This window comes from Leucoraja erinacea, chromosome 8 (assembly GCF_028641065.1).
Source record: "Leucoraja erinacea ecotype New England chromosome 8, Leri_hhj_1, whole genome shotgun sequence".
Lineage (NCBI taxonomy): Eukaryota > Metazoa > Chordata > Chondrichthyes > Rajiformes > Rajidae > Leucoraja > Leucoraja erinaceus.
Window position 1 is genome coordinate 3311667 of NC_073384.1, and position 118883 is coordinate 3430549.

Here is a 118883-nt window from a genome sequence, read left to right on the forward strand (position 1 = left end):
GGAGGAGGTGCAGGTGAACCTCTGTCACACCTGGAACGACTGCTTGGGTCCTTGAATGGAGTCGAGGGGGGAGGTAAAGCGACAAGTGTAGCATCCCTTGCGATTGCAAGGGAAAGTGCCTGGGGAAGGGGTGGAGCGGGAGGGAAGGGAAGAATTGACAAGGGAGTTACGGAGGGAGCGGTCTTTGCGGAAGGCAGACATGGGGGGGGATGGGAAGATGTGGCGAGTGGTGGGGTCACGTTGGAGGTGGCGAAACTGACGGAGGACTATTTGTATGTGCCAGCTGGTGGGGTGAAAGGTGAGGACCAGGGGGATTCTGCCCTTGTTGCAAGTGGGGGGGATGGGGAGAGAGAGCAGTGTTGCGGGGAGGGGAACCCCCATTCCCTGAAGAATGAGGACATTTGTGATGCCCTGGTGTGGAACACCTCATCCTGGAAGCAGATGCGGCGTAGATGGAAGAATTGGGAATGGGGGATGGAGTCCTTACAGGAAGCAGGGTGGGAGGACGTGTAGTCAGGATAGCCGTGGGAGTCATTAGGTTTGTAGTTGATGTCGGTCAGAAGTCTTACCTGCGATGGAGATAGTGAGGTCAAGGAATGGTAGGGAAGTGTCGGAAATGGTCCAGGTTAAAACCACATTGAATATAAAAAAAACAACCAATGGAGTCCTTACAGGAAGCAGGGTGGGAGGACGAGTAGTTTAATTTTGGTGTATGATTTATGCACTTTGCAAGCTAATGCTTAAATATTTCACATAATAAGCAGATGTTAGCAAAATTTCATGTTGCCTGTACAGGACTTTCCCAGCTTATGGGTTTCCATTCCTAAGAACCGTTAGACATGAAATGTTGGCATAACTCAGTGGATCAGGCAGCATCTCTGGACAGAAGGAATAGGTGATGTATCAGGTCGAGTCCCTTCATCAGACTGGGAACTGTTGGTAAATTAGAAATACGGCTGTGATTAAGTTCCCAAAGGGCAGGCAGGTGGGAGCAGTGTAGCTGGAACATATTGGCCAGCGTGGGCAAGTTCGGCCGAAGGGCCTGTTTCCACACTATCACTCTATAACTCTTAAGAAGTATTTAAGAAAGAACTGCAGATGCTGGAAAAATCAAAAGTAGACAAAAATGCTGGAGAAACTCAGTGGGTGAGGCAGCATCTATGGAGCGAAGGAATAGGTGACATTTCGGGTCTCGTCATCTATTCCTTCGTTCCATAGATGCTGCCTCACCCGCTGAGTTTCTCCAGCATTTTTTTTTCTAACTCTTTAAGAAGTAAATCATTTGGTAGGAACCAAACTACTGCTCATTGCCTTTGCTGATTTTAGAGTTTGGAAGTCAAAAATTATGTTTACTGTTTGCAGGGGAGTGCAAAGCAGTGCCCCCCCTGCTTATCTCCTGTCAAATTTCTGCTTTTTGTCTGTTTTCAAAGAAATAGTAATTGAGCCAGGTTCTTGGGAATGATAACAGGATGACACATCTAATGAAACTGCTGCATCACAACTCGGTTGACTTGAGTTTAAGCCTGACTGTGGTGCTATCTGTGTGGAGTTTGCATGTTCTCCAAGTAACTACATAGATTTTCTCTGGATACAGTTTCTTCCCTCATCCCAAAGTTGATTGGTTAATTGGACACAAAATTACCCTGAATATGTGAGGCCAGTTCAATGGCTATATTTAAGAGGGAGTTAGATGTGGCCCTTGTGGCTAAAGGGATCAGGGGGTATGGAGAGATGGCAGGTACAGGATACTGGGTTGGATGATCAGCCATGATCATATTGAATGGCGGTGCAGGCTCAGAGGGCCGAATGGCCTACTCCTGCACCCATTTTCTATGTTTCTATGTTGACAGGAATGTGGGGAGAATAAAATGGGATGAATAATTTGATATTAATTGCTGGTGGGCCAGAAATGTTGGTTTCGTGCTGTATGACTATGGAGGTTGTGTGGTAATTGCCGTGTATTGCTGATTCAATTTAATTGTCAGTGAGAAGCACAACAACGTTTACAGCTGGATAATTTGGAGGGTACCAGTATTCTCAGGCAGTCACTGGGGGAATACACTACATTTCTGCAGATTCTGGGGTAACTGCAAAGGCCAATTTTGTCAACCATGCTGCATGATTAGTGGGTCGGCAGTATTAGATATTTTGCTGTTTTCATTAAGTTTCAGCATATTCCTAATTCTGCCATTGCCATCCCATATTTCACATTTCGAGCAGTATGGCCCAGTGAATTCCAAGTGTCGGTGGGGTTGTTGAAATTTTCAGAGGAGGTTTTGATAACATCTTGGATCATTTCTATCATGATAAATGTGAAGCTGTTTAAAGTGTTTGTTTATTATTGTGTGTACCAAGGTACCGTGAAAAGCTTTTTGTGGCGTGTTATCCAGTCAAAGAAAGACTATAGCCGATCTTGGGAATTAATTAAAATAGACACCAAAAGCTGGAGTAACTCCAGCGGGACAGGCAGCATCTCTGGAGAGAAGGAATGGGTGACGTTTCTATTACTTGTTCGGTAAGGAAACAAACTGACAAGCTGTATAATTAGAGTATTAATGCAGAGGATGTTGGCCTGTGAGATTGTTTATTCTGGTTCACCTAATCTGCCAGTGGATTTTAAGTTTTTGTTGGTGTCGGTGACAAATGTTTTGAATTGTGTGCTGTAAGTCCATTTCTCAGATACACAAGCTAATGGGGATCTCTGCGATTCAGCACTCGTTGAACAGCCTTCAGCCGCCGAGTACTGAGCGGTGTCTGCGACACCATGGCGCACTCTTCCTCCAGCCGGGGACACCAACAAATGAGAACAAAACAGCAGGTTTCAGCCAAAAAAAAACTGACATGGAAAACACTGAGTTAGAAGAGTGCAGGAAATTCAGCAACTTGTCCATGACCACAATATATGAATTGTTTGAAACCACTGGATGATTTGTGATGAAAGGTCTCGTCCTCTTTAAGGGCTACCAATGAGAACATGGAAGGAGGAGCTAAGTTACTCCAGCTTTTTGTGTCTATCTTCGGTTTAAACCAGCACCTGCAGTTCCTTCCTACAGAACGATTCGATGCTACTGTGTGACTGCGTTCCATACCAAACAGTTGGAAAAGTAATGTCAGCTGGAAAACAAATTGAGCTAAAGGCAGGTGGTTTTCCTGCTGAAATACCAGAGAAATTCATACACATTCATAAAATATGAAATAAATAAATTATGTTTGCAAAGAGGATGTGCCAGGTGTCTCCAAGAAAAGTGCCAAATTAGGGAGCAGTAACTACATCAAGATCTCTGTCTACCACAAAGAAAATAATTGCCAGGATCCTCATGTGAAATGCTTTTTCTTGAATCTTGGAATTCCACCTACTGGTGGCATCCTGGACATGATTTTCACAGCATAAAAATATGAAAAAATGTCTCAACAGTAGCCAATACCATGGCATCTTTCCCATCACAAACAATCTACATGGTAGCCCGATTGCCCTCAGGAAGGAATCTTGTTTTTGTTTCTACTTTTAGAGTTGGTTTTATCAAGTTTCAAATTAAAATAAAATCAATAAGGAGAACAACTGTCTCGAATGAAACACAAATTGTTGAAGGAACTCAGAGGGTCAGGTAACATATGTGGAGGAATGGTGTATAGAGGTGGTAGGGAAAGGTTTTAGAGGGATATGAGCCAATTGTGGGCAGGTGGGACCAGTAGATGGGGCATCTTGGTTGGCGGGGCAAGTTGGGCTGAAAGGCCTGTTTCATGCTATATGTAGAACGAGCATAAATTTTAAACCACCAAGTGATGAATTAATGCTGCAGTGAGTGCTGGAGGCTGCCGAGGGCTTGTTTGAACTCTGGTGACCTGACGGGGGCGGCGCAATAAAAGCAGTGACTTCTGCTCGGCACGGAGCAAGAGGCTGGGGTTGGAGTAATGTGGGAGGCGTGGATCTGGCTCTCTTCCCTCTGACACGGACATAGCGTTGTCCGAATGGCGGGTCGCATCTTGCAGCTGCGGCTCCCGCTCTGCAGCCCCGGGCTCCGGGCGCGCGCCCTCTGGCCCGGCAGCCGTGACCATGGCAACCGCGGCCTAGCCCGGCCTCGCCGCTGCTTCAGCGCCGGCTCCCCGCCGTCTGTAGCCGGGGACGGGCCTCCGCTCGCACACAGCGCCGGCTCCCCGCCGTCTGTAGCCGGGGACCGGCTTCCGCTCGCACACAACGCCGATCCCGGGCCGGTACAGCAGCAGCAACAGCACGGGGAGACTGAGCGCAACCGGGCCGGCGCTGGGGCCGCAGATGTCAGGAGGCTGCTGGCTCTGGCCTACCCCCAGCGGTGGCCGCTCGCAGGTAAGGCCCGGGGGCGGGAGGCCGGGACCGGTTTCCCCGGCTGGAGGAAGAGTGCGCCGGGGTGTCGCTCGTAGGGACACCGCTCGGCAGCTGAAGACTGCGGGACGACAGTGCTGAATGGCGGGGTGATCGGGGCGGGTCAGGGGCTGATCAGGACTCGGCGTATCTTCAATTTCCCCCAAATCTCTGACCCTTGCACCCAGGAGATCCTCATTCCTTTCATTCATCACCGTCGTCAACATGCCACTCCTCTTCCAAAAATTCTCTTCACGTCTTCCAATACACACCTGCTTTCCTTGTCCCCAATTCCACTTCACCATCCCTGCGGATAGCAAACATCACTTTACATTCTCTCTCACAATAGATGTTTGCAGCTAACTCCTTTTCCTTATCTGCTGGTGATTATTTTCACCCGAGAATCTCTAGCAGTGGCTTCCCTTCCCAGTCTGATATGGCTTCTAGATTTCTCCCACTGTTGAGGGACACCTTAATTCAATTAAGGTTGAGGAGGAGGTTCATGACTTCTTACTAACCCTCAACTGGATTAGTTATAAACTTCCATTCCCAGATCCACTTTGAATCGCTCTTTCTCTCTCTAACTTTCTCCATTTTCAAGAGCTGTATCTTCAACTGCCGTCTCTGGTTAAATTCACCAATTCCCTCATCAGTGAGAGTTATGATAACAGCTTCTAAGTACTGTAATTTCTTCCATAAACCCTTGTGCCTCATTTATCAATTTAGTCTGCTCTATTTAGCTTTATTTGGAATTCCTCGAATCTTCTTTGGCTGATTTATTCTGATTGTGCCTCCCGGAGATAGTTGAGTGCCGACAGACTTGTTCTTTATCTATCTCTAAGTTTTGAAGAAAATATGTTTTAAAACCTGGATGCCAGTGAGGATGGTCAAGAGGCCAGTTTAGCCTCTGTTGGCTTAACTTGCAGTGACCTTTTTAAGGCCGTGAGGATATGTGACTTTTATCGGGAATTAGTCAAACGTGGATATGTTTTAAACATGAATGTGTTAATCATGAATTTGAAGTAACTTTAAAAAAGACAGAATGAATAAAGGCGATTTTTCTTGTTTTCATGAAAGGTTAATTATTTTATTGAAACGGATCTCAACCATTTCACTGGTTTCCACAACCAATGACGGTTTTATCAAATATTTGGCACCTTTTTGATTTGACACGTCAAAAACTATGCTTTTTTTCTAATATATGAAATGTAAACTGTCACACTACTTTCAGCAAAGACTGCTCATACCAGTATTGAAATAAAATATAATTAAAATAAAATACCAGTATTTTGTAAACCAGCATCTACAGTTCCTTGTATCTCCTGCTAAAACCAGTGATGTGAAGGAGCTGCAGCATGTTAGAAGTGTCATGTGGCAGTGTGATAAGGGAGCTTCAACCCCCATCGTATCTCTCCCAAATATGTTAATTATCTCCCACTGCAACATGTGAGAATTAGTTATAATGTGTAACGTGAGTGACAGGAGCAGCATTTTCTGAGCCCAGTGAATCTTCCCTGTTTTCAAACAATAACCAGTTCCTAACATTGTAGATGGAAATTTCCATTTAGGCTTCCAATTTTGTTACTATTTTACATGGTCTTGAATTCATGATTGAGGGATGAATTTGCAGTATCTAGAAAGACCATTCATAACCAGTTGGCTCTAATCTATAGAAACAAGGAACTGCTGATGCTGAAAGACACAAAGAGCTGGAGTAACTTAGCAGGCAGCATCTGTGGAAAACATGTTCCCTTATCTTCGCTGTACAGTCAAACATTTTGTGCTTTTAATCTTAGCTTTGCTGACAACCTTTGCGCACAGGAGTCAGAAGAACAAGAGCAGTCCATTCAGCTGTACAATATTGTCTTTAATGACTTATCCGCAGCTGTTTTAGTTTTATGACTTCCTTAATACGTTCACCTTAAAAATTAATAAATTCATCTTCCTTCCCCAACAGTCCTCTCTGCTTGGCACCTACATTCTTGACAGCTTTTTGGAAGAGAGAGTTCAAACATAAATTAACTTTTGTATAAAGAGTTGTTTTTGTCTGCTAGTTCTCCAGAAAAAGTTGTTTCTTTCCCTATCATATTTTTAACTTATCCTCTATATTTTTGAAAAAGAATCTCTGGAAGCATTCATTCTGCTTATTGTGTGGAAGAACATGTAAGAATTCAGAGGGTTTTGAAGCATGTTCTATGTAAATGGTGTCGGTTAGTTCCGTTATCTTAGCAGTACAATTAAACTGTATTGTGTTACTGGCGTATCTGCAGCTTTGCATTATGTTTTTTCTCCAGCTGCCGTGGGCTTTCTAGGCGTATCCAGCATGGTGACCATGTCTGCGCCGTTCTTTCTCGGAAAGGTTATCGATACAATTTACACAAATCCTGCCGGAGGGGACGTGACTGCGAACTTGACGTCGCTGTGTGCTGTATTAAGTGGCATCTTCCTTTGTGGAGCTGCTGCCAATGGTGCCCGTGTCTACCTCATGCAGAGCTCAGGTGAACAAAGATGTAACTACATAATCCGTGGAAGATATGTAAGCAGATGTAGAGAATAGTAGTGAGTTGGAAAAATGTTTGACATGCAGGGAAGGACGAGGTGCAATTTGCTGAAACGTGCCGGACAAAGATAGAAAGGCATTCATTCTAACTATTTGACACAGGTCATTTGATTGCCCTTGTGTGTATTTATTACAGGACAGCAGATTGTCAGGCGCTTGAGGGGAAGACTCTTTTCTTCGATTCTTTGTCAGGAGGTTGGGTTTTTCGATAAGACCAGCACAGGAGAGCTGATAAACCGACTTTCATCTGATGCCGTTATTCTTGGAAACTCGGTCACAGAGAACCTGTCTGATGGACTAAGAGCTGTGGGCCAGGCATCAGCTGGCATTGGCATGATGGTGCGTGAAGGTGGGGATAGACCCAAAGAACACATTCTGTTTGATTTTTTTAAATATATATATATATATTGCTTAATTCTATCTCTCAGTTCTTGGAATATACTCAATAATTTTAATTGGTCAATTTTTAATCTGAAGAAATTTGCATTCTATGTTAATTATGATGTGGAACATGGTTTTGTAGTGTCTGATCAACAACAGCTGTCTGAGACATGAAATGTTCAAGGATTGTACATAATAGCAGGCAGTGTTGCTAGTACATCTATCTACGCCATCTCCCCCTGCCCTTATCATCTGAAGCCAAGAGCTCTGACTATGGACCCATTCCAAGGAATGCGACTGCTAGTTGACTATTCAGCTGCGTAAAGCATAACAGAAAGCCTTACCCCACCAGTTCAGAAATTCACTGCAAATGCAGGAAATGTAAAGTAAAACTTAGACATACTGCAGCAAAGCACTCTGAAAGACTGGTGAAGCATCCAGTAAAGTAAATTGTTTCTCTAGCCTTTGCTGCTGTTGGAATGTTTTTTTCTCTTACTTTGTTTTATTTCTGAAATGCCTTTCTAATATTATCTGACTGAATTAAAACGTATTGAATGTGGTAATAACAAATGAATCTACAGATCATAATTACAATCATAATCATACTTTATTAGCAAACTATGTTTTGCCACATACGAGGAATTTGATTTGTCATACCAATAAAAAGTAGGCATACATACAAAATACATTTTAACATAAACATCCACCACAATGAGCTCCACATTCCTCACTGTGATGGAAGGTGAAAAAAAAGTTCAATCTCTTCCCTTCTTTGTTCTCCTGAGGTCAGGGGCCTTGAGCCTTCCTTTAATGGGGAAATCTTGGCTCCCATAGCCGGCTGTCGGGCCCTCTGCATCAGGGCAATCAAGGTCCTGCATCGGGGGGATGTCAGCTCCCTGCGCCAGTGATCGGACCCCATGTCGGGGCTAGTCGAACCTTCTGCGTCGTTGGAGCTTCCCGACTCGGTCTCTGCCCGAGACTGCGAACTCCACGATGTTGAAATCCGCAGGCAGCAGTTAAAGTGTCGATCCCAGATAAGGGATCGGTTCTGATGGTAAGTCCACGTTCCCGCGGTGGGACTCAAAGTCAGTCCCGAGCAAGGCCGCCAGCTCCATGATGTTAGGCCGCAGAGCGACCGGAGATACGATCCAGAAAACAATCCCATCTCCGGCAAGTTAAGAGATTGAAAGATAGTATCCCTGACACCCTCCCCCACCCCCCACATAAAACAAACCAGAGAACATTAACACAAACTTTTAAAACTCACTAAAAATAACAAAAAAAAAAGACATGAGGTTGTTTAAATCATCTGTACAGTGTGACCTGTATTGAAGACAGCTTAAATGTTCAAAGACCCAATGAGGAATATAGGAAACTGTTCAACTTCTGGAAATGACAGGACCCTGACCTGACCCTTCACTGAACGTGATATCTCATCCGTCGTTATTTATTGTTTTGAACTTGGCTGATAATATTATATAACTTAAAATCTTGGTGTGCTTTCGAGTGAACATTGGTGCTGCTGCTAATTTTAATTATCTACTTGTTTCTTATGAATAGTTTTACGTGTCACCTCAGTTGGCCATGTTTGTCCTGGGTATTGTTCCCCCGGTCGCCATATTAGCAGTGTTTTATGGACGATACCTTCGCAAGATTTCTGGAGTGACTCAGGATTCACTAGCTGATGCGACGCAGGTAAAGTGTCATGTATTCTTTTGTCTCTAACTGTTGGGATGAAACAAGACCCTGCTCTCTCCCTTTGTTCATCTTCCTAGAAATCTAATAACTAGTCCATCATGGGAAGCAACACGTCTCATAAATGTAGTGAGACCTTTTGCCTTTGGATCCTGAGAGCTGGGATGGTTAGCTGAGAAAGGTTAATGGTGTAGACACAAAATGCTGGAGTAACTCAGCGGGTCAGGCAGCATCTCTGGAGAGACGGAATGGGTGACGTTTCGGGTCGAGACCCTTCTGACTGATGTCAGGGGAGGGGTCGGGACAAAGATAGAATATGGTTGGACAGTAAGACTGGTGGGAGAACTGGGAAGGGGGAGGGGATGGAGAGAGAGGGAAAACAAGGGCCATTTGAAGTTAGAGAAGTCAATGTTCCTACTGATGGGGTGTAAGCTGCCCATGCGAAATATGAGGTGCTGTCCTCCAATTTGCGCTGGGCCTCACTCTGACAATGGAGGAGGCCCAGGACAGAAAGGCCAGATTGGGAATGGGAGGAGGAGTTGAAACGCTGAGCCACCGGGAGATCAAGTTGGTTAAGACTGACTGAGTGGAGGTGTTCAGCGAAACGATGGCTGAGCCTGAGCTTGGTGAAGGGGGACTTTTTAAAGAGTTGTAGTGTTTTGAAGGATTAATGGAGAATGCAGTGGGCAATGGAAAGCAATGATTTATGGTGATCTCTAAAGAAATTGAAGCAATGAGAATTTCATTTATTTCTTGATATGATTTGGCATGTAGTGCCTGAAAGAAGTGAAATAGGATTGTGGGAAAGACGAGAACTAGATTCACTCACAGATTCCCTTTGTCATCAGGATGATCGTACTATCTGGAAGTCTATATGACAGTCAAACAACCCAGGAGTTTGCATCTAACTCTAGTCCTTCTGACCATCCTGAATTGGCAGCAAATATGGCCTTGCCTTGTCACCCACATTTGGAGGACAATTTACACAAGTAGGTCCAAGACATTTGGTCATAAGGTCATAAGGAATGGGAATAGAATTAGGCAATTCGGCCCATGAAGTCTACTCCACAATTTAATCATGGCTGATCTATCTCTCTCTCATTACCTTATTCTCCTGCTTACTCCCCATAACCCCTGAAGCCTGTGAGTGTGGAATTATCTGCCACAGAAGGCAGTGGAGGCCAATTCACTAGATGTTTTCAAGAGTTAGATTTGGCTCTTGGGGCTAACGAAATCAAGGGATATGGAGAAAAGGCAGGATCGGGATTTTGGTTGATCAGCCATGGTCTTATTGAATTGCGGTGCTGGCTTGAAAGGCCGAATGGCCTACTCCTGCACCTATTTTCTATGTTTAATCAAGAATCTATCTCTGCCTTAAAAAATATTTACTGACTTGGCCTCCACAGCCCTCTGGCAAATAATTCCACAATTGGACAGGTACATGGATAGCAAAGGTTTAGGGGAATCTGGGTTAAATATGAGCAAATTGGACTAGATTAGATGTTGGTTGGCTTGGATGAGTTTGTCTCCAATTTAAAATCATACCAGACTGTGTTACTCCTGCCTTTCCCACCTGAAGGATGGGAACATTTGCTCAACATTGGCCATCTGATATACTTAAATGGGAAGATGGCCAGAGAGCTTTTAATTGTCCTGTAACTCATTAATGTTTTAACATTATTGCTTCACAACTGATAAAAGCTCAGTGGTTGAAAACCTAGGGTTGGACAAGGGTAAGAGTAAGTAACAGGCTTATCTGTAATCTGCCAGTTCCCAACTCTCTCTTGCCAAGACTGAACCCACCAAGGCTTGGATTTAACTCTGTGAAAAAGAACATTTAAAGCGGTTTAGTAAATGATGGTCTTTAAGTTGCTTTACTGTGTGTGGCCTAAATGGTTCAAGCCTGATTATGATAGCTTTTTACATTCACTTTATGTTCACAATTGAGAAACCAATCAAATTGCTGTTAATTTGGAACTGAAGCAATTGTCAGCAACCATTTGTTAGTAATTTGCAGATAACATGAAACGTGAAGTTGTGGATAGTGAAGAACGTTCTCGAAGGATACATTGGGACATAGATCAGTTAGAAAATTGTGCGGGAGGTTAAATTTAATTCATTTCTTGAATCAGGAAATCAAGGGAAGTTGGGGAACAACAAAGAATTTGATCAGTGGATCTACCTGTGTCAGTTGTGTAAATCAACACCAAATTGTCATCCAAATGTGGGTGACAAGGCAAGGCCATATTTGCTGCCCAACCCACGCTGGTCAGAAGGACTGGAGTTGGATGTAACCTTGCAAAGTGAAACTGGGAGGAAATATAGAGGAAATGACGGTGAGCTTGGGAGCTTTGATGCACAGAGATATTGGAGTACAAGTCTATAGTTTGCTGAAAGTGCAAATCGGATGTACAAGGTAGTGAAGAAGGCATTTGGTATGCTTGCCTTCATGGGCTGAATGTAAAGGTCGGTATGTTATGTTGCAGCTGTACCAAACATTAGTTAGCCTGCATTTGGAGTATTGCATACAATCTGGTCACAATACGACAAGAAAGATGTGTTAGCAAGGAAGAGCATGCAGAAGAGATTCACCAGAATGTTCCCTGGAATGGTGCTGTAGTTAGGAGAGACTGGATAGACTGTATTTATTCCCATTGGGATGTAGGAGGGCGAGGGGGTGACCTTATAAAGATTTATATAACACTATGAGGGGTGTAGATAGGAAAAATATTCAGTCCAAGGGCAGGAGGGTTTAGCAGTAGAGGGCACAAATTTTAAGGTGAGAGAGGAGAAATTTAAATGAGATCTAGCTTTCACACAGAAGGTGGCGGTTACTTGGAACAAGCTGCCGAAGGGGGTGAGAGAAGAACATGCAAGAGAAATGTTTAAGATACTTGAACATGTACTTGCCCAGCTTAATGGCATAGGATCCAGGGTGAGATAGCTAACTGGATGCAGAATTGTTTTCATGATAGGAAGCAGAGGGTGGTGGTGGACTATGAGGCCTGTGCCTCGTGGTGCAGTTTACAGCAATCAATAAATCATTCAACCAGATCATCTCAGGACTTGGGAGGAAAGCAGAGCACCCAGGGGAAGCCCATGCATCTGCAGGAGGAACATGCAAATTCCACATGGGCAGCATAGGAGGATAAGATTGGTCATGAGCTGTGAAGCAGTAGCTCTACTAGTTACCCCACTGCCTCAAGCACTTTGTCCCTTTCCGACCTTTAACCAAGAAAAAATGGTTCTGAAAAGGTCACCTGTCTGATGTGACATTAAAGATAGCCACAAAATGCTGGAGTAACTCGGTGGATCAGACAGCATCTCGGGAGAAAAAGAATAGGTGACATTTTGGGTCAAAATCCTTGTAAGTAATGGGTGTGACATTAAGTCGCATTTTATAGTGTGAGGTCAAGGATGCTCCTTTTGCTGCTCTCAGAGATGTGGTCTTTCAGATGGGACCTTAAACAAGACCTTGTCTGCTCTCTCAGATGGACCACCACTGTCATTAACAGAGCCTGGGGAGGGGGGGGGGGGGGGGGGGGGGGGGGGGGGGGGGAGATGGCACAGGGGTTTCAATAGGAATAGAATCGGCTCTTTTCCCAGGTTCTTCTGTGCTGAACTCAAAGTAGCCAAAGCAGCACATTTCCATATCAAAATTGGAAGATGCTGTCTATCAAAAATATTCACAGAAGATTCAATCTTCCAAAGTAAACATTAACACGTGACATCTCACAATTCAGGTTAAGTGCAAATTCTATATCTGATGTTTATTGTTGATATTGTTTTGTATTCTTGTATCTAACTAGCAATTCAACATTTTTTCCAAAGATACTAAAAGGAAAAAACTGTCTGATGAGGTTCCCAGTGTATTTACTGCAGCCTGGTATTACAAAGGAATGATAATGGCACCTTGCCAGCTTCTATTGTTTCCCATTGTCTTTCAGTTAGTGTTTGGTTCCAATAAAGTAGTGCATGAATATGTCTGGACCCTCAGTCTTAGTGTTGTGCCACCAACCATGTACGTGTCATTGAGGTTACTGAATAGATGATCACAAGATCTTGGGCTTCCCCATCACAGGCTGAATGGAGAGCTCTCCCATCACGTCAGCTGAAGGGAATAACTTCACAGCAATTCCTGGATCTGTGTAGAATGCTTTGTGCACTGTTAACAGGACTGACTAATTATCAAATATTTCAAATGTTTACAGCGACCTTGACTTTTCATTCACAGCTTGCTGAAGAGCGCATTGGAAATATAAGGACTGTTCGTGCTTTTGCCAAAGAGAACTCTGAGCTGCAGATATACATGAACAAGATCAGCCACGTACTGCAACTTGCCAAGAAAGAAGCAGTGGCTCGGGCAGGGTTTTATGGGGCAGTAAGTACAATCTTATTAGGATATTGGGTTTATTTTCTTTTACCTCTTTTGTACAGTTAAAGACCATTCTCCTAACCTCAAATTATGCCACATTGCATTTCTTATCCCCAACAGCAATAGAGTAACATTTCTCTCAAAAGTGAGAAAACTGGAAAAAGACGCAGCAAATGTGAGCAGACTATACATCGCAGCAATGATAGCTCCATGCTTCATGGAAAATGGTTTCCAACCAGACTACATTTATGTTGTTTAACCACTAAGGAATTTTACACATAATTCTAGAACACATCGACATCAGTGACTTGAGTTGACACTATAAAATGTTTGTGAGCTTTAAATGCTTCAGCTGCTGTTCATCAGCTGATATGCAACAAAAATAGTCTGTGAATCTGATTACTGCAAATGTCTTCATCTCACCACTGTTGCCATACATTGTTCAGGGTCATATGCTGCACACTTTATCTGAGCAAAGCAGAAACATCCACAGTCCTCGGAAAGCATCTTAAGCTTCTATTCTTTAGAGCCCCACTCTCACATTCCCTCCCTTTTGGTTCCAATACTTGATCATAATGAATGTTTCATTGTGTTCATAGTTACTTGATAAACATTCCTCTGTGTTTATGTCTAGAGCACTTGTCACAGTGATCTGGACATACCTCAAAGTTTTTTCAGCTGATGCAATAGAGCACTGAATACAAATCAAGATCTGAGATTGACAACAAGCAGTCACCTTTCCGTATGATTTGCTGACTGCCATGCACAGCCATCTGTAATCTATTTCTCCTGTGCTTTCCTGATCTCGCCTTTCATTTCGTCCTGAATGCTGGACAGTAGATTTCACCCACGTATCAATTACCTACTACAACTTTTCACGTGATCCTCTTATTCCTGATACCAGGGGTGATGTGTTGCAGCCAGGTGCCACACATTTCTGAATGTGAGTGAGGTGAAAAAACTGATACTGATCTCAAAAAAAGGACACAAAGTGCTGAAGTAACAACAGGTCAGGTAGCATCCCTGGAGAACATGGACAGGTGAAGTTTTAGGGATCGAAGTTTCAGATTGATTGTAGGAGGTGGGGGAGGGAAGGAAGCTTGATGAAAGGAAGGGCGACAAATCGTGGCGAGTAATAGGTGGACACAGGTGACTAGTGGTGGGATCCCATTGGAGGTGCCGAAAATGGAAGAGGATTATTGGTTGTATGCGGCAGCTGATGGGGTGAAAGGTAAGGACTAGGGCGACTGTGCCCTTGTTGGGACTAGGGGGAGCAAGAGCGGGGCTGCAGGGTACCGAGGAGACTTAGGAAGGGGAGTAAAACTGGTTAGCAACCATGAGAGCTGATAGGCAGGCCGAGTGCAAGTGTTTGCTGAAACCGTCGCCAAATCTATGCTTGGTTTTGCCGATGTACAGGAGCCCACATCAGGAAAACTGGATGAAGTAGATGAGTTAAGAGGAGGTGCACGTGAACCTTTGCCTCACCTGTGGGGAATGCTGAGGTCCCTGGATGGAGCCGTGGATGGAGGCATAGGACGGGTGTTACATCTCCTACGGTTGCAGGGGTATGAAAAAGGACATAGCACTGGAGTAACTCAGCGGGTCAGGCAGCATTGCTGGAGAACATAGATAGAAAATTGCCCTGCCCCTCCTTCTAGCTTTCTTTCCCCCTCACCCCACAATGTCTAAAGAAGGTTCCCAACCCGAAACTTCATCTGTCCACGTTCTCCAGGGATGCTGCCTGACCTGGTGAGTTACTCCAGTAACTTGTAAACCAGCATCTGCAGTTCCTTGATTCTACTGATACTGATCTCAGGTTGTTTGATCTTTTCAGACTGGGCTGACCGGAAACCTGATTGTTCTGACAGTGCTATACAAGGGAGGCCTGATGATGGGCGAAGCCCACATGACAGTGGGAGAACTCACTTCTTTCATGATGTATGCCTTCTGGGTGGGAATAAGCATTGGAGGTAAATCCATTTTTTATAAACTGAACTTTGCTTAAGTTTTAAGTGTTTTCAAATTGCCTTTTGTTTCCCGAGTATGGGTAAGATTATTGTTTATTGATGGGGTCACTGGTACCAGGAGGAGGTAAGTGTGGGAAATAAAACACTGGGAAAAGGAAAGTATCTATCAGCAGTGGTAATTGTCACTGGGCTGACTTTCTTTTGCTCAGAATGATCAATGAAATTGTCAGTGGAAAGGTAATCTATGTATTTGTTTTGAATGTGTGTTTGACTTGGCACTTAGTTTCAGTCTGATGCTTTTTCCAGGCCTTGGCTCCTTCTACTCGGTATTAATGAAGGGACTTGGAGCAGGGAGCCGACTGTGGGAGCTACTTGAAAGAAAACCAGCAATGCCACTTAACGGTAAGTTGTGTCGATTTTTTCCACGAGTGTTGTACTGGGCTCTACTCTGGCACTGGCTGCCCATTACAGTGTCAGGGCTCAAATCCATCTTTCCCATTGATAGTTAGCAGATACTAGTAGTAAAATATGAAAATTGATGCATACAGTAAAATGGCAAATGACATGTCAAGAGTCGAGAGGGATAAGTGGTTAATTGGCATATGACAATGGAACTCTAAAATGCAGCAGCATAACCGGCCTGTAAGCGTGTGTAGGAGGGAACTGCAGATGCTGGTTTAACCCGAAGATCATCACAAATGCTGGAGTAAGTCGGCGGGACAGACAGCATTTCAATTCAATTCAGAGACGGAATGGCTTATCTATTCCTTTTGTCCAGAGATGCTGCCTGTCCTGTTGAGTTACTCCAGTAGTTTGTTCTTTCTTCGGCCTGTAAATATGTTGCTTTGATGGTCCAAAATGTTGAAATATGTCAAGTGTACAACTTGGAGAATTTAATGAGCTGAGAGGGTCCCAGGAAATGGAAGAGGTGCACCAGTGTTGCCAACTTGCCGATATGTGGAGCAGTGTCAAGACTGAATGAAGTATGGCTCTGCTTGACAATAGAAGCCTACTAGAAATGATAGCAAGTTTCAAAATATTGTCAATTATTAAAGCTTCAATCCCAACATACTGTACTTCCACAACAACTTAATGTTTTCACAAAGGAAAGGGAAGTGAGTCTTTCAGCCTCCAGCTTTTGGTTATTTCAGCATATTTTACACATGTTGTAGGCGGGCTGTAGTTTGAATTCACTTAGCTTGGGGGTTGGGAGAGGTGGAGCTGGTGGATGGTTGTGAGGGAGCAGAACTTTGTTCCTTAGTTCTCTCCCTTTGGGATGTTAACCTTGTGCAAAGGGTTTCAGTGTTTATTTCTAACAATAGAAATACAGGATTTTAGAATCTGTCCTGTTTGTACATTGGGTTCTTAGTTATTAAAAAATCTGTTTCTGTTTTTGATTTAGAGGGCATTGTTTTGCTACCAGAGGAGTTTAAAGGAGCCATTGAGTTCCGTGGTGTCCAGTTTGCCTATCCTACCCGCCAGGAATTTTCAGTATTTAGCGGGCTAGACCTGTCTATCCCAGCGGGCTCAGTAATGGCTATAGTGGGGAGCAGTGGCTCAGGAAAATCAACACTGGTGTCCCTGTTGCTGAGGCTCTACGATCCAGTTTTGGGTGAGTTTGGAAAATAATGCACTGTGGGTAAAGATATGAGCAATGGGAGTCCATGGCATCAAACAGTGATAAAGTAATTGAACTGTTTCCATTTCAGGCACCATCACTATTGATGGCCACAATATACGGAGTCTCAATCCACGCTGGCTACGTGAGAACATCGGAGTGGTAAATCAGGTAAACCAGGGTTTGTGACTTCAGATGGGGTATGAATAAACCAGGAACATGGCAGAGTAGCGAAACAGTGAGTCAGGTAGAGAAGGGGGTGGGGTGGGATGTGTTGGGCAATGGAGCAGATCAGGTCGGTGTGGGGCACATCGAGCAGGTTCACCAAGAGGTTTTTGATCTTAAGTGTATTTTTGGTTCTCAGGAGCCCATTCTGTTCTCCTGCTCGATTGCAGAGAATATTGCTTATGGTGCCACCAAGGACGGAGATCTAATGATGTGTGACATTGAAAAGGCTGCCAAGGTTGCCAATGCCTTAGAGTTCATCCACACCTTCCCCAAAGGCTTTCAAACAATGGTTGGGGAGAAAGGAGTCCTACTCTCAGGTGAGCTAATTAGATTGTGTGATCTTTATTGCTTGCTGTGACGTGATGTTGAAAGACAATAGACAATAGGCAATAGACAATAGGTGCAGGTAGGCCATTCGGCCCTTCGAGCCAGCACCGCCATTCAATGTGATCATGGCTGATCATCCCCAATCAGTACCCCGTTCCTGCCTTCTCCCCATATCCCCTGACTCCGCTATTTTTAAGAGCCCCATCTAGCTCTCTCTTGAAAGCATTCAGAGAACCTTGCTCCACCGCCCTCTGAGGCAGAGAATTCCACAGACTCACCACTCTCTGTGAGAAAAAGTGTTTCCTCGTCTCCGTTCGAAATGGCTTACTGCTTATTCTTAAACTGTGGCCCCTGGTTTTGGACTCTCCCAACATCGGGAATATGTTTCCTGCCTCTAGCGTGTCCAAACCCTTAACAATCTTGTATGTTTCAATGAGATCCCCTCTCATTCTTCTAAACTCCAGAGTGTACAAGCTCAGCTGCTCCATTCTCTCAGCATATGGCAGTCCTGCCATCCCAGGAATTAACCTTGTAAACCTATGCTGCACTCCCTCAATAGCAAGAATGTCCTTCCACAAATTAGGGGACCAAAAGTGCACACAATACTACAGGTGCGGTCTCGCAAGGACTCTGTACAACTGCAGAAGGACCTCTTTGCTCCTATATTCGATTCCTCTTGTTATAAAGGCCAACATGGCATTCGCTTTCTTCACTGCCTGCTGTACCTGTATGCTTACTTTCATAGACTGATGAACAAGGACCCCCAGATCCAGTTGTACTTCCCCTTTTCCCAACTTGACACCATTTAGATAGTAATCTGCCTTTCGGTTTTTGCTACCAAAATGGATAACCTCACATTTATCCGCATTAAACTTCATATGCCATGCATCTGCCCACTCCCCCAACCTGTCCAAATCACCCTGCATTCTCATAGCATCCTCCTCACAGTTCGCACTGCCACCCAGCTTTGTGTCATCTGCAAATTTGCTAATGTTACTTTGAATCCCTTCATCCATTGATGTATATTGTTAATTGCTGCGGTCCCAGCACAGAGCCTTGCGGTACGCCACTAGTCGCTGGCTGCCATTCTGAAAGGGACCTGCTAATCCCTACTCTTTGTTTCCTGTCTGCCAACCACTTCTCTATCCATGTCAGCACTCTACCCCCAATACCATGTGCCCTAAATGTGCCCACTAATCTCCTATGTGGGACCTTATCAAATGCTTTCTGAAAGTCCAGGTACACTACATCCACTGGCTCTCCCTTGTCCATTTTCCTAGTTACATCTTCAAAAAATTCCAGAAGATTAGTCAAGCATGATTTCCCCTTTGTAAATCCATGCTGACTCGAACCGATCCTGTTACTGCTATCTAAATGTTCGGTTATCTCATCTTTTATAATTGACTCCAGCTTCTTCCCCACCACTGATGTCAGGCTAACTGGTCTATAATTCCCTGATTTCTCTCCCGCCTTTCTTAAAAAGTGGGATAACATTAGCTACCCTCCAATCCACAGGAACTGATCCTGAGTCTATAGAACATTGGAAAATTATCACCTATGCATCTACGATTTCTAGAGCCTATCTAACACCATTTCCTGCCTAATGTGGATTTCCTTCAGTTCTTCCGTTAACTCAGATCCTCTGGTCACTACTATATCTGGAAGATTGTTTGTGTCCTCCTTAGTGAAGACAGATCCAAAGTACCTGTTCAACTCATCTGCCATTTCCTTGTTCCCCATAATAAATTCACCTTTTTCGGTCTTCAAGGGTCCAACTTTGATCTTAACTAATTTTTTCCTCTTCACATACCTGACTTTTACTATCCTGCTTTATATTCTTGGCTAACTTACCTTCGTACCTCATCTTTTCTCCCCGTATTGTCTTTTTGGTTATCTTCTGTTGTTCTTTAAACATTACCCAAACCTCTTGCTTCCCGCTCATCTTTGCTACGTTGTACTTCTTTGCTTTAATTTTTATACTGTCCCTGACGTCTCTTGTCAGCCATGGTCGCCCCTTTCTCCCCTTGGAACCTTTCTTCCTCCTAGGAATGAACTGAGTCATGCACCTTCTGTATTATAGAATATTTAAAACTGTGTATTCTCCTAGGTGGCCAGAAGCAAAGGGTTGCAATTGCTCGGGCTCTGCTGAAGGTAAGGCTCATCCTCTTTTAAACAACAATAGGTCCAAATCAGAGTCATATAGTGTACAACATGAAATGGGCCCTTTTGACCCCATTTGGCACATAGCAAACGTGCCAAATGTGGGCAAATCGATCCTATCCATATATTGTCTAAATATCTTTTAAGGGTTATAATTCTATACGTTTCTAGCTTCCTCTGACAACTCATTCCAGATACGGAGTACCTTTGGGTTGCCCAAGGTCACTTTTAAATCTCTCCTCTCTTATCTTAAGCCTCTAGTTTTAGAAACCTGTACTCTTTGGAAAAAGGTTGTGCGTTAACTTTATCCATTCCGCTCATGATCTTGTACACCTCATAAGGTCACTCCTCAAGACTCCTACACTCCAAAAAACAAAATCCCAACTTATCCAATCTTTCCCTATACCTGAAGCCCGCAAGTCCAGGGAACATCCTGGTGAATCTCTTGTGCACCATCTCAAACTTATTAACATACTTCGTATCGTTGGGTGAGGGGAACTGCACATGTAGAGTTCCACCCTGTTCAGATCTTTTAAAATTCTTAACTTATCTTAACTTGTGAATAACTTGAATCTCATCTTTTCACTATCTTTTAACATACTCTTCACTAATTCTCAAGTGTGACTGTTGGTGACAAATCCATTTGCTTGCAGGCATCTCAATTTCTTGTGCATGCTGAGAGAGTTAACTGATGGCAATTGTTTATTTCTGTTTTACCAGAACCCCAGAATTTTGTTGTTGGATGAAGCTACAAGGTGAGTGCTGGCTTTACTGTGAAACTCTTGCTGGCAAGATCTTGTTTTAAAAAAAAAAAAAATCTTTCAAATTATTCGCAATCTTATATACATGCGCAACAGTTAACAAACCAAATGAGAAAGGAAATTAATTAAAATAATAATTTGCGTGTATAAAGAAGGGGTTGATGACATCGTTTCATCAACAGGCTTGATGAAGCGGTTTGAGAACATGTTTTGAATTGCTTCGAGGTTTAAAATGGATTAAAACATGGATATACTGATTTGGATGTTTCAAGAAGATAGTATCGTAAGATAAAATGGAGAAATTTGAAGTGATTATGCAAAAATATGGAGTTATTGGACATCCGAGCAGATCACAATGTGAATAGTGGTTTCTGATCACTGGCAAGTTGTTTGATGCTCAAAATTGGAGGCCCAGCACATCCCACCCCACCCGCTTCTCTACCTGACCCACTGTTTCTCTACTTTGCCATGTTCCTGGTTTATTCAGGCCAAGGAACCATAGTGAGGTCAACAAAGATGGCATCTTACCTAAAATTGAAGAATTCAATGTTCATACTGTTTGGGTTGTAAGCAACCCAACCGGAATATGAGGTGCTGTTTCTTCAGTTTGTGGGTGGCCTCACTCTGGCAATGGAGGAGGAAAAGGTTGCCTAGTCTAAGCTTGGTCTCTCCGATGTAAAGGAGGCCACGTCAGGAGCACCAGGTGCAGTAGATGAGGTTAGAGGAGGTGCAGATGTACTTGTCTCACCTGGAAGGGCTGCTGGGGTCTCTGCATGTATATGAGGAGGTGTAGGGACAGGTGTGACATCTGTGGTTGCAAGGGAAAGAACCTGGAGAGGAGGTGATTTTTGGGTGGAAAGGGATGAGTGAATCAAGGAATTGGGGAGTAGAAACTTCTTCCACAACTCAATTTTTTATGCATCCGTTCCCACCCACTCTTCCCTTTCCTTGTCCCTAGGTATAGCTTTAAGGTCAGAGTGGGAAAGTTTTCAGGAGTGTACAGGGCCAGTTATTTATTTTTTTTACTGTGCTGCCAGGTTGATGATGGAAGCGTACACGATAGTGGCATTTAACAGGGGCTTGTTGGAGTTGCTATACTTCACGCATCCTTTCAGTGTGGAACTGTATTTTCCATCAACTGTCTGGAAAATTTATTTGCCTCATTTTGGGAATGTAAAGCTAAAAAGGCATGAAAAGCAATCGCAATTAATGTTAAATTAAATGTGATCAACTGCCTTTGGAGAAGAGGATGTTTCGGATGTTCGCTGCGTGCTTGGTTTAAGTGAGAGCGCTGGTCGTAGCATTTGGGACATTGCTGAGAATTATTGTGTGAGGTAAACAGTTATGACTTTTCCCCTAACCTGTACCATACATTCTTTGGGTAAATGTGCACTGCTTTGAGGTGCACACTGCTTTTCAAGATTGTAACACCCCCCCCCCCACGTGTAAAAATGAGAGGTGTCTGAAATCTGATTATATTTTTTTGAAATTAAATATAGCCTAAATTAGGGACAAGCAGAAACCTGAAGCCAATCACTATTTCCAATGGGTTAGTCTGGGTTCAGTCTGAAGAAGGGTTTCGGCCCGAAACGTTACCTATTTCCTTCGCTCCATAGATGCTGCTGCACCCGCTGAGTTTCTCCAGCATTTTTGCGTACCCACTATTTCCAATGTTCTGGATATTTAAAGGCAAACATTATGGTGTGTGTTAAACTGTGCCTGGTCAAGTAATATTCTTGAATGATGTTCAGAATAGAATTTTTCAGCTCCCTGTCTTGGGCATATTTTGGTTTAATTTCTGATCTGTTCATTTAGTCTGGTCGATGGAAGAAACCAAGCAGTTATGTGGCAGGGTTTAGGTTTATTATTATTGTCACGTGTACTGAGGTACAGTGAAAAGTTTTGTTTTGCATACTACCTAATCAGATCAGATATACCATACATCTTATCAATCAGTTCCAACGCGAGTACAATAGATAGAGGAAAGGCGGAGATACAGAGTGCAGAATATAGTTCTCAGCATTGTAGTGCATCAGTTCCACAGACAAAGTCCAATGTCCTCAATGGGCATAGAGGTGAATCAGGCAGTATCCTAGTTTATGGAAGACTGATAACACGGGAAGAAATTGTTCCTGAGTCTGGTGAGTTAAGACATCTGAAAAAACATTTGCTTTTTCTGTATATCTACAGTAAAAGTGGAAAATGGTGGAATTATTGATAAGTCAGCATTGTTTCAAGAAAGTAATAGGCCAATTCTAATAGCCAGCCTAAAAGCTCCAGACACTGCTTGGTGTTGCTTGGGTTAATCACCTACTGTAAATGATCGTTAATGTGGAGGTGAGTGGTGTAATCTGTGGGGAATGTAGGGAGAATGAAATGGAATCCATGTAGGATTACTGTAAATGGTGCACAGCAGAATGATAGTTCCTGTACCATGCTGTATAACCAAGAAATGCCTCTCTAGATGCTGCCTGTCCTCTTGAGAATATTTTCTGGATTTGGTTCACCTTGTAATTTTTTTTCCACCCCAGCGCACTGGATTCAGAGAATGAATATTTGGTAAAAGAAGCTTTGGATCGATTGATGAAAGGAAGAACAGTACTGATCATTGCCCATCGCCTGTCAACCATTCAGAACGCCGATGCTGTTGCAGTCCTGGACCAGGGCAAAATTGTCGAGTGTGGCTCACATCAGCAACTGCTCACAAACTCCAAGGGATTATTTCGAAAACTTGTGGAAAAGCAGACTATTTTTCAGAACAGTCAAAAATTTGTTTTGAATGCCTAATCATGTCTAAATGTTGATAACATTGTCCCAGCCTACTTTCCAAAAAATAAACTTACAATTCAAGGGACACAGAAATGCTTTAGTTTTGATTGACTACTGCATAAGTGGTAAGTAGATTTTGCACATTGGGAATATATGATCCCTTCTGTGGACTCAGGTTGACAGAGAAACAAATCAGTTGTTTCACTTGGAGCCAGGAGAAGTTCATTCCAGAGTTACACTCGTCTCATAGGACTGGATAGGCCTTGGTGTCATTGTGCTTGGGCCATGTCTTAACACTGAGTACTTGAAAAGAAGGAAGCAAACTTTTCAATAGCTCAAGTTGCCCTTCTTCAGCGTTTAACTATTTTCTACCTTTTTGGACTAAAGTTGCCTTTTTTTCATTGGTGTTAAGTAACTTTCACCGGGTGATCGATGGGATATTAAATTCTGTGCAACAATAAATGGTGACATTTGCCACTGAGAAAATATGTATAGATCTGTGTATTTTGTGAAATTTACAGGTATGGCCTAATGTTTATAATTTGTTAGACCTAATTGTTTTTTTTCAATCATGGTGGTTTATAATTGAATATGGATTTTAAATTCAGATGTTTGTTCCTCAGAATTGCGGCATTTTTACTGTAAATTAAAAATGACCAACTTACAATTTATAAATGTTTATGTCTTTTTATGTTACTTTTACCTACTTTTCACACATGTTTTCCCTTCCTTGCACCAGCCCTTCTCTTTCCATTTAAAAAACATTGACCGGGTTAACATCAACACTTGTATCTGAGACTCGGGTGTAAACCTGCAGCCCTCAGCCCCCTGAGTTACCCCAGCACTGTGTGTGAATCTGTTCCAGCAGCTCCCTGTCCTCAGTTACCGCAGCACTGTGTGTGAATCTGTTCCAGCAGCTCCCTGTCCCGAGTTACTTCAGCACTGTGTGAAGCTATCCCTGTAGCTCCCTATCTACTTCCCCTACAGATGCTGCCTGACTTCCTAAATTACTCCAGCACTGTTAAGGTGTCCCTGTAGCTACCTGCCTGCGTTCTCCAGAGATGATGCCTGACTTTGTGTGTTCTATAGAGATGGGACCTGGGTTTCTGTGTTCTCCGCAGATGGTACCTGGGTTACTGCATTCTCTAGAGGTGATACCTGTATTGACCACTGTTCTCCATTGGGTACCTGTGTTACTACATTTTCTCCAGAGATGGTACCTGAGTTACTCCAATCTCTCGAGATTGTACCTGTATTGCCCCCTGTTCATGTTCTCTGCTGGGTACCTCTGTCACCATGTTCTCTGGAGATTGTACCTGTGTTACTGTGTTCTTGACAGCTTCTAATTATGTTACTGTGTCCTCTAGAGCTTGTGCCTGTGTTACTATGGTCTCTAGAGCTTCTACCTGTGTTACTGTGGTCTCTAGAGCTTATACTTGTGTTCACCAGGGACAGTTCGCCGGCAGTCTGTATGTTTTTTCTTTCTTTTTGTTATTTTTTAGTGCGATCAAAGTTTGTTTTATTGTTCTTCGGTTTGTTTTATATGGGGAGAGGGGGGAGGGGATCGGGGGAAACTTTTTGTCAAGTTCTTACCTTCCCGGAGATGTGATCAATTTTCGGATCACATTCTCCGGGCTCTGCAGCCTACCATCGATGGAGCTGGGAGCCGTCTCGGACTGTCGTGAGCCCCACCGCGGGGCGCGGACTTAACATCGGAGCTGATCCCTTGCCTGGGGTCAATCCCACCGCGGACTTACCATCAAGCTCGCAGTCGGGTGAGGCCGAGTCGGGAGCTCCAACATCGCGGAAGGTTCACCCAGCCCCGACGTGAGGTTCGATCGCCGGGCGCGGGGGAGCTGACATCCTCCCGATGCGGGAGAGGATCACCTCGACACGGAGGACCCGAATGCCGCCGGCTACAGGAGTCAAAATCATCCCGTCAATGGAGGTTCGAGGCCCACGACCGAGGAAGAACAAAGGGAAGAGACTTGAACTTTATTTCACCTTCCATCACAGTGAGGAATGTGTAGGAGTCACTGTGGTGGATGTTCATGTTAAAATGTGTTTTTGAGTGATCTGTTGCTTGACTGATTGTTTGACTGACCTGGCCAATGAAATTCCTCATATGTTGCAAAACATACTTGGCAAATAAAATGTGATTCTGATTCTGATTCCCAAGAGCTTGGACCTCTGTTACTGTGGTCTCTAGAGCTTGTACCTGTGTAACTGTGTTCTCTGGAGCTGTATAAGAAGGAACTGCAGATGCTGGTTTAAACTGAGGATAGACACAAAAAGCTGGAGTAACTTAGCAGGCCAGACAGGTGCAACTTGCACCTTCTCCAATCTCATCTACTAGATCCATTGTTCAACATGTGGACTCTTATACATCAGCGAGACCAAACGCAGGCTGGGCGATTGCTTCGCGGAACATCTTTGCTCGGCACGCGTGAAACGACCTGATCTCCCGGTTGCTGGACACTTTAATTCTCCTTCTCATTCCCACAGACCTCTCTGTCCTCGGTCTCCACCATTGTCAGAGTGAGGCTAAACACAAATTGGAGGAACAGCATCTCATATTTCGCTTGGGCAGCGTTTAGCCCAGTGGTATAAATATTGATTTCTCTCACTTTAGGTAGCCCCGATATTCTCTATCCCTCCCCCACCCAAGTCGCACCAGCTTCTCATTTTCACCTAACAAACAGTTTACTATGGGCTGTTTCCTTTATCATCGTTACTTTTATGCATATCTTTCATTAATTGTTCTTTATCTCTCCACATCGCAGTCTATATCTCTCGTTTCCCTTATCCCTATCCAGTCTGAGGAATGGTCTCGACCCGAAACGTCACCCATTCCTTCTCACCAGAGATGCTGCCTGTCCCGCTGAGTTACTCCAGCTTTTTGTCATCTTGTGCCTGTGTCCTCTAGAACTTGTGCCCGTGCTAGTCTCTAGCGCTATTGTTACTGTGTTCTCTAGAGCTTGTTTCAAAGGTCTTTTAATGTTACATGTACAGTAATATTCGTATTGCTATACAGCCAAACTTAAAAAAAAAAGCAACAAGACACACAACTACATAAAAGTTAACATAAACATCCACCACAGCAGCCTATTGTGTTGTGTTTTTCGTTTTGTCTAGCTAAGTTTTTGTTTTTTTAGGTTGTGTTTATGTGGGGGGTTGAAACGGGGCTTGCTGTCTCTCCCTTCGGGGGAATGCAACTTTTTTGTCGTATCCCCCTTCTCTGCCTCCGTCAGCGCTGAGGCCTAATGGTGGAGTTGGCGACCTTGAGGCTCCGGAGGCAGCCTGTCGGAACTCGCCCTGGGCTCGCTCCCGTGAGGGCGGCCCAGCTCGGGGCTGGAACGGCGCTCCCCTGAGGGGCTGTGACACTCCCGTGACGGCAGTCTGGCAAGGGGCTGAGATGCTCCCGTGTGGTCGGCCCAGCCCGAGGGTAACGGCGCTCCCGTGTGGGCGGCCCAGCCCGAGGGTAACGGCGCTCCTGTCGGGGCGGCCCAGCCCGAGGGAAACGGCGCTCCCGTGAGGGCGGCCCAGCTTGAGGGTAACGGCGCTCCCGTCGGGGTGGCCCAGCTCGAGGGTAACGGCGCTCCCGTGAGGGCGGCCTGGCGCGGGGCTGAGACGCTCCCGTGAGGGCGACCCGGCTCGGGGCTGGAATGGTGCTCCGGTGGCTGAGACAGCGTTCTGGTGGCGGCGGCCTGAGTCCGGGGTTCGGCCGCGGGCCAGTGGATGACGTCGTCAACAGCTGTGTCCGCTGGACTGGAGGGCGGCAGCTTCGACCACCCCGGGCCGCGGTGTTTGAACCGGCCCGTTCGCGGAGCTCGGTGAGCCGCGGGACTGATTTACCATCGCCCAGTGGGGTATTGCCTCAGCGCAGAGGGAGAAGAGGAGGGAAGAGACTGCAGCCCTAAGATTTTTGCCTCCATCACAGTGAGGAGGTGCTTGGTGGACTCACTGTGGAGGATGATAATTTGTGTTTACTGTCTGTTCTGTTGTGTATTATTGTATATGACTGCAGGCACAACATTTCGTTCAGACTGAAAGGTCTGAATGGCAATAAAGGACATTCAATTCCCCATGCTCCTCACTGTGATGGAAGGCAATAAATTTTAATCTTCCTCTTTATTCTTCCGCAGTTGGGGAAGTCGAACCATCTGTCGGGACAATCGAAGTTCACACAGCCAGCGATCGAAGATCCTGCGTCGTGTCGATCGAAGCTCCCGTATTGGGGTGGTCGAAGCTCCTGCAGTTTGGAACTCCTGACGTCAATCTCCATGATGTTATTCCGCAGGCTCCCGATGTTGGTCTCCAGCTGACTTCAGTCCCCAGTGCGGACGGAGATACGATATGGGAAAAAATCGCATCTCCGTCGATGTCAGAGATTTAAAAAAAAGTTTTTCCCCCCCCCCACATAAAACAAGCTAAAGAACACTAAAACATACATTTAACACATACTATAAAATAACAGAGAAGGGACGGACAGACTGTTGAAGAGGCAGTCATTGCTGCCACCGGTGTTCTCTAGAGCTTGTGCCTGGGTTAGTGTAGAGTTTGTGTCCGGGTTATTGTGGAGTTTGTGTTTGGGTTAGTGTGGAGTTTGTGTCTGGGTTAGTGATACCAAGATAGGGGGTATTGTGGATAATGAAGAAGATTCCCAAAGTCTACAGAGTGATTTAGGCCATTTGGAAGAATGGGCTGAAAGATGGCAGATGGAGTTTAATGCTGATAAATGTGAGGTGCTAAATCTTGGCAGGACAAATCAAAATAGGACGTACATGGTAAATGGTAGGGAATTGAAGAATACAGTTGAACAGAGGGATCTGGGAATAACCGTGCATAGTTCCTTGAAGGTGGAATCTCATATAGATAGGGTGGTAAAGAAAGCTTTTGGTATGCTAGCCTTTATAAATCAGAGCATTGAGTATAGAAGCTGGGATGAAATGTTAAAATTGTACAAGGCATTGGTGAGGCCAAATCTGGAGTATGGTGTACAATTTTGGTCGCCCAATTATAGGAAGGATGTCAACAAAATAGAGAGAGTACAGAGGAGATTTACTAGAATGTTGCCTGGGTTTCAACAACTGAGTTACAGAGAAAGGTTGAATAAGTTAGGTCTTTATTCTCTGGAGCGCAGAAGGTTAAGGGGGGACTTGATAGAGGTCTTTAAAATTATGAGAGGGATAGACAGAGTTGATGTGGATCAGCTTTTCCCTTTGAGAATAGGGAAGATTCAAACAAGAGGACATGACTTCAGAATTAAGGGACAGAAGTTTAGGGGTAACATGAGGGGGAACTTCTTTACTCAGAGAGTGGTAGCAGTGTGGAATGTGCTTACGGTGAAAGTGGTGGAGGCAGGTTCGCTAGTATCATTTAAAAATAAATTGGATAGGCATATGGATGAGAAGGGAATGGAGGGTTATAGAAACATGCAGACATAGAAACATAGAATTTAGTTGTGCAGGAGTAGGCCATTCGGGGCCGAGCCTGCACCGCCATTCAATATGATCATGGCTGATCATCCAACTCAGTATCCCGTACCTGCCTTCTCTCCATACCCCCTGATCCCCTTAGTGCCACAAGGGCCACATCTAACTCCCTCTTAAATATAGCCAATGAACTGGCCTCAAAACTACCCTCTGTGGCAGAGAGTTCCAGAGATTCACCACTCTCTGCGTGGTGTTTGTGTCTCTTCTCATCTCGGTTTTAAAGGATTTCCCCTTTATCCTAGGCTGTGACCCCTTGTTATGGTATGAGTGCAGGCAGGTGGGACTAAGGGAAAAAAGTTGTTTGGCACGGACTTGTAGGGCCGAGATGGCCTGTTTCCGTGCTGTAATTGTTATATGGTTAGTGTAGAGTTTGTGTCTGGGTCAGTGTGGAATTTGTGTCTGGGTCAGTGTGTGGAGTTTGTGTCTGGGTCAGTGTGGAGTTTGTGTCTGGGTCAGTGTGTGGTGTTTGTGTCTGGGTCAGTGTGGAGTTTGTGTCTGGGTCAGTGTGTGGAGTTTGTGTCTGGGTCAGTGTGTGGAGTTTGTGTCTGGGTCAGTGTGTGGAGTTTGTGTCTGGGTCAGTGTGTGGTGTTTGTGTCTGGGTCAGTGTGGAGTTTGTGTCTGGGTTAGTGTGTGGTGTTTGTGTCTGGGTCAGTGTGCAGTTTGTGTCTGGGTTAGTGTGTGGTGTTTGTGTCTGGGTCAGTGTGCAGTTTGTGTCTGGGTCAGTGTGTGGTGTTTGTGTCTGGGTCAGTGTGCAGTTTGTGTCTGGGTCAGTGTGTGGAGTGTGTGTCTGGGTCAGTGTGCAGTTTGTGTCTGGGTCAGTGTGTGGTGTTTGTGTCTGGGTGTGTGTGCAGTTTGTGTCTGGGTCAGTGTGTGGTGTTTGTGTCTGGGTCAGTGTGCAGTTTGTGTCTGGGTCAGTGTGTGGTGTTTGTGTCTGGGTCAGTGTGTGGAGTTTGTTTGTGGGTTAGTGTGGGGGTTTGTGTTTGGGTCTGTGTGTGGTTTGTGTGTGGGTTTGTGTGTGCAGTTTGTGTCTGGGTCAGTGTGTGGAGTTTGTGTCTGGGTCAGTGTGTGGAGTTTGTGTCTGGGTCAGTGTGTGGAGTTTGTGTCTGGGTCAGTGTGTGGAGTTTGTGTCTGGGTCAGTGTGTGGAGTTTGTGTCTGGGTCAGTGTGTGGAGTTTGTGTCTGGGTCAGTGTGTGGAGTTTGTGTCTGGGTCAGTGTGTGGAGTTTGTGTCTGGGTCAGTGTGTGGTGTTTGTCAGTGTGGAGTTTGTGTCTGGGTTAGTGTGGAGTTTGTGTCTGGGTTAGTGTGTGAGTTTGTGTCTGGGTTAGTGTGGTGTTTGTGTCTGGGTCAGTGTGCAGTTTGTGTCTGGGTTAGTGTGTGCAGTTTGTGTCTGGGTCAGTGTGTGGAGTTTGTGTCTGGGTTAGTGTGGAGTTTGTGTCTGGGTCAGTGTGGAGTTTGTGTCTGGGTTAGTGTGGAAAGTTGGTGCCAATCAGGGGGACGTTTATTAACGTACGACGTGGAGCAGCGTCCAATGAGCGGCCGTTAGAGAGGCGGGAACACGGAGCGCGCGGTCGGCGCGGACAGTCCGTGTGGGGGAGACAGAGACAGAGACAGAGACAGAGTGGGGGAGCCGGGCTGGGAGCGCGGGGTAGACAGTGTGCGGTGGACACAGAGAGAGAGAGAGACGCGGGGAGACTGTCGGAGCGAGGCAAGGCGGGCCGGGCCGGAGCCACCATGTTTTCACCGCGGGCCCCCGCAGGCACCAGGCGGCCCCCGGGCAGTTGCTACGGATCACCTCGCGGCCCAGGCGGTCCAGGCGGCGGCGGCGGCGGCTTCACGGTGCAGGGCCGGCGGAGCCTGTCTGCGGGCGCGACCGGCGTCTTGTCCCCGGCCTGGCGCGCCACGCTTTGCAGCCGGTGAGTTGGGGCGAGAGGCCGTGTCTTTCTGCAACTTGTCCAGCTTTAGATGAGCCGAGGCTTCAGTCCGAAGACAGACCCGACCCCCAGACCCCCAGTCCCCGCCCCGGGCCCCGGCTCCGCCAGTCGTTCACAACTGTCCATTAGGAATTAGGAGCAACACTAGCACGTTTGCGGATGACACAGAGCTGGGTTGCAGTGTGAACTGTGAAGAGGGTTGGGTTGCAGGGTGACCTGGACAGGTTGAGTGAGTGGGCAGATGCAGTATAATATAGATAAATGTGAGGTTATTCACTTTGGCGGCAAAAACAAGGGGTCAGATTATTATATGAATGGGGTTAGGTTAGGTAAGGGGGAGGTACAGCAAGACCTGGGTGTCCTTGTACACCAGTCACTGAAAGTTGGCTTGCAGGTACAGCAGGCAGTGAAGACAGCTAATGGAATGTTGGCCTTCATAACAAGAGGATTTCAGTATAGGAGTAAATAGGTTCTTCTGCAGTTGTATAGGGCTCTGGTAAGGCCACATCTGGAGTATTGTGTACAGTTTTGGTCTCCTAATTTGAGGAAGGACATCCTTGTGATTGAGGCAGTGCAGCGTAGGTTCACGAGATTGATCCCTGGGATGGCGGGGCTGTCATATGAGGAAAGATTGAAAAGACTAGGCTTGTATTCACTGGAGTTTAGAAGGATGAGGGGGGATCTATAGAAACATATAATATTATAAAAGGACTGGACAAGCTAGATGCAGGAAAAGTGTTCCCAATGTTGGGCGAGTCCAGAACCAGGGGCCACAGTCTTAGAATAAAGGGGAGGCCATTTGAGACGGGTGAGGAAAAAGGTCTTAGGTCTTCACGCACGGAGCCGCAAAATCCAACTGGGTACAAACGTCACTTTCAGTACATGTTATTGATGCTAGAAACGCGCACGTTCAAACCTGTTAAAAACCGCGAAAATGGTTAGTTTTTGCGCTGTAAATAACTGTACCAGTCGGGATGACCGTAAGACACAGCTATCCTGCTTTAGAGTTCTAAAGATTAAGGAAAACTAAGGTAAAGAGAAGAGAGAGCTGAAGGGGCAACAACAGCGGAAGTTGTTGGCCGTGCAGATATAAAGATAGAAACTATCGGGAATTATCGCGTTTGCTCACTGCATTTCATCAAAACTAAGGCATTATTGATGTTTTGATGAAATGCAGTGAGCAAACGCGATAATTCCCGATATTTTCTATCTTTATATCTGCATGGCCAACAACTTCCGCTGTTATTTTCCCTTCAGCGCTCTCTTGTCTTTACCTTCGTTTTTCTTTATCTTCTGGATTCTAAAGTAAGATAGCTGTGCCTCGCGGTCCCCCCCGACTGGCACAGTTATTTACAGCTCAAAAACTAACCGTTTTCGCGGTTTTTAACAGGTTTGAAAGTACGCGTTTCTAGCATCAATAACATGTACTGGAAGTGACGTTTGTACCCCAGTTAAATTTTGCGGTCACGTGGGTGAGGATCTATGATCCAGTGACCTTTCGTGAAATCACCCTATAGGGGGGTTGCACGTAAGTTCACAGGATCATAGGGCTTGACGCACGGAGCCGCTCAATCCATCTGGAGGACATCCGTAACTTCCGGTATATGTTATTAATGTATGAAACGCGTACTTTCCTACCTGTTAAAAACCGCCAAAATGTTGAATTTTTGCGCTGTAAAAAATTGTGGCAGTCGGGGTAAGCGTGAGAGACATGTACCCAACTTCAGAATTCCAAAAGTGAAGCGAAATGAAGATAAAGAGCAGTGAGAACTGAAGGGACAGCAGCAGCTAAAGTGCTTGGTGAACATTGACCGTGCAGATATCGGAAATTGAAAATATTGGGAATTATTGTGTTTGCTCACTGCATTTCATCAACAGTAAGGCATTATTTGTGGTTTTTCTTGATTCCTTTGGTATCTAAAAAGTCTCAAGTGATAAATCTGGCTGTAAACTTTGCTTCAGAGGCGTTTTCTTTTTGTATGTAAAACCTCACTTGAGAACCATGGACGATTAAAACATTTTACAGCCAGATTTATCACTTCTGAAACTTTTTAGATGCCAAAGGAATCAAGAAAAAACACAAATAATGCCTTAGTTGATGAAATGCAGTGAGCAAATGGCCAATGTTCGCCAAGCACTCTGGCTGTTGTCCCTTTAGCTCTCGCTTCTATCTACCGTCATTTCTCCTCACTTTTGGAAATCTGAAGTAGGCTAAATGTCTCTCACGCTTATCCCGATTTCCATAATTATTTACAGCGCAAAAATGGACAATTTCGGCGGTTTTAACGGGCCCGCTACGCTGGAAACAATGGGAAGTGCTTACCTGCAGTTCATCGCGTGTACTCCACTTGGCGTAGTGTAGCAACAGTATGGGTCATGGGTGAAACCTCCCTATTGATAGGGGACGATCAGCCATAATCGCAATGAATGGGGGTGCTGACTCGAAGGGCCGAATGGCCTCCTGCTGCACCTATTGTCTATGTCCAGCCAGAGACATTCAGTCTCAACCTCGCGTGAGAATCCACCTCCTACACTCATCTCTTTGCTCTCTTCTCTTCTGATGCCTTGCACATTTATATTTCAACATGCATTATGCAGTTCTAATTATCTAAGGTTGAATAAATTCAGCTGTTTTGCCCTATTGAAGCTGAAAGCAAAGTTTCTGTCACTGATGCGGAATTGTGGGTTTTTCCAGCCTGATTTGCAGAGCAACAGAAACAGTTTCAGACCACAAGAATCTTCCGGCCTATTCCACCACTGGATAAGACATTAATTCCTTCCTCAAAACCATTTTCCTGCCCAATTTTCACATTCCGTTTCCAAGTGTACCTTGACTTTCATTAATTGCAGTGCACACATAACTCTCTTAAGTGGTCAGAAGGTAACAAGGAATTAGGCCATTCGCCCCCATCAAATCTACTCCACCATGCAATCATGGCTGATCTATCTTACTCTCCTAACCCCATTCTCCTGCCTTCTCCCCATCACCTCTGACACCCGTACTAATCAAGATTTAATCTATCTCAGCCTTAAAAATATCCACTGAAGGCCTCCACGGCCTTCTGTACGAAATAATTCCACAGATTCACCACCCTCTGACTAAAGGATTCTAAAGATTTACAACCTCTTTGGAGATAATTTTTTCCTCAGTTCAGTCTTAAATGGGTGACAACCCCAATCCCTTTGATCTAAACTTCAGCTAATGTTGTGCCATCCACCTTGTCAGTTGCTCTCAATTTTGTGAGCCTGATGAACACAAGCCAATCTGGGTGGTAGGCAAGCAGAGCAGTATGCTCAGATCAAGGACCAAGGTTCAATCCTGACTTCCGTGCAGTAATTCCACCGAGCTTTGAATTCCTTCTGCATCCCAAAGACATTTGTTCTCTAGCGTAAGGTAGGTGGCAGGAGAATCAGTGTTAGTTTTTTCCTTCATCTTGCCCTTTATAGCTGTATTGCTATATTCTGTTTCATTTGTTTTTGCATTTGTGTGGTTTGATTTGCCTGGTTAGCATGCAAACCAAAGCTTTTCACAATCTCTGTACACGTGACAATAAGAAAACAGTACCATGGTTGGTGAGCATGTGAGAAAGAATATATTACAGTAAAATCCATGTGGGATGGGATGATTAGCAATGTTTTGAAAGATGGTATAGATGTGAGGGTATGAATGTCTCCCTTCAATGTTGTAAGAATATATGAGATATTAATCTGTCCTTGGGACTATCAAAGTATCAAAGGTATTTTATTGGTCACATTCACATACACCTAGGTGTAGTGAAGTGAAATGCTTCTTGCCATTTTGCAGCACATAAAGAAGGAATACAGACATAACATTAATAAGAGTTTTAAACATAAAGAACATCCCCCCACAATGGTTCCCATTACGAGGGAAGGCACAAAGTCCAGTCCCCAACCACAGTTCACCCATAGTCGGGCCTATTGAGGCCTCCACAGTTGCCTCTACGGAGGCCCGATGTTCCAGGTCGTTCTCGCCGGGTGATGTTGCTCCCATCTCCCATTTTCTGTATCTCATAAAGCATTTCACCAACATTTCTACTCACTCAATATTTAAAAAGTTGCTTCGGTTTTCAATTTATAAACTACAATGCATTATGCACACTGCTTTGTCATAATTGTGGATCATTTATTTTGGCACCACCATAATTTATTTTACACTTTAAAAAACCATTTCAGTTTTCTGTCTTTAATAAACCCTCATTTTCTGTTGGAGCCCTTTATGTGGTACCTCAAATGTCTTTGGAAAATACAAACAGACTTTCCCTCTATCAGAACTACATCATCAAAAGCTTGATCCCCATTTGGTTCATTGATGTCCACTTGGGGGAGAAAGTCTGCTGCCTTTGCCTGGTCTGTCTGATGTATGACTCCGAACGTAACTAATTGATGCTCGAGTCTCTTCTCAAAAAGGCCCTATAGTGATATGCAATAAATTATGATCTTGCCATCAGTTCCCAGATACCATGGAATTATTTAATAAATAAAATAAACAGGTAGATAAGTTAAACAACGACTGTTTGTAAGGTCATCTTGACGTCACGTTATCAGTTTATGATTTTGTAGTGGAAGGCTTGGAGAGAGTGGATGTGGAGAGGATGTTTCTACAAGTGGGAGAGTCTAAGACCAGGGATCATAGCCTCCGAATTAAAGGACCTTCCTTTAGGGAAGATGAGGAGGATTTTCTTTGTTCAGAGGGTGGTGAATCTGGAATTCTTTGCCATAGAAGGCCTGTTGAGGCCAAATCAATCGATATTTTTAAGGCAGAGATAGATAGACTGTTGATTAAGTACAGGTGTTAGGTGTTAAGGGGAGAAGGCAGGAGAATGGGTTTAGGAAGGAGAGATAGATCAGCCATGATTAAATGGCGGAGCAGACTTGATGGGCTGGATGGCCTAATTCTGCTCCTATCACTTATGACCATATGCAAGTAGATGACTGATAAAGTGCAAAGTTACTACTTTACACTCTGGTTTACAAAAATTGGGTGAATTTTGAAAGTACAAAAAGGAGCCATTCAGCACATCTGCAAGAGCTCTCTCTCCATTGGAGTAATTCTCCGTTTCACCGTCCATCCCTTTCTCTGCAACTTTGCAAGATTTTCTCCATATGTTTATCCAATCACCTCTTGAAAGCCGCAACAAAACCTACTTCCATTTCATCTAAGGCAGCATGCTTTAGATTCCAGCCACATGTTGCCTAAACCTTTTTCCTTGTGTTCTCTTCCCTTTCATATTATTGCTGCGACCTTTGGTCCTTAACCTTTCTATTAGAGGGAACAATCTCCCACGATCCACTCTGTCCAGATTGCTCATTTTTAATACATTTTATCATCTCTAACGTAACTGCAGTCCTCATCCCAGCAGCCATTATCGTAAATCATATCTGGACCCTTTCTCACGTCTTTCCATCCTTTCGATAAAATGATAACAATAAAACACGCTACTTTGATTCAACTGCAGCAATGTTTTGTAATGATTCAGCACAGATTCTCTGCTTTTATGCTCGGTTGATAATCTGCAGATATGGTTAAAACAGACTAAGTATTTGTGTACTCTTAGCTGTTTTGTCATTCACCATCGTAATCCATTCTGTAACTCAATCACCGGGGCCCACATTTATCTTTCCTCCTGTGTTCCATTATATGAACTCTTGGAATCTTTTGGTGGACACAAAATGCTTGAGTAACTCAGCGGGTGAGGCAGCATCTATGGAGAGAAGGAATTGGCGCCGTTTTGGGTCGAGACCCTTCTTCAGACTGATGTTAGGGGAAGGACAAAGATAGAATGTAGGCAGAGAGTAAGACTGGTGGGAGCACTGGGAAGGGGAGGTGATGGAGAGAGAAAGTAATGGCTGTCGAAAGTTAGAGGTCAATGTTCATACCTCTGGGGTGTAAACCACCCAAGCAAAATATGAGGTGCTGTTCCTACAATTTGCGCTGGGCCTCACTCTGACAATGGAGGAGGCCCAGGACAGAAAGATCAGAATGGGAGGGAAAGTTGTGCCAGCGGGACATCAGGTAGGTCAAGATGGACCGAACGGAGGTGTTCAACGAAACGATCGCCGAGCTTGCGTTTGGTCTCGCTGATGTAGAGAAGTTGACACCTGGAACAGCAGATACTGTAGTTGAGGTTGGAGGAGGTGCAAGTGAACCTCTGCCTCACGTGGAAAGACTGTTTGGGTCCTTGGATGGAGTCATAACAAGAGGAGTTGAGTATAGGAGCAAAGAGGACCTTCTGCTGTTGTATAGGGCCCTAGTGAGACCACTTCTGGAGTTTTGTGTGCAGTTTTGGTCCCCTAATTTGAGAAAAGACATTCTTGCTATTGAGGGAGTGCAGCGTAGGTTCACAAGGTTAATTCCCGGGATGGTGGGACTGTCATATGCTGAGAGAATGGAGAGGCTGGGCTTGTATACTCTAGAAGGATGAGAGGGGATCTTATTGAAACATATATGTGGGACGACAGATGGCACAATGGGCTAAGTGTTCGGCTGGCGACCGGAAGGTAGCCGGTTCGAATCCCGCTTGGAGTGCATACTGTCGTTGTGTCCTTGGGGCAAGACACTTCACCCACCTTTGCCTGTGTGTAAATGTAATGTAATTATGTGAAGCACTTTGGGGTCAATGCAAGTTGACTAAAAATGTGCTATATAAATAAGATTATTATTATTATATAAGATTATTAAGGGTTTGGACACGCTAGAGGCAGGAAACATGTTCCCGATGTTGGGGGAATCTAGAACCCGGGGCCACAGTTTAAGATTAAGGGGTAAGGCATTTAGAACGGAGATGAGGAAACACTTTTTTCACACAGAGAATTATGAGTCTGTGGAATTCTTCTGCCTCAGAGGGCAGTGGAGGCCGGTTCTCTGGATACTTAAAGATAGGGGAGTCAGGGGATATGGGGAGAAGGCAGGAACGGGGTACTGTTTGGGCATGATTAGCTATGGTCACATTGATTGGCGGTGCTGGCTCAACGGGCCGAATGGCCTACTCCTACACCTATTGTCTATTGAGTCGAGGAGGGGGGAGGTAAGAGGACAAGTGTAGCATTTCCTGCGGTTGCAGGGGAAAGTACCCGGGAGGGGATGGTTTAGGTGGGAAGGGACGAGTTTACCAGGGAGTTTTGGAGGGAACGGTCTCTGGTGAAAGCAGAAAGGGGTGGAGATGGGAAGATGTGGCCAGTAGTGGGATCCCGTTGGAGGTGGCAACATTTTGGAGGATTATATGCTGTATGCAACGGCCGATGGGGTGGAAGTTGAAAACAAAGGGGACTCTGTCCTTGTTACGAATAGGGTGAGGGGGGAGTAAGAGCGGAGCTGCTGGATATCGAGGAGACCCTAGTGAGAGCCTCATCTATAATGGAAGCGGAGAACCCCCATTCCCAAAAGAATGAGGACATCTCCGATGCCCTGGTATGGAACACATCATCCTGGGTGCAAATGCGGCATAGATGGAGGAATTGGGAGTAGGGATGGAGTCTACAAGAAGCAGGGTGGGAAGAAGTGTAGTCTAGATAGCTATGGGAGTCAGTAGGTTTGTAGTAGATGCTGGTCAATAGCCTGTTTCCTCTGATGTGGGTTAATAGTCTGTTTCCTGTGATGGAATGCCTGTAAAGTTGAATATATTTTTCCACACAGGACCTTTCACGTTAGCTTTGAGATTTAAATGTAATCACCATTGTAAATTTTGACCAGAATAATTTTTATCGTTGTAGTTCAACACCAACCAGAGGAGCACAATATCAAACTGTTGCCGAGACCCTCAACTATGAAATAAGAAGTTTTGGATCATCTCTTCCTGTGAAGGTTATGGAGGCGATAACTCTAGCCGAAGGTACATTTTTTTTCATGACCAAGAAACTGAATAGTGTATAAATTATCATCTCTATACTCTGTTGTTTGTAAGTTTAGAACTTTTTCTATGCTAAACTGATTTATTCCAATGTGTCTTATTATTTTATCTGTTCACCTGACCCAACATTAAAGCAAAGTGAAAACAGTTGATTATTTTAGATTATTTTGCCATACAAATAAAGTTGTAACCATTTAAAACCTTCATTTTCGTTAATCCTGCATGAAGAAATTGGTGCTGTTGTGTCTAAAAATCTCTAGTCGGCACGTGCCTATTGTTTAACAAGATATTGCATCCTAAGAAGCATTAATTTACAGAAAATTGCGTTATGATGACAATTATGTCAAAGAGGGTTAGGGGCTAGGGAGTTTCAGACTCGCAATTACAGTTATTTTTTCCACGGATTTTCAAAAAATAAAGGTCTAATCAATAGCAATAAGTTATTTTTTGGGACTGCAAGCTGAAAAACAAAAGATTGTATGTTATTATTTAATAGAGTATTAGTTTAGTTTATTATTGTAATGTGTACTGAGATACAGTGAAATACTTTTTATTGCATACTTTCCAGTCAAATAAAAAATTATACATTATTACAATCAAGCCTTCCATAATGTATAGATAAATAAAGATTTAAAACAGTGGAGCAATTGTAATGTACAATAGCAGTAGTTCTTCTGCAACCAGCACGCAAAGAATTGCATGGTTCTGGCAGCATCTCGGTCTGTTGCACAAGTCAGTAGAAGCTATTGGACGTCCATTTTATTGGCCACCTGTGGTTAAAGTGGAAAGAGACAATAGTGCTTGCTCGCTGCAGGGAATGGAACCATAGAAATGGGTTTTGTTGAACCCTACAACTAGTGTTCTCAAATTCATTACTCGCGCTGTATTCACCTTGTCTAGTGGAAACCCGCGTTATCGCTGAGCTACCTGTATCTTGCCTCAAGTTTAAAAAATCCAAGGCATTTCTTGCTAAATCTGATAGAAAGCTTCGGAGGTGCACAATGGCTGGCTTAATACCCACAATGGGTATTTACCAGGAAGCAGTAAAATCTGCAAGAACTAAATATTTTTCCACCCTTATCTCCAAAAACGCGCAAAACTCCAAGGTCCTTTTTAGCACCATCACCTCCATCATCTGTCCTGCCACCAGCACCAGCCTAACTGGGTTCCCTGTTAAGTGCGAGGAATTTACCACATTTTTCACCAGCAAAGTAAAGAATATAAGAACGAATACTTCCCCTCCCACCCGTGACCTGGCTGTCTCATTGGTTTGCTCTTCAAAATTAGACAGTTTCCAACCCGTTACTTTACCCTCCCTTGTAAAACTGATCACCTGAAAAATCCTAACCTCGACCCCACCTTGCCAAGCAACTACAGACCCATTTCTAAACTGCCTTTCCTCTCAAAAGCCCTTGAAAAGGTAATTTTAAGTCAACTTATACCTTACCTTCACCAAAACACTATCCTGGAAACTTTCCAATCAGGTTTCAGGGCTCACCATAGCACAGAGTCTGCCTTGTTGAAGGTACACAATTACCTACTGTTCACCGTTGACTCCGGCGACTCTGCAATTCTGCTCTTTGACCTCAGTGCAGCATTTGATACTGTCGACCACACCATCCTAATTAACCGTCTCCGGTATGGGGTTGGTATTGATGGCACTGCCCTGAGCTGGTTCATCTCCTACCTCAAAGGTAGGAGTTTTTCGACTAACATAGGCAACTCATTCTCCTCCCCAGCTAATCTCTGCTGTGGGGTTCCACAAGGTTCCATCCTTGGCCCCATTCTCTTCTCCCTGTATATGCTCCCCTTAGGCCAAGTCATTGAAAGGCACGGCATTTCCTTCCATTGCTACGCAGACGATACCCAACTCTATCTCCCCCTGAAGCCCAAAAACCAATCAAATCTGTTTAACCTTACCCACTGCCTTGAGGATATAAAGTGTTGGATGGCCCAGACCTTCCTCCAACTAAACGAGAGTAAGTCTGAGGTCATCCTTCTCGGCCCCTCGGACTCAATCAAAATGATAGCAGGCAGCCTTGGAAGCCTTACCCCACTACTCAAACCTCACGTCAAAAACCTTGGTGTGATATTTGACTCAGCACTGAAATTTGACAAACAAGTCAATGCCGTGGTAAAAGCTAGCTTTTAGTTTCGGATGATAGCTAAAATAAAAAAAAATCCTCCAGTTTGATGACCTGGAAAAGATCATCCACACATTCATCTCCTCCCGCCTAGATTACTGCAACTCCCTTTACACTGGCATCAGCCAATCTTCACTGTCCCGCCTGCAACTGGCCCAAAACGCCGCAGCGAGACTCCTGATGGGCACCCGAAAAAGAGACCACATCACCCCGATCCTGGCCTCTCTCCACTGGCTCCCTGTGTGGTTCCGTATAAACTTCAAGATTCTCCTCCATGTCTACAAAGCACTCAATGGGCTTGCCCCCACCTACATAAAAAGTCTTCTCACCCACCACTCCACCAGGCCCCTCAGATCGGCCAACTTGGGGCTGCTGAATATCCCACGGTCTAGGCATAAGCTCAGGGGCGACCGCGCCTTTGCGGTTGCAGCCCCTAGACTGTGGAATAGCATCCCCTTTCCCATCAGAGCTGCCCCCTCCATCGACTCTTTTAAGTCGAGACTAAAGACTTATCTATACTCCCAAGCCTTTCCTGACGTCCTCTGAGTGAGGGCAACATGTATATATGTATGTAGTTTTGTTGTGCTATTCTTATAACAAAGCACTTTGGCCAATGAGAGTTGTTTTTTAAATGTGCTATATAAATAAATGTGACTTGACTTAAGGCAACGCCAGGCAAGGCAACTTTATTTTTATAGCACATTTCATACACGAGGCAGACTCAGTGCTTCACATAAAAACATGTCATACAATAAAATGAAATAATAAAATGAAATAAAATAGATGAATTAATAGAAAAGAAAAGCAAAATTAAAAATGCATTATAAAAAGTGCAAAAGTTAAAAGTGCAATGTAGTTAAGATTTAGCTGAAAGCTAAAGTAAACATAAAAGTTTAAAGTACTTGAATATTTTTAATGGGGCATGCTGGTTAAGTGAGAGGAATATGAATCTTATTTATTTTAATAAATGTGCTTGTATTAATCTATTGTAAGTGGAATTGGAATTTTGTTAATTGATTACTTTTCCTTTCAGTGGATGAGCCATTAAGTGTTAAAATTAGTGAAAATGGATGGGCATGGCTTGTCTGTGGTGAAAAGCTAATTGTCTGGAAGATTGGCCAGATGTCTGTTGCTAAGGTAACAAACGCTATTAACTGTTGCCAACTGATTTAGAATTCAGTTTGTCTTGAATATAAAAGAGAGTTTGCAACTGGGATATGATTTAATGTGTGAGAACTCTGTTGTGGTTGGCTATTGCAATGTAGGATGCTAGTTTTCGGCCGGGGATTTCCATCTGCATTCCATATCTCCAGCCTAATGTAGCTCTCCAAAGCCGGGTGAGCTTTGGTGAGATGTAATGCCAAGACTCTAACACTACCTCACTCAGCTTTTGCTTGCATTGAATAAACTGGCCAACCTTGTATTAGCTTATGAAACACAGGTGTTTACGAGTAAAGAGACCATATCTGGAATATTGTGTGCAGTTTTGGTCTCCTAATTTGAGGAAGGACTATTGAGGCAATGCAGCGTAGGTTCACGAGGTTAATCCCCGGGATGGCTGGACTGTCATATGAGGAAAGATTGGAAAGACTGGGCTTGTATTCACTGAAATTTAGAAGGATTAGAGGGGATCTTATAGAAACATGAAATTATAAAAGGACTGGACAAGCTCGATGCAGGAACATTTTTCCCAGTGTTGGGGGAGTCCAGAACCTGGGGCCACAGTCTAAGAATAGAGGGGTGGCCATTTAAAACTGACATGAGAAACAACTTTTTCACCCAGAGAGTTGTGAATTTGTGGAATTCTCTGCCACAGAAGGCAGTGGAGGCCAATTCACTGGATGAATTTAAAAGAGTGTTAGATGGAGTTCTAGGGGCCAGCGGAATCAAGGGCTATGTGGAGAAGGCAGGCACGGGTTATTAATTGTGGATGATCAGCCATGATCACAATAAATGGTGGTGCTGGCTCGAAGGGCCAAATGGCCTCCTCCTGCACCTATTTTCAATGTTTCTAAAAGTGTGTTCTTAGGCGGAAATTTACTGAATGAGGCTTTAGAAAAGAGTGGCAGCTTACCCTTGCCTGCTGTTGGCTGATTCCTTGTGAATAGTTTGCTTCTTTACCTTAAGTGCTGCATCTTGCCCACGTTGACCAACATGCCACATCTACACTCGTCCCACCTGCCTGCGTTTGGCCCATATCCCTCTAAACCTAACCTATCCATGGACCAGTCAAAATGTTTAAAATACATTTGGACAATACATGCAAAATGTGATAGTACCTTCCTCAACTACTTCCTCCGGCAGTTCACTCCATATACCTACCACCCTTGTGTATAAAATAAAAAGTTGTCCTCAGGTTCCTATTTAATTTCTCCCCCCTCGCTTTAATTCTATGTCCTCTGGTTCAAGATAGCGGAGTCAGGGGATATGGGGAGAAGGCAGGAACGGGGTACTGATTGGGGATGATCAGCCATGATGGCATTGAATGGCGATGCTGGCTCGAAGGGCCAAATGGCCTACTCCTGCACCTATGGTCTATTGATTGTCCTATTCTGCGTAAAAGACTGCATTTAACCTGTCTTTTCCCATCATGATTGAATACGGAATTGAATATTTTATTGTCATATGTGACAAGTCACAGTGAAATTCCTTGCTTGCATACCCAAGGTCTTATACACCTCTATAAAATCACCCCTTATCCTCCTGTGCTCCAAGTATTAAAGTTTTTATTACTTGAATGGCAACATTCTCATAAATCTTCTCTGCACACTTTCCAGCGTGTAATTTATTTCAGGCAAATTATTGTACAAAGAAGGTGAGGAAAATTGGTGGGAGAACTCAAACCTACATTGCTAAAAAGATGAAAAGTTTATATTAATGTTAAATTGTAGTTGGTACAATCTGTACATTTGCGTTCAACTTGATCCTTGTGTTGCTTTAAAAATGTCTGATGTCTAAAATAAAAATTATAGATATAATTTGCACATTTCTGGATTTTAACTAAACTTGTGTTTCTCTGCCAGCTGTCTGTATGTAAAGAATTCCACTTGCCACCTTGTGACCTCCCTTACGTTGCAGACCTGGTGGCTTTATCACATCCAAATGAACACACTTCCTCACAGGTGAGTGCTATTGTGCTCTGCCGATTCGGGGGAAAAGCTGGAACGGGGTACTGATTTTGGATGATCAGCCATCATCCAATTGAATGGTGGCCCGATACCTAGTCTGCTGCATTGTAGTCTCTTCAGCGATGTCTTGAATGGATCCGTTCACAGTCTAAGAAGTGAACAGAGAAATTATGTAGAATGAAATTCAGGTTCACAGTGCAAAAACATGGACACTCAGCCACCATGTGGTGATTGGGCGCCAGCCTGGACCATCTCCTGGCCAGCTGCTTTGACTATTAACTTCTTTTGTTGCATATTAGCCAAGTTTCCTTAAAAAATATTAGTACCATTTATCTAATTTGCTTCCAATGGCAGTGTGTCCTACGATCTCACTACTCTTAGATTGAAGGAATAATGAGCTCGGAGTCATGAAGGAAGGGACTGGCAGAGTTGTAAAACTGCAGTTAATTCCAGGGTTTGTTTGATATTCAGGGATAGATTTCTGCCCAGCTCTGTTCTATTTAATACACAAGCTTTCCTACATTTCCCAAAAGCTTTTTTTTTCAAACAGAGGGTGCCAGAAGAAGCAGCTGAGATAGGTACAACAACAATAATATTTAAAGTCACTTGGACAGGTACATGGATAAGGAATGATTTGGAGGGATAGGGCTAAACGCGGGCAAATGGGACGAACTTAGATCGTCATGGGTGAGTTGAGCCGAATGGCCTGTATTTGCTCTGTACAACTCTATGACTAGGAACAACTGAAAAGCAGGAACAGAGTAAATAAAACCTGAAATATTTTGGAGAATGAAAAGTCCAAAATTAGGGAGGGCTTAGGGCATTTTTCCATTTTCCTCTCTCTAGTTCTGCTACAGTCGTAGGGTTGTCATAAGTAATAGGAGCAGAATTAGGCCATTTGGCCTATAAAGCCATTCAATCATGGCTGATCTATCTGTTCCTACTAACCCCATTCTCCTGCCTTCTCCCCATAACCTCTGACACCTGTACTAATCACCAATATATTATCTCTGCCTTAAAAATATCCATTGGCTTGCCCTTGACAGCCTTCTGTGGCAAAGAATTCCACAGATTCACCACTCTCTGACTAAAGAAATTCCTTCTCATCTTCCCAAATGAATGTCCTTTAATTTTGAGACTATGGCCTCTAGTGCTAGACTCTCCCACTAGTGGATACATCCACTCTATCCAAGCCTTTCACTGTTCGGTACATTTCAATGAGGTCCCCCCTCATTCTTCTAAACTCCAGCGAGTACAGGGCCAGTGCCGTCAAACGCTCATCATAGGTTAACCCACCTATTCCTGGGATCATTCTTATAAGCCTCCTCTGGACCCTCTCCTGAGCCAGCACATCCTTCCTCAGATATGTTGCTGTCTTTTTGATCAAGTTTAGTTTAGTTTAGAGAGATACAGCATGGAACCAGGCCCTTCATCCCACCGAGTCCACTCCAACCACCGATCATCCATCCACACTAGTTCTATGTTATCCCACTTTCTCATCCACTCCCTATATACTGGAGGCAATTTACAGAGGGCCAATTAGAGTCCGTTATAAGGAATGGGGTTGCAGAGTACTTAGAAGTTCATGATAAAATAGGCCAAAGTCAGCATGGTTTTGTGAAGGGGAGATCTTGTCTAACGAATCTGCTGGAATTCTTTGAGGAAGTAAATAGCAGGACAGACAAAAAAGAGTCAGTGGATGTTTGCCTAGATTTTCAAAAAGCCTATGATAAGGTGCCACACATGAGGCTGCTAAGGAAGATGAGAGCCCACGGTATCAAAGGGCAGATACTACCATGGAAGCAGGTTGGCTGGATGGCAGAGTGGCAAAAAGGGGGCTATTTCTAGCTAGCTGCTAGTGACTAGTGGATTTCCACAGGGGTCAGTGCTGGGGCTGCTACTCTTCAAGTTGTATAGTAATGATTTGGATGAGGGATTCAAGGGTTTGTGGCAAGTTTGCCAATGATACGAAAATAGGTGGAGGGGCAGGTAGTGTAGAGAAAGCAAGGACACTTCGGAAGGAGTTGGACAGGTTGGGAGCGTGGGCAGAGAAGAAGCAGATGGAATATAATGTAGCAAAGCGGGGAGTCATGCATTTCGGTAGTAGGAATAAAGGTGTAGACTTTCTAAATGGAGAGAGAATCCAGAAATCGGCGGTGTAAAGGAACTTGGGAGTGCTGGTGCAGGTTTCCCAAAAAGTTAATCTACCATTCCAAATGGTAGTAAAGAAGGCAAACGCAATACTAGCTTTTATCTCGAGGGCTAGAATACAAAAACATGTATGTAATGCTTTTGTATTGTATTGTATTCAAATTTATTGTCATTGTCTCAATTTGAGACAACAAAATGAATTTCCCTTACAGGCAGTATCATAAAAAAAAAAAAATCACAAAAAAAAACACAAAAAAAATCCACAGAAAATAAATAAATAAATAATAAATAAATAATGAAACATATTAAAAATAAAATTGAAATTGAAAAAAAAAAAGCACAAACACAGAAAGTCCACGACACAACATAACATAAATGGCACCAAGGTGAGGATGGCACCATAGTCCAGCCAGCCTCCCCTCCGTGTTCATCCGTGGTCGGGGCCTTCCGAGCACCCGCAGTCGCCGCCCCGGGTGGCCCGTTGTTCAGGCCCTCACGCCGGGCTGGTGGGACGCCGACGCCGCACCCCGACGGTGAGCATCCTCCTCCTCAGCGGCCCGGACGTCCTGATCAGCCGCCTCCCGCTGCCGGAGTCTGCATCTCCTGAGTCCGCAGGCCGAGCCGGGCAGAGTCGCAGGCCCCGCGCTGTCCATCAGCGCCGCCCGCGTTGGGAGCTCCGCAAACCGCAGCTCCGTGATGTTGGTGCAGCAGGTCCAGCACTCCGGGCTCCAGACGGCGACCCCCGGTAAGGCATTGCCAGCCCTGCGATGTTTCAGCGCTGTCCCGCCGCTGCTGGAGCTCCGGTCGATCCCGGCAGGAAAGGCCGTGCCAATCCAGGTAGGTAGGCCGCTGTGGGGGGAGGAGGGGGGGGGGGGGCGAGGACGCGACTCGAATAATAGTCGCGTCCTCACCAGGAAGCGGCTGAAGGACAGTATCCCTCGCACCGTGCCCTCTTCCCCCACATAAAAACACAAAAAAACCCCCCACAAAAAAACACACTTTTACATAACTAAATAAACAAAAAAACAAAAAGATACTGGGCTGTAGGGGGAGGCTGCTGGCACCAGCACCACCGGAAGTACAACAGATGCTGAGGCTCTAAAGGCGCTGGTCAGGCCACATTTGAAGTATTGTGAGCAATTTTGGGCACCATATCTCAGGAGAGGGTCCAGAGGAGGCTTACAAGAATGATCCCAGGAATTAGTGGGTTAACATATGATGAGCGTTTGACAGCACTGGACCTGTACTCGCTGGAGTTGAGAAGAGTGAGGAGGGACCTCTTGAAACTTACCGAATAGTGAAAGGCTTGGATAGAGTGGATATGGAGAGGATGTTTCCATTAATGGGAGAGTCTCGGACTGGAGGTCAAGCCTCAGAATTAAAGGATGTTCCTTTTGGGAAGGAGATGAGCAGGAATTTCTTTAGTCAGAGCGTGATGAATCTGTGGAATTCTTTGCCGCAGAAGGCTGTTGAAGCAAAGTCAGGCAGAGATGGATAGATTCTCGATTAAAATACGGGTGCCAGGGGTTATGGGCAGAAGAATGGGGTTAGGAGAGAGAGATAGACCAGCCATGATTGAATGACAGAGTAGACTTGATGGGCCAAATGGCCTAATTCTGTTCCTAATTAAGCTACTAACCCGCACATCTTTGGGATGTGGGAGAAAACCAAGGCACACAAAGGAAACTTGCGCTGTCACAGACAGAACGTGTAAACTCTACATAGATGGCACCCCAGCGCAGCTGCAACATTTTGATGTTGTTTAAACAGACTCATCTGTAATGTGAGCTTTGTTCATGAGGACTGTTAAACATTGCTCTTTGTAAATTATTGCAACTATAACGAAAATACAAAATTATCTTTGAACACTTACAGATTTATGTGAGATTATGGATTCTCTACTTTCAATGCTAAAAATATGAAAAAAATGTTTTGCTGTTTTATTAATCCTTCTGATACCCTGTTTTTCAGTGTGTGTCGGTGATGGCAGCTTCCAGGCGGGGTACAATATGTTATTGGCCCAGTTTGACCCATGAAGAATCTTGTACAGAAATTACTGTGGATTTTAACAGTGCTGAGTGGAAGTGTCTGACTTCTGTAACGGTTTGTATTATTATGGGCAAACTTTGTGTTGGGTTGATGGAGTAGCAGTAGTGGAATGAGGCTTTGTGATCTGTAACCATCATATGGAAACATAGGGAAAAAAATAGGTGCAGGAGGAGGCCATTCGGCCCTTCGAGCCAGCACCGCCATTCAAAATGATCATGCCTGATCATCCAAAATCAGTACCCCGTTCCTGCTTTTCCCCCATATCCCTTGATTCCCGTAGCCCTATGAGCTAAAGCTCTCTCTTGAAAATATCCAGTGAATTCCACATACTCGCAACTCTCTGGGTGAAAAGGTTTTCCCTCATCTCAGTCCCAAATGGCCAAGCCCTTATTCTTAAACTGTGACCCCTGGTTCTGGAATCCCCTAACATGGGGACCATTTTTCCTGCATCAAGCCTGTCATCCTTTAAGAATTTTGTATGTTTTTATATATAGACTCATTATGTTGGGAACACGAATATTTCAGTTTTCCTTAAAGCGTATCAGAAATGTCTATAAGAAATGTAGAACTACGCCTATATCATAATGTGAAATATGCAAGTTGGATTTGCCTGGTGGACGGAACTTCAAGTTTCCGATGTATTAGCAATTTGCTTCACAGAGAATTGAGACTTTAAGGCAACATTTTAAGAAAACCACTCTTAAGATTGATTTAGATCAAGTGAGCTTTGATTTGGGACTGGGTTTTGATTCTTGCAGCTTTTTCACTTCTAGGTTAGTGCTGTGGATTGTAACTGGAGCAGAGTTAGGTTAATGCCTATGTATTGCTTGAATCCTATTTATTGGTGAATGAATTTGTTAAGCTGTTGCTGGTTCTATTTTACTGTAGGTAGGTGGATTTATTCTTGCTTCCCAAAAGAACCAGTTGCTGCGATTAACACCGGATGGTTCGGGAAGAGTGAGCTTCCGCCCCCGTGCAGCAGGGACAGGGGATGCTCTCGGGACTGGGTCGCAGGGTCTCTTCACTCTTTGGCATTCTCACCCCCACAGCCAATGATGTGGTAAGACTTTTAAACTGCATGGATTCATGTGCACAGACTGATTTGTTGCGTTCATTATTTTGTTGAACATGTAAAGAAATTTGCCACTTTTCCAATGCAGGTTTAAAAAGTAGTCAATGTCGATCATTGCTATTCACTTTGGTGCGTAAAGTGTGGGTTCTTGCTGTGACATTCTTTTCCTTCCCATGACAGTTAAGCTCTGTACTGTGGGATGAGGAGAACGAGTGCCTCTATACCCTGACTAACTCTAGCCTGGACAAATGGGAAGTGGATGAGACATCTGAACGGCATGTTTTCAGTTGGGACTTAAACCGATCCATGAAAGGAGACCTGGGAAACTACATTTGGGTAAGCAGCAAGCATCTAGCATAATGGTGGTGACTTGCATTTGTTTTATAACCATATAACCATATAACAATTACAGCATGGAAACAAGCCATCTCGGCCCTTCTAGTCCGTGCCGAACACTTACTCTCACCGTCCCATCTACCTGCATTGCCAAAGGTTTAATTGCCAAAGGTGATCCCAAAAGACATGCTATTGTTTGTTTATTTTAAATGAATTGACAAATCTTTGCCAAGCAATAAATCTTTGCGTCATAACCAATCTGCCATATTTTGTCATGGTCTCAACAACAGTAGTTCAATCCAAGCATACCTCATGGTTTTTCATTTAAAGGAGGACGTTGTAATTGTGAGGAATTTTTGGCATCATATTTGAGGAAGGATGTGCTGGCTCTGGAGAGAATCCAGGGGAGGTTTACTAGAATTATCCCAGGAATGAGGGGGTTAACAAGATGAGCATTTGACGGCACTGGGCCTGTACTCGCTGGAGTTTAGAAGGATGAGAGGAGACCTCATTGAAACTTACCGAAGAGTGAAAGGCTTGGATAGAGTGGATGTGGAGAGTCTGGGACAAGAGGTCATACCCTCAGAATTAAAGGATGTTTCTTTCGGAAGGAGATGAGGAAGAAATTCTTTAGTCAGATGGTACTGAATCTGTGGAATTCTTTGCCCAGAAGGCTGTGGAGGCCAAGTCAATGGACATTTTTAAGGCAGAGATAGATTCTTGATTAATATGGGTGTCAGGGGTTATGGGAAGAAGGCAGGAGAATGGGGTTAGGAGGGAGAGATAGATCAGCCATGATTGAATGGTGGAGTTGACTTGATGGGCCGATTGGCCGAATTCTGCTCCTATCACATGACCTAATAATGGAATTGAAAAGAAATGCAATTGATCATTTACCATCAACATAAATTGGCAGCAAATCCAAATGTGTACCTGTGTGGTGGGTGGTGCCAGTTTGAATGAGGGGGGGGGGTGTATTTGAACGTGGAGCAATGTGATGCCCTTGCCCATGAAACAATGCAAACTCCACACGAAATTGGGGTGTAAAAATTCCAAACTAAGCTGAATCCATGACCGTAGATGACAACCTATCAATCGCAACACTTTTGCAGGCATTGTTTCTTGGCTCTCATATTGTAATCAGCCGATGAAAGTATATAACAATATTTGAATTTTGCAACGCAACCTGTAATCCATATTAAAAAAAGAGGCAGAGGGCTGTGATGTGGAGTGGCAGAGTAATAGATTTATCTATAGAATCACGCTGTGGGTATCAAGTAACCAAAGGATTGTTTCAATGAAAATTGATGTGCACCACAGGATTGGTTGCTTAGTTGACATCTCAACAAGATAAGCTAAACAAAGGAAATATAACAGAAGGTAGACAGAAATGCTGGAGAAACTCAGCGGGTGAGGCAGCATCTATGGAGCGAAGGAAATGGACAACGTTCTGGGTCGAAACCCGAAACGTTGCCTATTTCCTTCGCTCCATCGATGCTGCCTCACCCGCGGAGTTTCTCCAGCATTTTTGTCTACCTTCGATTTTCCAGCATCTGCAGTTCCTTCTTAAACAAAATATAACAGAATATTTTATCTCCACAATAATTACTATAATAACAAAATCTTTCACGAATTCTAGGGAGCTGATGAAAATTATGAAACCGATAAGTCTGGAATCAATGTGCAGTATCTAGATTTGCAACTGAGCAAGTAAGTGGAGTCTTTGTTACTGCCTTTATTTTGAATTCTTCTCATGCTATTGGCATCAAATGTTTCCATGTGAAGTCCGACAATCAGATTGAACAATTCATTTTGTACAAAATGTTGAAGAGGGTATTTGCACAAGAAATGTCTGAAGAAGGGTTCCAACCTGAAATGTCACCTATCCATGTTCTCCAGAGGTGCTGCTGGACCCAAGGAGTTACTCCAGCACTTTGTGTCTATATTTGTATAAGGCGTTGTAATGAAAGTCCATTAAGCCCGTCAAGCTGCTTCCTTCTGCAGATCCCAATCAAGTCAAGTCAAGTCAAGTTTATTTGTCACATACACATACGAGATGTGCAGTGAAATGAAAGTGGCAATGCTCGCGGACATTTGTGCAAAAGACAAACAACAAAACAACCAAACAAATTATAAACACAATCATAACACACATATTCTTTTACATAATAAATAATGGAAGGAAAAACGTTCTGTACAGTTAGTCCCTGGTGAGATAGGCGTTTACAGTCCGAATTGCCTCTGGGAAGAAACTCCTTCTCAACCTCTCCGTTCTCACCGCATGGCAACGGAAGCGTTTGCCTGACCGTAGCCTCATTAGTTTGTTTACTGAGTTGTTTACTGATTGTTTACAATCAGCCTCATTAGTTTGTTTACTGAGAGGCATAGATACAAAATTGGAACTTTGAAGAAGATATCTTTGCAGCATCCTGTCCAATAGTGGTAATTAATATTAAATTGGATGCAATCTAATTTATCCATCAGAAAGCCCCACCTTGTTTTCTGCACCAGCAGACCAATTGCTTGACTGTACGAAGGTTCTGGATTAATTCGAGGTCACGATGGTGAAGAACTTTGTTCATTTAAAAAAAAGGGTGAAGTGGGGTTTACCAGAGGTGGGCATGTGGATTTGGAAGTTGGATCTGCAGTCGGATGGAGGGGGAGAGTGGGGTGCGCAGAGAGGCTGGAGGATCAGCTGAACTTTAGTCCAGGGGATCCCATGTTTCAAGAATTTGATTTCCTATTGCTCAATCCTAATACGTCTTTTTCTCATGTCCTAATTTCAGTTCTGATCTTTTCCTGTTAGTGTACAGATATATCTAGTCATTTCCCATTGTATGGGGGAGAGGCTGATCATGAGTGTGGGTGTGCAACGTAGGTTCACCAGGTTAATTCCCGGGATGGCGGGACTGTCATATGAAACTGGGCTGGGCTGGTATTCACTGAAATTCAGAAGGATGAGAGGGAATTTTACCTAAAATTATTAAAGGATTGGACACGCTAGATGGTCCCGGTGTTGTGGGGAGTCCAGAACCAGGGGCCACAGTTTAAAAATAAGGTGTAGGCCATTTAGAACTGGAGGCTGATTCACTGGATGCACTCAGAAGAGAGTTAGAGCTCTTAGGGCTAACGGAATCAAGGGATATGGGGAGAAGGCAGGAACGCGGTACTGATTGTCGATGATCAGCCATGATTACATTGAATGGCGGTGCTGGCTCGAAGGGCCGAATGGCCTATTCCAGCAGCTATTGTCTATATCAGTGGTTCCCAACCTATTTTTGGCCATGCCCCACCTAATCACCTCTAAAATCCTGATGCCCCCCCCCCCCCCCCCCCCCCCCCCCCCCCATGTGGTGATATATAATTCTTATCATTTAAAAAGTGAACTCCCATGACCTCGCATGCTTCGTGCGATGTGCATGAAGAGCGATGGCGCGGTGATTATGTAATAACTACACAATAAAGACCTTTTTTACCCAAAAAAAATTATTTACTCAAAATAACATCTGAAACATAAACTACATATGGAAAATCCTAAAAAATAAAAATCGAAAATTTGGACCCAGACCTCAGTCGCGCTCAATTGCCCCCCTTAAAAATCAAATTGCCCCCCTGTGGGGCGTACGCCCCACGTTGGGAACCACTGGTCTATATCTATGTTTGCGCTCTCCTGCATGGGGGAGTCTTTGGTGCACAATGTGACGTTGTCTCTGCTGCATTTGTCCCACACTCTGTCCACACATTCTCAGTTTCCTGGACCAACTGCCTGTGATGGACTGGTTAGAAGTTGTTTGTTGAAGTCTGACTTCATCTATTTTCAAGATGCAACCTTCTGAAAGGGCAGCAATGTTTCAGTCTTCAATTTGTTTTGCAGAGAGGGTCTGGTGGTTTTGATGGCAGCTTGGAGCCAGGGAGACTCTCCATGCTTAATCTACTACGTTTTAGGCACTGTCCAAGATAATGGATATCGAATAACTGATGAAATTAGAATGGAGGTCACTGAGTATCATCCTTTATACCAGGTAATGGTTGTAAGTGCTCTTTACCTCCATTTATTATGGAGTTTAGAACTTGTGGGGAGCAGTTGAGATGAACCGTGCAGGTGTATTTAAAGGGAACCTAGATCAGCATGCTGGGGTGAAGAAGGGTCTCGACCCGAAACTTCACCTATTCCTTCGCTCCTGATGTTGCCTCACCCGCTGAGTTTCTCCAGCATTTCGTTGTCCAATGCATTTCGTTGTCTCTGTACCTTTGGGAATCTGAATCTGATCTACCTTTGGGTGAATTTACTGATGCAGTAGAGATGAAGTAGTGGGAGGCTGTTACTTATTGATGATTTGATTTAAAATGGTATACATTTTTTTCAGCCAGATGAGGAGATCCCATGCCGGCGGTTTTTGATACCAGATTACTCAAACCCAGCTGCATACCTCTATACATATGATATGGTCTTTGCAGGTTCCACTGGAACTGGACGAGCTGGTCTACCTCAGGAGAAAATCAACTTGAATATGCCAGGTATCTTTTGTAAAACATTTACTTAGTAATTCTTTGCTACGATTGTTTAGACAATAATTCTAAATTGGGAAGTCCTTAAACTATAGGGTCATTTCAAGAGAGAGTTAGATTTAGCTCTTAGGGCTAAGGAAATCAAGGGATATGGGGGAAAAAGCAGGAACGGGGTACTGATTTTTGGATGATCAGCCATGATCATATTGAATGACAGTGCTGGCTCGAAGGACCGAATGGCCTACTCCTGCACCTATTTTCTATGGTAAAGAAGATTAATTTCACACAGGCACAACTTTATAGGTGGGCTGAAGATTGAGATCTTTGTTTCAAGTTCATTAGTCATAGGAGCACACATTCGCCCCATCGAGTCTACTCTGCCATTCAATCATGGCTGATCTATCTTTCTCCCTCTCAACTCCATAACCGTTGACATGTTTACCAATCAAGATTCTGTAAATTTCTGCTTTAAACATACCAAATGACTTGGGCTCTACAGCTTTCCATGGCAATGAATTCCACCGATTCACCACCCTCTGACCAACGAAAATTCTTCCTGATCTTTCCAAAGGTACATCCTTTTATTCTGAACTGTGCCCTCTGGTCCAATCTCCCAGTAGTGGAAACATCCTTTTCACATCCACTCGATCCAGGCTTTTCAGGACCTGGTAAGATTTCACAGTGTTTAGCCTCTGATATTGTGGGACTGCTTCTGGAAAACTTTCACATGTGCGGCCGGTTTCAATAATAAGTAAATAGTCAATAGCCAAATCAATTATAAAAATAAAAAATAAAAAAAAAAGTCCCGACCCAAAACGTCACTTATCCATGTTCGCCAGAGATGCTGAGTTATTTCAGTACTCTTATATGTAAATAGCCTACTGCCTACTGGCCTCACTGTTGAAGGTGATGTGCAACCACATACACCATTCCCCTAAACATGCCTTGTTTAGTTCAATTTAGTTTAGTTGTGAGCCAAACCCTTTGTGGTAAGCTCCAGGGTAAAAAATGGATTCAGTGAGATGGAAGGTCGAGAAAACAAAGGGAATATCTGTGATTTAAGAGTGGAGTCTAGAGATACTGAAAGATGATGGACATGCCAACTGAGATAATGTTGAAGATTTGTCTGCTGCGGAAGCTGTGTCTGGAGCTGTGAATTGGCGCAGAAGAGATCAGTGCCAGAATCAGGAGTGAATGGATTGGTTCAATTTGTAGCACTCTGTGCACATGGATTAATGCACCAGTCTGTAGTCGCTACTGAAAACTTGTGGGTTTGTGCGATAGTTTGTGTTTTTAATTGTGGGTTACGTCTCTGAACTTGCAGGTGATGGTATCCTAGGTGGGGGAAGATTTGCTGGGTATCCTGTCCTATTCTGCAGGAACAGTGGTTTGGTTGCTGCTCGCCCCAAGGAAAGCGTGTCAATGCTACCTGAAAACATTGAAGATTCTCTGGCTTTATCTACCTCTGGAGCAGCAGCACAGGTGAGGTCACATACTCCGTGGAGGGAAAAGATATGATCAGTGTGTGGCTTCCAATGCAGGAAACATGTTCCCGATGTTGGGGGAGTCCAGAACCAGGGGTCACAGTTTAAGAATAAGGGGTAGGCCATTTAGTACTGAAATGAGGAAAAACATTATCACCCAGAGTGTTGTGAATCTGCGGAATTCTCTGCCACAGAAGGCAGTGGATGCCAATTCACTGGATGTTTTCAAGAGGGAGTTAGATTTAGCTCTTAGGGCTAAAGGAATCAAGGGATCTGGGGAAAAGCAGGAATGGGGTACTGATTTTAGATGATCAGCCATGATCATATTGAATGGCGGTGCTGGCTCGAAGGGCCGAATGGCCTACTCCTGCCCTTATTTCTCTATGTTTCTATGTCTTCTAATGTAGCCATTTACCCAAAATGATGTTACATTGAGCTATTGGAAATTGTACGCATGTATATCTTTTAACACAATATCATTGCTTCTCTGGTATAATTGACAGAAACATGGAAATTAGATGCAGGAGGAGGCCATTTGGCCCTTCGAGCCAGCACCGCCATTCATTGTGATCGTGACTGATCATCCACAATCAGTAACCCGTGCCTGCCTTCTCCCCATATCCCTTGATTCCGCTAGCCCCATGAGCTCTAAAACTCTCTTTTAAATTCATCCAGTGAATTGGCCTCTACTGCCTTCTGTGGCAGAGAATTCCACAAATTCACAACTCTCTAGGTAAAAATGTTTTCTCTTCTTATTTTATGGCCTCCCCTTTAATCTTAGACTGTGTTTGTTTCTATAAGATACCCTCTCATCCTTCTAAATTCCAGTGAATACAAGCACAGTCTTTCCAATCTTTCCTCATATGACAGTCCCGCCATCCTGGAGATTAATCTCGTGAACCTACGCCCCAATAACAAGGATGTCCTTCCTCAAATTCGGACTCCAAAACTGCACACAATACTCCAGGTGTGGTCTTACCAGGGCCTTGTATAACTGCAGAAGGACCTATTTTCTCCTATACTCAAATCCTCCCCTTATGAAGGCCAACATGCTATGGCTTTTTTCACTGCCTGCTGTACCTGCATGTTTACTTTCAGTGACTGGTGTACAAGGACCACCAGATCCCGTTGCACTTCCCTTTTTCTTAATCTGACAGCATTGAGATAATAATCTGCCTCCTTGTTCTTGCCGCCAAAGTGGATAACCTCACATTTATCCACATTATACTGCAACTGCCCACTCACTCAACCTGTCCAAGTCACCCTGCAACCTCCTAGCATCCTCTTCGTAGTTCACACTGCCATCTAGCTTTGTGTCATCTGCAAATTTGCTAGTGTTACTTTTAATTCCATCATCTAAATTAAAAGTAACACTAGCAAATTTGCAGATGACACATAACATTGAACCGACTCAAATAGTGGATTATAAAGTTTAAAAATGCACAAAATATAGATGGTCTTGTCTGAAGAAGGGTCCCAATCTGAAATGTCACCCATTCTTTGTCTCCAGAGATGATGCCTGACCTGCTGAGTTACTCCAGCACCTGAAGAAGGGTTTCGGCCCGAAACGTTGCCTATTTCCTTCGCTCCATAGATGCTGCTGCACCCGCTGAGTTTCTCCAGCTTTTTTGTGTACCTACACCAGCACCTTACTATCTATTTTTGGTATAAATCAGCATCTAGTTCTTTGTTTCTACAAAATATAGATTATTAGGTCATTCTTACTTGTCCACTGTTTTCCATGTGTCCTCATCACATTGATCTCTGGTTTTGTTGCTTTAATTGTGCTTCAATTAATTTTTTGTGATTTCATGTGTATAGAATCAAATTTAGATTTCTTCTCCCAGGGTGATGTTGGGCAGCCATTTGAAAGAACTGCCGCAGAACCACAAGAGGATAAAATTAAGATGCTGAAAACTGCCTTTGTGATGTATTGCAGGTAGGACTGATTGTGAAATGCATAATTGTTACTTAGATCGTAGAAGCAGCGAAAATTCACTGGAATTAAACATTGGTTTACAGTTTTAAATTGTGCCAGCTTGCATAAACTTAGTTTTAATTAATTTAAATCTTATCAAAGATTTTCTTTATGCACAACAGTTGTAGAAGCTGGAATGTTGATGTCTACGTTTTTCACACAGTGTGGTGAATCTCTGGAATTTTCTGCCACAGAAGGTAGTTGAGGCCAGTTCATTGGCTATATTTAAGAGGGAGTTAGACGTGGCCCTTGTGGCTAAAGGGATCAGGGGGTATGGAGAGAAGGCAGGTACAGGATACTGAGTTGGATGATCAGCCATGATCATATTGAATGGCGATGCAGGCTCGAAGGGCCGAATGGCCTACTCCTGCACCTATTTTCTATGTTTCTATGACAGGGTTATAGTAACTAACGTGGCCCACTCTACATCAGCCAACGAGCAAATGGAGACAGCGATGTGTTCTATTGTTTGAACACATCAACACCATTGTTCAACACCAGCAAAACCAAGGAACTGATTGTGGACTTTGGAAGGGGTAGGATGTGGACCCACAGTCCCATTCATATCAACAGGTCGATGGGGGAAAGGGTAAAAAACTTAAAATCCCTGGGTGTGCATATTTCCGAAGATCTCTCCTGGTCCCAGAACACTGATGCAATTATAAAGAAAGCACATCAGCACCTCTACTTCCTGAGAAGATTACGGAGGGTCGGTATGTCAAGGAGGACTCTCTCGAACTTCTACAGGTGCACAGTAGAGAGCATGCTGACAGGTTGCATCGTGGCTTGGTTCGGCAACTTGAGCGTCCAGGAGCGGAAAAGGCTGCAAAAAATTGTAAACACTTCCCAGTCTATCATCGGCTCCGACCTCCCTACCATCGAGGGGATCTATCGCAGTCGCTGCCTCAAAAAGGCTGCCAACATCGTCAAGGACCCACACGATCCTGGCCACACACTCATCTCTGCTGCCATCAGGTAGAAGGTACAGGAGCCTGAAATCTGCAACACCCAGTTTCAGGAACAGCTATTTCCCCACAGCCATCAGACTATTAAACACAATTTAAAACAAACTCTGAACTATAACAGCTACAGTATTCTGTTGTGCTGCAGCCAGCAAGAATTTCATTGTCCTATCTGGGACACATGACAATAAACTCCCTTGACTTGAGGTGATCTGATCAAAGGGAAGGTTGGAGCAAACTATTCTCCAAGTTGGAAAATCTAGAAATAAGAGACAAACCTGAGGTCTTCTCTGAGCCTGGAGATAAGGCTCTTTCCACAGTATAGTGCCCTCCATAATGTTTGGGACAAAGACCCATCATTTATTTATTTGCCTCTATACTCCACAATTTGAGATTTGTAACAGAAAAAAAAAATCACATGTGGTTAAAGTGCACATTGTCAGATTTTAATAAAGGCCATTTTTACACATTTTAGTTTCACTATGAAGAAATTATAACAGTGTTAATGCATAGTGCCCCCCCCATTTCAGGGCACCATAATGTTTGGGACACAGTGATGTCATGTAAATGAAAGTAGTTATGTTTAGTATTTTGTGCATATCCTTTGCATACTGTCCTTCCAAAAAGACGAAGGAGATGCATTCAATGACTGTTTGAAAATTCCTCTGATTCTTCCTGTACTTCAAAAAGCCAGTTTACTGGGGCTCAAGAAAGCCCACCTGTCTCCTGACCAACTTTTACTGGTGACCTGCTTCACGGTGCAGCAGGCCTATATTGCAGCCACATCATCTTGCCATGGAGCTACCGAAAACGGTGTCTTGTGTTGGGGGATCTAGTCCCCTTCAGTTTTCTCTTCAGCATATAAAAGGCATGCTCAATTGGGTTCAGATCTTAGGTATAAAAGGGCATGCTCAATTGGGTTCAGATCAGGTGATCAGCAGACTTGGCCACTTACTCAAGAACTGACCATTTTTTAGCTTTGAAAAATTCCTTTGTTGCTTTAGCAGTATATTTGGGATCATTATCTTGTTGTAGAATGAACCGCCGGCCAATGAGTTTTGAGGCATTTGTTTGAACTTGAGCAGATAGGATGTGTCTATACACTTCATAATTCATTATGCTACTACCATTAGCAGTTGTATCATCAATGAAGATAAGTGAGCCAGCACCTTCAGCAGCCATACATGCCCAGGCCATAACACCCCCACCACTGTGTTTCACAGATGCGGTGGTACGGTTTGGATCTTGGGCAGTTCCTTCTCTCCACCATACTTTGCTCTTGCCATCACTCTGATATAAGTTAATCTTCGTTTCATCTGTCCACAAGACCTTTTTCCAGAACTGTGGTTGCTCTTTTAAGTACTTCTTGTCAAGCTGTAACCTGGCCATCCTATTTTTGCGGCTAACCAGTGGTTTGCATCTTGCAGTGTAGCCTCTGTATTTCTGTTCATGAGGTCTTCTGCGGACAGTGGTCATTGACAAATCCACACCTGACTCCTGAAGAGTGTTTCTGATCTGTTGGGACAGGTGTTTGGGGATTTATCTTTATGATAGAGAGAATTCTTCAGTCATCAGCTGCGGAGGTCTTCCTTGGCCTGCCAGTAAGATCACCAGAGAGCTCCTTCTTCTTAATGATGTTCCAAACAGTTGATTTTGGCAAGTCTAAGGTTTGGCTGATGTCTCCAACAGTTTTATTCTTGTTTCTCATTCTCATAACGGCTTATTTGACTTTCATTGGCACAACTGTAACACAGCTGTAATTTCTACATGGTGAAACTAAAATGTATAAAAATGGCCTTTAATAAAATCTGACAATGTGCACTTCATCCACATGTGATTTTTTTCTATTACAAGTCTCAAATTGTGGAGTACAGAGGCAAATAAATAAATGACGGCTCTGTCCCAAACATTATGGAGGGCACTGTACATAGTGAACCTTTGAAGCTCCTGTGGCTGTGGATGCGACCGGACAGTAAGAGCTTTCAGTTCTGAGCAATAGATGTCGGGTTCACGCAGTGAGGAATTTGATGGAGAAAATAGCCAGGGACGTGATGCAAAATTGGTTTGGTCTGCTTCAAGAAAATATTTAAAGTTGGTTTCGGACTTGGACAGAATGTGAAATCACTTGGAGCAGATTTGTAAAAATAAAAGTTATTTTTAAATTTTAAATCAACTAGTTAATCAAAGGCATAAGATGACTTTATTTAATTGTTGGGTCAATCTGTGTTAAGTTTCGAATATTTAAACTTCCAGAAAGGATATCGTTGCTGCCCAGGCGATGTTGGGGGACATCTTCCCAGAAAACGCAGATCTGAGATCGGACTCTGAGCTTGATGGTGCTGTGGCACAAATCAGTTTAGATCTGATCAATGACTACCCAGCGTGTGATCCCCGCTGGGCTGAATCCGTACCCAACGGTAAGGCTTTTTGAATGCTGTGTTAAAAAAAAATCTTTCCCTGCACATAGAAACATAGAAAATAGGTGCAGGAGGAGGCCATTCGGCCCTTCGAGCCAGCACCCCCACTCATTGTGATCATGGCTGATCATCCCCAATCAATAACCCATGCCTTCTCCCCATATCCCTCGACTCCACTAGCCCCTAGAGCTCTATCTAACTCTCTCTTAAATCCACCCAGTGACTTGGCCTCCACTGCCCTCTGTGGCAGGGAATTCCATAAATTCACCACTCTGGGTGAAAACGTTTTTTTCTCACCTCAGTCTTAATTGACCTCCCTTTATTCGAAGACTGTCGCCCCTGGTTCTGGACTCGCCCAACATTGGGAACACTTTTCCTGCATCTAGCTTGTCCAGTCCTTTTATAATTTTATATATTTCTATAAGATTCCTCCTAATCCTTCTAAACTCCAGTGAATACAAGCCTAGTCTTTTCAAGCTTTCCTCATATGACAGTCCCGCCATCCCAAGGATCAATCTCGTGAAACTATGCTGCGCTGCCTCGATCACGAAGATGTCCTTCCTCAAATTAGAAGACCAAAACTATACACAATACTAGATGTGGTCTCACCAGAGTCCTATACAACTGCAGAAGAACCTCTTTACTCCTATACTGAAATCCTCTTGTTATGAAGGCCAACATTCCATTAGCTTTCTTCACTGCCTGCTTTACCTGTAAGCCAACTTTCAGTGACCGGTGTACAAGGACGCCCAGGTCTAGCTGCACCTCCCCCTTACCTAACCTAACCCCACATCTTTAAACTTTTCCCCTTTTCATGTTAATTAGTCATAGGAGAGAAGTAGGTCTTTGGCCCATCAAGTCTACTCCGCCAATCAATCATGACCGATCTATCTTTCCCTCTCAACCCCATTCTCCTGCCTTCTCCCCATAACCCATGCCACCCACACTAATCAGATATCTATCAATCTCTACCTTAGAAATACTTAATGAAATGAATTCCACAGATTCACCACCCTCTGACTAGAGAAATTTGTCCTTATCTCTTTCTAAAGGGATGTCCTTTTATTCTGAGGCTGTGCCCTCTGGTTCTAGACTCTTCCACTAGTGGAAACATCCTCTCCACAACCACTCTATCCAAGCCTTTCACTATTCCCTACGTTTCAATGATATTAACCCCTCATCCTTCTAAACTTCATCGAGTACATGCCCAGTGCCGTCAAAAGCTCATCATATGTTAACCCAGTCATTCTGGGATCATTCTTGTAAACCTCTGAATCCTATTTAGGGCCAGCGCACCTTCCTTAGATATGGGGACTAAAACTAATCACAATACTCCAAATGTGGTCTGGCCAGAGCTATATAGTCTTGGCATTACATCCCTGTTTTTATAATCTAATCCTCTTAAAATAAATGCTAACATTGCATTTACCTCACTACCGATTCAACTTGCAAATTAACCTTTTGGGAATCCTGCACCCAAGTCCTTTTGCACCCCCGATTTTTGAATCCTCTCCACATTTGGTAATTTACGCTTTATTCCTTCTTCCAAAATGCATGACTCCACACTTTGCCACACTGTATTCCATCTGCCACTTCTCTGCCCACTCCCGCAACCTATCCAAGTCCTTCTGCAGAGTCCCTGCTCTCTCTACACTACCTGCCCCTCCACCTGTCTTTGTATCAGTTGCAAACTTGGCCACAAAGCCTTCAATTCACTCATCCAAATAATTGATACACAACGTGAAGAGTAGAGACTCCAGCATCGACCCTTGCGGAAAGAGTCACTGGCAGCTAACATGAAAAAGCCCCCTTTATTCCCTCTCTTTGCCTTCTACCATTCCCATTCAGCCAGCTTCTTATCCATGCTAATATCTTTGGTCTAATATTGTGGGTTCTAATTTCCTTTAGCAGCCTCATGTGTGTCACCTTATCAAAGACCTGAAAATCCAGGTGAAAAACATCTCTCCCCCCCCCCCCCCCCCCCCCCCCCTTCCCCCCCCCCCCCCCCCCCCTTTAGTTGCGTATTGACCACTCCTTCTCACACTGGTGTCGATTTTGCCTCACCGTAGACTGCTCAACCTCCAATGTTCCAAAGAAAACAATCCAAGTCTGTCCATCCTCTCCCTGTATCTGAATACAGGCATCATTCTGGTAAACCTCTTCTGCACTCTTTCCAAAGCATCTTTATCCTTACTAGAATGGGGCAACCAGAACTGCACATAGTACTCGAATTCCGGCCGAATGGAAGTCCTATAAAGCTGCACAAACATACCATATGACTATAGTTTTATGTTAATTTCAGGGAATTTTGGAAATGGACTCCAAGATCTCTCCTTGCGTCAATGCTGCTAAGGGTCTTGATATTAATGGTACACTTTCTCTTTACACTTGATCTCCCAAACTGCAACTTGCTTGGATTAGATCTGCCATTTTTGCAGCTGATCAATATCCGACTGTATACTTTGAAAGCCTTCCTCACAGTCCGTGACCATAGCAATCTCGGTGTCATTCGCAAACTTACTAACCAACCCGTCTTAAGTTAATATCCAAGTCGTCTATTAATGTAAAATACACCCGAGGTCCCAACACTGTTCAAACACTTTTGGAGTTGTGATCACTTTCAGCGGGCCAGACTCGCTTCCCAGCGCAAGGTCCAAAAGGCACAACCTCTACCTTTGGCTTTGGTGCTTGTTGCAATTATGTTTTTTTAAATGGCACTTCTCTTCTCATGTTCATGGCAGAATACACCTGGTGAAAAATACTGCTCTATTAATCAATAAGATGGCACTTTGAAAGCATGTGCCTTAAAGATTGCAGCAAGTGCCTAATTTGATTGAATATTCTATTAGAATATTAGAATGTCACCCTCATCTCTTCACAGATGGGAATAGATTCAGCAACACCTCTTTGCTGTTGCTTCATCAACTGGAAGATAAAATGAAGGCTCATTACTGTTTGATGGAATTTCTTCGGGATGTAAGTTTTTGCTTAGATTTACACAGTGCCTTTCATGACCTTGGTGTCATGTCACAGATGTTGAATACTTCTCCTGTCAGCTTTCTTTCCCCCACCCCTACAATCAGTCTATGTAAGATCCCGACCCCAAACGTCACCTATCCATGTGGGCTGTGGGCCGAGGAGCTTTTTCATTCAAGTTCACCCAACTCATGGAATTACCTGAATTTTTTAACATATTGTGTAAAAATATTATATAAATCATACCTGAAACTCATCAAGAACAAAACCTGCACATTTAAAAAAAATATGAAAAAAAATTCCAATTTTCCAAGTAGTAATTGTCCAATCAATGCACGTTTGACGTTGAGATCGGGCGCAAATTGACCAATCCCGCGCTTTGTTTTATGGTCGTTAGGCAGCGAGGACCCTGGGATCATGGCTGCCTCCTCATTACATCAAAACATTAGCAAGGTTTCCAAGGAATAAAGGTAATGCTAACCTTGCTGATAATTTTGTTTTTCAATTGATTTATCTTTATAAAGTTATGATGTGAACTGTAAAATAAAAATGATAAATAACAAATGTAGAGTTAGGGTTAGGGTCAAGGTCAGGGTCAGTCGATCGGTCAGGCCTGTCGGTAGGCCGAAGGATGCTGTGGTGGATCTGTCGGTCCACCTGTGGGTGGTGAGAGTGCTCGGGCCGCCGGTGGGTGGTGAGAGTGCTCGGGTCGCCGGTGGGTGCTACGGGGAGTCGGTCGGGCTGTCGGACGGCCGGTGTTGCAGAGAGCGAGCAGGCGGTCTGAAGGAGCCGGTGCTATGGTGGTGCTGAAGGCGGCCCGGGCTGTGTGCAGGGCAGTGCTGCTCCCCACCTTCATCACTACGATGATCGAGAAGGGCATGCTGACAGAAGTGGACCTGCTGAACGGCCACATGTATGGAGCCCGCAGCCAGTTTCAAAGCGGCTCCAGCTCCAGCCATGGGCAGCTCTGAAGGGGGGGAGAGTTAGGGTTAGGGTTAGGGTTAAGGTCAGGCATTTTCCTGTCAGTGGAAGATGCCTTATCCTTCCCCCAGCCTGGCACTGCTCCAGTCCCACTATGGCCGTGACCTCCACTCTGCACACGTTCATGTTCATGTGGGGTTCAGTAAACCGGGGAACCCACATGAACTGCCCTCACCCATTAATTAGGCTGGTTCAGGAGCCGGACCTCTGCAGCAGTCTCATTCAAAATACCCACTCACAAGTATATCCATTATATTATTTTTATATAATATAATTATACATAATTACATATGATTAGTCATATTCACATCATATACAGTCATATATATATTGTACAATAATATATGGTTCAAATAGACTGCATCATGGAAATAGGCTCCCCATGGTGTAATATGGGCATTGGACACTAGATGGCGCTTACTTTTTCGATATCATTTTCTAATTAGTTTAAATAATTAATGTGCAACTTTTGGCACTAACAAGTTATGACTTCCTTCTCAATTATATTTTATCTAAATCTGTGCAAAATTTCATGTAGTTCCGAGAGTTGATTTCTAGACACATTTTGATGCTCGGCCCACAGCCTAATGTTCTCTTGAGATGCTGCCTGACCCGCTGTGCTATTCTGGCACTGTGTCTTCTATTGAATACTGTTTGTTGAAGTAGTGTATTGAAGCTAAAATCGTGCAGTGCTGTAGAGACCCCACAAAGAGAAAGGATAAATGGCCAAATGTTCAAATTTTGCTGACGGTTTGGAATTCACACCAGGAATCTCGCCTTCTTCCTCTTCAAATAGTATATTAACCCGAATGCAGTATAAAATCTGACACTCGACATAGAAAAATAGGTGCAGGTGTAGGGCCTTCATGCCTGATCAACTAGAATTAGTACCCCATTCCTGCTTTTTCCCCCATATCCCTTGATTCCTTTAGCCCTAAGAGCTGAATCTAACTCTCTTGAAAACATCCAGCAAATTGGCCTCCACTGCCTTCTATGGTAGAGAATTACACAGATTCACAACTCTCTGGGTGAAGAGGTTTTTCCTCATCTCAGTCCTAAATAGCTGACCCCTTATTCTTGAACTGTGACCCCTGGTTCTGGACTCCCCCAACATGGGGAACATTTTCCCTGCATCTAGCCTGTCTGATTCTTTAAGAATTTTACATGCTTCTATAAGATCCCCTCTCATCCTTCTAAATTCCAGTGAATACAAGCCCAGTCGACACATTCTTTCATCATATGTCGATCCCGCCATTCCGGAAATTACAACTGCAGTAGGATCTTCTTGCTCCTGAACTCGAATCCTCTTGCAATGAAGGCCAACATGCCATTAGCTTTCTTCGCTGCCTGCTGCACCTGCATGCTTACTTTCAGTGACTGATGTACAAGCACACCCAGGTCTTGTTGCACCTCCCCTTTTCCTAATCTGACACCATTCAGATAATAATCTGCCTTCCTGTTCTTGCCACCAAAGTGGATAACCTCACATTTATCCGCACTATATTGCATCTGCCATTCATCTGTCCACACACCCAACCTATCCAAGTCACCCGGCAGCCTCATAGCATCCTCATTGCAGCTCACACTGCCACCCAGCGTTGTGTCATCCGCAAACTTGGACAAGTCATATTTAATTCCCTCATCTAAATCGTTAATATATATTGTAAATAACTGGGATCCCAGCACCGAGCCTAGCGGCACCCCATTAGTCACTGCCTGCCATTCTGAAAAGGGCCCATTAATTCCTACTCTGCTTCCTGTCGGCCAACCAGTTCTCTATCTATGTCGAACAATCACTGTTCCAGGCGTACACGAACTCTATCCCCGAACTCTTAACTCCGCTACATTGACGATTAATTTTCATCCTACACTCAAATTTACTTGGACCATCTCCGACATCTCCCTACCGTTTGCAGATCTCACCAGGACTGGGCTGCTCAAGATCAAGGGTCAGTGGCTGAAGGACATGACAGCATGCTGGGGGTACAATATCTAAATAAATAAATAAATAAATAAATAGATAAATAAATAAAAAGGTATTGCGTACAGTTTTGGTCTCCTAATCTGAGGAAAGACATTCTTGCCATAGAGGGAGTACAGAGAGGGTTCACCAGACTGATTCCTGGGATGTCAGGACTTTCATATGAAGACCGACTGGATAGACTCGGTTTGTACTCACTAGAATTTAGAAGATTGAGGGGGGATCTTATAGAAATTTACAAAATTCTTAAGGGGTTGGACAGGCTAGATGCAGGAAGATTGTTCCCGTTGTTGGGGAAGTCCAGAACAAGGGGTCACAGTTTAAGGATAAGGGGGAAATCTTTTAGGACCGAGATGAGGAAATCTTTTTTCACACAGAGAGTGGTGAATCTGTGGAATTCTGTGCCACAGAAGGCAGTTGAGGCCAGGTCATTGGCTATATTTAAGAGGGAGTTAGATGTGGCCCTTGTGGCTAAAGGGATCAGGGGGTATGGAGAGAAGGCAGGTACAGGATTCTGAGTTGGATGATCAGCCATGATCATATTGAATGGCGGTGCAGGCTTGAAGGGCCGAATGGCCTACTCCTGCACCTATTTGCTAAGTTTCTATGTTTCACCGTCTCCATCACAGGAGACAGACTATTGACTGACATCTATTACAAACCTACTGACTCCCATAGCTATCTAGACTACACTTCTTCCCACCCTGCTTCCTGTAAAGACTCTATCCCATACTCCCAATTCCCCCGTCTACGCCGCATCTGCGCCCAGGATGATGTTTTCCATACCAGGTCAGCGGAGATGTCCTCATTCTTTAGGAAACGGGAGTTCCCCTTTTCCATTATAGATGAAGCTCTCACTAGTCTCCTCGGTATTTCCTGCAGCTCCGCTCTTGCTCTGTCTCCCCCCATTCACAACAAGGACAGACTCCCCCTTGTCCTCACCTTCCACCCCATCAGCCATCGCATACAGCATATAATCCTCCAACATTTTTGCCACCTCCAACGGGATCCCACCACTGGCCACATTTTCCCATCTCCACCCCTTTCTGCTTTCCACGGAGACCGTTCCCTCCGCAACTCCCTGGTCAACTCGTCACTTCCCACCCAAACCATCCCCATCCCAGGTACTTTCCCCTGCAACTGCAGGAGATGCAACTGCTGTCCCTTTACATCCCCCCTTGACTCCATCCAAGGACCCAAACAGTCCCAGGTGAGACAGAGGTTCCACTCAAGAGCATCAGGCCTCCACCTGCCCAAACCATCCCACCCAAACCATTGTCAGCAGCAGGTGGCCATTCCACCTTCCACCCACAGCTGCCCCATAAGGCAGCCCTTGCCTGCAACTCCAACAGGGCTGCACTTACTGTCCCTTTACAAACAGCCCCCCACTCTGAGACAGAGGCATCACGACCCCACTCCAGGTGAGTCTAGAGGTACCACCATGCGTCTGTTGATTCATTTTATATTTATGAAAGATACTTAAATTAATTATTTATCCCAAATAAATTCTATAAACAAAAATAATTTGACCAAATTCACCATAAACTAATAAAATATTAAAAGAAAATAAAAAGATAAAGAAAATAAAATAAGAAAATAACTTACATCCCCAAATAAAATCCATGTCCCCTCTAACTGTATCCCACCAGCAATTGACCTGAACTCCACACCAGGGTCGGCGATCGTCCAACCTCAGTCCTGCATTCACCTCCTGAAAATGCAGGAACCGCACGGCGATTTGCTGTTTCACTCAGTCCTCCAACCTCCTGATCTACCGTTGTCCAACACACAACAGATAAAGAGAGAGACAAATTCCTTTAACCCCCTCCCATTCTCAATGACCTTTCTTGGTTTACCGCCTCCAAATGTCACTGTAACCTGAAGAAACAGGTGTCACAAATGCAAGAACAAGCACCTCTTTTCGCTTGATTTCCCCGACTTGAAAATCATATTGCTCACTGGACTGACCCCCTCGTAAATCTGTTGGGCCTCCTCCATTGTCAGAGTGAAGACCAGCGCAAATTGGAGGAACAGCACCTCATATTTTGCTTGATTTCCCCTTCATAAATCCATGCTCACTGTGACTGATCGTAAATCCATGTTGACTATAACCGATCATAAATCCATGCTGACTTTGACTGATTGACAATGTCAATACTAGACAGTATTGCTTGTGTTATGGAAAGGGACTCAAATCCCTGACTTGATTGCAGTGACACTGGGTCACAGACCTAATGAAGCAAATGCCTCATGGATGACTCCCCACTGAATCTTTGATATGACTGGAACTTGGAAACCTTGCGTCCCTTTTGATAATTTTCTTTCTTATAATAGATGGAGCTACTGAATCGGCTTGATACTGTTTCGGTGCGAGGATTCCTCACGGCAACTCGCCTTTTACTTTGTGAACATGCTGAGAAACTCTCTGCTGCCCTTGTTCTAAAAAACTACCACACCAAGCTTCCTGACCTCGTAAATGCAGCGATTAATTCTGCTCTGGGTAAGCAGAAAAAGAGTGTTTCACAGAACCTGACAGCAGCGGATGTTTTCTTCAGAGAGGTACAAGCTTCATTTTCTGTGCGACAAGTACTGTATTTACTTTGAGATAATGCAAATGTTATTTCTAATATTGAATGGAAAGCTGAGCTGAAGGAGGATGTAGTACGAAAGGCAGCATTGCTGCAACTGGAGTCTGAGACACACAGCAGAGATTTGTAGTCCAAGCATTCATTTCTAGAAATGCTGATAAAATGGAAAAGGGAGCAACATGGCTTCAGGCTAATTACTTGGTTCATGCCGGGATTGACTCTATTCTTCCCAGTCAGCGCCCATTGCTTATTTTCTCTTTTCTGCTCTCACACTTCTAAATATTTATATTTTATAATTTGAGATTGGTCTTGCCAGAATAATGACTGGCTTGTACTGGCTTTGAAAAATTCACAGACCTTTTTGCTGAGCCACCGCTGAAGCTGAGCCAATGTGAATCATAAACAGCAACTGAACGGCAGAGATATAATTTAAACACTGGCAGAAATTGGGGCAGTCAATAGAAGCGTCTTGAGAACAGCCGGTGTTACTGTCAAGCCAAGTCAAGTTTATTCGTCACATACACATACGAGATGTGCAGTGAAATGAAAGTGGCAATGCTCGCGGACTATTGTGCAAAAAGCCAAACAAACAAACAAACAACCAAACAAATTATAAACACAATCATAAACACACACATATTCTTTTACATATTAAATATTGGAAGGAAAAACGTTCAGTAAAGTTAGTCCCTGGTCTAACTGTCAAAGATGTACCATTGTGTATGAAGGTAAACAAATCTCCAGGGCCTGATCAGATATGTCCGAGGACATTGTGGGAAACGAGAGAGGAAATTGTAGGAGCCGTAGTTGAAATTTACGATTAGTCCTTAAATACAGGGGAGGTGCCGGAAGACCGGAGGAGGCAAATGTTGTGTCTCTATTCAAGAAGGGCTGCAGGGAAAATGCTGGGAACTATAAGTCAGTGAGCTTAACAACTGTAGTTGGAATGTTACTAGAGAGTATTCTGAGGAATAGGTTATACAGGCATTTGGGTGGGCAAGGTCTGATTAGGGACAGTCAGCATGGTTTTGTACGTGGGAGGTCGTGTCTCACAAATGTGATTGATTTTTTTTGAAGACGTGGCCAAAAGGGTCGATGAGAGAAAAGCTGTAGATGTTGTATATATGGATTTCATTAAGGCGTTTGACAAGGTTCCACATGGTAGGCTACTCTGGAAGGTTAGATCGCATGGGATCCAAGGAGAGATAGCTGAATGAATTGGCTTCATGGAAGAAAACAGAGGGTGATGGTGGAAGGTTGCTACTCGGACTGGAGGCCTGTGACGGCCCGTTACTGTTTGTCATTTGGGTGAGAACATACAGGGCAAGATTAGCAAGTTTGCTGATGATACCAAAGTGGGTGGTTTTGCAGACAGTGAAAGATTGCAGCAGGATCTTGATCGATTGGCCAGGTGTGTTGAGGAATTTAATACAGAGATCGTGCATTTTAATATTGAGGTCTTGCATTTTGTAACAAGGGCAGGACCTACACGGTGAATGGTGTAGTGTGGAGAGTGTTGTCGAGCAGAGGGATCTAGGAGTGGAGGTTCATGGCTCCTTGAAGGTGGAGTCGCAGGTAGATAAGGTGGTCAAAAAGACCTTTGGCACTTTGGCCTTCATCAGTCAGAATTTTGAGTATAGAAGTTGGGAGGTCATGTTGCAGTTGTATAAGACGTTGGTGAGACCGCATTTAGAGTATTGTGTTCAATTCTGGGCACCATATTATAGGAAAGATATTGTCAAGCTTGAATGTGTTCAGAGAAGATTTGCGAGGCTGTTGCCAGGACTAGAAGGTGTGAGCTATAGGGAGAGGTTGAGTAGGCTGGGTCTATATTCCTCGGAGCGCAGGAGGATGAGGGTTGATCTTATAGAAGTGGATAAGATTAGAGGCGGAATAGATCGGGTAGATGCGCAGAGTCTCTTGCCTATTGTAGGGGATTCGAGGACCAGAGGACATTGGTTTAAGGAGAAGGGGAAAAGATTTAATAGTAATCTGAAGGGTAACCTTTTCACACGAAAAGTCAAGTCAAGTTTATTTGTCACATACACATACGAGATGTGTAGTGAAATGAAAGTGGCAATGCTCGCAAACTTTTGTGCAAAAGACAAACAACAAAACAACCAAACAAATTATAAACACAATCATAACACACATATTCTTTTACATAATAAATAATGGAAGGAAAAACGTTCAGTAGAGTTAGTCCCTGGTGAGATAGGCGTTTACAGTCCGAATTGCCTCTGGGAAGAAACTCCTTCTCAACCTCTCCGTTCTCACCGCATGGCAACGGAGGCGTTTGCCTGACCGTAGCAGCTGGAACAGTCCGTTGCAGGGGTGGAAGGGGTCTCCCATGATTTTATTTGCTCTGGAGTTGCACCTCCTGTTGTATAGTTCCTGCAGGGGGGTGAGTGAAGTTCCCATAGTGCGTTCGGCCGAACGCACTACTCTCTGCAGAGCCTTCTTGTCCTTGGCAGAGCAATTCCCAAACCAGATGGTAATGTTCCCAGACAAGATGCTTTCCACCGCCGCTGCGTAGAAGCACTGGAGGATCCTCGGAGACACTCTGAATTTCCTCAATTGCCTGAGGTGGTAAAGGCGCTGCCTTGCCTTACTCACGAGTGCTGAGGCGTGTGATGCCCATGTCATATCCTCAGAGATGTATACTCCCAGATATTTAAAACAGTTCACCCTATCCACAGGATCCCCATTTATCCTCAATGGTGTGTACGTCCTCGGATGATGTGCCCTCCTAAAGTCCATGATCAGCTCCTTTGTTTTATTGGTGGTGGGTGTATGGAACAAGTTGTCGGAGGAGGTAGTTGAGGCTGGGACTATTCCAATGTTAAAGAAACAGTTAAGACAGGTACAGGGATAGGATAGTGTTTAGAGGGATGAGGACCAAACGACACCAGGTGGGACTAGTGTAGCTGGGACAATTTGGCCAGTGTGGGAAAGTTGGGCTGATGGGGCTGTTTCCACGCTGTATCTCTCTATGACTGGCAACTGAGAGTAGATTCAAATTCAGATTCAATCTTTATTGTCATTGTGCAGTGTATAGTACAGAGACAACGAAATGCAGTTAGCATCGTCCCAAAAGAGCGAAAATGGAATAATGAGCAATAAATATATATACGTACATACAGTAGTAGTAGTGCAATTTTTCTGGGGGATGGAGTGTCCGGGGGGGGGGGGGGACTGGCAATCACCTAGGTGCAGAGTTAAGTAATGTAACAGCCGCAGGGAAGAAGTTGTTCCTGGACCTGCTGGTCCGGCAACGGAGAGACCTGTAGCGCCTCCTGGATGGGAGGAGGGTAAACAGGCTGTGGCTGGGGTGTGGGGCTGACGTGTAATATTTGGGGTGCATCAAGTTAGTTGTTTGATAGATCTTTTCCAAATCAGCACCAAAACGTAGCTGTGGTTAGCACGTGGAATGTTGATGGCAAGAGGCCAAAACAAGATAACTTCCCTCAGTCCATCGTTGACAAAATTTACAATGTACTAGCGGCAATGAAGTTCGTAGCCCAGTTCAGCGGCAGTGTTGTGACTCACCGAGTGTGGGACATTGACAGGGCAGGTGCCCAGGCAGTCGGGTAGGTGTTGCTGCTCAGGTAGAGAGAAAGCCTATGGCCAGAAAATCTTTGCCCTACAATGTTCCTGCTGTCTAGCTAAGAGCTTACATTTAAAGAAGAGCTCTTTTTTTTTTTAAAGTCTTCTCAACTGAAACCAAGAAAATACATATTTGCTGTACTTTGATACCAGGCAGGTCAGTTACCCTCTCCATAAATGCGTTTTTAAAGGGGGCTTGCATTTTATTGTAGGTGCAGTCCTACAATGTACCTTTGTTGCACAGGTCTCCCAGATCGATACAGCATTTGAATCGTTGTTGGAGGAAGAAGAAAATATTTTGGAGGAGAACGATCCCGTCTCCCTGGAGTGGGCTCAAGTAGCTGTCAATGTTAACAATATCCTGAAGGTACAGCATTCTCACAATCTGAATGTTTTAAACAGCCAGTTTCCTAAACAATATTGTGTTGGAAGCCCGGGGGGATGGGGAAGAGATTCAGTTTTGTGATGTGATCGGAGGCAAGGCTGTGAAGGAAGACTTGGGTTTAACAAGACAATCTTCAGCCAGGAATTAACCCCAGGTTTGTGTAGAGCTGGGAATTGGATGTATGTGAGAGTGCTCATGTGTCACTGCAATTTTTGTGGCGGCTCGTGCCACTGGGGTAGATTATCTGTGTGCTGGAGAATGAACTGTTCTGCAGAAGAACATAATATAATTCTGCTTGAACTTTCTTTCCTTGGCACTGTGTCTCCCTCTCCCCTGCTGAAATGTTTTTGTTTTAGATGATCGGTAAGCCTGCACATTAGGGTCAGTACGCTGGTGTATTATCTATCTGCTACACAGCTGGTGTGCCAGCATATGTGAGGATGTGGCTGGGAAGACGCCCACTGAAATGGCTTCTTTAGCAGTTATGTTATTAGTTATATTGGGAAGCAAGAACTTAAAAACTCCCATGTCAGTTTAGAATATCTCACTGTTCGCTTGTAAATAGTTTTATTTTCACATCAGCTTGTTCAGAGCTGTTCCTATTTTGAAGTCTCCTAAAGCTAAAGCTTGCTTTTGGTGTGGTCTATACCTTGTTGAGAGGCAATCACTGCATTAGCTGTGTGATTATTAAATGGCTGCAGCCAGAAAAGATGGAAAAATATTGAAAGTTCCTTTTATAGCCTGGAATTTTTAGCTGGACTAATTCAAGATAATCTAAAAGCTAGTTAATATATGATGATAGACACAAAAGGCTGGAGTAACTCAGCAGGACAGGCAGCATCTCTGGAGAGAAGGAATGGGTGACATTTTGGGTCAAGACCCTTCTTCTGTAGAAGGTCTTGACCCGAAACGTCACCCATTCCTTTTCTCCAGAGATGCTGCCTGACCTGCTGAGTTACTCCAGCCTTTTGTGTCGCTTTGGTTTAAACGAGCATCTGCAGTTCCTTCCTACTAATTTAATAGGTAACCTGTGTAAGAATTTGTCACACTGCTTGTCAGCTATAAGTCTAGGCTGTGATGACAGCGTATGGGATGCTAGTCGTAACGTAGTTGGAGACATGAATCAATGGGCAAAACCCTACGCACACTCTAACTCTCCTCTTGCTGTTGTGTACGGTGCCCTAGAATGGCCCGGAACTTCCAATGTTTAGGATATTATATTGAAGCAACTAAATAAGTTGGAAAAGTGCTAGATGAATAAAATGGAAATATATCGCATCCTAGGCCCAAGCAGCAGAATTCCTGCTGTCTCGTGTCTAAGAGGTACTGAGCCTGGGTAGACACTTGAGTAACACAACTTAATCTGATGTGCAGGATATGTTGCATGCAGCAGTGCACCATCGACACAACAAGAGTTCATTGTACAAGTCAGAAGAGGATGCAGAACGGGAGCCCGAGTACATTCCTTGGACAGGTGAGATGGGATGTATTGTTGAATGAATAATTGAGCAGGCTTAGGATCGAGTGGGTTTAGAACATACCATGTTCTATTGCAAATAAAAATGGGAACGCTGGAAACATTCACTAGGTCAGATAGCATCTGTGAAAAGAGAATCAGAATGTTTCAAGTTGAAGACTTTGTCAGAACTGGAAAACAAAATGTCAGCTGGTTTCAAGTTGAAGGACATCAGACAAAGGAATGTTGCTGTTAAGATGAAACTAGATTTGGGATTGGTTTATTATTATCATGTGTACTGAGATAAAGTGAAAAGCTTTGTTTATGTTATCCGGTCAAATCATAGTTAACATGAGCAGAATCAAACCATACACGTAAAAAAGGTACAGTAACGCGAAAAATACCAGAGTACTGAATGTAGTATTACAGCATTTTTAATGTTATGGTTGCAGAGGAAAAGTGCAAGAATTGCCATAAGGTAGGTTGGAAGATCGGGACTACAGCATAGTTTATGGGAGGACTGTTCACTAGCCTTACAGTAGGGAAGAAGCTGTTCCTGAGTCTGGTGGTATGTGTTGTCAAGCATTTGTATAATCTGCCCGATTGGAGAGGTGGAGAAGAGGGAATGACTGGGGTGAAAAGATTTGCTTTATGGATTAATTAGGTCATTAAGCTAATGGGAGCAGTTAGACTGAACACAAATTAAGCAGGTGGGATGAAAACACATAGGGACAAAGTCGAATACACAAGGATGTTATTATTACTATTACCACAACTTCCTTCCTGAGCGTTCCTGATGGCTACACCTGTGGGAAATGTGTCCAGTTCCAGCTCCTGACTCAGTTCCCAGTGTCATCCATTTTTAAAGGGCTTGCAGGAAAAGTAACATCAGCTTGTGCAGTGTGATTCCTGAGTTGACATTGACCTCCCTCCCTCCCTCCCTCCCTCTCTTTGCGTCTGGGGTAAGCATCATCATGGATGAGTTCAGAGTACGTCTGTCCTTGTTCAGGATGAGGTAATGGTGCATTGGGCAGGAGGAGGAATCTGACTTAATTAGAGTTGAGATTAATTGATTTATTCAGCAAATTGTGTTGTGGAATACATAATGGAAACAATAATGGCAACTTTCTAAAGGAAATTGACCATGTCTGGAACTGAGGAAAAAATTGCATTTTTTTGTGGAAGGAAGAGCAGGGAAGTGTCTTGAGGGGTTTACCAACAAAAAACTAACACAGATATGAGGATGGGGTAAATCACCCCCAGACATTCTACCCTTGCAAAGGGTAAATATTTTTTTTAAATTTGAGATTAACAGGAATAATTGAAATGACGATCTTCATCTTGTCACTCATTGTAATGTTCACAATTTATTATTTAAAGCTTCTAGTGGTCCATCTGGTGTGAGGAATGTGATTGTAAGGCAGACTGATATCGTGCTGAATAAAGTATATCCACAAGTTGACAGCTCCTTACGTAATACCCTCCTGGATCAACTGGTAGTGCTGCTCGACTTCTATCTGGATGGCTATGTTTGTCAACTCAAGTCAGTGGACAGACCTTCACAGCAGGATAGATACAATACCCTGGACTTGGAATACACCCAGAAACGTTCACAACTTCTCGCACAATTACGTATGTACACCAATCCAATTTTATCTATCAAACGTTTACAGAAGAGAATTCAGCAAACTACTCTACTTTCTTCAACTCTTAGAAATTGGTATTTAAGCTACCGTTAAAGAACATTTTTTTAATCTTAAAATTATTTCCTCGGCTGGTAGAAAGATAAATAGAAATTAGTTTTTCTTGTATAAAAATCAATGGTTTACTCCCGTAACCTTTCTGGAATACATACTGTTAAAAATTAGGATAGGAGAAGAATTAGGCTATTCGGCCCATCATGTCTACTCTGCCATTCAATCATGGCTGATCTATCTTTCCCTCTCAACCCCATTCTCCTGCCTTCTCCCCATAACCCCTGACACAAGTATTAATGAAGAATCGTATCTATCACTGCCTTAAAAATATCCATTGACTTGGCCTCCACAGGTTTCTGTGGCAATGAATTCCATAGTCAATTCTGACTAGAGATATTCTCCCTCATCTTCCTAAAGGAATTTCCTTTAATTCTGAGACTATGACCTCTGGTCCTAGACTCTTTCCACCAGTGGAATCATCCTCTCCACATCCACTCTACAGTGTGGAAACAGGCCCTATGGCTCAACTTACCGGCCAACATGCCCCATCTACGCTAGTCCCACCTGCCCGCACCTGGCCCATGACCCTCCATAAGAGAGAATGCTAGTCACTAAATATTTTTTATGTTGTAATAGTTTATATAAAATGAAACATTAGTACTCAGCTTGTTGTTTCAGCCCCAGATATAGAAGGATGCCAAGTCCCGTCCTCCTAACTGGAGCAGTTGCTCAGTGCTTGGCAAGCCAGTTTGCCCCTAATGTGTAACTGGTTTCCCGCAGTAAAAGTACTTTTGGCACCTTTTGAAATCATTGCGGATGGGAATTATTTGCCTGAGGAAATACTGCCATTGTTTATGTTTTTAGTTTCTCTCAAGCAACACCAGCTGACCGCTTCCCTGGCAGAGAAATATTGTGACTTTGACATTCTGATTCAACTTTGTGAACAAACTGACAACCAGGCAAGACTACAGCACTACCTAAACCAGTTTGCAGATCAGGTGAGACCTTTCTAACTTCCTGTTCTGCTATGGATTTCAAACCCATATATCTATAGCTTTAAATTGAACATTTAAAAAAAATGAAATCAGAAGAGATTGGAGCATAAAAAGGCCATTCAGCATCTATGGAGCGAAGGAAATAGGCAACGTTTAGGGCTGAAACGTTGCCTATTTCCTTCGCTCCATAGATGCTGCTGCACCCGTTGAGTTTCTCCAGCATTTTTGTCTACCTTCTGAAAAAGCAGCTGGATGGATTTGGAGCTTCAAGGTGAGGGCACTGACACCTGGGCTGCCAACTACAAATGTTCTTCATGGTTTCAGAAAAATGTCAACAAAATAGAGAGTACAGAGGAGATTTACTAGAATGTTGCCTGGGTTTCAACAACTAAGTTACAGAGAAAGGTTGAATAAGTTAGGTCTTTATTCTCTGGAGCGCAGAAGGTTAAGGGGGGACTTGATAGAGGTCTTTAAAATGATGAGAGGGATAGACAGAGTTGACGTGGATCAGCTTTTCCCTGTGAGAAAAGGGAAGATTCAAACAAGAGGACATGACTTCAGAATGAAGGGACAGAAGTTTAGGGGTAACATGAGGGGGAACTTCTTTACTCCGAGAGTGGTAGCGGTGTGGAATGAGCTTCCAGTGGAAGTGGTGGAGGCAGGTTCGATGGTATCATTTAAAAATAAATTGGATAGGCATATGGATGAGAAGGGAATGGAGGGTTATGGTATGAGTGCAGGCAGGTGGGACTAAGGGAAAATAATTGTTCGGCACGGACTTGTAGGGCTGAGATGGCCTGTTTCCGTGCTGTAATTGTTATATGATTATATGGTTCTTCATTGTTTATTTCTTGACACAAGCAAGTATAATACTTTATTTCAAGTACTTCAAGGGGAGTAACTGATGAAGGTCTTTTAATTGAATAGAACTTTTCCGACTTCCTGTTTCGCTGGTACATGGAAAAGGGAAAAAGAGGGAAGCTGCTGTGCCCGCCAGTGGCCCAACATGCCCAGCTGGCTCATTTCCTGCAGTCGCACCAACACCTCAGCTGGCTGCATGAGATCAACATCCACAACTTTGATAAGGTAATGGTCCTGCCTAATGTTAACTGCACTTGCCCACTGCTCAATGAGTAGACTCGAAACAAAGCAAAATGTTAGAGAGGCAGGAGATGAAAGTCTCAATGGAAACGTTGATGTTTAGTTGTAAGCCCTGGTCTTTAATCTGGTTCATGTTTAACCATGTGTTGTTGCAGGTGAAGTCAGCATTCAACACCTGTCTATTTTTGCCTTGAGACTGTTCTTAGGGGCCCTGTGACCAGTGGAGAATTGGCCCTTGGGGATCATACACCCATTGGGGGGGGGGGGGGGGGGGTGGGAGTCAGATACTAGTGTACACATTGAAGTGTGGAGACAGATACTAGTGTACACATTGAAGTGTGGAGACGGATACTAGTGTACACATTGGGGGAGTGGGTGACAGATACTAGTGTACACATTGGGGGAGTGTGGAGACAGAAACTAGTGTACACATTGGAGTGTGGAGACAGATACTAGTGTACACATGGGGGAGTGTGGATATGGATACGACTAGTGTTGAGGTTTACATCCAAGATGTAACTAGCAAAGATCCTATAGCAGAGCAAGATGGGCTACTCCTGCTAAATGCAATGGGCTGACGTGTAGTACGCTATGGAGGGGATCCTGGGCATTTTTCCCCGCCCATTTTAGCAACCTGAGCCTACCTGACCCGACCCGACTCGCAGTGTAATCAATGTTGCGGGGGCAACAGTTTGTGTGGGTTAGATTCATAAATCTGTCAGTTCAAACTTCTTGTCAAGAATAAAATTTGACTCTGGTAATTGTCTTTTTTAATGTTTTTTAAATCATTTCTTTTTAAATGGCTCACAAACAGTGTTTGAGTTGATTTTGTAGTAACCGGAACCGACCCGACTCGCAGGGTAATTGACAGGGGGGGAACTTTTTGTGTGTGATATAGGGTTAGATTCATAATTCTGTTAGTTCATAATTCTGTTAATTCTTGTTAAAGAATAAAATGTTTATAAACACACATACATGAAAATTATATAAATGTATATAATCATATACCACACACACAATTATATTTCTTCTGATCCAATAATGAACTTTATTTCAGACTAGACAAGGGACATTAAATAAAGAAACATTGTAAATAAGAAACATTGTAAACCTCCCCGCAACTTCACACACACTAGGCCTTATCCCCCCCGGCACTCCCCGGCCTCCCTCTCGCGCACTACTGTCTCCCCCTCTCCCGGCTGCCCCACACTCCCTCTCCCGCTGCCCCGGGCCCCACACTCCCTCTCCCGCTGCCCCGGGCCCCACACTCCCTCTCCCGCTGCCCCGGGCCCCACACTCCCTCTCCCGCTGCCCCGGGCCCCACACTCCCACTCCCGCTGCCCCGGACCCCACACTCCCTCTCCCGCTGCCCCGGACCCCACACTCCCTCTCCCGCTGCCCCGGGCCCCACACTCCCTCTCCCCGCTGCCCCGGGCCCCGCACTCCCTCTCCCCGCTGCCCCGGGCCCCGCACTCCCTCTCCCCGCTGCCCCGGGCCCCACACTCCCTCTCCCCGCTGCCCCGGGCCCCCGTACCCTCTCTCCCCGGGCCCCGCACTCCCCCTCCCCCGGGCCCCACACTCCCTCTCCCGCTGCTGCCCCGGGCCCCGCACTCCTTCTCCCCGCTGCCCCGGGCCCCACACTCCCTCTCCCGCTGCCCCGGGCCCCACACTCCCTCTCCCGCTGCCCCGGGCCGCGCACTCCCTCTCCCGCTGCCCCGGGCCGCGCACTCCTTCTCCCCGCTGCCCGGGTCACGCACTGCTGCCCCGGGCCCCGCACTCCCTCTCCCGCTGCCCCGGGCCCCACACTCCCTCTCCCCGCTGCCCCGGGCCCCACACTCCCTCTCCCCGCTGCCCCGGGCCCCACACTCCCTCTCCCGCTGCCCCGGGTCCCACACTCCCTCTCCCGCTGCCCCGGACCCCACACTCCCTCTCCCCGCTGCCCCGGGCCCCAAACTCCTTCTCCCGCTGCGGATCCAATCTTTGGCCGGAAGCGAGATGGCGGAACAAGATGGCGGAGGCAGGTTGCTAAAATGAGTCATAAAATCACCCATGAATCCGCCCATGAGCGTACTACACGTTTGCGTGAGAGTAACCCATCTTGCTCTGCTATAGGATCTTTGGTAACTAGATTTGCTGTTTTATGATGTGCTGTACACATTACATAATTTCAATACAAAATTCTGTGTCCACTGTCAAGCATGTATACTGAGTTGTTGGGCCTCACCTTTAACCCCAGCCTTTGCACGGTGTTAGTGAAACCATGGGGGAACTGGGAAGAAAACAATACCAGGCTCTTGAGCAGGGGCATATTTTTGTACCCATGCAATTAATTTTCAATTGTTACAGGCTCATCAAACATTACTGAATCTTGCTAACATGGAGTTACGATACTTTGCAAAGAAGAAAACTCTCTTGAGCCTCAGTAAACTCTCTGCATTTGCTTCTGATCTCCCTGAGGACCGTCTGCGTGAGAGGATGGAGGGTAATTTCTGAATAATCTCTTAAGTTGCTATTAAAGCATGATGCTGTCGATGCTGGAAATACATCAGCTCAAGGTTCCGCATGTTGGGCTGCTCTCGAAGGTTAGATCGCATGAGATCCAAGGAGCGATAGCTGAATGGATAGAAAATTGGCTTCATGGAAGGAAGCAGAGGGTGATGGTGGAAGGTTGCTTCTCGGACTGGAGGCCTGTGACTAGTGGTGTGCCACAGGGTTCGGTGTTGGGCCCGTTAATGTTTGTCATCTATATCGATGATTTGGATGAGAACATATAGGGCAAGATTAGCAAGTTTGCCGATGATACAAAAGTTAGTGGTTTTTGTTGTGAAAAATTGCAGCAGGATCTTGTTCAATTAGCCAGATGGGCTGAGGAATGGCTGATGGAATTGAATGCAGAGAAATGTGAGGTGTTACATTTTCGGATGTCAAATAAGGGTAGGACCTACAGAGTGAATGGTAGGGCTCTGGGTAGTGTTATAGAGCAGAGGGATATAGGAGTGCAGGTGCATTGATCCCTGAAGGTGGAGTCACAGGTAGATTGGGTTGTCAAAAAGGCTTTTGGCACATTGGCCTTCAACAGCTTTTGGGACATTGGTCTTCATCAGCCAGAGTATTGAGTATAGAAGTTGGGAGGTCATGTTGCAGTTGTATAAGATGTTGATGAGGTCGCTTTTAGAGTATTGGGTTCAGTTCTGGGCATCATCTTGGGACTCTCCCAATGTTCCTGATGTTGGGGGAGTCCAGAACCAGGGGTCACAGTTTAAGAATAAGGGGTAGGCCATTTAGGACTGAGATGAGGAAAAACTTTTTCACCCAGAGAGTTGTGAATCTGTGGAATTCTATGCCACAGAAGGCTGTGGGGGGGCAATTCACTGGATGTTTTCAAGATGGAGTTAGATTTAGCTCTTAAGGCTAAAGGGATATGGGGAAAAAGCAGGAACGGGGTACTGATTTTGGATGATCAGCCATGATCATATTGAATGGCTCGAAGGGCCGAATGGCATACTCCTGCACCTATTTTTCTATGTTTCTATGGGAAAGAGGTTGTCAAGCTGGTAAGGGTACAGAGAAGCTTTACGAGGATGTTGCCAGGACTAGAGGGTCTGAGCTATAAGTAGATGTTGAGTAAGCTGGGACTCTTTTGGAGCGCAGGAGGATGAGGGGAGATCTTTTAGAGGTGTATAAAATCATGAGAGGAATAGATCGGGTAGACGCACAGAATCTCTTGCCCAGAGTAGGGGAATCGACGACCAGAGGACATAGGTTTAAGGTGAAGGGGAAAAGATTTAATAGGAATCTGAGGGGTAACTTTGTCACACAAAGGGTGGTGGGTGTATGGAACAAGCTGTCAGAGGAGGTATTTGAGGCAGGGACTATACCAACGTTTAAGAAGCAGTTAGACAGGCACATGGATAGGACCGGTTTGGTGGGATATGGAGCAAAAGCAGGCAGGTGGGACTAGTGTAGCTGGGACAAGTTGGGCCGAAGGGCCTATTTCCACACTGTATCACTATGACTCAGATAACGCGTTCAGCGGCAGAATGAGTGGATGGGCTTGAAGTTGGTGGTATAACTGAGCAAACGGGACTACAGAGGCATGTGCGTGGAGCTGACCAAAGTTGACTGGAAAAGGACCCTGGCAGGGGTGACAGTGGGACAGCAATGGCAGGAATTTCTGGGAATAATCCGAAAGATGCAGAATCTTTTCATTCCAAAGAAGAAGAAGAAAGATTCTAAGGGGAGAGTGAGGTGACCGTGGCTGACAAGGGAAGTCAAGGACAGTATATAAAACTAAAAGAGAAGGAGTATAACATAGCAACGATTAGTGGGAAGCCAGAGGATTGGGAAGCTTTTAAAGAACACCAGAAGGTAACTAAAAAGGCAATATGGGGAGACAAGACGAAATACGGAGGTAAGCTAGCCAATAATATATAGAGGATAGCAAGAGTTCCTTCAGTTAGATAAAGTAAGAAAGAGGCAAGAGTGGACGTTGGACCGCTGGAGAATGATGCAGGAGAAATGATAATGGGAAATAATGACCTGGCAGAGGAATAACTGTTTAGCATCAGTCTTCACAGTGGAAGACACCAGCAATGTGCTTGAAATTCAAGAGTCAGGGGATGGAAGTTAGTGGAGTGGGTGTTACTAGGGAGAAGGTGCTTGGGAAGCTGAAAGGGCTGAAGGTGGATAAGTCACCCGAGCCAGATGGACTGCACCCTATGGTTCTGAAAGTGGTGGCTTTAGAGATTGTGGGGGCATTAATAGTGATATTTCAAGAATCACTAGTCTGGAGTGGTTCCAGATGATTGGAAAAATGCCAATATTAACTCGCTGTACAAGAAGGGAAGCAAAGCAGAATAGTGGGAACTATCGGCTGGCTAGTCAGACTTTGGTGGTTGGTAAGATTTTAAAGTCCATTATAAAGGATGTTATGGAGTACTTAGAAGTTCACGATAAAATAGAACATAATCAGCATGGCTTTGTGAAGCGGAGCTGGCTTGACAAAATTCAAGATTTTGTGGCCATGTTTGCAGATTTTACAAAAATAGGTGGGAGGGGCAGGCCGTGTAGAGGAAGCAGAGACTCTGCAGAATGACTTGGACAGGTTGGGAATGTGGGCAGAGAAGTGGCAGATGGAATATAATGTAGCAAAGTGTGGAGTCATGCATTTTTAGATTCCTCTTGCAAATCAACTTTTTGGGTGAAAAAATCAAAATTACAGTTTAATTGCACAGAAGGCAGGAAAGCTTAAATGGCAAAAGACACATTGAAGGAACAAGTGAGAAAGGTTGCACTTTGTGAGTGAATGAGATCAATACGTGTGTGAAATTATTGAATTATGACATCATCTGATGTAACGTACCTTGCGGATAAGGTGTTGTACATTGAGCTTGCGAGGGGTTTCATTGGAATGATGTAGCAAAGTGAGGTTAACGGAGCGGGGGAATATACAAAAGAATGTGATATGCAAATAATGCCAACATTCAGCAGGAGGTTTTTTTCTGAAGGAATCATCCAATTTGCGTTTGCCCTCCAGTGTAGAGCTGATCACCCTGCTTACAGTTTGAAAGACTGAAGAAGGGTCTTGACCTGAAACGTCACCATTCCATCTCTCCAGAGATGCTGCCTGACCCACTGAGTTATTCCAGCTTTTTATGTCTATCTGCAGTATGAAAGATTTCCTTTGTTTGGTTTATTCTGTATTGCGAGGCAATAGAACATGCATTTCTGATCATGTCGGCATGGGCATCTTTGATAGGGTCATGTTGAGGTTACTGGATGTGTCAAAGAATGATTCATTTGAGTAATATGAGGACATGAGTTAACGAGACTGCACTGAATTCAGGTTTATATTAACTGCTACATCTGATTGGGGTATGTTCAATAATAGAGGTCAAAGAATATTGTGCTTTATTCTCCAAATCTGAGTACATGGCCTCCAGAGCACAAACATTTTTATCAAAAATAAAGTGAGGGTATTTTGTTTTGTTGCAAGAATGGATAATAGCAAGGAGCCATGTTCTTCTTCCATCTGCAGCCGTGAGTTATTTGCATTCATTTTGTTACAGAATTGAATGCACAAGAACGGTATCTGCTTCATCAGGATACTCTCCCAATGGAGCTGATGGAAAGAAAACAGCTCAACACTGACACCATGCCTGTGTTGTCTGCTTCACAACTGATTCATGTAAGTGCACTGGATATCAACACCACAGAGAGGGCTTTAAAATCAGTGGCCATGCAGGATAGATTGGGGACAACAAACTCATTATGGGAGGTAGACAAAAATGCTGGAGAAACTCAGCAGGTGAGGCAGCATCTGGAGCGAAGGAAATAGGCAACGTTTCGAGTCGAAACCCTTCTTCGACCCGAAACGTTGCCCATTTCCTTCGCTCCATAGATGCTGCCTCACCCGCTGAGTTTCTCCAGCATTTTGTCTACCTTTGATTTTCCAGCATCTGCAGTCCCTTCTTAAACAAACTCATTATGGGAGATGGTTATACCGTGACTATGCCCACCAAAGAGAAATGTCAGCTGATTTATTTTAGAAATATGAAGGTTTGCTTGCATAAATAGGAAAAGATTAATTTCCTGTGGTCAGAAATAATGACTTCAAGACATCATGCTGCCTTGCATAGAAAGCTTTGGCACAGAGCTGACAAAATAATTAGATGACTAATTCTAGTTGTGCGCAGATTTTGTTTCTCTTTCAACTTCTCCCGTGTTGTTATGAAGCATGAACTTGTATCTTGCTTATACGAGCAAAAGATGCTTGCTCCAAGTATTTTAGTCTCATCATCACCCACTTTTATTTTCCATGGGAGGTACTTGTTCTGTTCCACATTAATTCCGATTAATGTTCAATTCTTCCAGCTTTACATCGGTGATGACAACATAAGAGCGAATGACTATGATTTCAAGAAGGCACTTGATCTATTGGAGTTTGTTGAGAAGGTACAGATAAAATTCAATCATTACTTGATCTCAAAACATGTCAATTCCCTATGTTAGTTGTTACTTTTGTGCTGATTAAAACCTAATCGAATGGATTAAAAACATTCTCTACTTCCTTGCCACAGTTTCACTTTCTAGTTTGCGCAAGCCACTGTTTGTAATTCACCCATGACAGGACATGAAACCCCTTTTAATGGATATGTCTTCAACCTCTCACCATCCTCCAGAAGTGGTCCAATTAAGAAACATCCATTTACACCTCTCCTGAGTTGATTGGATAAGCTCCATGACGCTAGATTTCTGATCATTACCAAGGATCAATCTCTCCCGCTGCAAGCTTCTGGTTTTCCAAAACTGCTTCTTAGTTTATTGAAACATTGAAAATTAAACAAGTTTTCAAAAATATGGATCATGTTCTCGGATGTAGGTTGTTTTCATTCGAACAGCAGAGGTTGAGGGGAGACCTTATAGAAGTATATAATTTTGAGTGGCATAGGTAGGATAGATAGTCAGAACCTCGCATGTGAGAGAATCTTTCAAGAGTAACAGCGGGGAAAAAGCTGTTCTTGAGTCTAAGACACAAAATACTGGAATAACGGGCATAGAAGGAATGGGTGACATTTCGGGTCCAGACCCTTCAGACTGAGAGTCAGGGGAGAGGGAGATAAGGTGTGAAAACGAGACATTAAAGGGGATATAGATCAAGGAAATTAGAATAAGAGGTGACAAAGGGACAGTCAGATTGGTCGGAGTGGAATCTGTCGGTATGTGCTTTCAAGCTTTTATATCTTCTGCCTGACGAGAGTGGGGACAAGATGGAATGACCAGGCTGTAGGTGGTCCTTGTTTGTGTTGGTTGCTTTCCTGATGCAGAGTGAAGTGTAGATGATCATGGAGTCAATGTGAGCGTGGGGATGATTGGTGTGGGGACGATTAGTCTGTCTGATGTACTGGGCTGTGTTGATGACTCTGCAATGTCTTGGGCAGAACAGTAACTGATCCATCCGGACAAGTCATGGTTGTTGTTATTTGCACAATACGGTAAGGTGCAGGTACAATGAAAGATTGAGTGCAGCAGCATCGCAGGTACATAGAATCCAACACACGTCAATTAGACACGTATTGCACCTTCTACGAAACAAGGACTGCAAAAACAAGCATCAGTGCAAAACTCAATTCGAAAACAAGTCCATGGCAGAAATTTGTCAGAATTATTACCAATCACTTGCCAATTTTCTTTAGCCTTCTGGTAAATAGAGGTTGTTCTCCTTGTTTCAGTTCAAATCCGGAGCATGTGACAAATATTCTTGACTTTTGAGAAAACTCGGTCTCAATGTTGCAAATTGCATTGCGTGGATTAGAGAATGCTCCTTATAAAACAAGCTGCAGATGTATTGAGATGGGCTCTGTGAGGGACTGGTGAGAGAATCCATGCAGACTGGTGCAACGTTGCATAAATGAATCAAAGGGGAAAAAGGAGAAGGGAATTTTTAAATTGCATTAATGATGAAATGGAACTTGATTGGTGTAAACAGGTTGCTGTTCATAATTTCTAATCAGACGTGCTATAAACTTGTGATTTGAAAACCTAGAATCAAGATGCAGCTTTAATAGTTTTAAGCAATCTGTACCTCTGTTCCTAATTATGCTTCATGTTTTCTATTTCATAAGATAATATGGATCAGTGTGTCCTGCCATTACACTGCCCAACATCTACCACTGCAGTAGTGCTGCTTTAGGTATTCCTTTCTGTGCTATACTTTTAGATTCGTTAAATGCCAACTTCATTTTTCTCAAAGTGATATTTGGTTTTCTAATTGCTGCCTCAAAAGCGAGATATATTTATGTTTTTTCCTACAATCTCAGGACTTCCACAAAAAAGGTTGCAACCACAGGTTGTGTCTTTGGGAGGGTAACAATATGCAATTAAATGAGTGAGCCAATGTTTTTGTTTTTGTAAAGGAGGACAACCTTGTTGCTGATGTTGGTGTTGATGCACTGAAACTGGAGATCTTCAGTCGAGCTATCCAGAAAGATGAGTATGTGCGGCTTGGAATTAGTTTCTTCTGTACACACTAATTAGTTACAGATTGCACAATGGTCTGAAGCTCTGCTTGTATTATTGACTTTTTTTTTCCAAATGCGACAAAATAAACTAGATGCTGGTCAGATTGAACAAGAGATCACCTATATATGTTCTCCAGTGATGATGCCTGACCAGCTGAATTACTCCCAACATTTTGTGTCAGTTTCTCAATTTTGAATTCTGTTGTTTCTTTTGCTCATTTCCAAACTAATGATTTGAATAAGTCAACACCCAATGAAACTGAATGGCCAATAACACGATTATTTCTCAACCCAAAGAGCTGTGTTTGGGAGATGGGAAAGAGGGTGCAAGAGTAAATTTTCAAACCCAAGTTTAAATATTTAATTTTGTAAGCATTGTACAGTGTATCCACTCAAACTGTATCTGAAGGGCTGAATGGTTTCACTTGCAATTAAGACGCCCAAGTAACCAGATGACATTTTGCTTCTTCAGTTGGTCTTTCAGTCCAACGGATGATCCTGTTGAAGCTGCCAAGGAGACCATGCTGATAAAAGTAATAGAAAAGCTCATGGATGAAGGTGAGTGTTGCCTTCATTAAATCATCCCGTAACATATTGAAACATAAGGTTAAGGGCTTGGACACGCTAGAGGCAGGAAACATGTTCCCGATGTTGGGCGAGTCCAGAACCAGGGGCCACAGTTTAAGAATAAGGGGTAAGCCATTTAGAACGGAGATGAGGAAACACTTTTTCTCACAGAGAGTGGTGAGTGGAATTCTCTGCCTCAGAGGGTGGTGGAGGCCAGTTCTCTGGATACTTTCAAGAGCGAGCTAGATAAGGCTCTTAAAGCACTTGTATCAATCCACATTATCCTATTGGCCCACATTAGGCCTTTCAGATACTTGTCCAAATGCCTTTGAACAAAATAGTTCCAAATATTCACCACACTGATGAACTTAACACTCAGATCTTTAAAATTTTCATCTTAAACACGTGCTCCCTCGTTTTGGACACCCTGCTCCACGAAAAAGATTCCATATCCAACCTAGTTTTGTAAACTCTGGGCAAATTTTAGAGGAATATCAGCTTGGTCAAATGCTCAAAGTTCTGGAATGAAGCTTGAGCCATGACAATTTTCTACATGAATACTGATGGAAGTGAAACAAGAAAACAATTGTACTTTAATGATGGGTAACTGGAAGGGTTATTCCTTATGTAGAGAGAAAGAACTGTAGATGCTGGTTAATATACAAAAGGTCACAAAATGCGGGGTAACAGCGGATCAGATAGCATCCCCGGAGAACAAGGATTGATGGTGTTTTGGACCAGGAACCTTTTTCAGACTAGGAGAGTCTCAACCTGAAACGTCACCTATCCATGTTCTCCGATGCTGCCTGACCCGCTGAGTTACTTCAGTACTTTGTGTCCGTTTGATTATTCCTTACTCTATCTGCTGCACTTGATCTCCATATCTGTGTGACTTCTATACTAAATATTTTTCATCGTTTGTTTCATCTTAGGCGTTGAGCTGAAAGACTACTTGCCAGAAATAAAGGACTTGCTGTTGTCAGATCATCTTGATACTCTGAGATCCAATTCGTATTTTGAATTCCTCTTGCAAGCAAACTATGAACATTACATGAAAGCACAATCTTAATTGACCTCTACTGTTGAACGTGTTTCACTCATCGGGTAATTTGAATAAACTGCCTGCCACATTGCAATTTAATAAATAAATGTCTCAAACTATTACATTTCTAATAAAGCCATTTAATTTTACAAAGATCGGTGAACTGCTCTCTGAACTTTGGTCTTCCTCTTCCCCACCGTATTTCCAATCCACTGCAGGATCAGTCCTAGTTTAATGAGACCCAGGTATTCTGTGACTAGTGGTGTGCCTCTGGGTTGGGTGCTGGGCCCATTGGCCTGTGACTCTGGTGTGCCTCCAGGTTCTTTTCTCCAGATATGCTGTCTAACCCGCTGTGTTACACCAGTTTTTTGTATCCATCTTTGATGACGCTGAAGTTCAGTTGGGCAAGTGGGCTGAGGAATGGTTAATGAAGTTTAATGTAGATATGTTCAAGGTGTTGCATTTTGGTGTCAAACGAGGGCAGGACCTTCACAGTAAATCAAAATGGCAGTCCCTGGGAAGTGGTGTAGAGCAGAGAGCAGGCTCAGAGAAGTAGTTTAGGGCAGCTTTGAGGAGCAAGGTGGCCTCTGCCAGTTTTGTGATAATTTTTCATGCACGTTTTCCCTGCCACTCATCTCGATTAGATATTCTAATTCAAAAGGTGAATCATTGTAAGTGCATGGAATTGTTCTCTCCCCTGATGAGTTCCTCCTCTTAAATGATCTGCTTCACCTGCTCAAATCACAAGCACTGCAGCATTTCTCGGCATTCTTAACAATATTTCTCAGTTCATAAAACTAGCTTTTACAAAATAGGCCTGTGCGTTTATTCAGTAATTTTAAATATACAAACTGGGTGCAACTGGCTAATTCTCTGCTAAATGTTCTCCATACATTTTTGGAAGTAAGAATAAAGAGACATTTCCCATTAAAGTAAGTGTCTACAAAAGGTTGTGAAGAGGGAGGTGGTGAGGAATTAGTGGAGGAAGAACAATAAATTATATTGCATCTGTAAATACTGAAGGTTTTGTTCTTGTGCAACAATGATTAAGACCTATTCTGCAGAGCAATCCTGTTTCCAGATAAATTCAAGAATGTATGCATTGCCAGGGTCACAGCTTTGTGTACACGTGTAAACAACAAGGATTCCCCAGTCCAAACTTTCTCCAAGGTGATCCACTTTCAGATGGTTCAGTAATTGCGGCATTACCTATGAGAAAGATAAATGAAAAAAAATTAATTCCCTGGCCACCATGACAAGCACTTGTAAATTATCTTTTTTTGGAATGAAAGCCTCATTTGTTCACACTTGGTGAAATAAACCTCCCACCCTAAGTTGGGAACTTTGCAAAAGGTAGATTTGTTTAATATTTAACAATTTATCCAAAAAGCAACGGGCTCTGATCTAATTTTATTTTTTGCTTCTTTAGATTGCAGACTACTATTTTTATAGGAAAGATGTTGTTAAGCTGGAAAGGGAGCAGAGAAACTTTACCAGGATGCGAGGGGCTGAGCTACAGGGATAGGTTGAGCAGACTAGGACTTGGTGTGAAGTGGAATGAGGGGGTAATCATAGAGGTATTTAAGATGAGGGGAATAGATAGGGTGAATACTCAGGATCTTTCACCCACAGTAGTGGAAATCAAGAACCAGCACACATTGGTTTAAGAGGAGAGGGGAAAGATTTAACAGGAACTTAAGGGGCAAGTGATAGCTACATGGAATATGCTGCCAGATGAAGTAATTGAGGCAGGTACAACAATAAAAGACATTTGCACAGGTTCATAAATAGGAAGGGTTTAGAGGGATATGGCATGTGGGGCTAGTGTAGATGGGGGGGCATCTTGGTCGGCATAAACTAGTTGGGCCGAAGGGCCTGTTGCCATGCTGTATGGCTCTATGATCTATGGTTAGCCCATCTGCTTTTTTTGGGATGAATTCACAATTGTATGAAATAATAACTAACACTCTACTAACAGAGCACAAACTACACTATTGTTTAGAATGAGAGGCGATCTTCAGTTTGAAGAAGGGTCTCGAACCGAAATGTCACCCATTCCTTCCTCTGGAGATACAGCCTGTCCCACTGAATTACTCCAGTGTTTTGTGTCTATCTTCAGTTTAAACCAGCATTTGCAGTTCCTCCCTAAACTATTGTTTAGTTATCCCGATAAATGAGTTGTTAATTTGTATTGTGGCAGTTAAACACTCACTCTACATTGTTCAAGACAACAAAAATATATATATAATCTCTGAATGGTCCTGACAGGATGGATGTAGGCGGCATAATTCCTCTTGTGAGAATCTAGACCACGGGGTCATTGTTTAAAAGTGGAGGATGGTGCATATACCATGATGTTTAAGAAAGAACTGCAGAAGTTGGAAAATGTTTCACCTTCTCAGTTCCAACGAAGGGTTGATATATTTAACTGTTTCTCATTCCAAGATGCTGCCACTCCAAATAAGTGCTTCCATTTATTTAACCATCAATTTACAATCTGTGATGGAGCAATGTTTAAACAGAGTTGACAAAGTTCACATAATCTAGCATGTTCAGGTATTTGCAACACTCTTCATATAATAGTGTGGGAGCCAGAGAAGGGAGTACAGAAATGGGAGGCGCAGTGTGTTAAATGGGGACCAGCATAGCGAACACTAATTACCTGGTAAACCAGATGCTAAACCTTCTGAATTTCTGATAGCAGATTAGAGATTTCTTGTACATTTATTACCTGAAATTCAAATTCACGCTTTGCCCCACATGCACAATTTGGGATGTCGCTGTCCGTGGGAATGTTATTGCCAGATACCCACAACGGGCTTCCTCCCCTACCATAACGCAGCACCTACAACACATTAAAATAAAGCTTAGAACACAATCCCCCTTCAGCTTGGTGCAGTTTCAGATTGAATCAGTATTTCCTGAAATGTTTGGGCACTGGAACAAAAGTCTTTCTGCTGCTGTGGCTGTTTGTGAATATTCTACAACGCCGTCACAGGAAAATATACATATTTGAGTCTTATAGTGGTTATGTCTTATCTTATAAGATTTTATCTTATAAGATTTCATGATCTTATAGAGGTGTATGTTCATCAGAGGGTCAGGGTTAGTTTTTTTACCCAGAGTTGGGGAATCAAGAACCAGAGTACAGTTTAAGATGAGAGGGTTACACTAAGGATAGTGGGCATAAGGAACGAGCTGCCAGTGGAGGTAGTTGAGGCAGGTACTATAGTATAGTATATCTTTATTGTCATTTTCCTGAGTACTCACATACCCAGAGGAAACAAAAAAACGTTGCTCAACCAGTGTCCATTCAGTGTGCAGTAAAAAATAAATAGAAATAAAAATACATATATCATGAACAAATTAAACGCTCTACTCTCTACTAAACATCAACAGACGTTCCGATCGGCAGCGGCACGACAGTGGCTCTGCTGCAGTGTGTCCAGGTTGATGGTTGGTGCGCGATACTTTGGCAGGGGACAAAGTCCGTTCATCAGTCTTATTTACTATCACAACATTTAAAAGACATTTGTATGTACACGGATAGGACAGGTTTAGAAGGATATGGGTCAAATGCAGGCAGGTAGAACCATGTAGATGGGCTATCTTGTTCAGCGTGGGCAAGTTGGGTGAAGGGCCTGTTTCTATGCTGTATGACTAGTCATGTTAGCTGAAGGAGAATGCATGTGATGAACCAGACTGCAGCCTCTTGTGCTGCAAGGCCTGTGTGATAGTGTTGAGGCAATGGAACCCACAGAAAAAGCAGCATTGAATAAATGGAAAATTAGTACTGTAGTAGCTGTGCGGTTGGACTCCCCACTTATCCTTAAGTAGAAAACATCCATCTTGCAGGTACTCTGGGATCTGGGATTGGTATTTAAGCTCTAATGATTCCCAATCTAAAACAACATTTTGGCTGAGTGAGTGGGTTAGGGTTAACCCAAACCCGAATGCATGGTACAAGCTTGTTCACTTTGGTACACAAAACAGAGTGTCTTTACATGGTGTCAAATTGGAAAATGTTGATGTTCAAAGGGATCCAGGTGGTGGAGCAGGGTGAAAATTTGCCCACACCACTTGCCCACTGTTTCTTATGTCGCCAAACACAGATCATTGAAAGCCAGCGTTCAGATGTAGCAAGTACCTATAACAGGATTTGTGTTTACCTAAAAGAATACCTTACTGCTCTACTTTCATCGTTCACCTTGGTTACCTCATCAAAAAACTTGGTCAAGTTAGTAAGAATTGATCTGCCATTTAATTAATGCATTATCTTGGAAATAAGAATAAATCCTATCCCACTGTTCAGTGTTCAGAGTGATACCAGAATAGTAAATAATTTCAATACATTTCATTTAGCCATCGCCAAGGACTGCTCTCGCCCCAACCATGGACTGTTTACCCTCCTACCATCCGGGAGGCGCTACAGGTCTCTCCGTTGCCGAACCAGCAGGTCGAGGAACAGCTTCTTTCCGGCGGCTGTCACTCTACTAAACAACGTACCTCGGTGACTGCCAATCACCACCCCCCCCCCCCCGGACACTTATTATTTTTTTTTATTCAAATCGTTTGCTATGTCGCTCTGCAAGGGAGATGCTAAATGCATTTCGTTGTCTCTGTACTGTACACTGACAATGACAATTAAAATTGAATCTGAATCTGATTTGTGCTCTAGCATCAGAAAGACAGAAAAGAGTAAAATCTGATTTCATAGAAATCTTGCCAGATCTCCCAGCAAGGGGGTATTGTTGGCACTGACCTGATCAGGAGCCAGCGCTATCCTCTTCTTAAATTTAGCAAAAATCCGATCTTCTTTTGTTGCATGTTTTGCCATGGCCTCCAGCACCTTCTCCTCCATAACTTCAGACATGCAAACTGAACACAATAGCTGTTATCAGAACCTAAAACAACAGCACCCCTCCCCTCCTCCCTTAAACCCAATCTCTTCCGCTGCTCAGTGTTTCAGCCTAGTTACATTCAGGACGAATGTCAAACACCCCAACAGTTAGAGAGTTAGTAGAGCTCTAGGGGCTAGTGGAGTCAATGGATATGAGGAGAAGACAGGGTTATTGATAGGGGACGACCTGTTTTCTATGTTTTTATGTTTAACAACGTGACAAGCAGCACTGTTGCTGTCCAGCTCAACTCGTGGGCGGGAAAGAAAACAAGGATTTATGTACAAAGGTTTGGAAGAAAAGAAACCAACCTAAACCAATGTTTAACGCTACAATAATAGATACACATTACGGATAGTAAATTGTAAACTAGTTTGTTTTACACAATTTGGCATTTATAAAGTGAGGTCGGGAGCAGGAGTCAACGACACTGAAACCAATTTTAGTGATGTATTTCTTTAACTGCTTCAAACTTTAAGAGTCACGTTTTAGTGTTAGCATTTTATAAGGAATTCTTAATAAATTAACGGCGACTATCTACAACTGGAGTAAGGATATGTGTTAATCCCAGTAATTTACCATCTGCCGCCGCCGACAATGTCTCCCCGCACTCGTCCTCGTCCTGCTCGTCCTCCCGCTCCGTCACCAGCTCCAACTCGGGAAACAGCAAATTCAGCGTCGAAACGGTGTGGTCGCCGGCGGCACCTGGAGATGGGCAAGGTGAGCGGGGGCGGGGTAATGGGCGGGGCTACAGGCGGGGAGCTGCGCAATGGGCGGGGCCGTGGTAATGGGCGGGGCCGGGAGCAGGGTAATGGGCGGGGGCGGGGCTACGTGCGGGGTAATGGGCGGGGCTACAGACGGGGTAATGGGCGGGGCTACAGACGGGGTAATGGGCGGGGCTACAGACGGGGTAATGGGCGGGGCTACAGACGGGGTAATGGGCGGGGCCGGGAGCGGGCAATGGGCGGGGCTACAGACGGGGAGCGGGGTAATGGGCGGGGCCGGGTCAATGGGCGGGGCCGGGAGCGGGGCAATGGGCGGGGCCGGGTAATGGGCGGGGCTAAGACCGGGAGCGGGGCAATGGGCGGGGCCGGTAGCGGGGCAATGGGCGGGGCCGGGGAGCGGGCAATGGGCGGGGCTACAGGCGGGGAGATGGGGGTAATGGGCGGGGCCGGGTCAATGGGAGCGGGGCCGGGAGCGGGGGGCAATGGGCGGGGCCGGGAGCGGGGCTATAGGCGGGGCCGAGAGGGAATGGGCGGGGCTACAGACGGGGAGCGGGGCAATGGGCGGGGGGGAGGCGGGAGCGGGGCAATGGGCGGAGCCGGGGCCGTGTCTTCACTCACCGGCGGTGCCGCACTCGGCTCGGTGTCCCGCCCTCCAGTCGGCCCGCTGATGCTCCTCCCCGCAGTACCGGGCCCGGCGGCAGCGGGAGCAAGTCTTGGGGCCTGAGGCGCCGCAGACGCGGCAGAGCCGGAGCTCCGGGGGCGGCCTGAGCGGGGCCTCGGCCTCGGGCTGCGGCTCCGCCGGGTAGAAGTCGTTCACTCGGCCGAGTTGGCTCCGCAGGGCGACGAAGCGGCGGCGCGCACATCGCGGGGCCGCGCAGCAGAAGAGCAGCAGCGCGCGGTGGAAGGCGCGCTCCCGCGGCGCGTAAACCTGCAGCAACAAGAGCAACGGCTGCGCGCACCCGTCGCACCGCAGCCGCTCCGGGCCCGGGAGCTCCAGGCTGAGCCACGCCGGCCGCCCGCCCACCTTGCTGGGGAACTGCGAGCCCAGCAGCCGCTCCGGCGCCGCCCGCTCCACGAAGCCCAGCTCCACCGCATCGGTGCCCGTGTCCGGGGAGTCGGGGCCGGTGCCCGTGTCCGGGGAGTCCCGGGGAGTCGGGGCCGGTGCCCGTGTCCGGGGAGACGGGGCCCGCGTCAGGCGCCGCCATTCCGGCCTCACTTCAGAACGTGGTGATCGAGGTGCGCTCCCCACCAGGTCACGTGCTGCTGCAGTACCGAGGGCGGACGGCGGACGGGTGGCGCTGTTGTCCCAGCGAGGGAGGGAATGCCCAATAAGCGAGTTCGGTATTCCGACTGCGCATGCCCAGGTCATAAGGTCACTAGTTCAAAACAATCTCCGCAACGGTGGTGCTGCATTGTGTGCAGGCTTGCGTTTCGTCCGTGGTGGGGGTCAGCCCTCTGTCGCTGCTGTTGAGATCCTGCTGGGGCTGGGCCATTCCCGTCCCATCCCCAGTGTCCCGTCCCTGCCCGGAGGTGTCTGAATGGCCCTGGACTTGCAGCCGCTGGCTCCAGCTCGGCTCTGCCTGTCCCGCCGGGTTGGCCGGCAGCCCTCCACCTCCACCCCCCTCCCCTCAATCAGACACTGAGATCCTGCTGAAGATGGGCAGTCACCGGCCCTGCTCGAAGACGGGCGACTCAGAGCTGCCGCTGCTGCTGGAGTCGTCCTGATCAGAGAGTCTGCGGACAGGCTCCTGCCGGCCATGGGCAATCCCGTGCGCCTGCTGGAGTTGCTGGTGCTGTTAGTGGTGCTGGTGGCAGCAGCAACCTCCTCCCTTGCCCAGCCCAGAGTCCGGGCCGGCTCCAACTCCAGATTGGGGCTGAAGGCCTCCCACAGCGAGGCCCAGTCGAGCGCCGGGCCAAAGGAGGCTGACCCCAGGCTGTTGCTCTGGCGCAGGCGAGGCCAGGGCCCTCTCTCCTCATGGTTGCGGATGAAGTGGCAGCGAGTACCGTGGGGGCAGGAGATGAGAGCGGGTTCCTCTGGAGTTGGAGCGGGGTTGGGCTGGCTGTGGGTTCTCCACACTGGCTGAGGGCCTGTGACTCTCCCAGCTAGTCCCACTGTCTCTGCCTACATTCTTTGTTTGTCCTATCCCCTCCCCTGACATCAGTCTGAAGAAGGGTCTTGACCCAAAACATTGCCAATTCCTTCTCTCCAAAGATGCTGCCTCACCCACTGAGTTTCGCCAGCATTGTGTCTGCCAGAGAAGGTAGTTAAGGCAGGGACTATAGCATCATTTAATAGACACTTGGACAGGTGTCCAGTGGGAATTTGGAGGGATATGGATCAAACACAGGTAGGCGGGACTAGTGTAGATGGGACATTTTGGTTGGCGTGGACCAATTGGGCTGAAGGGCCTGATAGAAACATTTAAAACAATAGGTGCAGGTGTAGGCCATTCGGCCCTTTGAGCCAGCACTGCCATTCAATATGATTATGGCTGATCATCTAAAATCAGTATCCCGTTCCTGCTTTTCCCCCCATATCCCTTGATTCCTTTAGTCCTAAGTGCTAAATCTCTCTTGAAAACTATTTCCATGCTGTATGACTTTGACCTGGATGGAGCTGATGAGAAACTGTTCAACACCTTGAATTTTAATGAATTGATATCAATTGCTTTAATAATTTCACGCTGCTGTTATTTGGTGAACTGAATTTCATGTCATCAGAATGTTTCCTGATGCCCTCAAGAACATTTCCCTATCACGAAAAAGCCCATAATTTCCAAACACTGATTTTATTCAAAATAAATTGTATTGTATCAAAATTCCAAGGTAACAAAAGAAAATAGTAATTTTCTATTGCACTCCACATGTACAGTGAAAAAGTTAAAACAGCTAGGTCTAAATCGGGCACAAATTTCACATTTAAATCATGCACCCGACAACACAAGGTTATCCACAAACACTTTACAAAGTGTGGCCACGGTCAGAATTGGAGTTGCTAATGTGTGCACCATGAGACTCCACAAGCTGTGATCTGGTAATGGCGATACTCTACAAATATTACAAAGGACAAGCACCCAAGAACATGATAAAACCTAACCCCATTAGAGAAAAGGATTCATTGATATTCGCAGGTGCAGTGTGATTTGAAAGTGTCAATGCGATACAAAAGATATTACACTATGCAAAATAAAGTTGAGTTTTGTAAAATTCAACTGTAGTTGAACTCTACCTACAGGACTTGATGTTAGAAAGGTTACAGTAATGGATTCTATTTCACACATCACAAAAAATGTTTTTTGTAAAAAATAAACATCAAGTCGTGTCAGTGGTTGACAGAAGACCAAAGTCACCAAGGTCGTACCTGCAAGTCAATAATACATTGCTGATTGTGAGTTTTACATATAAATTACCTCCAATAATACAGACCGCAATCAAGCCCTGCACTGAAACAGTGATTAAGATCAACATGGGCCCCAATAATTAAACAAAATAATTTCCCCTAAGCTCCATTTGCAGAATGTTGCTGGGACTCAGAGGGACCGTGTTGAAAAACATCTCGTATACTCCGAGAGCCAGGGATCGTCGTCTCCAGCAGATGGCAATGCTCCAACTGGCGAGTGTTCAGAAGTAGTTTTGCGATTTTGGAAAGTCTTAGAGTGGTGGTCGGCTGCACAATTAGTGGGTGGTTCTGTGTCTCGTACCCGAGATACACGCATCGCTCTTTGCACTTGATGTCTATCCTGCGCCCGGACTGCGGATTCATAAATCTGAGAGAAAGAGAAGTTGTTCCATGGAAAGGGTATCTCTATTTCCTTCTGACTACACATGGTTAGCTTAAGCAACATCCTAACAGAAAATCTGATCTTTACTACATCTACCACAACAAATCCTTTCACAATCACAAGACCGCATTCCTCAGCATGGCCCATGTCTGACTTTTTGCTCACAGTGCTGGAGCCACCCATGACTATGACGAGACTTGAGGGGAAAGAGGAGGGGTAGAGTACAATAGAGGTTACCTGGCAATGGAAGAGGCCTGGGGCAGAAAGGTCAATATGGTAATGGGAAGGAGAGTTAAAATGGTTAGTAACCTGGAGATCTGGTAGGCCTTGGCAGACCTTCAAGTCAATCCATGGGCCACTCTTCTCCACCTCTTTTTTTCCCCCCCAGCACTACCATGTGCTAAGATATTTGCACAACTCCAATTCCAACCTCTTGCTTATCCTCAAATTTAAAATCACATCACTGCTCAGCCATGCCTTCAGCCTTTTTGAAGTTCTCTTAAACTTTCCCATTTCTTTTTTTCTTCAAAACCTCCCTGTAACTAAGCTTTTGGTCGCACATCCCATTAACTCCTGTGCAGGATGGAACTGCAGATGCTGGTTTAGACCAAAGATAGACACAAAAAGCTGGAGTATCTCAGTGGGACCGGCAGCATCACTGGAGAGAAGGAATGGGTGATATTTCGGGTCAAGACCCTTCTGACTGGTTAGGGATAAGGAAAAAGAGAGATATAGACGGTGATGTGGAGAGATAAAGAACAAAAATGAGTGGGTGGTTCTCTGCCCCGTACCCGAGATACATGCAGCGCTCTTTGCACTTGAGAGATAAAGAATGAAAGATATGCAAAAAATTAATGATAATAAAGGAAACATGCCATTGTTAGCTGTGTGTAGGGGAAAACGAGAAGCTAGTGAGACTTGGGTGGGGGAGGGATAGAGAGCGAGAGATGGAATGCCTGGGCTACTGTATCCATTGTCGGACTTATACATCGGCGAGATTAAGGAAATTAAGTAAAAGGCTGAAAAGCAGGACCTTTAGGATAGTTATCTCTGGCTTGCTTCCAATACTCCGTGCTTGTGAAGGTAAGAACAGGAAGACGGGAATTGAATATGTGACTGAGGAGTTGATGCAGGGGGCAGGGATTTAGATATCTGGACCATTAGGATCGCTTCTGGGGCAGGGGTGACCTGTACAAAAGGGATGGGTTGCACCGTAACTGGAGCGGTACCACATCCTAGTGGGTAGGTTTACTAATGCTACACGGGTGGGTTCAAACTGGGGGGGGGGGGGGGAATCTCATATAGGGAAGAGGCACGTGAGGCTAGAAGTTGGTATGGAAGGAGGTGAGGGAAAGGTTAGTGGACAGAATAGGCAGGTCTTTTTGTGTACGACGTGCACAGCCTAAAGTTGTGGGACAACTTGTTCTATTTGATCTTATTTGATTGTGCACGCCAGGTTGATTGCATTTGTTGAAGGCAACCACGTGAAGGTTGCAATCTCCCACCCCAATAGGCAGGTGAAAAGCGGAAAGCAAGGTTGAATTAAACTGCACGTATTTTAATTCAAGGGGCCTGATGGGCAAAGCAGATGAGTTGGGCTCAAATGCTTTGGGCAAATATTGACTGGAAAAATCATAATGTGAAGGGTGCAATTCCTCAAAAATATTCAGGAGAGTATGTAGAGGCCCCCACACGTGAGAGGGCAACACTGGATCTAGAATTGGGAAATTGGGAAGGGCAGGTTAATGAAGTGTTTGCGGAAGAGCCTTTTAGGGACGCGTGAGCACAGTTCAATTAGGTTTAGATATTTATGGATAGGGACAGAGAGGGCCCAAGTGTTAAAATGCTCAACTGGGGTAACACCAACTTTGAGGGTATGAGAGGTCTCGCTCAAGTTGACGAGCAGGTTATTTGAGGGGAAAGGAACATCAGCCAAGTGGGATGTTTTTAAAAGTATGCTGACAAAAGCTCAGGATATATGCATCCCCGTTAGAGTGAAGGGCAAAGCAGGCAAACACAAGGAAGCTTGGCTGACGAGGGAAATTGAGGCATTGGTCAAAAGCTAGCAGCAGGATCTTGATCGATTGGACAGGTGGGCGGAGGAATCGTTAATGGAATTTTATTCTGAGAAATGTGAGGTGTTACATTTTGGGACATCAGACCTACACAGTAAATGGTAGGCCAAGTATTGTAGAGCAGAGGGATCTGGGAGTGCAGGTGCATGGTTCCTAGAAGGTGGAGTTGCAAATAGATAAGGTGGTCAAAAAGGCTTTTGGCACTTTATCCTTCATCAGTCAGAGTATTGAGTATAGAAGGTGGGAGGTTATATCGCAGTTGTATAAGACGTTGGTGAGATAGCATTTAGAGTATTGTGTTCAGTTCTGGGCACCATGTTATAGGAAAGATATTGTCAAGATTGAAAGGGTTCAGAGAAGATTTACGAGGATGTTGCCAGGACTAGAGGGTGTGAGCTACAGGAAGAGGTTGAGTAGGCTGGGTCTCTATACTGTGAAGCGCAGGAGGATGAGGAGCGATCTTCTAGTGGATAAAACCATGAAAGAAATAGATCGGGTGGATGCACAGAATCTCTTGCCCAGAGTTGGGGAATCGAGGACCAGAGGACAGGTTCAAGGTGAAGGGGAAAAGATTTAATAGGAATCTGAGGGGCAACATTTTCACACAAAGGGTGGCGGGTATATGGAACAAGCTGCCAGAGAGGTAGTTGAGGCTGGGACTATCCCAACATTTAAGAAACAGTTAGACAGGTACATTTATAGGATAGGTTTGGAGGGATATGGATGGACCAAGCTCAGGCAGGTGGGAATAGTGTAGCTGGGATATGTTGGCCGGTGTGGGCAAGTTGTGCCAAAGGGCCCGCTTCCACACTGTATCACTCTATGGCTATGAAATATAGCACGTCTCCAGTGACTAACCAGTGGGGTACCGCAAGGCTCAGTGCTGGGACCCCAGCTATTTACAATATATATTAATGATCTGGATGAGGGAATTGAAGGCAATATCTCCAAGTTTGCGGATGACACTAAGCTGGGGGGGGGGGGGGGGGGGGGCTGATGTGTTAGCTGTGAGGAGGATGCTAGGAGACTGCAAGGTGACTTGGATAGGCTGGGATTGAGTGGGCAAAAGGTTTGGCAGATGCAGTATAATGTGGATAAATGTGAGGTTATCCATTTTGGTGGCAAAAACGGGGAAAGCAGACTATTATCTAAATGGTGGCCATTGGGAAAGGGGGAGATGCAGCGAGACCTGGGTGTCATGGTACACCAGTCATTGAAGGTAGGCATGCAGGTGCAGCAGGCAGTAAAGAAAGCGAATGGTATGTTAGCTTTCATTGCAAAAGGATTTGAGTATAGGAGCAGGGAGGTTCTACTGCAGTTGTACAGGGTCTTGGTGAGACCACACCTGGAGTATTGCGTACAGTTTTGGTCTCCAAATCTGAGGAAGGACTTATTGCCATAGAGGGAGTGCAGAGACGTTTCACCAGACTGATTCCTGGGATGTCAGGACTGTCTTATGAAGAAAGACTGGATAGACTTGGTTTATACTCTCTAGAATTTAGGAGATTGAGAGGGGATCTTATAGAAACTTACAAAATTCTTAAGGGGTTGGACAGGCTAGATGCAGGAAGATTGTTCCCGATGTTAGGGAAGTCCAGGACAAGGGGTCACAGCTTAAGGATAAGGGGGAAATCCTTTAAAACCGAGATGAGAAGAACTTTTTTCACTCAGAGAGTGGTGAATCTCTGGAACTCTCTGCCACAGAGAGTCGTTGAGGCCAGTTCATTGGCTATATTTAAGAGGGAGTTAGATGTGGCCATTGTGGCTAAGGGGATCAGGGGGTATGGAGAGAAGGCAGGTACGGGATACTGAGTTGGATGATCAGCCATGATCATATTGAATGGCGGTGCAGGCTCGAAGGGCCGAATGGCCTACTCCTGCACCTAATTTCTATGTTCTATGTTTCTATGTTTCTAACCAACTTCTAGAGATGCTTCGTAGGAAGTACACTGTTGGGTTACATCACAGCTTGGTGTGGGAACAGCTCTGGCCAAGACCACAAGAAATTCCAGAGAGTTGTAAATGTTGCTCAGTCCATCACACAGACCAGACTCCCCACCATTGACACTATCTACACTTCATGCCTCAAAAGAGCAACCACCATAATAGAAGATTTGTCCCACTCTGGTCATGCCTCCTCCCATTTATCAGATGGTACAGAAGCTTGAAAGCATGCACCAAGAGACTCAGAAACAGCTTCTTCCCCTCTTATCAGGCATCTGAACAGTCCTTCCATAAACTAGGGTACTGTAGGGGCTAGTGGAATCAAGGGACATGGGGAGAAGGCAGGCACGGGTTATTGATTGGGGCCGATCAGCCATGATCACAATGAATGGCAGTGCTGGCTTGAAGGGACGAATGGCCCCTCCTGCACCTATTTTATATGTTTCTCATTCACCTCTACACCATTGAACATTGGACCTGGTTTCGGGAACTGATGCGCTACAATGCTGAGGGCTATATTCTCCTTTGCTTTATCCATCGAGTTTGAACATTGTATCGATATAGGGCATATCTGTTTGGATAGCATGTAAAACAAAAGTTTTCACAGTGCCTCATTACAGGTGATAATAATAAACCTAAAATGGAACCTATTTCTATGTTCATTGAATTATACAGTAATACAGCTTGTCCCACTTGGGCGACCTAATCTGTGAGTTTAGAAGAGTGTCCGACCTTCAATCTCGCAGTGAGGAAATATATAAATAGAACCGCTCGGATAATGACCTTTATATAAGCTAGATAATTTGAAAAAGAAAAGCTTAAAGTTTTCAGAAACATATATCCCCCAACTAAATAAATTACAACGAAAAACATACACAGGGAACGATGAATCAAAACATAGAAACCTTAATCTGAACCTTATTGCTTTGAGGCAATTATAACACTGGAGGAAATTGTATTTGATATGACTTTGTGTTGAAGAATGGATAGCTGAATAGGGGCCTCTTCTTAGGCCAGAGGTAATCTGCTCTTTCTCTATGGCACATTTTTGAGCTCTGAATGTGACACAAAGGTGAAGAGTTATGGCCGGTTATGCTGAGTTTGAGACAGAATTCAAGGCTGAGAGATAATAAGACTCTGTGGTTAGCCTTGGCTATTTTAAATTATAATGAGATTGTGATAAGGAATAGGATGCATGTGAAGGGGAGTAGTTGCTTGGAGAGGAAAATAATTAGATTGATGGAGTTGTTTATAGAAAGTCGAAGAAGCAGATGTAATTCTGATGTAATGGTCTGAGTTGTACCTTGTACCTTGTACCTTGTAAGAACCTTGTGTTCTGCCTTGTACATGAGATTAGAAATCCAGCTTCCAGATAGCAGGAAAGGGGCTACAAATTAGAATTGTTGTATCCTGGCACCAAACATTAATTAAGTTGACAGATTTACGACCCATGTTGGGAGATATGTGGGGTTTTGAACTTAGAAACTGTAATTCAGCAAACTTATATAATTAATGTTTTAAAGACAGAAACATAGAAAATAGGTGCAGGAGTAGGCCATTCGGCCCTTTGAGCCTGCACCACCATTCAATATGATCATGGGTGATCATCCAACTCAGTATCCTGTACCTCCTGATCCCTTTAGCCACAAGGGCCACATCTAACTCCCTCTTAATAATTACCCCTAGGTAATAGTATTTCAAACTGTGTAAAATTGTAGTGAAACAATTTATGAAATGTATTGTCTTAGTAGGACTGTAAACATTAGACTTTGTTTAGATTTATAGAAACATCTTTCTTCTTGGTATGGAAAGTGTGTATGACTTGTGTGATCATTGCATTACATATGTATCTTATATTTTGAGGAGTGGTCTTTGATAATTGAGCCTACTGGGGTTTTGCTGTGTTGAAATAAAATAATTCTAAAACAAAGTTATACCACAAGAAAACAAAGATTGTAAAAAGAGGCCAGGAAAGGAGAGATCATGTGATTGATGTTGTAAATCACCAGTAGGAATCAGATGATTGGTTACCAGTTGTCATACCCTCTGTATCTGAAATGTCTAATACCTATATAAAGCAATGATCAAAAACACAAATACTTTGGAGCTGCCCCAGAGCTTCTAGCTCTGTGTTGGAAGGTTCAAAGAATTGTCTCAGTAATAAATGAATAAAGAATCAATTTCAACAGCTACAAGAGTTTGATTCAAGTTTTCTTGACTTTAGATTGACAAAAGAACTCAGTTTAACAGAGCATGGTCGACACGTGGTCCTCGGAGGTCCTATGAGGTCGCTGGAACTGTCCTTCATGCTCGAAGGAAGTTCCCGAATACTCGTGTTCTCAGCTAGGCCGCGTAAAATTTTTCCGCAAGTTGAAAAAATTTCTGTGAGTAAAATTTGGTCGGCATGATCCTTTTGAACTCGTAGTGCAGTGGAGTGGGGTCGCTATTTAATTACAGGCATTTTAATTGGCTCATTCGAGTTTCCAGGACCAGGGAAAACCGACTGGTAGGTAAACTGCCAGCTAAACTTTATTATACTTCTTAAAAGTGTCTCCACTCCTCCCCCCCCCACCCCCTCCCCGCTCTCTAAAGGACTTACCATTACTGTGCAGCCGTTTTACCTTCCTCTTCATCGCAGGGTGTGGATTTCCGACAGCTCCCCCGCTTTCCCTGGCCCCCGTCTTTGCGATGTGTGTGTGTGTGTGTGTGTGTGTGCGGTCGGTCGATCCAGCTCCCGGTTTCAACGCGGATGGTCGATCCAGTTCGAGGCTTTCCAGGCAAGTGCCCTCGAGCTTGAAGACACTCTTCTTAACTCGCGGATTAGGTCACCCAAGTGGGACAGCCCCTTAACAGGCTTTTTGGCCCAACGTCCATGCTGACCAAGATGCCCCACCTATGCCTGTCCCATTTACCCTCTTTTGTCCCATATCCCTCAGCTTTTCCTCAGTTTCAGTTTAGTTTATTGTACCGAGGTACAGTGAAAAGCTTTTGTTGCTTGCTATCCAGTCAGCAGAAAGACAATACATGATTACAATCGAGCCAGTTACAGTGTACAGATACATAAGTAGAGATGGTCGAAAACTTCAAATTCCCAGGAGTCAATATCATCAACAACTCCTGGACCACCCAGATTATTTGGGGCTCTTTGATTATTCCCTTTGATTATTTGGGGATCTATGGTACACCTCAACAATGCGATCATCCCTTTCTATTTTTTAGCTCCACCCATATAGCCTCGCTGAATGATCCTTCAGTAATGTCATCTTGGACTACTACTGTCCTTAATCAAGAAAGCAACACCCTCCTCTTTTACCCCCACCTCTATCTTGCCTATAGTATCCACACCCTTGCAGAGTACCCTCACTCCGTTAGATAGGTTTCAGTATTGGCTATAACATCCCAGTGGCACATACCTATCTACGATGATGACACCAAAGTATCATTCATTCTAGCATTGAAATAAAAATCTTTCACACACCAATGCTTGGCCTTCTTTATGAGACAGAGCCCCAGACCTTATCATTTGATTGATAAACAGTTTTGGCATCACTGGAGAACATAATTTTAAATATGATTTGTATAATTAAACTATTCAATTCATAAAATTACACCCAGAAGTGTTAAACTAAGTTATTTTGTCAGTCCAATTCAAGAAAACTCGATTCAAACCATTGCTGCTAAAATCAATTCTTTATTCTGACAATGCTGGATAATTCTTTAAACCTTCCAAGACAGAGCTAGAAACTCTGGGGCAGGTCGAAAGAACTACTACTTTGGTGCAAACGTAACACATTATATAAGTATTAGACAATTATGATACAGAAGGAGTGGCAAACTATTAACCAATCATTATGGTTTACCATATATTTAGCTTATTTGCATGAACCAATCAACTAAATCCTTTCCAGTGATTGACAACACGCATAATCACATGATTGTTCCTTTTCTGGCCCCTTTACAACCCTTTTTCCCTCTGTGGTATTCTTTAACCTCTTTGCTCAAAATCATTTTATTTCAATGAAGTAAAACCACAGAAATATAAAACTAATTTTCAGAGACCACCTCTCAGAATATAAAATACACATCATACAGCAATCACACAATACATCCACACAAAACATTTTTCACTTTTGGAAAAGAAAGTTATTTCTAAAACTTCTAATACTTACAATCCTAATTTAAACACAATACAATTCACAAATAATTCCCCTACTTCATAGTTAAAATAGTTACTTATGGATTAAATTTGAGTTTTGCCCCATTCTTACAAAGTTATTTTTACAATCCCCAACCGCACAAAGGCCACTAATTGTCACACTTGATAAATTATAATCGCTTCTTCCCAAGCTCGGGTCTAGTTTCATTCTGAATTACAACCTCCCCCTTCTATCTCTGGACGAAAGAAATATAAGGCCTCCACACTAATAGCATTCCACACAGCAAATGGATGATTATCAAAACAGAGTTACTTTCTCAGTTTTCTATAAACATAAGAAACCACCCTTATACAAAGGTCACACAACCATCACCTCTGCCTTATCTCTTATCTCAACATAAATCTATTTAAACAGCACAAACCAGATCACAGACTATTATCTAGCCTTGGTGCCCACGACCCAATATAGACAACCATAAATCCTCTTTATTGCACACCCGAGCTCAAAGATGTGCCATAAAGAAAGGACACATGATGCTCATGTCCTAAGAAGAAACCGATCAATAACCTATGCTCTAAACACCAAATTAAACCAAATACAACTTCTGACAGCGTTAAAGCTGCTTCAAAGCAAACAAACCTATGCCTATTTACATCAACATCTCCATGTTATGATAAGCCATCTGTTCTCCTATGTGTGTGTGTTCTTTATTTCTTTGTGGGGCCATGTATTTCTGAAAACCTCAGCTCCAAGTCCTTCTCTTGCAACTTAACATAAGTTCCTCACACAAAAGTTATCTGATCAATTCTATTGTATAATATTTCCTCAGAAGTATGAACAGTACTTCATGTGTAAAACAACCAAAATTATTTTCAAGAGCATGCTAACATTTACTTTTCATATTTTGGCCCTCCAGAAATGAACACTCTTATTCAGAACAGGCAGGAAGTGAGGAAAAAGTCCGATTCTCCAAATACTCACTTGTCCTGGCAAAGCAGAAGCGCCAACATTGTACGTTTTTTTACAGCCCACTTCCACTTCCTTCTCCGCCCAGCCATACATTGCAAATGGAGCCTTGGTTTCCTTTATGACAACAGCTGCTGGTGATGCTCGAGACGTTTTGAGAGATTTTTCCAGACTTGCACTTTTCACAGGACGGTAGCCGCACAAGTCACCCTTGGCCTGGTCGTGGCTTTTATCCCTTTGAATCCCCTGAACAATTATGTCCTTGGCTGGTTGAAGACAAGCAAGGAATAAATGAATGATCCATCAGTCAATAGCGTTTTAAGAACAAACTGTTTTACATGTTAAACGTATTATATAACTTCACATTGTAGACACAACTAGATTCTAGAAGCTTCAACAAAACACAAAGGGCTGGAGGAACTGAGCAGATCAGACAGCTTCAGTAGAGGGAATGAACAGATGATAGGTGATTATGGATAGGTGTCTGAAATTAACACCTTCAGTTCCATGCTTACAGTCAGTAATAGAAGAGGATTGACCCCTTGTGAGATATGATCTCTTGTTCAATCCATCTGAGATACCAATTTATTCAGCAAACTCCCAACAACTCCATTCAGATCTTTCTAAAGTTTGTTTGCAAATAATTTTCTTAACTTCTCCCAATATATTTGTGCCCAACTTCATTATTTACCTTGCTATTAAGTGATATATTGTTCTTTATCTTCAAGGACTGTTGAAGGACTATTTCTTTAAATATTCCCATTTTTACTTGAAACGTTTTTTTTTTACAGGATCAAATCTGAAATTATGTTCATTTGAATTAAAACTATAATTTCAGCAAATGTGTCTGATGTAGAATGTCTCTTTTTGCGATACCCTCATTATCAAATATGATGGGCAGCACGGTGGCATAGCAGTCAAGCTACTGCCTTATAGCGCCAGAGACACAGTTCAATCCTGACTATGGGTGCTTGTCTGTACAGAGTTCGTACGTTCTCCTCATGAACTGCGTGGGTTTTCTCCAAGATCTTCGGTTTCCTCCCTCACTCCAAAGATGTACAGGTTTGTAGATTAATTGGCTTGGTATAAATGTAAAACTGTCCCAGTGTGTGTAGAGTAGTGTAGTGTGTGGGGATTGTTGGTTGGTGTGGGCTCAATGAGCCCAAGGGCTTGTTTTCACATCATATATCTAAACTAGACTAGACTGAACATGATGTTTTGGATCAGGATCCTTCTTCACCAAGAAGGCTTGGGGCTCTCCACTATCTCCTTGAGTTAAAGTTAAAGCCAAGGACATACACATGGGCCCCAGCTAGTATGCTGCCATCATTCCCTAGTCTTTCTCAAGTAGATTGACTACTGCAACAAGGCTGCCTCCTACAATTGTGCAGAACCAGTTCATTTAATCAATTTTATATTAACCTCCACCCAACCCACAAAAGAAGGGTTTTAGCCCGAAACATTGCCTATTTCCTTCCCTCCATAGATGCTGCTGCACCCGCTGAGTTTCTCCAGCTTTTTTGTGTACCCACAAATTCACTTGGACTACCTGACACACCGCCCCTGTCTCAATCTCTAAACCGATTCCAATCTCTAGACAGTCCCTAGTCTGTCTTCAGCAAAAGAGACAGACTAGGGACTGTTGCCTACTACAATCCCACTGATTTACAACCTCCCTCTTGCAAGGATGCCATACATTCTCAATGTCACCATCTCCACCGTATTTGCTCCCGCGATAAAGCTTTCCATTCTAGGATATCCAAGATGTCCTCTGTCGTTAATAATTGTAGTTTCCCGTCGGCTGTTATGGATGGAGTGCTCACCCATGTCTCTTGTGTCCCAGTTCTGCTCTCACTCCCCCTCCCCCCAAAACAGAACAAGGATAAGAGTTCCCCTGGTTCTCACCTTTCAGATCCACCAGCCTCCGCATCCAACATTTCCATCATCCTGCCACTTGTTGCATTCTCCATTTCCTCTTTCTGTAGAGACGGAGCCCTTGCTTTCCCCCCCTCTCTCCATCCCCTCCCCCTTCCCAGTTCTCCCACCAGTCTTACTGTCTCCGACTACATTCTATCTGTCCCGCCCACTCCCCTGATATCAGTCGGAAGAAGTGTCTCGACCTGAAATGTAACCCATTCCTTCTTTCCAGAAACGCTGCCTGAGCCGCTGAGTTACTAATAAAACAGTGGTCAATGTCCGGACAATGATGACCGGCCTCTCTGAAAACCTACAGAACATCAGCGATTGTAGGAAAACAGCTGTCATAAATGACGAGCTCAAGAGACTAAACATAGACATAGTCATCCTTCAGGAAACAAGGCTGGCAGACTTGAGCACACTGAAGGAGAAGTACACATTTTACTGGCAGGGGAAGGACTGACAAGCCCAGAGAGCACGGAGTAGGCTTCGCAGTAAGGACAAGCCTGCTGAACACGGTGGAACCAGGCAGTAATGGCTCCGCCTCAACACCACCGCAGGCCCAGTCACTCTTGTCAGCGTGTATGCTCCGGAAGTGGCGGCGCTGCCAAGCAGCTGCGGCTCGCCTACAGTCCGTCTTTTCCTTTTTTTTGTTTTCTTTTGTCTTGTTAGATGTATGTTTTAGTTTATTTTTAGTTGTGTATGGGTGGGGGGGTGGGGGAAACTTTTTTTAACCTCTTCCTTCAACAGGAAAGTGACCTTTTCCTTGTCGTATCTCCGTCTCCGCTGAAGCCTAATATCGTGGAGCTGGCGGCCTACAACTGGATCGACCTTCAGGCTCCGGTGGCAGAGCCTATGGATTCACCATCATGGAGCTGGCTGACTTCGGAGGCTGCAGTGGCGCTGTGGCTGCAACCCAACTTCGGAGGCTTCGGCCGCGGGCCCTGTGGACGGTAACATCGGGAGCTCGCAGGTCCCAGGTTGGTGACCGATTCTCGGGAGCTCCCGCAACAGGTTTGCTGGACTGGAGGGTGGCAGCTCCGTCTACCCCGGGTTTGAATCGGCCCATTCGCGGAGCCTGGAATCCGCCGCGGGACTTACCATCACCTGGCCGGGGACCCAACATCGAAAGCCTCAAGCTGCGGGAGAACAAGCAAGGAAGAGATAAGACTTTAATACTTTTTGCTTTCCATCATAGTGAGGAGGTGCATGGAGATTCACTGTGATGGATGTTTGTGTTAAACTGTGTTCATTGTGTGTTCTGTTGCTTTTATTTCTGTCATGACTGCAAGGTACGCAATTTCGTTCAAACTATTGTTTTGAATGACAATAAAGGAAACAAACTCTAACTGTCCTCCACATCAGACACAAAGGACGAGTTCTATGAGAACTTCGCATCCATCATCAGCAGCATCCCCAGCAAAGAAGAACTTGTTCTCCTGGGCAACTTCAACGCCAGAGTGGGCGCAGACCACGAATCGTGGTCTTCCTGTCTTTGGCAGTTTGGTGTGGGCAAAATGAATGAGAACGGACAGAGATTGCTTGAGCTGTGCACTTATCATGACCGGTGCATTGCCAACTCGTACTTCCAGACAACGCCCCAGCACAAGGTTTCCTGGAGACACCCACGCTCAAAGCATTGGCATCAACGGGATCTGATCCGAGTCAGACGTGCCGCCATCAAGAACGTTCTCCACACATGCTCCGACCACAGTGCGGACTGTGACACAGACCACTCCTTGGTGTGTTACAAGGTCAGGCTGCAGCCAAAGAGGTTTTACCGTAGTAAGAGGCAGGGGAACCCCCGCATCGATGTCAGCAAGATGCCCCGTCCAGGCCTCGTGCAACAGTTTGCAGAGGCTTTTGAGAGAGAACTTGGCACCTCGTGCCCTGGAGACTCTGCAACAGAGAAGTGCAAAATTCTGCGGGACACCATGCATCGCACAGCCTTGGCTAGCTTTGGGAAGAAGAATTTGAAGACCACACGACTGGTTTGAGGACAAGTCGACTGAGATGACTCTCGTCATCGAAGCCAAATGCGCCGCCCTAGCCGAGTACAAGCGGTCAGCTAACAAGAAGAACCTGCAGACTGCGAGGCATTGCGCCAATGACTACTGGACACAGCTTAGTGAGGCCATCCAGACTGCTGCCATAACAGGGAACATCAGGGGAATGTACGATGGCATTAAGAAGGAACGAGGACCAGTCCAGAGCAAGACAGCCCCCTCAAATCCTCCACTGGGGAAGTAATCACAGACGAATGCCAGCAGATGGAGAGATGGGTGGAACACTACTCCGGCCTCTACTCGAGAGAGAACTCTGATTCCCCTCAGCCCTTGATGCCTTCCGACCATGGATGTGTTAAGACACAGAGCCGACAGCAGAGCTCAGCAAGGCCATTGACAGCCTGGCCTCAGGCAGGGCCCCAGGCAACGACGCGATTCCCTCTGACCTGATCAAGCATTGCAAGACTACCTTACTGCTTCCTTTGTATGGAGTCCTCTGCCAGTGGTGGCAAGAAAGAGCTGTACCGCAGAATATGAGGGATGCCACAATCATTACCCTCTACAAGAACAAGGGTGAGAGAAGCGACTGCAACAACTACAGAGGCATCTGCCCCCTCAACATCGTCGGCAAGGTCTTTACTCGAGTCATCTTGACCCGCCTGCAGAAGCTGACAGAACGCATCTACCCAGAGTCACAGTGCGGTTTCCAAGCTGGAATGTCAACAGTAGACATGGTCTTCTGCCTTCGCCAGCTCCAGGAGAAGTGCAGAGAACAGCAGATGCCCCTGTATGTTGCTTTCATTGACCTCACCAAGGCGTTCAACCTCGTCAGCAGAGATGGCCTATTTAAGGCTCTGCCCAAGATCGGCTGCCCACCAAAACTGCAGAGCATGATAGAATCCTTCCACATCAACACGAAGGGGACAGTGCAGTTCAATGGCAGCTTCTCCGAGCCCTTCGACATCCGCAGTGGCGTCAAACAAGGCTGCAACCTCGCTCCCACATTCTTTGGGATTTTCTTTGCTCAGCTCCTGAAACATGCCTTCGGCACTGCAACAGAGGGGATATACCTGCGTCCTAGATCAGATGGCTGGCTCTTCAACCTCACCCGCCTCAGAATAAAGACAAAAGTACGTGAAGCTTTCATCAGAGACATGTTTGGTGGCGACGCTGCAGTTGTGTCCCACACCTAGCAGCAACTACAGTCACTGATGGACCGCTTCTATCAGGTATGCAAGGACTTCGGGCTGACCATCAGCCTGAAGAAGACGAACGTCTTGGGGCAGGATACAGAGGCACCGCCTGTCATCACCATCAACGACTACGAACTCGATGCCGTCCATCAGTTCACGTACCTCGGCTCCACCATCACCGACAACCTCTCCTTGGACACAGAGATTGATAAGAGGATCGGGAAAGCAGCTACAACTGTCGTTCGCCTCACAACTCTAGTGTGGACCAACCCAAAGCTGACACTGAAGACAAAGATAGCAGTCTACAATGCCGGTGTCATCAGCACGCTGCTGTATGGCAGTGAGAATAGACTACATATGCCAGGCAGGAGAGGGAACTCAACACTTCCACTGGAGAAGCATCCGCCGTATCCTGGGCGTATCCTGGCAAGACAGTGTGTCCAACGCTGAGATCCTGTCTCGTGCTGGCCTCCCCAGTATGTACACTCTACTCAGGCAGCACAGACTGAGGTGGCTGGGCCATGTCCACCGCACGGAGGATAGCCATATTCGAAAAGACATCCTCTATGGAGAGCTGACATCTGGGAGGAGAACCATTGGCCGCCCCCAGCTACGTTACAAAGATGTCTGCAAGAGAGATATGAAGCGCTCAACATCGATGTGGAGTCCTGGGAGAGCCTTGTAGCTGATCGCACGAGGTGGAGAGGTACCCTGATCCAACATCTCAAAATGGGGGAAGAGAAACTGCTGAACGCAGCGGCAGACAAGCGGGCAAGCTGAAAGGAGCGCAGCAACTTCAACAGACCACAGACTACACACAAATGTGACTGTCACTCCCGCATTGGTCTCTTCAGCCACAAGCGACGCTGCACAAGCCAAGGTTTGGAGCCAACAAACCTAGCCAAGCAGCCAACAACTAGGATGCATCACACATGGTCAGTCATGACCGAGGGGGGCCTACAAATTGATCCCATGATGATAGGAGCAGAATTACACCATTCTGCCCATCAAGCCTGCTCCACCAATCATCTTTCCCTCTCAACCCCATTCTCCAGCCTTTTCCCCCATAACCCTGACAACTTTACCAATCAAGAATCTATCTCTGCCTTAAAAATATCCATTCACAGCCTCCATAACCTTCTGTGGCAATGAATTCCACAGATTCATCACCCTCTGACTAAAGAAATTCCTCATCTCCTTCATAAAGGAACATCCTTTAATTCTAAGGCTATGACCTCTGATCCTAGACTCCCAGTAGCGAAAGCATCCTCTCCACATCATCCAGGCCTTTCACTATTTGGTAAGTTTCAATGAGATCTCCCAGCGAGTACAGGCCCAGTGCCGTCAAACGCTCATCATATGTTAAATTACTCATTCCTGCAATCATTCTTGTAAACCTCCTCTGGACCCTCTCCAGCCCCTGCACATCCTTCCTCAGATAGGAGACCCAAAATTGCTCACAATATTCCAAATGCAGTGCCTCATAAAGCCCCAGCATTACATCCCACTTTTTGTATTCTAGCCCTCGAGAAATAAATGTTAGCATTGCATTCGCCTTCCTCATTACCGATTCAACTGGCAAATGACTTTTTGGGAGTCTTGCACCAGCACTCCCAAGTCCCTTTGCACCTCCAAGTTCTGAATTCTATCCCCATTGAGAAAATAGTCAACGCCTTTATCCCTATTAACAAAATGCATGACCCCACACTACGCTATAATCCAACTGCCACTAGTCTGCCCACTCTCCCAACCTATCTAAATTCTTCTGCAGATGCATTGCTTTCTCTACACTACTTGCCCCACCATCTATCTTCGTTTCATTTGCAAACTTGGCCACAGAGCCTTCAATTCCCTCATCTAAATTATAGATAGTGAAGAGTAGCGGCCAAAGCACCCAGCCCTGCGGAAGGAACTCCGCATCGCCCAGAACAAATGTAAACATGACTACAAACAAATGTAAAAGCGTTAACATGAGTAACACAAAACAGCCAGACAATCGCTGACAATCCAGCAGCGTTCGGCGCCGCTTTTGAAATTTACCTGAGACATTAAATCCTGCGGCCGGGTAAGGCGCGGCCCCGGGCCTGACCCTTGCCTGGACCCCGGGCCTGACCCTTGCCTGGACCCCGGGCCTGTTCCCCGCCTGGACCCCGGGTCTGACCCCCACCTGGGCCCCGGGCCTGATCCCTGCCTGGATCCCGGGACCCCGGCCTCGGGCTGGATCCCGGGCCTGACCCCCTGACCTGGGCCCCGGGCCTGTCCCCGGTCTCAGGCTGGGTCCCGGGCCTGTCCCTCGCCTGGGCCCCGGGCCTGTCCCCGGTCTCAGGCTGGGTCCCGGGCCTGTACCCCGCCTGGGTCCCGGGCCTGACCCCCGCCTGGGCCCCGGGCCTGTCCCCGGTCTCAGGCTGGGCTCCGGGCGTCAGCAGGCGGGTCGCAGGGCAGCGTTGGTCTGGGCTCCGGGCGGCAGGCGGGTCGCAGGGCAGCGTTGGTCCGGTGGGGGGGTGGAGGAGCGGAGCCGCTGTCCCAGCCTGTCCACACCCAGGGCCAGTGGGCCTGCTCCAGCAGCCGCCTCACGCCGCGGTACTGCACCAGGTCGCGGTAACAGCTGCCGTACGTGTCCCAGCGCGGCCCCGTAAACCTCCTCATGTACTCCGTCTTCATCCTTCTGCTCATGGCGCCACCGCACCAGCGGCTCAACGCATCGCCATTAACACCGAGCCCCCGGGCCGCACTGTCGTCATTCACAGCCGGCGACCACAAGAGACTTGACTCCCACAAGATGAGGCCGCCATTAAACCGTCACTCCCGGCCCTTGTTTACCCCCGTCACTCACTCTCACAGCCCCGCCCACAACCCCGCCCCACCCATCACTCATCACCCCCCCCCATCCGTCACAGCCACGCCCCCATCCGCCCCCACGGCCCCCCGCCCACTGAAGCCCCGCCCCACCCGTCAATCACACCCCCGCCCCCATCCGTCAGAGCCCCGCCCCACTCAAGCCCCGCCCCACCCGTCACTCAATCACAGCCCCGCCCCACCGTCATAGTCCCCCCCACCCATCACTCACTCACAGCCCCGCCCCACCCCCCACCCGTCACAGCCCCGCCCCACTGAAGCCCCGCCCCACCCGTCACTCAATCACAGCCACGCCCCCAGCCGTCAGAGCCCCGCCCCACTCAAGCCCCGCCCCACCCGTCACTCAATCACAGCCCCGCCCCCACCGTCACAGCCCCCCCCGCCCACCCGTCACTCAATCACAGCCCCGCCCCACCCGCACGGCCCCGCCCCATGGGACCTTCCTCGCCCCCCATCCATGAAACCTTACTCCGTCTCCAACGGGTAGGCCCTCCTCATGGCCATCTACCGGCTTTAAACCTTTTTATTTTAACTGCCGGTGGGACATCAACCACCTCAACTTCTCCACAACCCCTGTCTCACTCTAACCTCTCCCCCCCTGAACGTACAGCCCTCCACTCACTCTGCAACAACCCAGACTGGGTGATCAGACCTGCCGACAAGGGAGGTGGCGTGGTAGTCTGGCGCACTGATCTCTACAAAGCTGAGGCCACGCGCCAACTCTCAGACACCTCCTCCTACTTATCCCTGGACCATGACCCCACAGACGAGCACCAGGCCACCATCTCCAGCACCACCACTGACTTCATCAACTCCGGCTCCCTGCCCTCCCGAGCCTCCAACCTCATCGTTCCCCAGCCCCGCACGGCCCGATTTTACCTTCTCCCCAAAATCCACAAACCTGACTGTCCTGGTAGACCCATTGTCTCTGTCTGTTCGTGCCCTACCGAACTTATTGCCACATACCTCGACCCCATCCAATCCCCTCTGGTTAAATCCCTCCAACCTATGTCCAAGACACCTCATATGCTCCGTCTACTCCAGGACCTCCGTTTTCCAGGCCCCCACCCCCTCATCTTCACCATGGATGTCCAGTCACTCTACACCTCCATCCCCCACCAGGAGGGTCTCAAAGTCCTCCATTTCTTCCTCGACCGGAGAACCAACCAATCCCCGTCTACAGATACTCTCCTTCAGCTAGCGGAGCTGGTCCTTACCCGTAACAACTTTTCGTTTGACTCCTCCCATTTCGTCCAAATACAAGGTGTAGCTATGGGCACGCGCATGGGCCCCAGCTACGCCTGCCTCTTTGTAGGGTACGTCAAACAATCCTTGTTCGAGACGTACCAGGGCCCCATCCCCGACCTCTACCTCTGCTACATTGACGACTGCATTGGTGTTACCTCCTGCACCCACACACAACTCACTGACTTCATTCACTTCACCACTAACTTCCATCCGGCACTCAAATACACCTGGACCATTTCCGACACTTCCCTACCATTTCTTGACCTCACTATCTCCATCGCAGGTGATAGACTTCTGACCGACATCCACTATAAACCTACTGACTCCCATGGCTATCTGGACTACACTTCTTCCCACCCTGCTTCCTGTAAGGACTCCGTCCCGTACTCCCAATTCCTCCGTCCACGCCGCATCTGCTCCCAGGATGAGGTGGCCACACCAGGGCATCGGAGATGTCCTCATTCTTCAGGGAACGGGGGTTCCCCTCTTCTACCATAGATGAGGCTCTCACCAGGGTAGATAGATAGATAGATAGATAGCCTTTTATTGTCATTCAGACCGAAGTCTGAACAAAATTGCAGCAGTCATACATATAATACCATACAATAAAACAACAATAAAACAACAATAAACACATATTAACATCCACCACAGTGAGTCCACCCAACATCTCCTCACTGTGATGGAGGCAAAAGTCTTAGGTCTGTGGTCTCTTCCTTCCTCTTCTCCCTCTGCGCTGGGTCTCTTCCATACCCCGCAACACTGCTCTCTCTCCCCATCCCCCCCACTAGTAACAAGGGCAGTCCCCCTGGTCCTCACCTTCCACCCCAACAGCCGTCACATACAAAAAATAATCCTCCGTCAGTTTCGCCACCTCCAACGTGACCCCACCACTTGCCACATCTTCCCATCTCCTCTCTGGTTTCCGCAGAGACAGCTCCCTCTGTAACTCCCTGGTCAATTCGTCCGTTCCCACCCAAACTACCCTCTCTCCGGGCACTTTCCCTTGCAACCACAAGAAATGCTACACTTGTCGCTTTACCTCCCCCCTTGACTCCATTCAAGGACCCAAGCCGTCTTTCCAGGTGTGGCAGAGGTTCACCTGCACCTCCTTCAACCTCATCTATTGCATCCACTGCTCTAGATGTCAGCTGCTCTACATCGGTGAGACCAAGTGTAGGCTTGGCGATGGCTTCGCCAAACACCTCCGCTCGGTTCGCAATAACCAACCTGATCTCCCGGTGGCTCAGCACTTCAACCCCCCCTCCCATTCCAAATCTGACCTTTCTGTCCTGGGCCTCCTCCATGGCCAGAGTGAGGCCCACCGTAAATTGGAGGAGCAGCACCTCATATTTCGCTTGGGCAGTTTACACCCCAGCGGTTTGAACATTGACTTCTCTAATTTCAGGCAGTCCTTACTTTCTTCTCCCCTTCTCAGCTCTCCCTCAGCCCTCTAGCCCCACCTCTACCTTTCTTCCTCCCCCCCCCCACCCTCACATCAGTCTGAAGAAGGGTTTTGACCCAAAACGTTGCCTATTTCCTTCGCTCCATAGATGCTGCCTCACCCGCTAGGTTTCTCCAGCATTTTTGTGTAACTTCGATTTTCCAGCATCTGCAGTTCCTTCTTAAACACAAGTTTCTCCAGCATTTTTGTCTGACTTGGAACAATTTGTCTGGTGTGGATTGGAGTAAGGATGTATAAAATTCCATGAAGTGCTGATTCTATCTCTGTCTCCAATGTTTGGAGACCCTTGGAAAGGGTGCGGACAAGATTTATGAGGGTATTGCCAGGAATTATTGTTGCTGCCAAGTCAACTCACTACTTTTTTCACATATCAGACGGGCCTGCAGTGTGGCCGATCACCACACGATGGGAGTGTTGTCCACAAACTGGACGGGTCTGCAGTGCAGCGGATCACCACAAGGTGAGAGTGTTGTCCACAAACTGGACGGGTCTGCAGTGCAGAGGATCACCACACGGCGGGAGTGTTCCTCACAAATTGGAGCGACCTGTTATA

General features: G+C 45.1%; 4 protein-coding genes across 5 annotated transcripts; 2 read left to right on the forward strand and 2 right to left on the reverse strand.

Moving 5' to 3' along the window:
• Nucleotides 1–3857: 3857 nt before the first annotated feature.
• abcb10 (ATP-binding cassette, sub-family B (MDR/TAP), member 10) lies at nucleotides 3858–23847 on the forward strand. Of its 2 annotated transcripts, XM_055638887.1 has the most exons (13): nucleotides 3858–4324; nucleotides 6634–6837; nucleotides 7036–7238; nucleotides 8841–8975; nucleotides 13210–13356; nucleotides 15185–15320; nucleotides 15624–15719; nucleotides 16720–16929; nucleotides 17027–17106; nucleotides 17300–17480; nucleotides 19598–19641; nucleotides 20371–20405; nucleotides 22943–23847. In XM_055638887.1, exons 1-13 carry the CDS (start codon nucleotides 3970–3972, stop codon nucleotides 23196–23198), a joined length of 2082 nt encoding a protein of 693 aa, XP_055494862.1. In that variant the 5' UTR covers nucleotides 3858–3969; the 3' UTR covers nucleotides 23199–23847. The 2 variants fall into 2 exon arrangements, with proteins under 2 accessions (XP_055494862.1, XP_055494863.1); XM_055638888.1 differs by lacking the exons at nucleotides 3858–4324; nucleotides 6634–6837 and having other exon boundaries at nucleotides 7112–7248.
• Nucleotides 23848–30295: 6448 nt separating this feature from the next.
• nup133 (nucleoporin 133) lies at nucleotides 30296–89253 on the forward strand. Its single transcript, XM_055638886.1, is given in 27 exon segments — nucleotides 30296–30587; nucleotides 38337–38455; nucleotides 41651–41754; nucleotides 43641–43739; nucleotides 47868–47999; nucleotides 48834–48908; nucleotides 48910–49005; nucleotides 49198–49353; nucleotides 50993–51063; nucleotides 53228–53375; nucleotides 53721–53871; nucleotides 55187–55344; nucleotides 57194–57285; nucleotides 60540–60703; nucleotides 63585–63679; nucleotides 68976–69200; nucleotides 73080–73202; nucleotides 74595–74694; nucleotides 76057–76308; nucleotides 77238–77371; nucleotides 78296–78454; nucleotides 80816–80951; nucleotides 84538–84656; nucleotides 85343–85423; nucleotides 87385–87461; nucleotides 87962–88047; nucleotides 88989–89253. Coding segments are annotated over 27 exon segments (3471 nt in total). The 5' UTR covers nucleotides 30296–30405; the 3' UTR covers nucleotides 89126–89253.
• On the reverse strand, nucleotides 89218–95926 carry pdcd2 (programmed cell death 2). The gene is given in 6 exon segments (XM_055638889.1): nucleotides 89218–90307; nucleotides 91830–91943; nucleotides 93861–93976; nucleotides 94576–94701; nucleotides 95340–95865; nucleotides 95867–95926. Coding segments are annotated over 6 exon segments (1098 nt in total). The 3' UTR covers nucleotides 89218–90151.
• Nucleotides 95927–97163: 1237 nt separating this feature from the next.
• Nucleotides 97164–115584, reverse strand: LOC129699264 (centriole, cilia and spindle-associated protein-like). Its single transcript, XM_055638892.1, is given in 6 exon segments — nucleotides 97164–98488; nucleotides 107661–107911; nucleotides 114802–114966; nucleotides 114969–115004; nucleotides 115007–115215; nucleotides 115259–115584. Coding segments are annotated over 6 exon segments (1074 nt in total). The 5' UTR covers nucleotides 115435–115584; the 3' UTR covers nucleotides 97164–98251.
• Between the last annotated feature and the right edge of the window lie 3299 nt (nucleotides 115585–118883).

What these genes read in the sequence shown, in the direction of transcription:
- abcb10 (XM_055638887.1), top strand. Translation starts at nt 3,970, where the DNA reads ATGGCGGGTCGCATCTTGCAGCTGCGGCTCCCGCTCTGCAGCCCCGGG. An exon ending in CACTAGCTGATGCGACGCAG is followed by an intron (nt 8,976 to 13,209) that starts GTAAAGTGTCAT and finishes TTTCATTCACAG; the next exon opens with CTTGCTGAAGAGCGCATTGG. An exon ending in GGTGGGAATAAGCATTGGAG is followed by an intron (nt 15,321 to 15,623) that starts GTAAATCCATTT and finishes TGCTTTTTCCAG; the next exon opens with GCCTTGGCTCCTTCTACTCG.